Raw genomic sequence first — 108,983 nt, 5'->3', positions numbered from 1 at the left:
CAAAGCATCATATGAAGCTTCTGTGAATAAGTAAATGCCTCAAAACTAGAAAATCTGGAGATGGATACATTTCTAGAAACATACATACTCACCAGACTAAACCAAGAAGAAAGAGGAAACATAAATAGACAAATTACAGCCAAAGAAATGAACACAGTAATCAAAAACCTCACCAACAATAAGAGTGCAGGCCCAGATGGACTGTTCACAAATGAATTCTATAAAACCTTTAAAGAAGAACTACTCCCAATACTCCCCAAGCTCTTTAAACTACTGAAGACACAGGGATTCTCCCTAACACCTTTTATGAAACCAACATCACATTAATACCTAAAGCAGACAGAAATACAACAACAAAAATCAATACCCCTGGTGAACATAAATGCTAAGATATTTAACAAAAGTTTAGCCAACTGCATACAGCGATATATCAAGAAGATTGTTCACCATGACCAAATCAGCTTTATCCCAGGAATACAAGGCTGGTTCATTATCAAATGAAATCAGCTTTATCCCAGGAATATCAAGACTGGTTCATCGACAAATGTGATCCACCACATCAACAAATATAAAATAAAAAGTCACATGATCATCTCAATTGATGTAGAGAAAGCTTTTGTCAAAGTCCAACATCCTTTCATGGTCAAAACATTAAAAAATATAGGAATAGACAGGAAATTCCTCAAACTAGTTGAATCTATATACAGTAAACCAACAGCCAACATCATACTCAGTGGTAAAAAATTGAAAACATTTCCTCTCCAGTCAGGTACTAGGCAGGGCTGCCCACTCTCACAACTACTATTCATGCTCTAGCCATTGCAAATAGGCAAGAGAAAGGAATCAAAAGGATACAGGTTGGAAAAGAAATTAAACTGTCCCTATTTGCCGATGACATGATTGTATATATACAAAGTCTAAAGAGTCCATTCGAAAGCTCCTGGATATTATTGAACAATATAGTAAAGTGGCAGGCTACAAAATCAATACATAAAAATCGATGGTATTCCTCTTTGCAAACACCAAATCAGAATAAGAAAAGATACAGAATTCAATTCCCGTCACCACCCTGAGCACACCTGATCTCATCTGATCTCATGCTGGCAAAACTGGATTGAAACATGTAAGCAGATGAAATTGAATTATCACTTATTACATGCACAAAAGTCAATTCCAAGTGGGGATCAAAGACATGAACATTAGGCAAGAACATTAGGCAGGACACTTCACAACCTATGTTTCACAAAAGCCTTCAAGGATTCAAATCCAACAGCAAAGAAAACAAAAGTGAAAATAAATCGAGAGATGTTTCTATATTCACCTGGATTTAGATGAATGCCTTACTAGTTCATTATTAAATTTTTATTATTAAAATGTTACTGCCAATTTATTTATTACTATAAATAGCTGTAAAGTGTTAATTAGGTTATAAATCTAATCCATCTAAATATAAATAACCTAAATATTAAAAATCATTAGAAGTCAACTATGTTAGTAAATTGGAGATTCAGCTATTTGCAGGGTAAAACTTAAATGAACTGAGATCTATTGCAGTAGATCTGGGGACTCAGAGGTGGAGAGGCAATTGGTGAGGTCTTAAGGGGCAGTTGGGGACCTAGTGTCCCGAGATGGAAGTGGATTATGATTTGGTAGAGGGTGAGATGTGGTGACATCTATCTTGGATAGATGTGGAACTGTGCCCCTGTAACAACAGCAATCTTATAAACCAACATTTCCTCAACAAAATTATCTCAAAATAAAGGTCTGTGCCACCAGGCAGGGGCACACCTAGTTGAACACAAATGTTGCCATACACAAGGACCTGGTTTAAGCGACTGATCCCCACCTGTAGAGGAAAACTTCACTCACAGTGAAGCAATGCTAAAGGTGTCTCTCTTTCTCTCTCCTTCTCTATCTCCCCTTTCCCTCTTTTTTTTTTCTGTCTATATCCAATAAATACTTAAAACTAAAAGTAAATTTATAAAAAGCAAAAATAGGGGGCTATGAGCAGCAGCAGATCTGCTTCTCTCCTCTCCTCTCCCGGATCAACTAGGAATACCAAAGGAGACCACCTGGGACTGAAACAAGACAGGACTAGAATGACTACAGGAACCCACCAAATCACTGGTGAGTGCAAACACGCTTGGCTGGTGACAGAGAGGAGCCTAGGGAGAGACTAAGTGGCTGGTAACAGTCCGACTGTCTATCAGTTGAGATACCACCTCCAGTCTGTTCCACCAACAAGGGGACAGCTGAAGGGAGGAGAGGACTCCCCGGAGATTCACCAAGTGCAACCCTGAGTCTCCATTGCTACTGCCTTCAGAATCTGGAGAAGCGGCAGGGAGGGACACCGGGGGACAGAGATCTAACCAGGAAACTCAGAAGACCTATAATTCGGTGGCATAGATGTGGGGCTGTGAAAGTCTCTTTGCATAACCACCAGAATATCTCTGCCACACCCTGCCTTATCTCTTGGTTAGGAGTCAGTGATTAAGTTAAGAAGCCTACTTATAGTTAGAAGCCCTCAGGCTCCCATATCCTACAGAGAAGGAAAAAAAGGCTTTTAAATCACTGAGCTCCAACTCAGGGATTAAAATACTATTGAAACAACTGTTAACTTCCACCACTGTGAACCCTTTAATTACCTTACTTAGACACAAGTCAATCCAGGAAATAGTGATCAGTAATTTGAAAAGTACTGAGAGAGGGAACTCATAACATAATATATAAAGCAAGAAGAAATATTAGAGAAACTAACAAGGACAACAGTCTAGCTAAAAGCCCCCCAAAGGGTGAAGCACAAAATAACGAGTACAACATATCCAAACATTAGCTAAGGAAATAATCACAGGAGTGAGTAAAGAGTTTGAAAGAATTGTAATCTGAAATACAGGAACAACAAATGAGACTCTGGAAGAAAACACTATTTCAAGGTCATTAGAGAGCTGAAAGCTGAAATAGCTGAGCTATTAACACAAGCTGAACAAGCTAACATAGCTGAACAAGCTAAAACAGTATCAGAGCAGGGCAACAAAATAGATGAACTCCAAAAAACAGTAGAGGGCAGAGAGAATAGAATCAATGAGGCTGAAGACAGAATTAGCAAGATAGAGGATGAATTAGAGACAACTAAAAAAGAAGTCAGAGATCTCAAAAATAGATTAAGAGATGCTGAAAACAATAGAGACCTATGGGATGACTTCAAAAGAAACAATATACGCATTATTGGCTTACCAGAGGAAGAAAGAGAAGGAGAGGAAGAAAGCAATCTTCAGGCCATAATAGCTGAAAACTTCTCTAGTCTAGAAAACATCAAAGGCATAAAGATTCAAGAAGCCCAGAGGGTCCCAAACAGAATTAACTCAGACTTAAAGACACCAAGACACATCATATTTAGAATGGAAAGGAATAAGGATAAAGAAAGGATCCTAAAGGCTGCAAGAGAAAAATAAAGAGTCACCTACAGAGGAAAACCCATAAGATTAGCAGCAGACTTCTCCACACAAACACTACAGGCCAGAAGAGAATGGCAAGATATCTATCGAGTGCTCAATGAGAAAGACTTTCAACCAAGACTACTGTATCCTGCTAGACTGTCATTCAGACTAGATGGAGGCATCAAAACCTTCTCACACAAGCAACAGTTGAAGGAATCAACTATCACCAAGCCTGCCCTGAAAGAAGTTCTGAAAGGTCTTCTATGAACAGTCAGACCATCATAAATAGGACATATATCAGAACACTCTAAAACTCTACAAGAATGGCATAAAATATCTTCAATCTTTGATATCAATAAATGTCAATGGCCTGAATTCACCTATTGAAAGACACAGAGTAGGAAGATGGATCAGAAAATACAACCCAACAGTATGCTGTCTACAAAAAACCCAACTAACTCAACAAGACAAACACAGACTTAAAGTGAAAGGATGAAAAACTATCATACAAGCCAATAGCCCACAAAAAAGGGCAGGAACAGCTATTCTCATATCTGACATGATAGACTTTAAAATAGATAAGATAAAAAAAGATAGGAATGGACATTACTTAATGCTCAGAGGATCAGTCAATCAAGAGGACTTAACAATTATTAAAATCTATGCACCCATTGAGAAGCCATCTAAATACATCAAACGTCTACTGAAAGAGCTACAGCAATATATTAACAGCAACACAGTCATAGTAGGGGACTTAAACACCCCACTCTCTCAACTTGACAGATTATTCATGCAGAAAATCAATAGATATAACGGAGCTAAATGAAGAGATACATAAACTAGAACTGTTGGACATTTTCAAAGTCATTCATCCAAAGAAACTGGAATACACATTTTTATTCAAATCCACATGGGTCATTCTCAAGGATAGACCATATGTTAGCCACAAAGACAGCATCTGCCAATTCAAGAGCATTGAAATCATCCCAAGCATTTTCTCAGACCACAGTGGAATTAAACTAACACTTAACAATCAACAAAAGATTAGTAATAGTTCCAAAATGTGGAAGCTCAACAGTACACTTCTTAACAACCTCTGGGTTAAAGAAGAAATCAAGGAAGAAATCAAAATGTTTCGAGACTTCAATGAAAATGAAGACACAAGCTATCAAAATATTTGGGACACAGCTAAGGCAGTACTGAGAAGGAAGTTCATAGCTATACAAGCACACATTAGGAAACAAGAAAAAGCACAAATAAACAACCTGATAGCACATCTTAAAGACCTAGAAGAAGAAAAACAAAGCAACCCTAAAGGAACCAGAAGGACAGAAATCACTAAACTTAAGGCAGAAATAAATAACATTGAGAATAAGAAAATCATACAAAAGATCAACGAAAGTAAATGTTGGTTCTTTGAAAGAGTAAACAAAATCAACAAACCTTTAGCCAGACTCACAAAACAAAAAAGGGAGAAGACCCAAGGAAATCGGATACTAAATGAAAGAGGAGATAGCACAACAGATACCGCAGATATTCAACATATCATGCGAGGCTTCTATGAACAACAATATGCCACCAAGATAGAGAACCTGGAAGAAATGGACGATTTCCTAGATACCTACCAATTTCCAAAACTAAGTTAAGAGGAAGTGGATAACATGAACAGGCCCATCACAGCTAATGAAATTGAAACAGTTATCAAAAATCTCCCCAAATATAAAAGTCCTGGACCAGATGGTTTTACAAATGAATTCTACAAAACTTTCAAAGAAGAACTAATACCTCTACTTTAAAAGTCTTCCAGAAGATTGAAGACACTGGAATACTCCCTGCCTACTTCTATGAAGCTAACATCACTCTGATACCAAAAGCAGACAGGGACATAACCAAAAAAGGAAAGTACAGACCAATATCTCTGATGAACATAGATGCTAAAATACTGAACAAAATTCTAGCCAACCGGATACAGGATAGCAGTGTATTAAAAAGATTGTTCATCATGACCAAGCGGGGTTCATCCCAGGCATGCAAGGTAGGTTTAATATACGTAAATCAATCAATGTGATCCACCACATCAACAAAAGCAAGACCAAAAACCACATGGTCATATCAATAGATGCAGAGAAAGCCTTTGACAAAATGCAACTTCCCTTTATGATCAAAACACTACAAAAAATGGGAATAGATGGAAAATTCCTGAAGATAGTGGAGTCTCTATATAGCAAGCCTACAGCCAACATCATACTCAATGGTGAAAAACTGGAAGCATTTCCACTCAGATCAGGTACTAGACAGGGCTGCCCACTATCACCATTACTATTCAACATAGTGTTGGAAGTTCTTGCCATAGCAATCAGGCAGGAGCAAGGAATTAAAGGGATACAAATTGGAAGAAAAGAAGTCAAACTCTCCCTATTTACAGATGACATGATAGTATACACAGAAAAACCTAAGGAATCCAGTAATAAGCTTTTGGAAATCATCAGGCAATACAGTAAGGTGTCAGGCTACAAAATTAACATTCAAAAGTCAGTGGCATTCCTCTATGCAAACACTAAGCTAGAAGAAATTGAAATCCAGAAATCAATTCCTTCTACTATAGCAACAAAACAATAAAATATCTAGGAATAAACCTAACCAAAGAAGTGAAAGACTTGTATACTGAAAATTATGAGTCACTACTCAAGGAAATTGAAAAAGACACAAAGAAGTGGAAAGATATTCCATGTTCATGGGTTAGAAGAATTAACATCATCAAAATGAATATACTACCCAGAGCCATCTACAAATTTAATGCTATCCCCATCAAGATCCCAACCACATTTTTTACGAGAATAGAAGAAATGCTACAAATGTTTATCTGGAACCAGAAAAGACCTAGAATTGCCACAACAATCTTGAGAAAAAAGAACAGAACCGGAGGCATCACACTCCCAGATCTCAAACTGTATTATAGGGCCATTGTCATCAAAACTGCTTGGTACTGGAACATGAATATACATACTGACCAATGGAATATAATTGAGATCCCAGAAGTGAGCCCCCACACTTATGGCCATCTAATCTTTGACAAAGGGGCTCAGACTATTAAATGGGGAAAGCAGAGTCTCTTCAACAAATGGTGTTGGAAACAATGGGTTGAAACATGCAGAAGAATGAAACTGAACCACTGTATTTCACCAAATACAAAAGTAAATTCCAAGTGGATCAAGGACTTGGATGTTAGACCATAAGCTATCAGATACATAGAAAAAAATATTGGCAGAACTCTTTTTTGCATAAATTTTAAGGACATCTTCAATGAAACGAATCCAATTACAAAGAAGACTAAGACAAGTATAAACCTATGGGACTACATCAAATTTAAAAGCTTCTTCACAGCAAAAAAAACCACTACCCAAACCACAAGACCCCTCACAAAATGGGAGAATATCTTTACATGCCATATATCAGACAAGAGGTTAATAACCAACCTGTATAAAGAGCTTGCCAAACTCAACAACAAGAAAACAAATAACCCCATCCAAAAATGGGGGGAGGAAATGGACAGAATATTCACCACAGAAGATATCCAAAAGGCCGAGAAACACATGAAAAAATGCTCCAAGTCTCTGATTGTCAGAGAAATGCAAATAAAGACAACAACAAGATACCACTTCACTCCTGTGAGAATGGCATACATCAGAAAAGGTAACAGCAGCAAATGCTGGAGAGGTTGTGGGCTCAAAGGAACCCTCCTGCACTGCTGGTGGGAATGTCAATTGGTCCAACCTCTGTGGAGAACAGTCTGGAGAACTCTCAGAAGGCTAGAAATGGACCTACCCTATGATCCTGCAATTCCTCTCCTCGGGATATATCCTAAAGAATCCAACACATCCATCCAAAAAGATCTGTGTACACATATATTCTTAGCAGCACAATTTGTAATAGCCAAAACCTGGAAGCAACCCAGGTGTCCAACAAGAGATGAGTGGCTGAGCAAGTTGTGGTATATATACACAATGGAATACTACTCAGCTGTAAAAAATGGTGACTTCACCGTCTTCAGCTGATCTTGGATGGACCTTGAAAAATTAATGTTAAGTGAAGTAAGTCAGAAACAGAAGGATGAATATGGGATGATCTCACTCTCAGGCCGAAGTTGAGAAACAAGATCAGAAAAGAAAACACAAGTAGAACCTGAAATGGAATTGGTGTATCGCACCAAAGTAAAAGACTCTGGGGTGGGTGGGTGGGGTGAATACAGGTCCATGAAGGATGACAGAGGACCTAGTGGGGGTTGTATTGTTATATGGAAAACTGGCATGTGTTATGCATGTACAAACTATTGTACTTACTGTTGAATGTAAAACATTAATTCCCCAATTAAGAAAAAAAAGAGGAGGGGGAAAAAAAAAAAGGAGAAACACAAGTAGAACCTGAACTGGAGTTGGTGTATTGCACCAAAGTAGAAGACTCTGGGGTGGGTGGAGGGGAGAGTACAGGTCCAAGAAGGATGACAGAGGACCTAGTGGGGGTTGTATTTTTATGTGGAAAACTGAGAAATTTTATGCACTTATTGTATTTAACTATTGCATTTACTGTTGAATATAAAATATTAATCCTCCAATAAATAAATAAAACATTAAGAAAAAATATCAAAAATATATACAAGCTTAACCTAGTGAAAAGTAAACTAGAATTAAACAGGGTCAGAAGTAACATGAAATAAACTTTCAGTTATCAGTGTCCACAAAGTTCTCTGGCTTTACATTGAGGTGTTATGAAAATACCAAAGAATAAAGGCAACTCCTTTGGTCTCCAACAGTTAAAAAAAATCCTGAATAAGGGCCAGGCAGTGGTGCACCTGGTTGAGCGCACTTTTAATGTACAAGGACCCAGGTCTGAGTCCCCCTGTGCCCACCTGCAGGGGGAAAGCTTTGCTGAGTGGTGAAGCAGTGCTGCAGCTCTGTCTCTCTACCTTTCTATCATCCCCTTCCCTCTCGATTTCTGGCTGTCTCTATCCAATAAATAAATAAAGGTAATCAAAACATTTTTTTAAAAAAAGATCCTGAATAATAATGAAAAAAAGATCCAGAACAACAAATATTTAAATTATCCTCTATGACGCTTAAGTATTTAGTATTGCCATAGAAGCATAGAGCATGAATTGATGTTTCTGATTCCTAGAAGCATCAAAGTGTTGGAAATGTACAGTTGCATTCTATCGGTTAAAATGTAGGAGGTCTTGATCAGCTGGTCCTTTTTACACATGTCAGTATAATGATATTAGACAGTATAGACTTACCATTCAAATTATACATGAAAATCTATATTTACTAACCTGGAGAAATGAAAGTATTAGTATGTAAGGATTTATATTAAAGAGAGTCTTTTGTAGCTAGTTTAATTCAGAGTGAAATAAATGAAAGCTTTGAAAACGTGAATGCCCACCAGTAGAAGAGTGACTAAATATATTGTGCTGTGCATACACTGTAGAGGAACACTGAGTTACTTTTTTAAAAAGTAAACATTATTACTCTGCCAGATTACTGGAAAGAATTTCTACTGTGAACTGTTACATGAAACTAGTGAAATGCATAAAATTATGTCTACACAGTAATGTTCATAGAAGTATTATTCACAGTAGTTAAAAGGTGAAAACACCCCCAACCCCCAGCTGAATAGGGGGGAAGTTTCACAAGTGGTGAAGCAGGGCTGTGTGTGTTTCTCTGTCTCTCTCTCTCTCTCCCTTTCTATCTCCCCCTTCCTATAGATTTCTGGCTGTCTCTATCCGATAAATGAACAAAGATAATAAAAAATAAGTAATTTTTTTAAAAGGTGAAAAAATTCTAATTTAAATATTTATGAATTACAATTAATATTTAATTTTAAATTTCATTACATTATCTTCAATGTTTTTTATAACATTTAAAAAATATATTTATTCCCTTTTGTTGTCCTTGTTTTATTGTTGTAGTTATTATTGTTGATGTGGTCGTTGTTGGATAGGACAGAAAGAAATGGAGAGAAGAGTTGAAGACAGAGAGGGGGAGAGAAAGATAGACACCTGCAGACCTGCTTCACTGCCTGTGGGGAAGACGCCCCTGCAGGTGGGGAGCCGGGGGCTTGAACTGGAATCCTTAAGCCGGGCCCTTGTGCTTTATGCCATGTGCACTTAACCTGGTGTGCTACCGCCCAATTCCCATCTTGAATGTTTTTTGAAGTTTAAAATATGAAGTTCTTTAAAGGTAGTATAAGTAACTTACTTTTCAACCTTTTACATTTACTTTAAATAAAATTTCCTTTTACATTTACTATATGTAAATGTTTGGAGGATGGGCAATAGATAAAGCATTATATCCTCAAGCATGAGGTACTTACTGAGTTCAAACTCAGTATTGTCTGTGTCAGAGTGATGTTCTTTTTGTCTCTCTCCCTCCATAATTTTCATTAATAAGCAAATGCATAAATATTTTATTTTTTTCACAACAGACTCAATTTTGTATAAAATTGAGCTTTGAATAGTTACATTTTATAACCTTCATCATCACCATAAAAAAAAAAACAGGTTGTATGAAAATCCTAGTGAAAATGATTTTGTTGAAATGAAGGATAAAAAAAGTCTTATAAATATACAATGATTTATGAATTTATTATGTATGCTTTTAGTGGTTAAATAGAAAACAATTTCTCTATAAAGCAGAACCCCAGGCAATAACTAAGTCTTAACTATTTTGCCAATTTAGTGTCTAATGTAAGTATAGCTTTAAAAATAACTTTTGGGGGGGCCGGGTGGTGGCGCACCTGGTTGAGCACACAGGTTACAGTGCTCAGGGACCCGGGTTCGAGCCCCCAGTCCCCACCTGCAAGGGGAAAGATTCAAAAGTGGTGAAGCAGGTCTGCAGGTGTCTCTCTGTCTCTCTCCCTCTCTGTCTCCCCTACCTTCTCGATTTCTGGCTGTTTCTATCCAATAAATAAAGATGATTAAAAAATAATAACTTTCGGGAATTGGGCAGCAGCGCAGCAGGTTAAGCACACATGGTGCAAAGTGCGAGGGCTGGTGTAAGGATACCAGTTAGAGCCCCCGGCTCCCTACCTGAGAGGAAGGGGGTGTCACTTCACAAGCAGTAAAGCAGGTCTGCAGGTGTCTTTCTCTCCTCCTCTCTGTCTTCCCCTCCTCTATTGATTTCTCTCTGTCCTGTCCAACAACAGCAACAGCTATGATAACAATAACAGTAACAACCACAACAAGCGCAACAACAAGGGCAACAAAATGGGAAAAATAGCCTCCAGGAGCAATGGATTTGTAGTGCAGGCACCGAGTCCCAGCAATAACCCTGGAGGCATAAATAAGTAAATAAATAAATAAAACTTTCAAATTTGTTAAAAATGGTAAAAAAAAAAAAAGATTAAAAAACATTTTGCTTACTAGTCTGTTAATTTGCTTTGCAATTTTTTCAGTATTTTAGAGGTGAATGTGGTGCTTCATTTTGCACTCAGCTCTCCTGGAATGGTCTGGAAAACACTCAGAACACAAGAATCCTATGCTTAAGTTACTTTCAAAAGATTCCTAACATCAAGCTATCTTGATGCCCTATTTAGATTGAGAAGGTCAATATGATATACTAGTTAATAAACAGATATTGAACTTCATTAAGTTCATCAAGGAAAAAAATTTCCACATTCACTATCCTAATTAACAAAACCAAAAAAATGGAGTTAATGGTGAAATAATTAAGATAGAACCTTCAGAGTTCCTTATTAGTCTTTCAAATGCTAACTGCCCAAGGTGTATTCATTTCAAATATTAACTGACACAAGACTGTAAATTACAGTGAACTATCAAACTTTATACTACATTTAAAGAACAATATGCTTTTTAAATATTTATTTACTTATCCACTTTTATCTGATAGAACTGAGAGAAAGTGAGAGGAGCAGAGGAGATGTGGAGAAAGCAAGACACTTGCAGCACTACTTCACTGCTCATAATGGTTTTCCTAGGCAAGTGGGGAGTGAAAGCTTGAACCTTGGTCCTTATACTGGTAAGGTATACTCAATAAGAACAATGCTTTTAAAGTAAATTTTTGTAAACACAAGAGCATCATAAATTGCAAGTCTTGCCATTCATCAGAAGTTCTCTAACGTGTTCTAGCAAATCCCTGATTTAGTCTATGCCAAGCTTTTCTCCAAAAGATCAGAAGTAATTCAGTTTTATTCTAGGATGCTTCTATTTGATATCTGTAATACCAAGCCATTTTATGTGCACACAGACTGGAAAGAACATTTCCCTTCCTATATGGTCCCTAGATTTTTGCTCATAAGAGTTTTGAGGCTAAAAATGTACCACATTGTTAGTAGTTTTCTCCACACACTTCATACAGCGTTACACAGTTGTGACAGTAACTCTTCACTGAAGTCATTTTCCTCAGTTTAATCTTGTATTCAAGGTACATTTAATCATCTGTACTCATCACATAACCCAGAAAATTTAATCTTTTAGGTATAGATATCTACTGTCAGATAAGTTGACTAAGAGGAGCATTTAAACTACACTACCTAGAAAGATGAAGTCCAAGGACCTTCTTTCTTGATCACCATCTCTACTTGGAATAAGATCAGTCCCCAGGAAATGCAAATTAGCATGATGTTATTCCAGTGTAAAAGGCTGACCCACTACATTTTCCTTAATGTTTCCAATTTTAAGTTCTCTGTCTTGAGTTTTATTTCTCTTATTATTAGTTTATTATTTTTATTGGTGAATTAAGAATGATTAATAAGATTGTAGAATAAGAGGGGTACAATTTCATACAGTTCCCACCACCAGAGTTCCATAAGCCATATCCCATCCTCCCCCCCATTGGAAGGTTCCCAATTTTTTTAAATTTATTATTTATTTATTTATTCCCTTTTGTTGCCCTTATTGTATTATTATTATTGTTGTTGTTGTTGTTGGATAGGACAGAGAGAAATGGAGAGAGGAGGGGGAAGACAGAGAGAGGGAGAGAAAGATAGACACCTGCAGACCTGCTTCACCGCTTGTGAAGCAACTCTCCTGCAGGTGGGGAGCCCGGGCTTGAACCAGAATCCTTACTCCGGTCCTTGTGCTTTGCGCCACCTGCGCTTAACCCACTGCGCTACAGCCTGACTCCCCGGTTCCCAATTTTTATTCCTCTGGGAGTATGGACCAAAATTCTTTGTGGGATGCAAAAGGTGGGAGGTCTGGCTTCTACAATTGCTTCTCCACTGAGCATGGACATTGGCATGTCAATCCATACCCCCAGCCTGTTTCTACCATTCCCTAGTGGATAGGGCTCTGGAGAGGTGGGGTTACAGGACACATTGGTGAGGTCGTCTGCCCAAGGAAGTCAGGATGGTGTCATGGTAGTATCTGCCACTTGGGAACTGAAAGGTGGTAAGATACAAATTAGGACAAATCGTTTAATAATCAGGAGCCTAAAGCTAAGAGTAGAACAGATGGAACTAATGGTCTTCATCTGAGAAGAAGCTGGGAAGTCTATTTTTGATATATTCAAAGGGGTCCATGACTTCAGTAGTTTTTGTCTGAGCCCAACAGATAACATGGAGGTGGACTAAGTATTGTTCGTCACTCTAAGCCTATTCTTGTCAGATAAAGTAAGGACGACAGAAGCTGGATAAAGGCAAGAGGCTAGCACACTGTAATGATGGTGGTCCTTTTGGACACTACTAGGCCACCCCATCATCTGGGGCTCTAGTCAGGGAATCTTTGGATATGATGGACTTAGACCTCTAACAGATCCCTCTGTCCATCATCACTGGTCACTTCCATCAGGAACATCATCATAAGCACTCTTCTGGGCCTCTATAGGATATTGCCCTCAATGTAGAACAGCAATGGTAGGAACTGCCCCACTCTCTGAAAGGAGGCTGGGTCTACCTACTCTGCCACTTAAGGAAGACTGGTCCTGCAATGATGAGTGCAGCCTACAATGTTCCTAGCTGTGACCATGAACTTCAAGCTCAGGGAATGCATAGGTTATACAAGCTACATGGCCCATGAAGACATGGCCCTATGTCAGATCAATGGGGTTTACAGTTAATGGTATTTATATACTTTCCTCATATTTGGGAGTTTTATTTTTTTTATCAGCATCTTTCTGCATGAGTCTGGGTCTCCACCATAATTTTACTCTGTAATAAAGCCCTTCCATGTATATGTTAGTTGTTTGAGTCCCATGAAGAAGTACCTCCATCTTGACTGCTTGCCAAAAGACAGTGAGCTGCATTCATGTTTTAAATATCTCATCTGCATTTGTTGAGTCCCTACTTACCATGCAACATTGTAACCAGAAGAGAAGAGTTTGGGTGATAAAACATCTGGGTTTGCCTGTGACTGAGGGAATAACTGGGGCAAAAGATTTTTAGTACCAAAACTGAGAAAATCTAACACAAACCGGAACTAGTTTGTCATTTTTATTGGGTAACTTGTCAGACTGTAGCCAATTTGGCACACAATGAGAGTTCCATGGATAAACAAAAGCAGTTCCAGCAGTAATACATGTGGTAATACAAGTGGTCCTGGTTCATTTTCTATATAAGAAATTTCTCTGGCCTGGAAAAGTTTTATGTATTTAAGCTGTGGCTTTCGAAAAATGAAAATCTTTCTTTCTTATTATTTTTAATGATTTTTCTTTGACTTTTTTGAAAAATATCAAAGAAATTAACTTTCACAGTCTTCTAATCTTCTGCTTATTCAAAGGCGTACTAGAGGGTCTTTGAGTAATTTTCACTATCCTTAAGGGATTAATTGTTTTCAAAGGCATAAATGACTTCAAGACTAGGACTTCATGATACTTCATTAGTATCTGGCACTTGCAATATCCTAATAGTTTCTCCACTCGTAGCTTCTCAGTCACATGCCGCTTTGTTGAATCATCCTTAAGCTCTTCTCATTTTCTTCTTATAAATTGAACACTTCATATGAATTGAGACTTATGTTGTAAGAAATTTTTTTTTTTAAATATTTATTTTTTCCCTTTTGTTGCCCTTATTATTTTATTGTTATAGTTATTATTGATGTCATTTTTGGATAGGACAGAGAGAAATGCAGAGCAGAGGGGAAGACAGAGAGGGGGAAAGATCGACACCTGGCAGACCTGCTTCATTGCTTGTGAAGTGACCCCCCTGCAGGTGGGGAGCCTGGGGCTCAAACCGAGATCCTTATGCCAATCCTTGTGCTTTGCACCACCTACGTTTAACCCAGTGCGCTACCACCCAAGTCCCTGTAAGAAACCTTCTAACACTAGTTAGAGCACATTTTATCCAAATGTTGCAAAAATTAAAATGATGCACTCATCAAATACTTACCGAATAGTTCTCCCTGGCAGTTCTAATGTAGATTAAAATTTATGCTACAAATGCAGGAGAGATTGTGGGGATAAGGGAACTCTCCTGCACTACTGGTGGGAATGTCAATTGGTCCAACCTCTGTGGAGAACAGTCTGGAGAACTCTCAGAAGGCTAGAAATGGACCTACCCTATGATCCTGCAATTCCTTTCCTGGGGATATATCCTAAGGAACCCAACACATCCATCCAAAAAGATCTGTGTACACATATATTCTTAGCAGCACAATTTGTAATAACCAAACCTGGAAGCAACCCAGGTGTCCAACAACAGATGAGTGGCTGAGAAAGTTGTGGTCTATATACACAATGGAATACTACTCAGCTATTAAAAATGGTGACTTCACCTTGTTCACCTCATCTTGGATGGAGCTTGAAGAAATCATGTTAAGTGAAATAAGTCAGAAACAGAAGGATGAATATGGGATGATCTCACTCTCAGGCAGAAGTTGAAAAAAAAGATCAGAAGAGAAAACACAAGTAGAACCTGAAATGGAATTGGCATATTGCACCAAAGTAAAAGACTCTGGGGTGGGTGTGTATGTGGGGGAGAATACATGTCCATGAAGGATGACAGAGGACCTAGTGGGGGTTGTATTGTTATATGGAAAACTGGGAAATGCTATGCATGTACAAACTATTGTATTTACTGTTGAATGTAAAACATTAATTCCCCAATAAAGAAATATAAAAAATAAAGTTCATAATGAAATAGTGTCTACTTAGACTTAGATACCCTCCTCACCTACTTCCTATTACACTTCCCTCATTCACTCCAAAGCTAACCTTATCAAAGCAAGGACTAAAATGCTGAATAAGAGCAAGAGACTGGCATACTTTAATATGACTCTTTAGTCATTATCAGGCCATCCCATCAGCTGGGGCCCTAGTCTGAGAGTCCTGAGATTCCCAAACAGACATGATGGGCTCAGACCTCCAATAAATCCTTCTCTCCAATGTTACCAGTCATCTCTATCAAGAACAACACAACAGACTCCTTTGTGGGCCCCCATAGGATCTTGCCTTCAACGTGGATCAACAATGGTAAAGAATGTTCCATCCTCCGAAGGGAGGCTGGACAACATACTCTATGCTACACCTGAGGAAGATAGGTCCTGAAATCGGGGCAGCTTGGAATGCTCCTACTCATGACCACAGAATGTGAGCTCAGATATACAGGGATACAGAGGTCACATAGGCTCCTAAGCTGAATATGGACCTCAGATCAGATCAAATTGATGGGGTTTACAGTCAACATTTATACACCTTTCCCATATTTGGGAGCTACTCTCTTCCCTGATCCAGCTTTCTGGTCCTTTCTCCAACCATGACATAATCTCCCCAGACAATAACTTGGATACACCTGCATATCAGATTTCAGGCTCAGAGAAAAAAGAAACTAGTATAGTCATAGGCCCTTTGGAATATAACTAAAATATGCCAACTATCTACAATATGGAGACCCGCCCCCTGCCCCCAACTCTTCATCTGCACTATTCCAGCCTTTAGGTTCGATTAGTCAACAAGCTGTTTGGCTTTATATGTTAACTCTCTTTTCAGCCACCAGGTTCCAGATGTTACCATGATGCCAACCAGTCTTCCCTGGACAGACAACCCCAACAATGTGTCCTGGAGCTCTGCTTCCCCAGAGCCCCGCCCCACTAGGGAGAGAGAGAGAGACAGGCTGGGAGTATGGATCGACCTGTCAATGCCCATGTTCAGTGGAGAAGCAATTACAGAAGCCAGACCTTCCACCTTCTGCACCCCATAATGACCCTGGGTCCATACTCTCATAGGGTTAAAGAATAGGAAAGCTATCAGGGGAGGGAATGGGATCTGGAATTTTGGTGGTGGGAACTGTGTGGAGTTGAACCCCTCTTATCCTATGGTTTAGTCAATGTTTCCTTACATAAATTTAAAAAAAAAAGAAAAAAATATGCTACACTATTGTTCATATAATAGCTTTTAAAAAATATTTATTTCCTTTTTGTTGCCCTTGTTTTATTGTTGTAGTATTATTGTTGTTATTGATGTTGCCATTGTTGGATAAGACAGAAATGAAGAGAGGAGGGGAAGACAGAGAGGGAAGAGAAAGATAGACAGCTGCAGACCTGCTTCACCACCTGTGAAGCGACTGATGCCCCTGCAGGTGGGAAGCTGGAGGCCCGAACAGGGATCCTCATGCTGGTCCTTGCACTTTGAGTCACATGTGCTTAACCCGCTGCACTACCGCCGACTTCCAATAGCTTTATTTTCAAATAGCACTGGGTACCTGTACTTGTCTTTGTGTTACAAAAAAAATGCCTTTCTTTTTTAAAAACTTAATTTTATTAAGGTAATGTTTCTTTACGAAGACCATATATATATTTTTTAAACATTTGACTTATTGGACAGAGAGAAATCAGGAGTAAATGGAGTGAGGAAAAAGTGAGAGAAAGAGAGGGAGAGAAAGGGAGAGACACCTGCAACACTACTTCACTGCTTGTGAAATTTTCCCCTTGTAGGAGATCAGACACTTAAATACAGGTCCTTTCACAGGATGACATGTGTGCTCAACCATCAACCAGGTGTGTCACTGCTGGGACCCACAAATGTAGCTCTTGTAATATTATTTGCTCATCATTGTGTCTATCTTGTTCTTCACTTATAAACATCTCAGAGCATTTGAAAGGGTGTCATCATTAAGCAGTGGCAACAGCACTGACCTTTGAGCTCAATAAACCTCAAGTATAAACACCCTCTTTTACTTTTATTTTTTCATTTCTGTTCTTTCCCCTTTATTTGATTTTAAAACATCTATTTTTATAAGTAAATTGATTTAATTTTGAACCTCAGACTCTTCATCAGAAAATGTGATAAGAATCAGGGAAATAACTCAGCTGTAGAGCCAAAAACCAGAATGTGGGCTTGCTCTCCTGCACGGTCTATGCCAAAGAGAAGTAGCGCTCTGGCATGTTTGTCTCTCTCCCACAGGTTACAAATTAAAAATATATTAATAAAATGGGATAACAAAATCTACTTCATTGGTTATTATGTGCTGGGGGGGGGCAGCCCCAGCAGGTTATTAGGGTAACCGGAAAGAGGAGGGGCATCAGCACGGAATGAGGAAGAATGAGAGAAGAGTGAGTTGATGCTGAATCAAGCTCAAGCTTGACATCTCTGTCATACTTAAGCAGAACTTTATTTTTATAGTCTCATAAGGCTTAGTTCATTAAAACAAAAATCACTAAGGCTTTGATTATTAATACAAAAATCACCAAGGCTTTGGTCACTAATACATAAATCACTAAGGCTTTGATTACTAAAACACCAAGTAAGAACAGCACAGGTAGGGAACACCTCCTGCTTTGAGGAACATTCACATTCCAGGGGCACTTTTCTCCCTAGAGATCACATCACAATTTCTATGTCTTTTGTTATTCCTGTACCTGTGTGCTAGGCAGATGTCTTGTTGATTAAGATTCATAGTCTACCTGTATGTTTATGCCATTCTCTTGCCCCTGTGCATCAGAAGCTGTGGTTCATAGAAAGTTCAAGCTTGTTATGTTTCTAGGTGCCTTAAACAAATTGAGCATTCCATTTTTTCATAAAATCTGTTCCACTGTTTGATCAAGGAGTTCTGTTCCTTACTGAGAAGGCACCAAGGTGGTGCTGACCTGGCCAGCCTCTCCATAAAGTTAAGCTCTCTAACTGGAATCCATCTTTCTTATATGCTCATTATGTGACCTAAGTTCTTGTGTATTATTCCTGCATAAGTGGGAGCAGAGTGGTGGGTCGTAGATTAAAAAGCCCATTTTATCTAGGCAGGTACTATAACTTTCCATTAATTTAGTGGAAATACTAAAGGAAGTGGTATAGATAAAGGGGGAGACATTTATTTCTCTTGGAGTCTCCTGAAAAATTCTGGAGACTCCAATTACTGATATCAAATTAATATCAAATTACTGATATTGCTTGTTCCATTATGATCAGTCTTACAGAGGTCAGTGCAGGTTTTGTGATTACTTTTGTTATTGGTCAGGCTCTGAGCCTGGCCATAGGTAAATATTATTAAGACCACACAGAGCTTAATCCCAAGCCCTATACATGGCAAAAGGCAGGATGGTTTCAGTTTGGCCTGGAGAGTCCACCCATGCTGAACTTCCTGCGAAGCTGGTACCCTGTCAAGAAGCTCGCATGGTGGTGTTTGTGCCAATTATGAAGAAAAAGTGAGACAATACATAAAAAACTTTGGACATACTTTCCTGGGCAGATGATCCTACCAATGTGTCCTGGAGCCCCACCTCTCCAGAGCTCCCCCTCTCCCCCCCAGGGAAAGACAGAGACAGGCTGGAGGTATGGATCCACTGGTCAACACCCTTACCAAGTGGAGAAGCCATTACGGGAGCCAGACCCTCCATCTTTTGCACCCGGTAAATCATTTTGTTCCATACTCCCAGTGGGATAAAGAGTAGCGAGGCTTCTAATGTTGGAGATGGGACACAGAACTCTCTAGCGGTGGGAACTGTATGCAATTGTACCCCTCTTATCCTACAATCTTGTTAATCATTATTAAATCACTAATAAACAATTTTTTAAAAAGAGGTCATCATCTACTAGCTCTTTATCAGATGTGCCCTGCCACATTTCTGATTTTATGTCAGCAAAATGAATAATGTTGAACAAAAAGTCAGTATTCAATAAATATTTCTCACTGGAAAATTATTTTTTAGTTATTATACATTAAAATCTATTAAAATATGTACACAGAAAGTAAATCAGTTCTATGTAGACTTCCTAAGTCTTGGTTATCCTGACTTGCTTGTCAGTTCTCATACTCACATGCGGTCTTTTGCAGAAAGAGAACATCAAAAGTTCAAATATGTTGATCTCTTTGTTTGCAAAGCATTTTCACCTCTGTTATATTACTAAAGTCACTCTAACATGAATGAAAGATATCCTCAGGGAGGAGATGGGGGAAAAAACAGGCACCTGCAGATTAGTGATTTCTCTAAATTGCATGGCCACAGTGTATTTTAGCTTTCACTAAAATGTTCTTGAAACTAGGTCTAACCTCAGAAGTGCTGGCTCCTGACCCAATGTAATTTTCCACTACACCCAACTAATTCGGGTAAACCACCATATAACTGGGAAAGTACATTCTGGAACAAGTATTTTAGTTCATTCAAAAAAGGGTTGAGTCTCGTCAATATTTTCGTTTTATAAATAAAAACTATATAACTAAATAAAAGGGGGGTGAAGAGTCTCTTTCTTATGCCAACCAGACAGTGGACATTTCATGCCTACTGAATGAAAACAGCTGTAGCAGGACTAGTAAAATTCTTGATTAACACACCAGTGTGTGATTAGCAGTGGGTGAACTACTATTAAAGTCCTCTCTTTCTACACGTTTTTTAAAGGTCCGTTTACTCTTAATAATAATAACAAAAAATATCAAAAATTGGGTCATTATGTTGAAGACAGTCTCAATTTGCGGTCTTGCAGATTACGCTCAAAAGTTTTGTTTTTTTTTTTTTCCTCCTTGGGAATCATTATACTCTTTCCTCCTGACGGATGCAAGCAGAAGCAGACCATACTGTGCCTGCCAAACTTATGACTCAGTAGGTTCCCAGGACCTTTTTTTTTTTTTTTTTTGCGCTTCTTCGCCACTGCCTAGGAACCCAACGCCGTTTCCACGTGAAACAAGCAAACATAGTCCCCTAAGCCTTCAGGTCCGCTAAGCGCGGGGTTAGCCTGTAATAGGCTAATGAGAGGGCAGCACCCCCTTCCGCTCCCACCTCCTTCGCATCCGCGGCATCCAATCGCTTTACAATATCGTGCCTTCGGCGCCTGTGATTGGACGGCACCGGGGACTCAGCGTGAGTCCAGGGTGCTCGGGCGCAGCGCCCAGACTTGTCCATCACGTGCGGCCTCTGGGCCTCCCTGTCTCGCTGCGCGCCCGGTGGGGCTGCAGAGGGGGGGAGGAGGCGGGAGGCGGGGCCCCAGAGCTGCTGCGCCTGCGTTGTGGGCGTTTTCGGGAGCAGCTGCCGTCGCCTCCGCTACCGCCGCGTTCGGGCATAGAATTTGGAATCCCTGCGCCTCGTTAAACAATGAAGCAGAGTTCCAACGTGCCGGCTTTCCTCAGCAAGCTGTGGACGCTTGTGGAGGAAACCCATACGAACGAGTTCATCACCTGGAGCCAGGTACGGGTCGGGGCGCGGCGGCCTGCGGAGCCCTTGCCTAACCGCCTCCTCGCTCGCGCTCTCTCGCTCGCTCACTTGTTCCTCCGCGGGGTTGTCTCGCGGCCTGCGGGTTGGTCCGTTGCCCGCCGGGAGGCCCCGCGGCGTGGGCCTCGGCGGCCGATCTCGCGAGGACCCCCCCCGTATTGTTCGTGCGGGAGGCAGCGGCTCGCGGCGGGGGGAGGGCGCGCGCGTGGGGTGGGGGGGGCGCGGCCCGGCCCGGCCCGGGAGGCCCCATAACGGTTCGGCCTGGTCATCTTCGGAACCGGGCCGGCGGCGCGACGGAGGCCGCTCCTGCACACTCATCCTCCGCGCCGCCGCGGGGCTGGCGGGGGACCGTCTCGGGGGGGCTCGCGCAGCCCAGCGCGAGGGTGAGAGGCAGGAAATGCTGCTCGGCGAGGACACGCACACGCGCGCCAGGTCGGCTTCGCGGGCGGCACCGTCATCCCCGCACAGCCGTGGGGCGCAGGCAGATGAATGTGCACACGCGGGGCGCTGCCCAGCTGCAGTGGGTGGTGGTGGTTCTTATGTTATATAGATAATTCTAAACCTCTCGCTGGAGGTTCTGAGGATAGGTATAAACGAGCTTTTCTCTTTTCCTCCTTTCATTTTAATGACAAATGTGCTAGAGGTTCTGAGGCCATAGGCATAGACGAACCTTTACTTTTCCTCCCTCCCTTCCTTGCGTCCTTCTTCCTTCAGTCCTTCATCATAGTGACAGGTGTGCTGGAGTTTCTGAGGCCATAAGTATAAACGAGCTTTTCCTTTCCCTCCCTCCCTCTTAATGACAGGTGTGTTGGAGCTTCTAAGACCATAAGTATAAATGAGCTTTCCTTTTTTCCCTCCTTTCTTCCTTCCTTCCTTCCTTCCTCTTAATGACAGGTGTGCTGGAGCTTCTGAGACCATAAGTATAAGTGAGCTTTTCTTTTTTCCTTCCTTCCTTCCATCTTTCCTTCCTTCCTTCCTTCCTTCCTTTTAATGATAGGTGTGCTGGAGGTTCTGAGGCCATAGGTATAAACGAGCTCTCCCTCCCTCCATTTCTTCCTTCCTTCCTCTTTCTTCCTTCCTTTCTTTAGTTCTTTCTTCCTTTTCTTTCACCTTAATAAACAGGTGTTCAGTAACTTAAACCGAGTCACCACGTCTCATCAGACGGGTGGATGCATTTGTGGCAGTTTCTGGTCAGATGCCGCACAGCTCAGCAAGGATGCTCCCGTGGTGTCTGGGTTGCCAGGGTGATGCTGGACCCCTTCTGGTTCCCACCTAGAAGATTGTAAGCAGAATGCTCGCCGCATAAATAAATGCCTCTGTGTTAGTCGGTCGCCCTTCGGCAGTTGGAATCAGTTTATGAAAATGGACTGTTACTTTTCCTGCTGTAGCTGACCGTTGGCTTGGGTTGTTTTCCTTATCAAGAGGCCTGGAGCAAAATGAGAACTACCTGTGCTGTGCCTGGCACCTGCTAAGTGCTGAGAGTTATGCTATTTCTGCTTCCTTTTCTGTTCTAGCAAAATCATTCTTGATTTTTATTCAGTACTGAGCACGATACTGAGTGTATGATCTTTAAAAAAAAAAAAAACTTATTTAATGAGAGAGACCACAGCACTGCTCTGGTGCCTGAGGATAGAACCTGGGGCCTCAAAATGTAGAAGCCCTGTGCTCTACCCATCTAGCCACCTCTCTACAGCAAAGATTTGATTGCGCTATCATTGTATTTTAAGCCTTATATTTTTGTCATTTAAAGAGGGAGGGGGAGTCTCCCGTGAAGAAGTTGATTTCCTCAGAGTCATTTATTTAGAGCTAAGTGGTGCGGATAGCATTTGAGAGTACTGTACAGTTGTATAAAGAAAGAATGAAAAGAAGAAAGGCAGCCACCAGCCTACACTTAAAATAAACACATGTCTCATGCTTTTCACCCGTCAGAGGGATTAAAAGTTCACAAGGATGGATCAGCACACACTGTTGTTACTCAGTCTTGTTTTCTTGTTAAGATATTGGGGAGGAGATTTCCCCCACTTGTCTGACTTTACCATGGCTTTTTTACTTGGAGGAGCCTTCTTGTTCTGTTTCCTGAAGGTGGCAATTAAACATATTGGTAATTGGTTTTAATTAAAGCTTATTATGCCAGTGACAGGGTTAAAGCCTCATAGTTTTTAACTTAGTTAATAAAGTTTCATAACATTGTAGCCAGTATCGAATGTGAAGCTTAATACTAATTCATAAATGCATCATTTCATGAATTCTAAATCAAATAAAAAAGTCACCTGGACATTATTCTTTTTTTTTTTTTTTAATGATTTAATAATGATCGACAAGATTGTGGGACTAGAGGGATACAAGTCCATACAGTTCCCACCACTAGAGCTCCATATCCCCTCCCCTCCATTGGAAGCTTCCCTATTCTTTATCCCTCTGGGAGTATGGACCAAAGATTTTTATGGGATGCAGAAGGTGGAAGTTTTGGCTTCTGTAATTGCTTCTCTGCTGGATATGGATATTGACAAGCCTATCCATACCCCCAGCCTATTTCTGTCTTTCCCTAGTGAAGTAGGGCTCTAGGGGAAGGTGGGGTTCCAGGACACATTGGTGAGGTTGTCTACCCAGGGAAGTCAGGTTGGTGTCATAGTAGCATCTGCAACTAGGTGGCTGAAAAAGAATTATATATAAAGCGGAACAAACTGTTTAATTGAATATTATTCTTATCCCATTGTTAAGTGAGGCAATAAAAATAGAGATTCAGGAAGGGCAGTGAGTGTGCCATGAATACACTAGGTACTTAATGTTTGGATGAGTCGATTAAAAATCCTTGGAATATGTGGTGAAAGTAATAAGAATACAAGGCAAAAATATGCCATGTAAAAATTTTCGAGACCACCTAGTTTAGACTACAGAGATGAGGATTTGAGATTGAGGTTTATTTACTTGTCATAATGACAAAGCTAGTCATCACTGGAGGTGGAACTGTAACATAGAATTCTGACCTTCCAGATCGTTTTTCTACCTCTAGTTCAACATTTAGTACAGGTTGTCACAATATCTAGTTTTATAGCAAAATGTTACCTCTCTACTTACTAGTGATGAACAGTCTTGCCCAGGACTAAGATTAGTTGCTTTAGAGAAGTTGTTGCTCTTACACTCCTGCAAATTTCTCTAAAAGTGGTGTTAACAATGAAAGGTAAAATCTTAATTAGTCAATGTTAGAAAACAAAAATAAGCTGCATTTTATCTCTTAAAAGTTGTTATTTATGGTTTCTGCTTTCCTTTAAACTTTCTTTGTTTGAGTAACATTTATACTGTCTGTGCAAAAAAAAAATACTATTATGATCTTTTCAGAAACCACACGTATTTTGGAAACAAGGCAGGTAGGTGTGTGTGTGTTTGTTTTCAATTTGTGGAAAATAATTAAGTCCATTAGCTTGAATGTAAAGCAGGAGAGAAAAATCTTTCAACTGCAGTTTGAAAAGCACGACATAGCGCTGGGGAAGTGCCTCAGTGGATAAAAGTTGGGCTCTCAAGCATGAGATCCTGAGTTCAGTCACATGTGCTAGAGCTCTGGCTCTCCCTCTTTCTTACGTGTACTAATAAATCTTTTTTTAAAAAAATAGAGGAAAGAAAAGCATAATTTATAATTTCTAAAAGATTTATGTGATTTAGTTTTCCTTGAAGTTTGCAGTGTGACAAAAAAGGACAACACCCTAGTTCTCATCAATAATTACTGAAATCATACTTTTGATCAAAATTTTGCTAATTGAAGTAATAGGGAAGTCTTTAGATACAAGGTGTCTTAGAAGCATTATACTAGGAGTTGGGCTGTAGTGCAGCAGGTTAAGTGCACATGGCACGAAGTGCAAGGGCCAGCATAAGGATCCGAGTTCAAGCCCCAGATCCCCACCTACGGAGGGGTCACTTGACAAGGGGTGAAGCAGGTCGCAGGTGTCTATCTTTCTCTCCCCCTCTCTGTCTTCCCCTCCTCTCCATTTCTCTCTGTCCTATCCAACAACAACATCAATAATAACTACAACAACAATAAAAAAAAAAAAAAACAAGGGCAACAAAAGGAAAAAAAAATAGCCTCCAGGAGCAGTGGCATAGGCACCAAGCCCCAGCAATAACCCTGGGGGCTAAAAAAAAAAGCATTGTACATGCTTTATTATTTTTCTCAGCATTGCTTTTTTTTGTTTTTAACTACTAGAAATTCCTCTTTCCTTTGTTTTTACATTTCCTATAACTAGACAGTTTTATATAGTTCTTTGGCTCTGGTAGTCTAGTGCCAGAATCAAGGACAGAGATAGTACTGTTGGACAAATGTATTCAAACATAACAGAATGAGTCCTAAAGAAAAGACATGTGTTTAGCTTGAAAGCAACTGGAGGAAACTTGATATTCAGAGACAAGAGGTTATGGAAGTTGAATGGAAGTTCTTGCTATTAATGATGAGAAACAGCCTTTACTGTTACTGAAATTTGATCTTCAGTGTATTTTGAGGTGGCAGTATGAAAGAAGGATAGAACTATCAATAGAAAGCCATTGTGTTTTCTAATGTGGAGTCAGTTTCTTTAGGTTGCTGCAGAAGACCAAGAAGTGATTTCCACAAAGACTCCCTGCTTATTTCTGTTTTACCTTTTTGTGCCCTTTGAAATTCTTTACATCCCTCGTTAGATCAGCAGAAATGAACTAGGATCTAGGAAGAGAGGAGGGCCAGAATGGAATCTAACTCTTGTGGATTAATTTGAGCACTCAGTCCTTGCCAGTGTTGTGGAATCATTTTAAAGTTCCTGCAACAACCATTGTATTACTCTATTCCCAAGGAAAAATAAGATAGGCCAAAAATGTGGCAGAAGAGTGGTAAAAATGTATCGTAAAAGAGCCTACAGGAAGTGTTTTTATTTTATTTTATTTTAGTATTCCCTTTTGTTGCTATTGTTTTATTGTTGTTGTTATTGATGTCATTGTTGTTGGATAGGACAGAGAGAAATGGGAGAGAGGGAAAAGGGAAGACAGAGAGGGGGAGAGAAAGACAGACACCTACAGACCTGCTTCACTGCTTATGAAGCGACTCCCCTGCAGGTGGGGAGCCGGGGCTCGAACCGGGATCCTTATACTTGTCCTTGGGCTTTGTGCCACTTGGGCTTTACGCCACCTGCGCTTTGCACCACCTGCGCTTAACCTGTTGCGCTACTGCCCGACTCCCAGGAAGTGTTTTTTTGGTTATTTTTTAAAATCTCTACGTATAATTGAGAATGAATTAGAAATTGAAAAAAAAAATGATTAGTGAATATTGTGAAGTTAGAGATTGGTTGTTAAAGTGTACAGATTTCTATTCTAAAAAGTGTTTAGGGAGTCCGCGGGAGCACAGCGGGTTAAGTGCACATGGCGCAAAGTGCAAGACCAGCGGAAGGATCCCAGTTCGAGCTGTGGCTCCCCACCTGCGGAGTTACTTCACAAGCCATGAAGCAGGTCTGCAGGTGTTTATCTTTCTCTACTCCTTTCTGTCTTCCCCTTCTCTCTCCATTTCTCTCTGTGCTATCCAACAATGACATCATTAACAACAATAACTACAACTATAAAAAAAAAAAGGCAATAAAAGGGAAAATACATTTTTTTAAAAAAGTGTTTTAATGGTCTGGGCGGTGGTGCACCTGGTTGAGTGCACATGTTACAATGTATAAGATTCAGGTTCAAGCCTCTGGTCCCCACCTGCATGTGGGAGGATTCTTTAGTGCTGAAGCAGTGCTGCAAGTATCTCTCTCCCCCTCCCTCTCAATTTCTCACTGTCTCTATCCAATAAATAGTGGTTAAAATATTTTTTTAATTAAAATTTTATTTATTATTGGATATTGAGAGGGGTGGGGGAGATAGAGAGGGATAGAGACCCCTGTAGAAGGTGAAGCTTATACACTGGTGGAGCTTTCCCCATATAAGTGAGGGTCAGAGGCTTGAACCCAAGTCTTTGCACACAATAATATATGCCCTTAACCAGGTGTGTCACCCCCTGACTCCTAAAAAATACTTTTTACGTGAAATGTTGAAAAGTGCTTTAATGTAATGGGGCTAAGTATTGCATTATTAATAAGATTACTTTGGATTTTTTTCTTTTGCCTCCAGGGTTATTGCTGGGGCTCAGTGCTTGCACCATGAATCCACTGCTCCTGGAGGCCATTTTTTCCCTCTTTTGTTGCCCTTGTTGTTGTAGCCTTGTTGTGGTTATTATTGTTGTTGGATAGGACAGAGAGAACTGGAGAGAGGAGGGGAAGACGGGGAGAGAAAGACACCTGCAGACCTGCTTCACCGCCTGTGAAGTGACTCCCCTGCAGGTGGAGAACAGGGGACTTGAACCAGAATCCTTACACCGGTCCCTGCACTTTGCACCACGTGTGCTTAACCTGCGGGGCTACTGCAGGACCCCTACTTTGAATGTTTTTAACCAAGAGTATTAAAGATTGAGCACTAAGAGCTTCTCTTTGGAAGCTTGCTGATATTTATAGCAAGACCTAGAGAGAAACCCTAATATTTACCACCCCTACTGGCGACTTTCCACTCTTCTTAAAATGTCTAGGAGGTCTTCTATGTTGTATTGTTTGTGATTAAACAATAGCAAGTTGGAATTCCTCCACTCAGATTAAATTTACTAATTTTGAAGTAGAGATTATGGGGATACCATGATAACCAGAGACATCGAATATGAAATGACTGAGTGAGGATTGTATGTATGAGAGAGTAGAGATGAACATGAGGTTCTCAACTCTTCATTTGACATAATCCAGAATTGAAATCCTAGCTATAGAGTTTAGTTCACTTTGATCAAAGATCCATTTATTCAGTCACTCAGATTTTTGTAGTGAATCTTTGGTCAGTGCTCTAGTTGTTTGGTCAGGGCTCTAGCTGTTTCAGTAATGAACATAGGAGTTGCTTTCATAGAATTTACATTCTAATGGAGCATACTGATTAAAAAGTGATACAGGGGACTGGGTAGTGTTTTACCAGCATGAACCTGGGTTCAAGTCCTCTGTCCCCACCTGCTGGGGAGAAGTCTCAAGAGTAATATATCAGTGCTGCAAGTTTCTCTCCTCCTATGTCTCTTTCTCTTGCCTTCTAAGAAGAGGAGGAGAAGCCAACATAAACAATGTCATTTAAATTAGTATTGAGTATGCTAAAGAAAATAAAATGGAGTGAATAGAGCCAACCAGGGTCTGCAATTGAATTTACACAATGCTTTGAATAGGGAGTGTTTAATAGAATTTGAGTAAGGATAACTATAAAAATAGCAGTTGTAAAAGCAGGCACAATATAAGAGCTAAGAGAAAGCACCTTAAAAAAAAGAGAGATTCATTTATTTACTTGTTATTTTTTTTGCCACAAGGATTATTGCTAGACCTTAGTGCCTACACAACAGACCCACTGCTCCCAACAGCCATTTTATTTATTTATTTTTTCTTTTTCTTTTTATGTGATAAGACTAAGGGAAATTGAGAGGGATGGGGAGATAGCGAAAAAGAGAAACACTTTCAGTACTACTTAACTACTTGTGAAGCTTCCCGCCTGGTCCTTAACCCCAGGTCCTTGCTCATGATAATGTGTTCTCACTAGATGACAGAGACATCACTGTTACCACACTGGTGGATCTTAGTAGAGATTCACTCTTCAAAACCTGTTAGGGAAAACATCCTCTTGGGCTGGAACTGACAAACTGATATTTGTGTCAGCCATCTACTTTTTATTCCAGAACTAAAGCCTTGCTTTTTTGTAACTTCATTCCTTCCAGCCTGATTTATTTATATTTGCCACCAGGTATATTGCAGGAGCTTGGTGTCTGCACATTGAATCCACTGCTTCTAGCAGCCATTTCTATTTTATTTTATTTTACTTATAAAAATTGAGAGGGAATAGACAGTATAATATAGAGAGGTAACTGTAACACTGCTTTATCACCTGTGAAGCCCCAATGCAAGCAGAGACCCAGGAGTTTCAAACATTGGTCCTTGCACCCTTGTGCATGGTAACTTGTGCTCTTTACTGCATGTACCACAGTCCAGCCCTCTTGTTTATTTTTTTGTTCATCACTGGGGCTTTAGAACTGCTCCAGGATTTTTTTTTTCCTCCAGAGGTAGACGGAGGCAGAGAGAAAGACACACACACACACTGGGGAACTGTGCTTTAATCTGGGGCTCAGTGCTCGCACAGTAAGCCCACATACGGAAATCTACACATGGAAAGCTGCACACCATTTATGTGAGTTATTTTGCTGTTTCCCCATCCACCACCATATGTGTGTGTATATATATGTATTCAGAAAGACACCATAACACTAGATCTTCATGGTGTCATAACATTCTCATGTGGTTTGGGGACTTGAATCCTTGTAGACATGTTAGACGGGACATACACCTTACCCTTCGAGCTATTTCTTTGCCCCCCCACCCCCAACACACATGCACAATGTTGTATTGTTGCTCTTACTGCCAGGGCTTCATCCTCCAGGGCAAACATTCAGATAGAACTGAGGGAGAGTGGTAACACTGCGCACACTGTTTGTCCCTGCTTTGAAGGATACATTTCTTGGCAAATTTCAACAGATAAATCTCTGGTAAGATCTCCCAGTGTGGAGGTCCTTGCCATTTAGTGAAACATTGTCATACTCTCTCCCACAAAGTCAGGAAAGGCTTAAAGGAAAAGGCTCTTTCTGTGACACTTTATCTTATCTCTAGTAGTATGGCTGCTTTTACAGGTGCTATGTGGGTCAGACTTGAACCTGGGTCAGGTAGATAACAAAGCAGGTGCAGTATCCAGGTGAGCTAGGTGCCCCAGAGGAGCCTGCCAAGGACACGTTGAACTAGGAAGGATAATTCCTCTTTAGTATCCTCCCTTGACAAAGTATTCCTCTCTAGTGTCTTCTATTATTAGTATTATGCCGTCTAGAAAAGGAAAGATATTTAAGGGACTTGGCTCCATTTTTGCAAAGCGAGTAATGAATGAATTTATAGCTGACTTGGATATAGGGCTATTATAAGTAAAATGACGAAGAAAGTCACTCTGAGGAGGAGACATTTGAGCAGAGACATAAATAATTAGAAAGAATAGACCAAAGGGAAGTTGCAAATGTAAAAGATTAGAGAATATTAACATGTTTGTATGATTGGAGAAGGTCCATGGGGCTAAGGTATCTCCCTTCAAAACTCAAGTTCAGAGAACCAGACAGGGAGATCTAGTTAGAAAACTGTCACAGTTTTTCATTATGACATTGAAAGTAGTATAACTAAGACTAAGAAAGCAGTAAGGTTTGTGAGAAGTAGCTGAATTTGATAATCTACTTTAAAAACAAAACTACAGAGCTTACTAATGGATGAGTTGGCTGGAGTTGGAGGAGGAGCAGAGAGAATAAGTATGACTCAGTTTTGACCTAAACAGCAGGATAGATGATGGCACACCATTTGCTGAGATGAGGAGGATTCAGAAACATGCAGGTGCAGCTTCTATTTATTCATATTAATATGAGGTCATAGCTCAAGCATCACAGTATTTATTGAAAATGATTCAGTTTTGTTTAAATATCAGTAACCACACTTAAGTCAGACAGCCACATCTAATTTCAAAGGAGACAGGGGAATACACCACTAGAAAAAATAGTCTGAGTTAGCCAGAAGTTCTACAGTCCAAGATGTCCAGGTGTAAATTCAAATAGAATGTTTTGAAATGTAACTGGCATTCTGAAGTTTTAATTTTGTGGCATAGTAAAGCTGTGGAACTAGTTTGAGATCATCTGGGGAGATAAATGCAGATAGAACTGAAAGATAAGACAGGAAGAACTCAGTAAATAAAAGGAACAAGAATAAAACAAAAGTAATGAGCTTCCCAGAGATTACTAGAAGAAAATAATATTCAAGTACATTAAATATTGTTGTGAATATTCTAATATGCTTCTTTATGGAGTGACTAAGATTTCTCTTTTTCTTTTTCTTTTTCTTCCCCCCCCCCCTTTTTTGTGACTAAAATTTCTCTATCAGGGTGCCAGATGGAAGCAATAATCATAGATAGGATCATTTAAAAATTTAATGGATGTTTTAAATATTTGCCCCATTAAGGTTCTAACTGCTGATATTGAGATAATATATATATATTATTGCTCTCAAGCTTAATTGAGTAACTTATATGAGAGAGGGTTAACCAGGATAGAGGATAAAGAAAAAAACTCTTTGGGGGAAGTATAAAGATGGATTTGAAATAAGATACTATAATATATTAAGAACACAGTAAATTTAAAGAGCATTGTATACAAATTTTAACAGTGGAAAATTTTACTAAAATCCGAGATGCCAGAGACAAAAATGTAGATGCTATAGTCACACGTAATAAAGCTAATGTGGATGGGATTACCTATGCAAAGAGTATAAATGGTGCCATAGTCAAGGTGTAGAAGCCTTAAAAACACATGTCTTTTAAAAAAATATTATTATTGTCTTAATATTGATTTACAAAGTTATGAGATAATGGATATAATTCTATACCATTCCCACCACCACAGTTCTGTGTCTCCATTCCCTCCATTGCAAATTGTTGTAGTTCTTTCAAGGTCGTAGATAGGGGTTTACTATTATTTCTGTAATTGTGTGTGTGTAAAAACACACACACACACACACACACACACACACATATATATACATATCCACTGTTTTCTGTGCTCCTACCTTCCCTTCCTTTTTTTTTTAAATATTTATTTATTTTCCCTTTTGTTGCCCTTGTTGTAGTTATTATTGTTGTTATTGATGTTATCGTAATTGGATAGGACAGAGAGAAATGTACAGAGGAGGGGAAGAGAAAGATAGACACGTGCAGACCTGCTTCACCGCTTGTGAAGCAACTCCCCTGCAGGTGGGGAGCTGGGGGCTTGAATCAGGATCCTTACGCAGGTCCTTGCGCTTTGCGCCACGTGCGCTTAACCCGCTTCAGGTACTGATGGAGTTGGAGCTCAGAGCCCTCTGGTTATCTGCCCCTAACACTTCTCCCCTTCTGGGACTATGAACCAAAATTATTTTATTTATTTTTTGCCTCCAGGATTATCACTGGGGCTCAGTGCCAGCATTATGAATCCATTGCTCCAGGACGCCATCCCCCCATTTTATTGGACAGGACAGATAGAAATTGATAGGAGATGGGAAGATAGAAAGCGGGAGAGAAAAACAGACACCTGTAGACCAGCTTCACCACTTATGAAGCATCCCCTGCAGGTGGGGAGCCATGCTGTTAAACTGGGATCCTTGCATTTCATACTATGTGTGCTTAACGTGGTGTGCCACCACTCGAGTCCCTGAACCAGAATTCTTTATGGGGTGCAGAAGATGGGAATTCTGGTTTCAGTAATTCCTTCTCCACTGGACATGGATGTTAGCAGGTCAATCCACAACCCCAGTCTGTTTATATTTTTCCCTACTTGGAGCAGTGAGGTTCTGGGACACATTGGTGAGATCATCTGCCCAGGGAAGCGGGATAGAATCAGTAGCATCTGTAGCTTGATGACGGAAATACAATCAGATAGGACAAAATGATGAATAAGCAGGAACCAAAAAGTAGTAATAGAGCAGATGAGAATAGTGTTCGTGGGGTGGAAAGAATCTGGGAAGTCTATTTTAGGTATGTTCCTAGGGGCCCATGACTTTAGTAGTTTTTTGCTTGAGTTTGATAGATAACATGGAAGTGTTGTCTGGGAAGATGATGCCAGAATTGAGAATAGTGCTAGAAAGTTGGATTGGGGGGCCAGGTGGTGACACACCTGGTTGAGCGTACATGTTGTAATACACAAGGACCTGGGCTTGAGTCCCCACCTGCAAGGGGAAAGCTTTGCAAGTGGTGAAGCAGTGTTGCAAGTGTCTCTCTGTCTCTCTCCCTTCTCTGTCATCCATTTCCCTCTCAATTTCTGGTTGTCTCTATTAAAAAAATAATAATACAAGAAAAGTTGGATTAGGGCAGAGAGTAGCTCCCGCACTTGAAGAAAATCAATAAATAAAGTTAACTGTATACCTCATCAACTTGATACAGGGCACATATATATTCATGTTTAGCACAGAAGGCTGGGTAACTGAAGTCCCTGTCAGTCTGAGCTCGAATCACAGTCCATGGTTATAGCTGGGAACATTCTATGCTGCACTCATTTCAGGACCAGTCTTCTTCCAGTGGCAGAGTAGGATGACCCAGCCTCCCTTCAGAGAGTGGGGCAGTCCACACACCATTGCTAGTTTACAGTGAGGACAAGTTTCTGGAGTGGCTCCCAAGAGGGTTTATGATGATGCTCCCTATAGAAGTGACCATTGGAAAACATATTATGTCAAAAGGGCGGGGGAAGTCTCCAGGAGCAGTGGATTCATAGTGCAGCACCGAGCCCCAGCAATAACCCTGGAGGCAAAAAAGAAAGAAAGAAAAAAAGGAACGAAGAACGAAAATAGATGGCCCAGAATTGGAGAAGTTTTTATAATATTCTTTATATGGCACTGGAGGGAAAGACTAGTTGGTGAGTAGATTAAGAGATAGAAGGAAAATTCCTCAAAGATAGGAAAAACATATTAATTTTTAAGTTTAATAGCTATTTCCTAGTAGCCAGACACTGCTGTCCAGCTTTAAATTTCATTACTCTAATAAAGTGATTTTTATTATTTGTGTAACTTTTTATTATGGTCCTTGCTTTTTTGTGTGTGATAATGATTAACAAGATTGTAGAATAAGAGGGATGTAATTGCATATAATTCCCACCACCAGAGTTCCGTATCCCATCCCCTCTATTGGTAGGTTTCCTATTCTTTTTTTTTTTTTTTTTAATAAAAAGGAAACATTGACAAAAACAATAGGATAAAAGGAGTGCAACTCCACACAATTCCCACCACCAGAACTCCGTATCCCATCCCCTCCCCTGATAGCTTTCCTATTCTTTATCCCTCTGGGAGTATGGATCCAGGGGTCATTATGGGATACAGAAGGTGGAAGGTCTGGCTTCTGTAATTGCTTCTCCACTGAACATGGGCTTGGCAGGTCGATCCATACACCCAGCCTGTCCCTCTCTTTCCATAGTGGGCCGGGGCTCTGGGGAAGTAGGGCTCCAGGACACAGATGTTGGGGTTGTCTATCCAGGGAAGACTGGTTGGCATCATGGTAACATCTGGAACCTGGTGGCTGAAAAGAGAGTTAACATATAAAGCCAAACAGCTTGTTGACTGATCATGAACCTAAAGGCTGGAATAGTGCAGATGAAGAGTTGGGGGGAGGTCTCCATTTTGTAGATAGTCGGCCTATTTTAGTTATATTCCAAAGGGTCATGACTATACTAGTTTTTTGTTGTTTTTTTTTTTGTTTGTTTGTTTTTCCCTGATCCTGACATCTGATACACAGGTGGATCTAAGTACTGTCTGGGGAGATGATGTCATGGCTGGAAAAAGGGCCAGAAAGCTGGATCAGGGAAGAGAGTAGCTCCCAAATATGGGAAAGGTATATAAATACTGTTGAATGTAAACCCCATCAATTTGATGTGATCTGGGGTTCATATTCAGCTTAAGAGCCTATGTGACCTCTGCATCCTTGTAGATCTGAGCTCACATTCTATGGTCATGAGTAGGAATGTTCCAAGCTGCCCCAGTATTAGGACCCATCTTCCTCAGGTGGAACATAAGAGTATGTTGTCCATCCTCCTTTCAGAGGATGGAATATTCTCTACCGTTGTTGATCCAAGTTGAGGGCAAGGTCCTATGGGGGCCTACAAAGGGGTCTGTTGTGTTGTTCCTGATAGAGATGACCAGTAACAATAGAGAGAGGGATCTATTCAAGGTCTAGGCCCATCGTGTCTGTTTGGGAATTTCATGACTCCCAGCTAGGGCCCAGCTGATAGGGTGAGGTTCCCTATTCTTTACCCCTCTGGGAACATGGGCTAAAATTCCTTATGGGGTGCAGAAGGTGGAGGTCTGGCTGACATCACATTATTACAGACACATATTATAGAAATCCAAATAATGGCAAACAAACTAGGAGTATGTTTTTCTTTTATGTCTGATGATAAATCCAGTAATATTGTGGTCTTTTTAGCCACTTTCAGTTCTTAGTTGTTGCTAGATAAAATTCTAGGATAAATACTAGTGTTTTGATAATTTGTTTAAAGGAATGTAATCCACTTGATCTTATTTATCAGGTATGTTATTTGGTCATCTCCATTTGTGAGGGAAACTGAGAAATACAGCTATCTAACATAAAGCAGAATTTTAATTCTATGTTGGATGAAATAAGCCAGGAGATGGAGGAGGAGGAGGACAGGCACCTAGCGATCTCTCTTACAGATGTCATCTAAGAAATGAAGCAAGTGCAGGTGGCACAAAGCACAAGGACTGGCATAAGGATCCCGGGTTCGAGCCCCAGGCTCCCCAGCTGCAGGGGAGTCGCTTCACAAGTGGTGAAGCAGGTGTCTATCTTTTTGTCCCCCTCTGTCTTCTGTTCTCCATTTCTCTATGTCCTATCCAACAACAACGACAACAACAACTGCAACAATAAAACAAAAACCAGCAAGGGCAACAAAAGTGAATAAATAAATAAATATTTTAAAAATAAAAGAAATGAAGCAAAGGACAAAACAGGGTGAATCCTCAATGGATAGTAATCTATTGCTGCAGATTTGGGAACTCAAGATTGGGGGGAGGGAGGAGCATTAAGTCCCTGTGGTGGAATGATGGTTTTTAAAATGAAAGATACTGACTGATACCTACCTATTTGGGGGCAGTGTGGAAATGTGTCCTGTGGCAACAGTCCTGTAAAACATTTTCTCAATAAATTGATACTGAAGTTGGGTAGAAAATTATGATTCTTGGTAAAAAAGAAGAGTGCCATCCATGTAGTTGGAAGTGGCAGGCTCTCATACTTTTAAAGAATAAAAAATGTTTCATTATATATCAATAGTCTTTTTCTTTAATCCATTTTTTTCATGTTTAAAAGTCATCTTTATTTATTGGATAGAGACAGCCAGAAATTAAAAGGAAAGGGGGTGATAGGGCAGGATCGAAACAGAGAGACACCTGAAATTAACACTGCTTCACCACTCACAAAGCCTTCCCCCTGAAGGTGGGAAACCTTCAGGGGCTCAAACCTTGGTTCTTGCTCATGGCTACATGTGCGCTCAACCAGGAGTGCCACCACTGACCCCCAGTCCATGCTTCCATCAACAGAAATGCTATTTCCCACTCTCAACTATTGTGAATAACACCTTAGTGAACACAGAAGCAGATAGCTCTGTGAGATACTAGTTTCATTTCCTTTGTGTATATACCCAAAAGGGAATTGCTGGACTATGTTGTATTCTGTATTTATATTTTTGAGGCACATTTGACCCAGTTTTTCATAGTCACTATACCAATCAGTATTCCTACCTATAGTGTTCTCCTTTCTCTGTATCCTTACTAGTCCTTTCTAATAATATTTTTAATAATAACCATGCTAATAGGTAATAGCTCATAGTGGGCATTAAATCTATAATTAACTACATTAGCTAGAATGACCATTTTAGCAATATGTGTTCTTTCACTCCATGAATAGGGGATATCCTTTTATGCATTTGTGTCTGATTTTATTTTTTAACAGTGTGAATTGTAGGGTTTTTTTTTTTAATATATTGTTGGGTTCAATTTGTCAAGATTGTGTTGAAGATTTATGTGTTATATTTATCAGGGATATGGGCCTGATTTTTTAAAACTGCTTTTATCATTTACTGGCTAGAAACAGAGAAATTGAGAGGGATAGGAAGATAGAGAAGCAGAGAGACACTGAAAGCACTGCTTTACTATTTGTGAAACCTCCCCCCTGCAGGCTTGAACCCTGGATCTTTGTACCTAGTAACGTGCACTCAACCAAGTGCACCACCACCCAGCCTCTTTCCTACTTTGGGGATCAGAGTGATGTTTTCATAGGATATGCTTTGGTTGAGAGAGGTAGTTCTTGGGAGTCGGGCAGTAGTACAGCGGGATAAGCATACGTGGCACAAAACGGCAAGGACCGGCTTAAGGATCCCGGTTCGAGCCCCAGGCTCCCCACCTGCAGGGGAGTTGCTTCACAGGGAGTGAAGCAAGTCTGCAGGTGTCTATCTTTCTCTCCCCCTTTCTCTTCCCCTCCTCTCTCCATTTCTTTCTATCCTATCCAATAACGACAACATCAGTAATAACTACAACAATAAAACAATAAGGGCAACAAAAGGAAATAAATATTTTAAAAGAGAGAGGTGGTTCTTTAAAAGTCACATATAAAATCCATTAGTAAAGCCATCTGGGATTGGACTTTCATTCTTGAAATTACTTGGTTATCACTCAGTTTCTGTACTACTTTTTGGCTTGTTCAGGCTATTTCCTTTCTTGGATCAGTTTTGGGAGGTGGCATGCCTCTAAGAATGTGTACATTTCATCCTAGGTTGTCCGATTTGTTGGCATGTAGATGATCATAATTTGCTTTTCGGAGTTTTTGTACTTCTTTCCCATCAGTTGTAAATTAATCAGTTCTGACTTTTTTTTTTTTAATTGGAGTTAGTAGTTTCCAGCATAGTCTGTAACACATAGGTATGACCTCTCATTTCCTCCTTAATAAGTGTCTAGGAGACACAGCAGGACCTCAGTGTCCCCTCACCTGATTTGTTTTTATCACAGTTTTCTCCTTTTCTTGGTGACCTGGGCAGTGGTTTGTGGTTTATTTGGGTTTTTTTCTCCCTTTTTTTTTTTTTCAAAGAAACCAGTACTACTTTTTAAAAACTGAAACTTACTACACTTCAAACAACTGAATTCCCTCCCCACTTCCTGGTGGTAACTTCTACTTTCTGCCTTTGAATTTGACTATGTATACCTCATGCAGTTAAAATCATTTAGCAATTGTTCTTTTGTCACTGGTTTGTTTCAAATTTACATTATGACCTCAAGATATTTTTTATATTCTTTTTTTTTATTTTAAAAAGGAGACATTAACAAAACCGTAGGATAGAAGGGGTACAACTCCACACAATTCCCACCACCAGATCTATATCCCCTCCCCTCCCCTGATAGCTTTCCTATTCTTTATCCCTGTGGAGTATGGACCCAAATGACCTCAAGATTTATTCATGCCCTAGTACATTTTCAGTTTTCTTTTAACCTTATAAACTATTCATAGACCACATTTTGTTTATCCATCTTCTGCCAGTGGTCAGTGGACATTTAGGAATTTCTATCTTTTAGCTGTTATGAATAACCACCATTGTGAACTCATACATACAAAATAATCTTTTAAAGTTTCTTTATCCACAATAGGGATCAGGAGGGAGAACCATCACAGAATCAGAATTTTTCCTAAAGCCATGACATTCCCAGGTGGTGCTGGGACTCAGACTTGGCCTGTGTGTATGGCAAGGCAGGCAACTTACACATGTAGCTAATTGTTTCTCCTGCCCATGGGGAGATTTTTTTTTATATAATTTTAGAGTTTTTAAAAATATGTATTTATTCCCTTTTGTTGCCCTTGTTGTTTTATTGTTGTTGTTATTGATGTTGTTGTTGTTGTATAGGACAGAGAGAAATGGAGAGAGATGGGGAAGACAGAGAAGGGGAGAGAAAGACACACGCAGACCTGCTTCACCGCCTATGAAGGGACTTCCCTGCAGGTGGGGAGCTGGGGGCTCGAACTGGGATCCTTAAGCCGGTCCTTGCGCTTTGCACCACCTGCACTTAAGCCTCTGCGCTACAGCCTGATTCCCTATTTTAGATTTTATATTAAGGTCTTTGTTCCATTTTTAGTTTTTGTGATAGAGGGTGAAAATTTCAGCTTCATTCTTTTGTGTGTAAGTGTTCAGTTCTACCAACAGTACTTGTTAAAAAGCCTGTCATTTCTGATGGACGTGGGCATTGACAAGCTTATGAAGCAATTACAGAAGCCAGACAGACCTCCCACCATATGCACCCCATAATGACCCTGAGCCCATACTCCCAGAAGGATAAAGAATAGGGAAGCTTCCAGTGGAGGGGATGGGATATGGAGCTCTGGTGTTGGGAATTGTTTTTTTTTTTTTTTAATTGTATTTATAAAAAGGAAACACTGACAAAAACCATAGGATAAGAGGGCTACCACTCCACACAATTCTGGTGGTGGGAATTGTGTGGACTTCTGCCTCTCTTATCCTATGGTCTTGTAAATCATTATTAAATCAATGGAAACACTTTTAAAGGAGTCGGGCGGTAGCGCAGCGGGTTAAGCGCAGGTGGCACAAAGCACAAGGACCAGTGTAAGGATTCAGATTCGAGCCCCTGGCGCCCCACCTACAGGAGAGTTGCTTCGCAGGCGGTGAAGCAGGTCTGCAGGTGTCTCTCTTTCTCTCCCCCTCTCTGTCTTCCCCCCCTCTCTACATTTCTCTCTGTCCTAAGAACGACAACAACAGCAATAACTACAACAATAAAACAAGGGCAACAAAAAGGAAATAAATAAGAAATATTCACAATCTAAAAACTGAAAAAAAAAATCAAAAAAATTTTTAAAAGAAATAGAGTAAAGCAGCAATTTGGAAAGTAGAACACTCGTGAGTTCTTCTTTAAAAATAAGCTTATTGGGAGTCGGGCAGTAGCGCAGCAGGTTAAGCCCAGGTGGCCCAAAGCACAAGGACTGGCCTAAGGATCCCGGTTCAAGCTCCCGGCTCCCCACCTGCAGGGGAGTTGCTTCACAGGCGGTGAAGCAGATCTGCAGGTGTCTAAAAAAAAAAAAAAAGAGGGCTTATCTTTTCTTCATTGAGTAGTTTTAATACTATTATCAAATATCTTTGCATTATATATGTGAGAATTTGTTCCTGAGTCCTCTCTTCTGTTCCATTGGTCTTTCTGTCTTACAAAAATACCATTTTGTGTGTGTGTTTTTTTCAAAACTGGGTTCCTCAAAGATGGCTGATTTCACCACTCTGGATCACTTTTTCATTCAGATACAGAGGGGAAGAAGGCAGTCAGAGAGACAGAAACTCACCCTGCTGGTAGTCTTTTGATTATAGTAGTTTCAAGGTATTTGACTCTTAAGATTAGCCACTTGTGACTTTAACTATTCATTTGCAGTTATTTTGCTAAATTCTCTTGTAATTTTTCAGTTGATTATACAAATGTATAATTAGGTCATTCCAATCATAAAATACTGTCTCCCAGGAAGTGGGCGGTAGCACAGCAGGTTAAGCGCACTTGGTGCAAAGCGCAAGAACCAAACGGAGCCCCCCAGCTCCCCACCTGCAGGGGAGTGGCTTCACAGGCAGGTCTGCAGGTGTCTTTCTCTCCCCCTCTCAGTCTTCCCCTCCTCTTACCATTTCTCTCTGTCCTATCCAACAATGACATCGGTAACAACAACAATAACTACAACAACAGGAGTCGGGCTGTAGCGCAGCGGGTTAAGCGCAGGTGGCGCAAAGCACAAGGACCGGCATAAGGATCCCGGTTCGAACCCCGGCTCCCCACCTGCAGGGGAGTCGCTTCACAGGTGGTGAAGCAGGTCTGCAGGTGTCTATCTTTCTCTCCTCCTCTCTGTCTTCCCCATCTCTCTCCATTTCTCTCTGTCCTATCCAACAACGACAACAACAATAATAACTACAACAATAAAACAACAAGGGCAACAAAAGGGAATAAATTTAAAAAAAGAACCTTGTTGATTGCCAAGGTAAAAAACAAAAACAACTACAACAACAAAAACAACAAAGGCAACAAAAAGGAAATAAGAAAATAAATATTAAAAATATACTGCTTCCCCTCAGATTTTATCTGTTCTTTAACATCTTGGACTTTAAAATAATGTTGAATTATAAATGCTTACTGCAGATTTTTATTTTGACTTACTAGAAATTATTCTAATATCTCATTACAGAGTATATTATAAATTTTGCTTTGAGATAGTTCTAAACTTTTGAGGATGACAGCACAAACCTATTTATTTTACCAGAGTACTACTCATCTCTGGCTATGGTCATACCAGCCATTAAATTTTGGATCTTAGAGGCTCAGATATATACATCTTCCACATTATTTCTATGCTATTTCCTTGGCCTGACATAAAAAACTTTCATTGCAGTTTGAGAATAAAATGTTGGTGTAAAGTCCTTCTATAATAAGACTTCATGATCTAGAGTTTCATATGTATAACTAGTGTTAGAGAACCTTAATTAACTGATTTTTTTCTCTTTTTTTCAGAATGGTCAAAGTTTTCTGGTTTTGGATGAACAGAGATTTGCAAAAGAAATTCTTCCTAAATATTTCAAACACAATAACATGGCAAGTTTTGTGAGGCAACTGAACATGTGTGAGTATGGATAGTTGTTTATTTGGAGTATTGTCATCAGCCAGCCACGGACTGACTGGACTTTTTTTTTCACTTGAATGATAAATATAGTTCCAGCCCAGCTTCCACCAGAACTGAAGGATGCTTTGGTGCTTTCTTTCTGTTTTCTGTCTTTCTATCTGAAAAAGTTGACTTGGTGCAGTGAAACCCCAATGATGACCAAAAAAAAAAAAAAAAGGGATAAAAACATATTTCATAGAAACTCCACTAATTTTTAAATTTTGTCTACTTAGCCATCTGGATTTTGAATGTTTTTCAGATGGTTTCCGTAAAGTAGTACATATTGACTCTGGAATTGTAAAGCAGGAACGAGATGGTCCTGTTGAGTTTCAGCACCCTTACTTCAAACAAGGCCAGGATGACTTGTTGGAGAACATTAAGAGGAAGGCAAGTGCTTGATAATGTGACTTAACTAGGGCATTCCCATATACCCCAAACTCATATTTCATCTTGAACCATAGAATATAGAGAAGTACATAGGTTTTCCTTGTTGGGATGACTTCAGCTAAGAGATTTTTCATTATTTTCCTTGTACTTTACTCTTTCCTCTGTAACTGTAGTGAGTGCTCAATCTTTGAACACCTCTAGGGGAGAAGGAAAATATCCATACATATTGGAATATGCACATATTAGAATGTCCCACTCTTAGTGTAGCTTAACACATATATGTAAGTTTTTAGTTGTATTCCAGCTGACTGTAAGACTTTTCCTATAGTTCCCTATTGAATGTCTAATATCCAGAAACCCTTGTCTAGCAGTCATTTAATAATACATTTTTCAACGATTTATATCTTTGCTAAAATAAGATGTCTTTGCTAAATTTTTAAAAGAGGAAGGGTAATTAAAGTGTAGTGGACTATGAAAAGAGTGATCTAACATGAACCTATTACTATGTAAAATAAATGTGGTATGTGATAATAAAGAGACTTGGGGAAATTGCAGGGAGTTTGACATAGGAAGTGAAGTGAAGGGAATCCTTAAAATGTTTTTGCTTGTGGAAAATTTTAAATGTTTATTTTTTTTAAATGTTTGATTATCAGTAAGGAAAAGGAAGACAAGACTAGAACAACACTGGCATCTGTATAGTGCTGAGGAATGAAAATGGACTTAATGCTTGCAAGTTCAATACTTTATACGCTCGGCCACCTATCAAGCTACTGCTCATGGAAATTTGTCCACATTAACGTGTGTGTGTGTGTGTGTGTGTGTGTGTGTGTGTAATATACATAATATTCACTTATCTTCTGCCTTTGAGCTATGAAATTTATTCTTTCCCTAGTCCTTTCCTGGGTTTTGAAGCTAGATATCACTTTGGAACAAACTGTGAAAATGCTAAAACTGAGATGCTTTGAATTACAATCATGATGTTCAGTATTTTTTAATTTCTAAAGTTTATTTTTTGAAAGGTTTCTTCTTCAAAACCAGAAGAAAATAAAATTCGTCAGGAAGATTTAACAAAAATTATAAGTAGTGCTCAGAAGGTTCAAATAAAACAAGAAACCATTGAATCCAGGCTTTCTGAACTAAAAAGGTAAAGTGTTACTCCCAAAATAATGCTATTTTGGTGTGCATATAGTCATGTGCTGGAGGTTAGAGATTGATACTGCATGTACTTATACTTTGTTGAAGCCATGATCAAAGGTATTTTTTTCTATAAGAATTGGTACCTTTTTCTTTACCTGAATATCACACTGTTGACTTCATTTTATTTATGATGGTGCTGAGGTTGAAACTAGGGCACTGGAACCACAGTCCTGGAAATCTTTGCATAACCATTATGTTATCTCCCCAGCTCACACACACAAGTTGACTTTTTTTTTTTTAATTTTTATTTATAAAAAGGAAACACTGACAAAAACCACAGCATAAGAGGGCACAAATCCACAGTTACCACCACCAGAACTCTGTATCCCATCCCCTCCCCTGATAGCTTTCCTATTCTTTATCCCTCTGGGAGTATGGACCCAGGGTCATTGTGGGGTGCAGAAGGTGGAAGGTCTGGCTTCTATAATTGCTTCCCCACTGAACTTGGGCGTTGACAGGTCGATCCATATTCCCAGCCTGTCTCTCTTTTTCACTAGTGGGGTGGGGTTCTGGGAAGCAGGGCTCCAGGATGCATTGTTGGGGTTGTCTGTCCAGGAATGTTCGGTTGGCATCATGGTAGCATCTGGAACCTGGTGACTGAAAAGAGAGCTAACATATAAAGCCAAACAACTTGTTGACTAATCATGAACCTAAAGGCTGGAATAGTGCAGGTGAAGATTTGGGGGTCTCCGTTATGTAGATAGTTAGGCCTATTTTAGATATATTCCAAAGAGCTGTGATTATACTAGTTTTTTTTTTTCCTTTTAAATAATATAAGGGACTCTCAGATGTACCCCAGTTGAAAAATCCATTATTACTGCTTTTTATTTACCAAAGATTAAAATTTTTTAATTCATTATTTTTATTTATTGGATAGAGAAAGCCAGAAATCAAGAGGGAAGGGGGTTATAGAGAGGGAGAAAGACAAACAGACACCTGCAAGCCTGCTTTACCACTACCAAAGCTTTCCCCCTGCAGGTGGGGACTGGGGGCTCAAACCTGGGTCCTTGTGCACTGTAATGTGTGTGCTTAACCAGGTGATCCACCACCCATCCCCGAAAGAGGAATTTCTTACCACAATAACAACAGGAGCTAGCTAGGGAATTATTACAATGAGTGTTTATAAGTTCATTTTATGCAGTTATGATTTAATACTGCATCTTTATATATTATTTACATTTCTTTTGACTTCAGATGCCACCATGTACAGTCTGTAAGTGTGTATATAAGTCTGTGCAAGTCTTGATAAATTTTTGCTTTTAAATAGAATGTTTAATTTATGGTAGTCTTATGATGAATGTTTTCTACATATTTTGACAATGCATGAGATCTTAACTTTTCCAGTATATCTAGGTTAAGAGGTTTATCTGTTAGTTTTTCCAAATTGTTAGAAATTTATGCCAATTTTTAAAATAGGAGTTATTAAAACCAAATTTAAATGGATTACCATAGTCCAAACTTATACTGTTTCAGGAACACCTGAATTTTCATGGTGGTGATCAGAAGAACATATAAAGCTGACCACTTGGGGGGAAAGGCATGTGGCACAGGAGGTAGAACAGTGGAGAAAGCATTGGATTCTCTCAAAACTGAGTTTCCAAATTCAATACCAGCATCACATATATGGGAATGATGCTGTGGTTCTCTAGCTTTTCTTCTTTTTCTTTTTTCTAAATATTTTAATTATTTTTTATTTTAATGTAAGAGATACAGAGAGAAAGACTTAGAAACTCCAGAGCACTGCTCAGTTCTGGCTTACTGCAGTGCTGGGAATTGAACCTGGGACCTCAGAACTGTGTGTGTGTAATCACATGCTGTTTACTATTAGTTTAATAACTGCGATTTTCTATTACTAGGTGCTGAAGTCTTGAGATTAGGATTTTTTTAAATGTATTTTCTCTTCCATTTTAACTATAGAATGTTAAGCTGTTGTTGAGTATTATCTATTAGCATAGTATATGTATTTTTTAAGATAGATACAGAGGTGCAGAGAAAGAATAGTGAAAGAGAACACAACATTGAAGGTTCCTTCAGTGCATTGGGGCCTGGGTTTGAACCTGGGTCATGTCCGTGCCAAAACAGCACACTATCCGAGTGAGTTATTTTGCCGACCCAGAAGGGTATCCTTTATAAATAAGCTTTAATTTCTAAGTTTTCCCATTATGCTGATTTTATTTTATCAGCCTATGCTCATTTTCTTCTTCGGATGTTACGTCTAGTGAGGTACCCATTGACCATGTTTCTTGAATCTCAAGTTTAGGCCAGAAAAGAATCCCATTCATATTAAACTTTATATAACTTTTCTATTTATTCTTTGGAAATGTAAACATCTTTAAAATTTCTTTTCCTTTTCTTTATTCTTTGATAGAGGGTGAGAGACAGAGAGGGGAAGAGTAGAGATTCCTGAAGTACTACTCCACCACTTGTGAAGCTTTTCTCCTGCAGATGGGGACTGGGAGCTTAAGCCTGGGTCTTTACACATGATAGTGTGCACACACTACTTGGTGTGCATATGTCTGGCTCCAATCTTTAAATTTTTAAGTAAAATCTAGTACAGTAGTCATTCAGTAAGTGCAGGTTTTTTTTTTTTTTTTTTTTTCATTACTATATATAAACCCAACCTCTTATAGTAGTTTGGATTAAAGATGACTTCTGTGAAAATAGAGTTAAAGTATTTACTAATAGGCTCCATCATTCATGCCCATTATCAGAACCTGTCAGTGTCTGAAACTTAGTTTAACTTCAACTCTTAACAAACTGTCTTTGTATCATAGTATTCTCATCTATAAAATGATAATGATTCTTTGATAAATATTAGAGTCATTTCAGAAAATAATAGACATAAACATAGGAAGTGCTGAGAATGTCACTTTAGTTTGGGAGTTGTTGCCTAGCAAGGGAGATAGTTGAGTGGTAGCACATAGGAACACCTAAAGGTGTGAAACATATGCCAGTGCTGAACAGATCGCTGGTCTACAACCCTCCTATCCCTTTTTCTCTATCATAAAATTAAAAAAAAAAAAAAGACTAAGCATAGTGAATTAGTGAATTCATTTGGTATTCAGCTGAAACATTAGCTTGTTTTTTTATAATTTTCTGAATTTTTATTTACTTGTTTATTTATTTATTTTACCAGAGCACTGCTCAGCTCTGGCTTATTGTGGTACAGGGGATTCAACCTGGGACTTTGGAGCCTCAGGTATGAGAGTCTCCTTGCATGACCATTATGCTATCTACCCCTGCCCGAAACATTAGCTTATTCTTGAAACAGTGAACCCTGTTGTTGCCTACTACTGTATGGATGTAGCAGGAATATAAGTTGTTGTGTGTGAATTGCCATGAGCAGAAGATATTATAGTTATTAAAGAATAGTATTGGAATTGTATTAGTATAGTTGCCTTTCTTTTGTTTTTAAACCATACTTTTTGTTTCATAAAGCAATATAATAAAATCAAGTATATCTAAATGTTCTGGTTTTCTTAGTTAAAAATATTAAGGTCTCCCCTTTATGACTATATATGTATTTTTTTTTCTTCAATAAATAAAAACAGTGAGAATGAGTCCCTTTGGAAAGAGGTGTCAGAGTTACGAGCAAAGCATGCACAGCAGCAACAAGTTATTCGAAAGGTAAGCTTTTGCTTTTTCCTGCCATCAAAATAATCTGCAATTGGTTAACAACTGCAAAGAATAAGGGGTTGATCTCAATTCCTTATGGACATTGTGCATACCATGAAGCTATGAAATCAAATTAAGCCAAGTGTTTTGTATATTTTTTAAATAAAAAATATCTCTCATTAGCTAAATAGTCATTCCATACTACCAGTTAATATTTTATAGATAACTTTTTCTACTCATCTTTTAGGCTATGGCATTTTTAGCTTTTAAAATGCCCTTTTGCTTAATATATGAACTATGAAAATTAATCATGTGAGCATTTCAATTAATTTCTAGCATCTTAATTCTTTATTATAAAAGGCATAGCCTCTTTGGTATACTGCATCAGAGTAAAAGACTCTGGGTTGAGGGGAAGGGTTCAGGTCCTAGAACACTATGGCAGAAGAGGACCTAATGGGGGTTGTATTGTTATATGGAAATGTTATGCATGTACAAACTATTGTATTTTACTGTCATCTGTAAATTACACCATTTATCCCCCCATAGCATGAAGCGCAAGGACCTGCATAAGTATCCGGGTTCGAGCCCCCAGCTCCCCACCTGCAGGGGAGTTGCTTCACAAGCGGTGAAGCAGGTCTGTAGGTGTCTTTCTCTCCCCCTCTCTGTCTTTCCCTCCTCTCTCCACTTCTCTCTGTCTTATCCAACAACGATGACAACAACAACAACAATAATAACTACAACAACAATAAACAAGAAGGGCAACAAAAGGGAAAATAAATAATAAATATTTTTTTAAAATCCCCCCATAAAGAAATCTTATAAATAAATAAATAAATGGCATAGCCTCCCTCACTATATGGTGGTGTTTCCTACTATTTTTACTTTACAAAATGGCATAGATACCATTTTTATAAAGGACTAGTATTTTCAAATCAGCTGACCAAATTTTGCATACAGATAAGTATCAGTATCAGCCTTTGAATCTGCAAAAAAAAAAAAAAGCATGTTATAAAAGTAATCCTAGATTTTAGCATATGAGCTAACAAGTACTGAGGGATCTAAAAATCTGTTACATTGTGTCACTGTGATACAATATTTTCATATCAGCTTTTATCTGTTAATAAGTAAAACTTAAAAATAATCAATCTAGACTTAAATTTTACTGAGTTTTTCTGGGATATGGGGTAGGGTAGAGCTTCACCTTGTTCTTGTCACAGGGTATTAATTCAAAATAGGCTTGTGACTGATGAGATTTGAGTCTTTTTTATTATTATTATTCCCTTTCGTTGCCCTTGTTGCTTTATTGTTGTTATTGATGTTGTTGTTGGATAGGACAGAGAGAAATGGAGAGAGGAGGGGAAGACAGGGGAAGAGAAAGACAGACCTGCAGACCTGCTTTGCCACTTATGAAGCGACTCCCCTGCAGGTGGGGAGCCGGGGGCTCAAACCAGGATCCTTATGCCAGCCCTTGTGCTTTGTGCCACCTGCTATTATTTTAAATGATAGATGTACTTTAACCAGCACTTTATTTTTTAAAAGTATGTCTTGGGAGTCGGGTAGTAGCGCAGCAGATTAAGTGCACAAAGTAGCGCAAAACACAAGGACCAGCGTAAGGATCATTTAAAGTAACATTCTTAACAAAATTGCATAATGAAATTAAGTTTTGCAAGTATATGTACTTGGATTAAATAATTAGAATTTAATTCTATATTCAGCCTTCACTTGCACACTTGTTATCTACTTTTAAGTTTTAGGCAAACAAACTACCATTCATCTCTGTTTTAAACATGCTGCACAAGACTCAAATCCCTGGAGTCTGGTGGTAGTGTAGTGGGTTAAGCGCAGGTGGCACAAAGCACAAGGGCTGGCATAAGGATCGCGGTTTGAGCCCCCGGCTCCCCACCTGCAGGGGAGTCGCTTCACAGGATAAATAAAGGACTCTGAAGGCTGCAAGATAAAAACAAGTCACATACAGATGAAAACCCATAAGATTGCCAGCAGATTATTTCACACAAACTCTAAAAGTCAGAAGAGAATAGCAAGATACATATGAGGTGCTCACTGAAAAAGACTTTCAGCCAAGAATATTCTATCCCGCCAAACTCATTCAGACAAGATGGAGGAATAAAAACCTTTTCAGATGATCGACAATTAAAGAAAATCAACTATCACCAAAACTGCCCTGCAAGAAGTTCTAAAAGAACTTTTATAAACAATGACAGCATCAGCAAAAACACACCATGTATTAGAAAACTCAAGACTATTTAGAATAATGACATTAAAATATCTTAAATCCATAATATCAATAAATGTTAGTGGCCTAAATTTGTCCATTAGAAAGCAGAGTAGGAAGATGGATCAGAAAACACCATCCAACCATATGTTGTCTGCAGGAATCCCACCTAACTCAATAGGGCAAAAACAGACTCAAAGTGAAAGGATAGAAAACTACTATACAAGCTAATGGACCACAAAAATGGGTAGGAATAGCTATTCTCATGTCTGACACAACAGACTTTAAAATAAATAAATAAAGTAACAAAAAATAGGGATGGACATTACATAATCCTCAGATTCAGTTGATATTTATGTACTCAGTGAGGGTTCATCAAAATATGTCAAACATCAACTGAAAGACCTACGAAAATACATACATAGCAACACTAGTAGGAGGAGCCTAATACACATCATCTCAAATACATATATAATCTAGGCAGAAAGTTAATAAACGAGAATTAAATGAAGAGTTAGATTAGAACTATTGGACCTTTTCAGTACCTGCAGCCCAAGAAATGGGAGTACACATTATTTTAAAGTCCACATGAGGCATTGTTACGATTGAACATTGTATGTTAGTCATGGTAATATGTGGTGATCTGATTTCATTAGTTTGCACATTTCAACCCAGCTTTCTCGGCACCACTTACTGAGGAGATTCTCCTTTCTGCATTTAATAGTTTTGAGCCCCCTTATCAAAAATTAGTTGTCCAGAGGTGTGGGGGTTTATTTATGGGCTTTCAATCCCATTCCACTGATCTATGTGTCTGTTTTAATTCTAGTACCAGGCAGTTTTGATTGCCTTAGCTGTGTAGTGTAATTTGAGGTCAGGCATAATGCCTCCAGTCGTGTTCTTTGAATTTTAAGTAAAAAACTGTATCCAGTCATTCTTGACACTTATCAGAACAAATAACAGAACTGAATATTGCCTAGATCAGTGACTGTGTGTATAAATAACATGCTTGGGGGGCTAGGCGGTAGTGCAGCAGGTTAAGCACACATGACACAAAGCACATGGACTGTCATAAGGATCTTGGTTCAAGCCCCCGGCTCCCCACCTGCAGTGGGGTTGCTTCACAAGCGATAAAGCAGGTCCTTCCTCTCTGTCTTTCCCTCCTCTCGATTTCTCTCTGTCCTATCCAACAATAGCAAGGGCAATAGCAACAGAGGCAACAAAATGGGAAAAAATGGCCTCCAGGAGCAGTGCATTCATAGAGCAGGCACTGAACCCCAGAGACAACCCTGGAGGCAAAAAAGAAAAAGAAAAAAAATAGCATGCTTAGATAGATATTCTAGGCATGTCTGTGTCTTTGATAACAGCAGATTTAGCAGATTATCCTTTTGAAAGTTGGTATGTTGCTTTAGATATCAATTGGAAGGTGTATCTACATTTTGCGTATATTAATAACTGAGAAACTGTAAGCTAGAAGAAAGAATTTATAGTATCTGAATTAATTTTTATAAGAATTGGTAATATAGGGACTTGGCAGTGGCACATCTAGTTAAGAGTACATGTTAGCATGCTCAAGGATCCAGGTTCAAGTCCTCCTCACCTGCAGGAAAGAAGCTTCACAAAGAGTGAAGCAGGTCTGGGCTGTCTTTCCTTCTGTCTCCCAACTGTCTCCCCCACCCCACCCTATCAGTTTCTCTATAAAAATAATAATAGTGATAATAAAGGGGGGGGGAAAGTTGGTAGTGTCTACTAAAGTTTTAGGAATGGAAAACTTCAGTGATGGAAAACTTCAATGTGTGTTTTTCTTTCAGATTGTCCAGTTTATTGTTACATTGGTTCAGAATAATCAGCTTGTGAGTTTGAAACGTAAAAGGTATGTGTTAATGGTAACACACTGTGACCTATATATTGACAACCATTGTAGGTTTTAATCATAAATGCCCTCATTTGCTGAATATAAATGCCTATTGTCCTAGATGACCAGTCATTCCTTTTTCTTTAAAACATTTATTTATTTACTTATTTATTTATTGAATAGGGACAGAGAAATTGAGGGGGGGAGATAGTGAGGAAGAGAGACAGAGACACCTGCAACCTTGTTTCACCACTTACGAAGCTTTCCCCCTGCAGGTGGGGAACAGGGGCCCGAACCTGTGTCCTTGCACACTGTAATGTGTGCACTTAACCAGGTGTGCCACTGCCTGGCCCCACCATAGTCATATTTTGTTGACCACCAGTCATCCCTTGTTATACAACATATCAAGAGAGATGTTATTTTCTACTACCATCATTTTTAATTTACTTATTTTTTTGCCATCAGGGTGTTTTTTAAAAAAAATTTTATTTATTATTGGATAGATACAGAGAGAAATTAAGAGGGGAGGGAGATAGAGAGAGAGTGAGAGACAGAGAGACACCTGCAGCCCTACTTTACCACTTGTGAAGCTTTCCCCCTGCAGGTGGGGACCAGGGGCTTGAACCCTAGGCCTTGCACATTGTAGTGTGTGCGCTTAACCAGGTGCACCAACACATGCCCCCCACCCCCATCAGGGTGTTTTTATAAGGCTCTGTGCCAGCATTGTGAACCCACTGCTCCTGGTGGCCATTATTTATTTTTTTCTTCTTTCTTTCTATGATGCTTGATAAGATGGAGAAATTCAGCTACCTGCCTCCCAGACAGTGAGGAAAAAAAAAGTTTGCTTTTGTATTTAATCCAGTAAGTCTTAAACAGTTGTATATTGGCCATGCTTATCAATGTGAGTAATTAATATTTCACAACAAAAACATAAGAATAGTAGACAAAAGAATAGTTGGGAGGAGAAAATGTGTCTTGCAAGATTAAGACTTTAACAGTGATTAGTTATACTCAAAACTTTGTGGCCTTACCTCAGCTGTCACCAGGTAGTTCTTAGCATAATAATTAAATTTATTAAGTAAAGTATATAAGTAATATAATCAGTAATGAAAAATAACTGGAGAGAATAGTTTTTATTCCTTTTTTTGTCAAGCAAATAATACAGAAAAAAATGGGGAGATAAGAACTCTAGCCACATTCATTTCGCAGATTGTGATCTTAAGATAAAATCATTTAAAAAGTGTTGCACCAAAGTAAAGGACTTTGGGGCGGGGGGGCAGGAGGGGGTTTCTGGTCCTGGTGCATGATGGACCTAGGCTGGGGGTGAGTGTTTTGCAGAAATTTGAGAAATATTACACATGTATCAACAACTGTATTTACTGTAAGCCATTAATCCCCCAATAAAAGATTGTTGTGTGTATCCTTAATGGAATTTTTATTCACTCTTAAATTGTTTGCATGTGGATAAATTATTTGCCTTTTAGAATTTTTTATTATTAATAGTATGTTCCAAGATTGTAAGATTACAATGTATAGTTTCACACCATACCCACCACCAAAAGCTAAGTTATTGTAAGGCTTTTTTTTTAAGTTCTTATATGTTTGCTTCACTGAACTTCATGAATATGTTTTGATTTTTAGACCTTTACTTCTAAACAGTAATGGAGCCCAAAAGAAGAATTTGTTTCAGCACATAGTCAAAGAACCAGCTGATAATCATCATCATAAAGTAAAATTTTAAATTCTGTTATTTCACACTAAACATTAGACTATAACATTTCATATATTCAGAGTTTAATAAATTGAAATAACATCTACCTTTATTAAATCAAGATTTAAAAAATTATTTGACTTAGATAATTTAGTTACTATACTTGCATTTAGTCAGTGATAAATAATGATTTTAGAAAGTTGGATTGTAGCTAAAATGTATTTTAAAAATCATTGTTAAAATGAGATTACTATTCAACTATGGAATGATTGAAGTTTTTTCCTGTTAATGAAATTATTTAATGAGTACAATAAAAAATGTGTCAAGACAAGACCAGTTGGGGTGATCATCTTATTATGCTTGAAATTTCTGCTGAAATTCTGTTGTTTTTTTTAACATTTTCAGTAATAGAAGTACTTAAATATGAAGATCTTTTTTTTTTAAGATTTTATGTATTTATTAATGAGAAAGATAGGAGGAGAGAGAAAGAACCAGACTTCACTCTGGCACGTGTGCTGCCAGGGATCGAACCCAGGACCTCATGCTTGAAAGTCCAAAGCCTTGTCACTGCGCCACCTTTCTTCACAGTGAAAATCTTTTTACACAAGTGTTCAGTGATAGGCTTTTTCAAAGTTTCTTACACTAGATGTAAGATACAGTCGTATAAGGTTAGATATTAGAACCATTCCATCTTTAACATCTAATAGGTACTAGGAGCTAAATCGCCTTGTTTTTAAAATGTCATTTTCTTAGTATTCAGTTCAGTTTTACTGATGCTTCTCTCTCTGGTTGTTTAGGTTCCACACAGTAGAACTGAAGGTTTAAAGCCGAGAGACCGAATTTCAGATGACATCATTATTTATGATGTTACTGATGATAATGGAGATGAAGAAAATATTTCAGTTATTCCAGATACAAATGAGGATGTTATATCAGATCCTTCCAAGTAAGGAAATTTTGAATTAAAACTTATGAAAATCTTTGTTATTTTTCTCACCAAAGAGCTGAATTCAATATAAATTATTATCTAACATACATTTGGATTAGTAATTTGAAAATTAATAGATTATTCAAACAAATGATGCCATCCTTTTTGGTAAGAAACAAATAGCAACAACAGCAAAATGAGAGTTCTGATTTTTATTTTATTTTTATTTTGTAGTAAAATAGCCTTTAGATGATTCTTTGTGATCTTTTGTTATAATTAAGTATTAATTGTTATGCCAAGACATCTAAAATAGGTGACTTGCGGAAAGAGTTTGCATGCAGAATGAGTTGAGAAATTGTATTTATAGAATGTCTGACAACTTAATTGGTTCTTTCTCATATTACCAATATAGCTGTAGCCAGTACCCTGATATTGTCATTGTTGAAGATGACAATGAAGATGAGTATGCTCCTGTCATTCAAAGTGGAGAACAAAATGAAGTAGTCAGAGAATCTTTAAGCTCAAGCAGTGATGGCATCAATCCTCTCATGTCTAGTGCTGTTCAGCTAAATGGCTCATCTAGTTTGACCACAGAAGATCCTGTGACCATGATGGATTCTATTTTAAATGATAACATCAATCTTTTGGGAAAGTGAGTCCCACTTAATTGTTACTTTCTTTATTTGCTTTTTTAAAAAAATGTTTTTTTTTTTTTTTTAGTAGAGACAGAAATTGAGAGGTGAGGGGGAGATAGTCACCTGCAGCACTGCTCCAAAGATTCTGAACTCCCCTCCACACAGGTGGGGACCAGGAGCTTGAACCCTTGCCCTTGGGCAGGGTAACATAATGTTCTGTACTTCCTGAGCCACCTCTTAGCCCTATACTAGCTTTCTTTGCTCACTTGAAACTAGTTTCTTTTTCTTTGATCTTGCTTTCAGATTATGAAACTGTGTGACTTGCCTTTCTTGGGAGTCTAGTGGTAGCGCAACACGTTAAGCACACGTGGCGCTGAGCGCAAAGACCGGCTTAAGGATCCTGGTTCAAGGCCCCCAGCTCCCCACCTGCAGGGGAGTTGCTTCACAGGCAGTGAAGCAGGTCTGCAGGTGTCTATCTATCTCTCCTTCTCTCTGTCTTCCCCTCCTCTCTCCATTTCTCTCTGTCCTATCCTTCGACGACATTTGTAACAACAACAATAATAACTACAACAACAATAAAAAACAGCAAGGGCAACAAAAGGGGAAATAAATATATAAAAATTAAAAAAAACAAAAACTTGCCTTTCTTGAGTGTACATGTTCCCATGAGCAAGAACCTGGGTCAAACCCCTCCCTGTTCCCCACTTGCAAGAGTAGTGAAGCAGGTCTGCAGGCATCTTTCACCCTTTCTTTCCATCTTCTCTCAGTTTCTCTCTGACCCATCAGATAAAAGAGGGGGAAAAAAAAAAAAGCAAAACGGCTGCTTGGAGCAGTGGATACATTGTGCTGACACTAAGCCCCAACAATAAGCCTGGTGGCAATAAAAACTAAATAAATAAGCAATAGTTAATATCACAATATCAGTCTTGGTATTTTCTTGGCAAGTCTTCAGGTTCCTTTAAGAAATCTGGAGGCTAAGTGGTAGCTTACCAGGTAGAGAACATGAAAACCTGGATTCTAGATTCTAGACCTTGGTCCTCACCTGTAGGGAAACTTCACAAGTGGTAGAGCAGTGCTGCAGATATAACCATGATGAGTTACATATCCCTCCCTCATTTCTGTTTCACCAGCTATTTAAAAAACGAAAAAAGAAAATGCGTAAGATAAATGATCTTTTGGGGGGAAGGGGTTAATACTAAAGTTTTGTGTAAAGACTGAATTTTCTACTAGCCAGAACTTCAGGCCAGAATTAAGTAGTATCTCTTTATGTATTGGCTAACAATTGAGCAGATTTTAGTGTTCTTAAAAAACAGGAAAACCTAATATTTGATCTCATTTATTTTCCTCTTAGGGTTGAACTGTTGGATTATCTGGACAGTATTGATTGCAGTTTAGAGGACTTCCAAGCCATGCTGTCAGGAAGACAGTTTAGCATAGACCCAGATCTCCTGGTTGATGTACGTACTTTGAAAACTTTTTGCTGTGCTGGAAGTTCATGTATATAATGCATACTTATAATCTTATATATACTTATAAATCGTCATTTTTATTTACTTGTTTTATTTATTATTTATTTTTACCAAAGAACTCTTCGGCTCTGTTTTATGGTGGTGTTGGGTATTGAACTTGGGACTTTTGGTACCTTTGGCATGAAAGAATTTTTTGTATAGTTTTATTGTGCTGTTTCCCTAGCTCTAAGTTATTTCTCATATATTGTTTTTTCTTTTCAAAAAAATGAGTTTTGAGTAAGAATAACAGATGGATTCAGGACAGTAAAGAGAGTTGTCACTACTCCTCTTTGAATAGCAGTTCAGTTAATCCCTTGTAATACCTTAGTGACATTGTTTAATAGTACTGTTAAATTCAAGTCTTCTGGACTTGTGTGTTATGTTTTGTTACAGAATGAACTGATTGGTGACAATTACAAATAAAGATTCTTAGCCAGGAAATAGATACTTTTTTTGTACCTTAGGAATTAATGTCTTTCAAATAGAATGTTTATCATGTTATATTTGCTGTATTCTGTTTTCTGAATCCTAATGTATCTTTGCTCTAATACTCACCACTGGCTTTATGAACTAATGTTATCTTTAATGTTATCTGGATTGCAAATGCATATTAATTTCTTAGGCTAACCTTCTCCTCACTCTTTGTTTTTGTTTCTGCCTTCCCTCTTAAAATTTCCTGTATGGCCTGGTCCTCTCCAGGTGAATTTCTATCCAGAGTTCTGTGTTTTCCTTCTATGAAAATGTTTATCTCTTTATCCTGAAAAGCTCTGTTTCTCACTTTTTCCCTGCATTTCTTGTCTTCAAATTCAGCTTTTTTTTTTTTTTTTTTTTTTACACTGAAAGACTCTAGTTTTGGTCTTTCATGACATTTTCAGTGAGACTGAAGGTAGTCCTTTCCTACTCTTTAAATCATGCTGATTTACCACCTTATTCTTCTGCTTCTCATTAGTCTTTGTCAGTGTGATTTTACTTCAAAATGTAAGTTTCTTCCCAAGATAGATTGCACCTTCCTTAAAGTTTTCATTTCATTGCTGTCCTGTATTGCCATATTCACTGAATTCAACATGCATGATAATTATTTAACGGTCACTTGTCAATTTTTCTTGATTCTGCCAATTTTTTCCTCCATTGAATCTGGGGACTTTTCAAATTATCTACCCCTTAGAACAGTGAGGAAGAAATAAAACCTCCTAACTCAATCCTCTACAAATTCTCACAGTCTTCATCTAGGTCATTTTAATTCAGTTTTGGAGCATTCATCATACTTTTTGTCCAAAAGGGCATTCATCCAGCCAGTCATTTCATGTTCATAGTTGATAAAACACCATTCCTTAGTTTGTTCACAACCTGTGAAACCTTACATCCTTTCTTTTCCTTTCTTTCTCTCTCTTCCTGCTTTCTTTTCTTCCTTCCTTCCTTCCTTTTTGTTTTTAAGTTTATTTTATTGGATAGGATAGAGAGAAACTTAGAGGGGAGATGGAAATAGGGAGGGGGAGAAACAGAGGGACACCTGCAGACCTGCTTCAATGCTTGTGAAGCTTTCTCCCTGCAAGTGGGGATCCAGGGCTTGAACCCAGGTCCATGTGCATTGTAAAGTGTATGCTTAACTAGGTATGTCACCACCAAGCTCCTATCCGTTCTTTTTCAAGGAAATACTTCCTCTTTAAAGCAGTTTTGTATATTTTTTACCTGTTTTTTTTTTTCATAGCTTTAGCTTAATCTTTCCTTAACACATACAAATCTCCCCCTATCTTAAACATTTTATGGGGTTGGAAAGATAGTTGAGCAGCTAGGGCACCTGCCTTGTCATGCACATGGTTCAGGTCCAAGCCCTGACATCACATTTCTCTCTAAATGGAAAATTGACCCAGAGTTGTGAAATTTGTGCATGCATAAGACCCTGGTTCTGCAAACAAACATAACCATAAAATCCTTTTTTGAAGTGTTGATCTGCACAGTTGTCATTTTGTTTTTCTAATCCTTTCACTACAAAACTGTAGAAATGTGTGACTATATTGCTACTTTTTCAGTGTTCTGTTTCTTCTGGAAACTTGCTTATCCACTCTAATCCTGTCAAGTCTGTGATATTTGGTTTGTCTGTATTAAGCAGACTGGATTTTCTTCTAACTAGACCAGTGTACTAGTAGAAGATTTATTTTGAATAGAACAGATTTAGCTCTTATTATTGGCTTTTAATGTTTACAGTGGGAATGTTAACTTCTCTTCCCCAGTCTCCTCATCTCTTAAATATGCCTAGTACTTACGTATATGAAGACCTGTTGTGAGGAATAATCAACTTTTCATTATTAAGATACTGATTTTCTATAGTAGAACTTTTTGTTGATTTTAAAGTCATTAGCACTCTCCTTCATTGTCTAACTAATTTTTTCAACTTTAATGTTTTCTATGTGTTTTACCAAGTGCACCACCACCTAGCCCCCACAAATTTTAAAATTTTCTGTTTTGGTATTATACTTGTTTTTATTCACCTATTATTTATTCAATATTTGTGTCAGAGTTATTCTGGTTTTCTTATCTTTATCTTTTCATTAAGTCCTATGTAGTTTCCAAAATAACATTCACAGGTGATCCTTGCTTTCTGTTTCCATTGCTGTTTCTCTTATGTAAAACCTTTTTTTAAAAATTTTTATTTGTTTATTTTGCTCACACCAGGGCTTCTCACCAGGGGGTTGACTTTTTCTAATAGAGAGAGAAATAGAGAAAGTGAGGGAGATAGTGTGTGGGTGTGTGTGGGGGTGTGTGGGGGTGCGGGTGTGTTGGGGTGTGTGTGAAAGAGACCACAACATCAGAGCTTCCCCCAGTACTTTGGGGAATATTCCAACCTGGGTCACACACATGACAAATCACAACTGGCTTGCCAACTCTCATCTTTTCTTTTTTATGCTATATTGTGAGAAATAAACAAATCTACTTGCAGCTTGCCTTGTTCTCTGAGATGGATAAGCTAAAATAAGTATGCTGAGGAAAGGAGAGTTGAGTAGTGAGTGACATACTATGGTGTCAACAGTAGGGGCTTGGGAATTCAGCCAACTATGGTAGCTCCTATATAACCCACTTTTTTCTTCACACTTTTCATCTGCAAGTAATAAAAGTTACTATTATCTGGGAATAAAGTTGTTTCTGAGTCAGTGGTTATAAGTGGGGGCCATTAAGGAGTATGAAACTTACTTTTGGTCCTCCTCAGATGCTGTGATCAATAAGGACAAAATGGTAATCATCAGGCTTTTGAGATGAAGATGAGCTGACCTGGCAGAGTTTGACAGTAATGGTTAACCTCTCAATCTCTTTCTCTCACCCCCCCCCCCCCCCCGCAATCTTAGCACTGGGTCTTCTCACTTTTACAGTCTTTTGCTCCCAGCAGACATTTTTTTTCCTTTCAATCACAGATAGAAACAGAGAGGGAGAGAGACAGAAAGAGGAGGAGAGACACCACAGCACCATTCCACTACTTGTGAAGCTTTCCCTTGTGCATGGTGCTTCCACTTGGTGCCAGAGACTCGAACCCTTGTCCTCATGCATGGTAAAGTGTGCACTCGACTGGGTGAGCTACCCTTCTGCCCCTATCTTTTCTGAAGAAACTAAGTCTCTTCTGTTTTTAGGATGGTTTAAAGGTGGTTATGAAATGAAAAGAGGTTAATGACCTGAGTTAATGAGATGAAAGGTATTTTTAGGACTACTAGAAATGTGGAACCTTAAGGAGAGGAATCAGCGTCTAAATAAGGTGTCAGAGGAGCCTCTCTGCTTTTTAATTTATTCTGTCTTGTGAATCACTGGATCTACTTGTTCTCCTAAAATGCTTTAGTCATTATATACTATTGTTGGGGTTGTTTCCACCCACGGCCATTAAAGCTGGCAGAATATCACAACCCATCCTTCTTTCCTTATTGTCAATGCTGTAATAATGGACTTTTCCGGGAGTCGGGCTGTAGCGCAGCGGGTTAAGCACAGGTGGTGCAAAGCACAAGGACTGGCTTAAGGATCCTGGTCGAGCCCTGGCTCCCCACCTGCAGGGGAGTTGCTTCACAAGTGGTGAAGCAGGTCTGCAGGTGTCTTTCTCTCCCCCTCTCTGTCTTCCCCCTCCTCTCTCCATTTCTCTCTGTCCTATCCAATGACAACAATAACAATAAAACAAGGGCAACAAAGGGGAATGAATAAATAAATAAAACTAATGTCCTTTTCCCTTCATTCCTTCCTTTCCAGATCCTAACCTTCTTGACAGATAGATGCATATTGCCAAGTTTCATCAGGTTTTTCTGTGTGTGTGTGTGTGAGAGAGAGAGAGAGAGAGAGAGAGAGAGTGAGAGAGAGAGAAACTATTTGTCTGTTTTCCCTCTTTGTCCTTTTCTTCAAACTCCTTAGTATATTTGAGTCCCACCATACATCTTTAAGTAATGAAGTATATTTAATCATATGTTGCTATTTGATGCCTTATCTTTCAGATTGTAAGCTCCTACAGAGCAGGAATAGTATCGTCATCGTGTATTCTTTATGTCAAATATTTTCTAGCTGCTTAGTAAATCTCTGTAGTATAACTTTGAATCAAACAAATTAAAAACTGTAAATTAAGGAGTTTAGTGCACGGCAATCTTAGTATTATGGTGCCATTAGAGAGGAAAGGGACCCATGTGTAGATACACCAGTTAGTCACAGGTCTTCTCTTGAGAGGCAATCTAGAAGTCACTGTCGCAGAGCATATTCTTATCTATCATAGCAAGCAGAGAGTCAGGGCAAGGAGCTCAGTCTTGAGTTCCATATCAGGGCAAGTGTATTTTGGAAGAACAATACAGAACAAATGAGGGAGAATAGAAGATGGGAAAATTATTGTTTTTTCTCAAGTGAGCCATGTTTTATAGAGAAGTTCTCACACTTTACAGTGAGATTGATGGGCTAATTTGCTGTACTGTTGTAATTCTGTTTTTCTTGTTTTTGCTGTGAGGAAACTTTCTAGTATAGGAGGTACATCTCTTCACCCACATGGCTATATACATTTTTTGAACACATAGTTAATTCTTTAAAAAAAATTTAAACTTATTTTTCTCATTTGGTCTTTCAGCTTTTCACTAATTCTGTGCAGATGAACCCCACAGATTACATCAATAATACAAAAGTAAGTTTTAAAATTCATGTTGCTCAGGACACATAGGTATAAGAACGAAAAGAGTTCTAGTGAGTAAACAGTAGTGTTACTGTCAGTTACAAAAAGTATTTTATATACCTCATCTATGTTTGACCAAAACAGTAAAAGTCTAGATGGAAAATTAGACTTTGGTTATGAGATAAATGGGTGCCCAATTCTTTTGGCACTTTTATGGTTAACTACCAGTATGAAATTTATATTCATAATGTGTTGGAAAATAACTGAATAAACTTAGCATGTTCAGATGAATCACTGAAGTAAGTTGTTAAAATACAATTTTCTTGGGGCTAGGTGGTGGCACACCTTGTTGAGTGCACATGTTACATTGTGCAAGGGCCAGAGTTCAAATTCCCTGTCTCCACCTGCAGAGGGAAAGCTTTGTGGGTGGTGAAGCAGTGCTGCAGGTTTTCTCTCTCTTCCTCTTTATCACCCCCTTCCCTCTTGATTTCTGACTGTCTATCCAATAAATAAATATAATAAAAAAGATTAAAGTAAAAATATTTTTTCTTTGTACTTTACATTTGTTTATGCCACCAGGATTATCACTGGGCATTAGTGACTGGACAACTCCACTCCTTTATTTAATAGAGGGTGAGACTTAGGAGGCAAGGGCTGCAGGAGCAGACGAAAGAGAAACAGCACAGTGTGGCGACACTGCCTGTGTAGCTTCCCCGAGCAGATCCTCCTATGTGATGACCAAGGACTTAAACCCAGGTCCACATACATAGTAATAACCAGCACTATACTGGTTGAATCACCACATAACCCTCTCTGTTCTTACTCTATCTGTGAACAGCTCCTCAGCATTTCTATTGAAAATTTACTGATACTCACAGTCTTCTTTGTTTTATTAGCATGCAGTAAAAGTTCAGGAATGTAAAGTAATCATAAGGCCAGTTGAAAAAGTGAAGTATGGATTTTAGACTTGTTATATTAAGTAATGTTTTTGTTATTTTCCTAAACTTAAAGGAACCCCATTTGCGATTAGTAAGTATTGATAAGAATTTTTTCCCTCACTGGGGCTTTTTCCCTCCATTGTTTTACTTTTCCCATTGTATGTGTGGGGGAGAGAGAGACATACACACACACACACACACACACACACACCACCCCCACTCCCCCACCTCAGTCTCCAATCTCAGGGACAGAGAGGTGAGAAACTACACTTTGCTGCTCCACAACTCATGAAATTTCCAAGTGGCTGGTATTCCTATGACCCATGTTGTGCAGGTGCTTGAACCTTGGTTCTTGTGCATGGTAAAGTGTGTGCTCTACCAAGTGATACACTTCCTGACCCTGACAAATTCTTTGCATATGGTTTTTAGTGAGTAACAAATGCAGTGTGAGGTTTCATAAATTATACTATTACTTGGCCATACCTTACTGAGCTGAAAAAGTTATTTACTATACTGTTTATCTTATATCTATATCAAATTGTTTAATAGTCTCTATTCTTTATTGCATACGAGGGATAAGTCAAATCCTCTGGCATTTGTCCAAATTCATGTGACCAAATTTTCTACTTTTATAAAAGTATAGCCTGGGTAACTTAAGAGTTGAAAACAAATTTTATTTTCTAACTAGAAATTTGACTATAGATTCAGTTTGTGGATGATACTTACTAGTTTGCACGCATCTTGAAGGCTAGTTTTTGGTTTTGCAGGTTATAGCTTCTGGGTTGTAACCACTTAACTCTACAATTGTATGAAAACAGTTATCAGCAGTACATTAAAGAATGACCATAACTATGCTCCAATAAAATTTTTGCTAAACAACAGGCAACTGAATTTGCCATGTGGGCCATAGTTTACTTGAATTTATATAGTAATATTCTATATTTCACCTCAGCATTGGATTTCAGTAAATATGACCCTACTCTTGTGTGTTGGTCTGTAAGTTGAATGAACCCATGTCGTTAATTAATTGAATGTATTTTATTGCTTATTGCAGGATGTTGAGTTAGTCTTGGATTATACTCATTAGTACTCCAAAATAGATTAAATAGATTTTTCAGAAATTGCAGTTAAATAGTAAATTGTATATTGTTCTATAATACTTAAAGTATTATATGATTTTCATTGTAATTCTAGAATCAATATGTGTACATTAATATTTTCAAGTAAGGGGTAAGCTGTTATCATAGGTATCATATGATATGGACTTAAACTTTCCTAAAAGTCAGGATGCCTTATACTACTGAGTATTGAAAATCAGTGGTTACTACTAAACAATAAGCATTTTCATGGGAGATGAAGCCCATTTGTTAGCCTGTTTCTCATTTTTCTTTTTTTTATTTATATTTTATTTATTGGATAGAGACAGCCAGAAATTGAGAGGGAAGAGGAGATGAAGAATGAGAGAGACAGAGAGACACCTGCAGCCCTACTTCACCGCTCATGAAGCTTCCCACCTGCAAGTGGGGACCAGGGGCTTGAACCTGGGACCTTGCACACTGAAATGTGTGCACTTAACCAACTGAGCCACTGCCTGGCCCTCTCATTATTTTTCAAATAACAATAGCACCCTTGAAAACGCCTATTTGTGGTCCGGGAGGTGGTGCAGTAGATAATGCATCAGACTCTCAAGCATGAGGTCCTGAGTTTAATCCCTGGCAGCACATGTACCAGGGTGATAGCTGGTTCTTTCTCTCTCCTATGTTTCTCATTAATAAATAAATAAAATCTTAAAAAAAAAAAAAAAGGAAAAAGAAAACACTTACTTGAGGAAATACAAAGATACAGTATCACTGCATTAATGTCTGTTTATCGTTAAATGAGAAAATCTCTAAATGTTTGGAAAGGTTTAAATAGTTTTTGTTAAATCTTGGGTTATTTTCTTTGAATTGTGAAAACTTTCTGGGTCATTTTATGATGGACATCATTGGGTTTAACAGTTTTACTACACCATATATACCTAATCAGCGTGTCAGATACCTGAGACTTAACAGCAATTCAGGAAAAAACGTGAACTTCTGCACCTCAGATTGAAGTCCTTGGAAAGAGCACTGAAGAACTTAACACTAAAGATGTAATCTGTTTATAATTAGATATAAAGAAAGAATAGAGTGGTTGAAAGAATTAATTTAAATGTCAGTAAAGAAGGGAACAGCCACAGAAAAGGAAATGAAGAAAACAGCATCTCAACTTTGAGGACCCAATTATAGGGATAGTTCTAAGGATGTCATCATTTCGTCCTAAGATATTCTAAATATGTTCATTTATGCTAAATATTCTGTTTACAAATGAAATGTATAATATGGTTTTAGTCAAGGCCATTGAAAATGAGTTTGTTTAAAGAATTATTACTTAGTAGTTTGAAATCAGCCACCTGTGATTCATTCCCATCTTTCACCCTTAACAAATTCTGTTTATTCTACCCTTGAAAAGCCTTCTTCTCCATCCTAATTCAGGTTCTTTCTTGTTACATCTATTCGAATCCTGTCAAGTCTGTCTTTTCTGATGCTCTCTCCCCCCATGTATTCCCAATAATAAACCAGCATTCACATGCTTTGCTAGATTTTTTTTTAATGATTGTTTGCTATATTTAGGGGTCTATAAAATGATATTTGTTTTATGTTACTCTTTATTTCAGTCTGACAATAAAGTATTAGAAGCTCCCAAGAACAATGTGGTTCAGCCGGTTGTAGAAGAAGGAAGAAAATCTAAACCCAAAGCAGGTAAGTGTAAATATATTATGACTCTATTGATTCTAAGAAAAAGCAGTCTTAGACTAATCCTGAACGAAACACCACTCAGGGGTCTGCTTTGGTATACATTGTTTCATTTAAATTTATAGTTTCTAAGAACCTGTTCAGTGCACTAAGTGATTACTTGTTAAACATAATGAATTGAACACTGAATTACTAGTCTCAGTTCTGTGAATAGTCTAACAAGATTTAACATATAGAGAAAATTAATTTTGTAACATTTTTCTATTTAACATTAAGAAAACTGGGAAAAAAAACAGTCTTTTTCATTTTATTATGTCTCATGATTTGGCATGTAGAGAAAATTGAATTGATGAAATAATAGTTCTTGAAGTTTGCTACAGTTTTCTATTTAACATTAGGAAAACTGAAAGCGTTCCTTTTTTAAATTTTGTTTTTCTTACATTTGATAGTTCAGAAAGAAATTGAGAGGGGCAGAGAAATAGGACGAGATAGATACCTACAGCATTGCTTCCCTACTCATGAAGCTTGACTCTTGCATGTGAGGGTCTGGGGCTTGAACCTAGGTCCCTGTACATGGCTGTGTATACACTCAGCCAAGTGTGCCACTGCCCTGTCCCTGAAAGGACATTCATAATTGTTGAATAAAATTAACTTTTCTGACTAGCTTATTTTTAAATTTACTGACACAAAGTGTCATATATCCCACTTGACCCCGCAACGTGGGGATTGCCCAGATGCACTTTACTGTTTTCTATTTCTTTCCAACTTCAATTTGAACCATTATACAGAGTTCAGCTGGTGGTAAGAGAACATTTTTCTGGTCTCCCATGAAAATGCATATTGTTTAGTAGTGTAGTGGCCACTAATATTCAATGCTCAATAGTACAAGGCATTCTGCCTGACTTCTAGGAAAGTTTAAGTCCATGTCATATGATACCTAGGATTGTTAACAGCTTGTCACTTACCTTTTCTGTATTGTAGACAAGCAGCTTATCCAGTACACTGCGTTTCCACTTCTTGCATTTCTGGATGGGAACCCTACTCCTACTGTTGAACAAGGGAGTGTGACAGCATCAGAAGTTGTGTCCTCTGTAGATAAATCCATAGAGGCTGATGAACTTCTGGGTAGCAACTTGGACCCAGAACCAACCCAGAGTAAGCTCGTTCGCTTGGAACCATTGACTGAAGCTGAAGCTAGTGAAGCTACACTGTTTTATTTGTGTGAACTTGCTCCTGCACCTCTGGATAGCGATATGCCGCTTTTAGATAGTTAAATCCTCAAGAAGTGGACTCTGTATGTATATATTCATCAAAATGATGAACTATTTATTTTAAAGTATCATATGGTACTTTTTTTTTTGTAAATTGTTTCGTTTAATCAGATACTGTGGACTTGAAAGCACCTTTTGCTTTTCTCTCTGACCACACACTCTTACAAAGCTTTCAGTGTTGCTCAGCTATGTAGGTGCACAAGATGTAATGCACAGTGTTGGCATATCTTTAATTTGAAGTCAAATGGCCATTTTCCTTACAGTGAATTGGATTTCTGTTTTACAGATGAACCTATAAATCCCAGTTAAAACTTGGTTTATTTTACTTGTTTGATACTGTCTGTCTGCATCAGGTATTAAGTCACTAAAACTAACAGTAGGCCACCTCAAGCTTTCTCTGCTCCCGTTACTTTTCTCACTTATTTTCCACTCGGCTTACTTTTAAACCTGGGAACATAAAGTGCCTGTATCTTGTAAAACTTCATTTGTCTCTCTTGGTTTAGAGAAGTTCGTTCATGTCCAACAGAAAAGGCAAAGAATACATGAGTGCTTGCTCTTGCTGTATGACACGGTTCCAGCTCCGCCTCCTTGGACTAGTTTTAAGTACAAGTTTGCTGGTTTGTTTGTTTGTTCGTTTGTTTGAACCATACTATTTAGTAAAATAAATATAATGAATGTTGCGTACTAGTGTCTGTTACGTGCCTTCTTTGGAGGTGACACCATATGTGACAATTTTTCCTTATCATAGGGAGTAGGTATTTGAATTGTAAACTGTGTTTGTTGTCTCTTATTCTTAATGTGAGTCACATCAAGATCTTTGTGCCTCCTCTCAAGAGAGAAACTATGTATTGCAACAAAGGAAGATAATGCCTCTGAACTTAATGTGTTTTCAAGTTCTTTGTTCAGAAATTATACCAACTTGCTATGTTTTTAATAAAGAACTGTATGCCTTTCCTTGTTCCAAATGAGTTAAGAACAATGTAACTGGATTGGATGCCCAAAAAGCCATGTAAGTAAAACAGAGAACTTCCTTCCTTTGGAATAGTCACTCAGTAGGAGATTTAATTAATGCAAGGCAAGAACACTTCTTTATCACTTAGAGAATTCCATATTAAGACGGAGGCTCAGAAGCAGTATAGTTACTACCTAACTATTTTATAGGAAGGACTGTTTGATGAGGAATTACAAGGATGGCCTTCTACTATCTTCAGTATATTGAGATTTCTCATATATAATATAAAAAATTCAAAATAATGTCTGGCACAGAGGGATAAGAAACCCTTAACAGATCCTAAAGTACTTGACTAACAGTAGTACCTGGGGAAAGTAATTCAAGACTCCAGAATTTTTTTTTCCTAATAAGCTATAGATGCTGTCCTAGAAGTAATTTCAAAGTAAAGAATTTAGAGACTTTTTCCTCTTCTTATTACCTTTCTTCCCTCCCCACCCTTTTCTTCATTGTAGATTTCTTCTTGGGGCTCTGGACATATTCTAAAAATAATTTAGAAAAACTCTATGCACCCTAGTGCTTTTCAAGATCACATTTTAATTAATTTATTTATTTACTTGTTTTTATTAGTGATATAATACTGATTAACATGATTGTAAGATAACAGGAGTACAATTCCACACGGTTCCCAACACCAGAGTTCCATGTCCCATCCACTTAAGATTATTTTTTATCTTAAGTTTAAATAGTTGTAAGGCTTTTAGGATATTGTTACTACTGCTACTGTGTATGTGTTTGTGTTTAAATATCTAAAAGACTTTAAATGTTAGTGATTTGATATCCACGATTATCTACTATTACTACCCCAAAGAATTTTAATTATTTTACTGTACATGAAAAGTTATACATTGAAAATACCATCATATTTCTCTGGATTTAAGAACTATTTTAAAAGTTTGTTTCCAGTTATAAATAAAGTTGATCAGAACAACTGAAATATTTGTGGGCAGACACTGATAACTGATCGCCAAACAACTTCCATTTCTTCTCTTGCAGTTCAGTTAGATTATTTCCAACTTTATAAACAAAAATAGTGATGTTACTGAGGTGCTAATAATAGCAGTAAAGTGAAGTACATCTTGGGTGCTGACAAGACCAAAGGATTTTCATATCTGGCATGATGTAGGTAATTTAGATATTTTGGGGAAAAAATTATTAGAATTGCTTAAGCCATTTAAGTCTAGTGGCAGAATTCAGTCAGCTTACAAATTAGACTAAAAAGAAAAACTAGTGACCAGGCAGTGGTGCACTTGTTACAGTACACAAGGACCCAAGTTCAAGTCCCTGGCCCCCACCTGCAAGGGGAAAGCTTCAGGAGTGGTGAAACAGAGGTGCAGGTGTCTCTCTGTCTCTCCCTCTATTTCTCCCTCTCCTGTCTCAATTTCTCTCTATTTAATAATAAAAATAAATTTTAAAAAATTTGAAAAACCAAACTAATAAAATCTAAGCAGTTTAAGAACTTGAAGTATTAAGTCTGCAATGCCTTTTAGTGTTTAACACATTGCAGCCCAGTTTTTGACGTACTGTTATTCACCATAAGTAAGTTCTTTTTTTTTTTTTAAATCAGAAATACATCTCTTGGTGGGATGAAATCTATCTTTAGTCACCTCCAAACATTCTTTTTTTTTTTTTTTCTATCTGGGAGTTAATTTGTAATGTCAGTAAACTGGCATTGATTTTATTTTTATTTTGAGACATACAGGGTTCTATAAACTTTGTACCACAAAGAAAAATAAGTCAGTGAAAATGGAAAGAATTTTCTCATTGCTGGCTCACTCAAGTTCCTTTTGGAGCTCAAAGTAAGCATACCAGAATTACTGTTATTGTTGTTTTCTTCTTTTAATTTATTTTCCTTTTTGTTTCCCTTGTTTTTTTATTGTTGTTATAGTTATTGTTATTGATGTCATTGTTGGATAGAACAGAGAGAAATAGAGGAGGGGAAGACAGAGGGGGAGAGAAAGATAGACACCTGCAGACCTCCTTCACTGCTTGTGAATCGACTCCCCTGCAGATGGGGAGTTGGGGGCTCAAACTAGGATCTTTATGCAGGTCCTTGCACTTCACACCACATGCACTTAACCCGCTGCGCCACTGCCCGACCCTCTGTTATTGTTGTTTTAACCAAAGCTGTCCTCACCTCTAGCTTATAGGTGTGCTGAGGATTGAACCCATTAAAACCATTGACTTAAAACCATTGAGTATGAAAGTCTGTTGTGTAAACTGCTGGGCTGTCTCCTTGGTCCACACTGTTGCTTTTTTGTTGGTTTGTTTGTTTTATGATTATCAACTAGTGATTTAATTGGGTCATCATTCCTATCTTGGTTTTGTTGAAAAACCAAGAAAAACAGAAATCAACTGAATTCCAGTGTTTCTTTCTCTTCCCCCCCCCTCCTTCCCTCCCTCCCTTCTAGACTGTCTCATCCTCTTATATTTAAATGATTTCTCTACTGAGAATTTAGAGTTTGCTCAGAACAAATGAGAAATACGTAATCTTTGTTTTGTCAGATGTTGAGTAATTTTTAAAAAGGATGTTTTATCCTAAGCAACTTTCCGGGAGCAGGGGGGTATCAGATTAAAAAACAGTACACATAGTAGGATCTAGATACTGTATTTCCGAAAATACAATAGAAAAATTATTTTCTTCTTGTGACGAGAACTTAATTTAACTTTCCTGATATATTATATGGTAGTGTTAACTCTCAGCATCTGATATTTATAGATATTATATTTATAGCCAAACATTTGTACCAACTCTCCCTTTCCTGTCTGTGTTAATCACGTCTGTTCTGATTTTCTTTTAATATTTCATTTGACAGGTCAGAGATAAATTGAGAGAGGAGAGAGGGAAAGAAAGACATCTGCAGCCCTAGTCCTTGCACATGGTAATGTACCTTCTCCACTAGGTGTTTTACTGCCTGACCCAGTGGTTTCATTTTTATGAGATTGGTTTTTAAGATTTCATACATGAGATACTACCCTATCTTTTTCTGTATTACTAGTACCATATGTATTATATCTTTAAGGTCCATATGTCTACCTAGGTGTTAATACACACAAAAAAAAGTAGTTGTCTTTTTTTTTTTTTTAAGATGAGGCAGAGATAAGAGTGAAAGAGAATATAGTCCAAAGCTTTCTTCAGTGAGGTGGGTGGGGGCCAGGTTGTGTGCATGGGAAAGCAGCATACTAGCCAAGTTATCTGTTTTGCTGATCCTCCCTTACTTTTTTTTTTCTTTCTTTATTGGATAGAGACACTCAGAAATCAAGAGGGAAGAGGGAGATAGGGAGAGAGACACCTGCAGCCCTGCCTTACCACTCGCAAAGCTTTCCCCCTGCAGGTGGGGTCCAGCGGGCTCGAGCCTGGATCCTGGTTCACTGTGACGTGCATTAACCAGGTGCACCATCACCCGCCCACCCCTACTTTTTTATAGCTACTCAATATTCCATTGTATCCTCGTGCCCTTTGATGTCTCAGAAAATGGTCACTAATTACAGTGTCCCAAAAGTCACAGTTGTGACTTTTTTTTTTTAATAGTTGTCCCAAAGTCACAGACACAGTCTCGTATAGCCTACATAGGCAGTAAGCTTTGCCATCTAGGTTTTTTGTTTTTTTTAAGAATTTATTCATTCATGAGAAAGATAGGAGGAGAGAAAGAACCAGCCATCACTCTGGTACATGTGCTGTCAGGGATCGAACTCAGGACCTCATGCTTGACAGTCTAGTGCCTTAGCCACTGCGCCACCTCCTGGACCACACCATCTAGGTTTTAAAAGCACAGTTATCACCAATTAATGCATTTCTTGGAACATATTCTTACCGTGAGGCAACTCAGCACTGTTCAGACCACTGCTTCTTTAACCATTCTCCCATAAGTGGTATCTTAGTTTAATCCATGTTTTTGCTATTGTAAATGCTGTTGTGAACTTGGGAGTGCGGATATATTTTTGAGAATTGTTGGGCCACATCTATAATGTTGTTGAAACTTCTGGGATGCATTAAGGTTTGGTTTTTCACCAAAGCACCACTTAGCTCTACTGATGTTGCCAGGCTCAAACTCTGCCTGCACGATCCATGTTCTTCTCCTGTATTCCCTTGGAAGCCCATTGAAAAATGTTTGTACCTCCTCCATATTGCCTATAGTAACTTCCAAGTGCCAGTCTACAGTTTTATAAACACTGCACCAAGGTTTCGCGCTCTGTTCAATGCCAACATTTGTTGTCTTTGATTTCATAAGTTCTTCGTAACAGGTCTAAGATGTCATGGTTTTAATTTGCATTTTCCTAATGAGTAGCAATGTTAAACATCTTTTCGTGGTACCTGCTGCCATTTATTTCTTGATGGAAAAATGTCTGTACAGGTGGTTTGCTATGGGTTGTTTTTTGCTATTGAGTTCCAAGTTCCTTGTACCTTTCCTATTCCGTAAGTTGCCTTAATGGTACTAGGATCTCACACATGAGTGATTTTATCACTTCCAGACCATTCTTTCATTTTTATTTTAGATTCAGTGGGACAAACAGGGTGAGGCCTTATGGTACTTTTCCAACAGCCCTGAGGCATTTCCTGGTGTTGTGGTGCCTCCATGTAATGTCAGGGCCTTGGACGTGCCAAGTCACATTCTGTACTGGGTGCGCTGTCTCTGCTTTTTCTACATTTTCCTGCCACTAGGGCTTTTTCACTAGGGCATTGTGCCCGCACTATTCCACTACACCCACTGCCCTTTTTCTTAAGAACACGTTTCAGAGTATGAGAAAGGACACCACAGCACTGCTCTAGCAGTCATGAAGCGCCTACCCTGTGCAGGTGCTCCCATGCAGTGGCCAGGGACTTGAATATGGGTTCTTGGGCCTGTTAAACTGTGTTCTTTATTGGGTGAGCCACCACCCACTTACCACAGCTTTTATTTCCCTGCCCAAAATCTTTTTAGATTGGATGTAGCCCACTTCTCTGCTTTTTGTTTTGTGGCTTGTCCTCTGTCATGCCCCCAAACTTACCGAATACAACCCATTTCAGAAAGCTTTATTCCTGTTTCCTTCTAAGCGTTTCATATCTAACTTTTTAAAAATCCATTTTGAGTGGTTCAAAACTGGCTGAAGTTCAATTTTTATAATCTAGCCCATCTCCCTAAAGTTCTAATTCAGTTGTACTAGTTCACTCCCATATTAGTATTCTTTTTTAAAGATTTTACTTACTTATGAGAAAGATAGGAGAGAAAGAACCAGACATTACTCTGATACATATGCTGCTGGGGATTCATGCTTGAGAGTCTAATGCTTTAGCCACTGTGCCACCTCCCGGACCACACACAATTAGTATTCTATATTGTGATTGTACCACAGTATGTTTAAACATTTTTCCTGAGAACAGAAATAAGCAGAATTCTATATTGTGATTGTACCACAGTATGTTTAAACATTTTTCCTGAGAACAGAAATAAGCAGAAAATCAAAGTTTTCAGAACTGGAACTGTTAACAGTGGCCAGCCAGGCATGCCAGCCAGGAAGATGCCTATGACCCAGCTGTCCAGAACTCATGAGACTCAGTGGGAGCTGTTCAAAGGGCAAACAATGAAAGCTGCGTAGCTTTAGCCAGGACGTTCATAGAGATGCTCTCACACACACACATTCATCTCACCAGCCAGTCATGAGTTAGTATACCATGTATCCTTCCAACCTGTTAGTAAGTTATAACAAAAATAGATGTTTGTGTTGTCACCTTACGTGTAACTTGCATTTTACACAGATGCCTGAACTCTTCTGGAAGGTACTATTCTGGGCTGAAATGCTAAAAAAAAAAAAAAAAAAAAAAAAAAAAAATCTGAATAAAGTTCTATTACTAAACTCAGTTGTGTTCATATAGAGGCAAATATTTCAGTCAAGAGGGTCAACAAAAGATAGCTCCCCTGGTTAGTGCACCTGCTGTCATGCATGCAAACCAGGTAGAAGCCCCCCAGACTCAGTGCTGTGTTACATTCTTATTTTGTTTCCATCTCACTGTATCAACTCGGCATTTTTTTTTTTTTAAACCAGCAACTTGTTGAAAACTGGTTTCTTTCTAGTTTGAAGTTTTATGAATAAGGCAACACTAAACATCCATGTAGAGGTTTCTTTGTAAACAAGGTTTATTTCTCTGTAGTAAATATTTGAGTTTTATGGATTTTGTTTCACACTGAAACTCATCTACTTTAAATGAATTACTGAATGTAGAATTCTGAGTTCTCATGAGGTAACATTTTATCAGTCTTATTTTTATTTTTTATGCTACAGAATTTTATTTTTACCAGAAAACTGCTAAGCTCTAGTTTTTTGCTTTTTTTTTTTCTTTTGGGGGGGGCTGGGGAAGGGGGGTGGATTGAACCTGGAACTCTGGAGACTCAGGCATGAGAGTTTCTTTGCATAACCATTATGCTGTCTTAACAGCCTCCTCACACACACACCCGCCCCATTATATTACAGAATTTTATACCATCTTTTACGAATCACAGAATCAGTTGGAAACTTGGGAGAAATGCCTAGAGAACATAGCAAGTAATAATTACTGTCAAATGAATTATAAAAATACTCTTCAGGGAGTTGGGGTGGTAGTGCAGCAGGTGTGGCGCAAAATGCAAGGACCAGTGTAAGGATCCTGGTTTGAGTCCCAGGCTCCTCACCTGCAGGAGTCACTTCACAGGTCTGCAGGTGTCTATCTTCCTCTCCCCCTTTGTCTTCCCCTCCTCTCTCCATTTCTCTCTGTCCTATCTAACAATGACGACATCAGTAACAACAATAACTACAACAATAAAACAAGGGCAAAAAAAGGGAAAATATAAAAAAATACTCTTCAAACAACTGCTCTACTTAATTGAAGGTTCATTAGGAAGAGGATCCAACCAGAGGTTAGTTGCAGAGGACCAAAAATGATAGAAATTACCTAACAGAATTTTCCAGTCAGAAAAAAATTTGAGTTGATACCCTACAGTTTCCCTGAATTTATTTATTTAGAGATACAACACAGTCATTTGAAACCATAATAGCAATAATACACAATAGAATTAATTTGAATTACATTTCATTTATATTAATATGTTAAATGTAGATGTCTAAGACTCATTAATCACTAAGTTTCTAAGTTAACTATCAAATTCCTTGATTTTCAGATTGAAAGGTTAATAGATTTCAGTCAGATGGCAGCAAATACAAAAGCACTTAGATACCTTTAAACAGTATAATGTAAGTTTATCCTACAGCATCCTGTCATTCTCTTAGCCTCAGTTCATGGCTACAAGGCATGCTGGACACCAGCAAACCACGTCACATACATTACATCACAAACTCTCCACCATGGTGAGGTATATGATCGTGTGTGTTTTGAATAGGAATTATTTTTGTATGCAAGAATGAATATCAACTGCTCTGGGCAGACCTGGCATTTATACACTGCTATGTATCAGCCATCTGAGCTGTCTGTTTCAGTTCATTTTTTATCGATAAGAGGACTGGACTAGACTCTGTCAAAGTGTCTACTGTAGCCAAGTTATGTTGCAGCTCCTTCCTATTCTGTCACGTTTTTCTTTGATTTGCAAAAAGAATGTTTTAAGTGATTTTTAAATAATTACCTCCTAATCATTATCCTTTCAAAACCTTTGTCTTTAGAATCCTTAACCTCTCCATCAAACCGCACACTTCTGAAGGTGTTCACAATAATCAAGACAAAATTCACTATGCTGATAAGGAATACCACATCCATCAAGAAAGGATCACAACCTAATTGGATATTCAACTTAGTACCTACCAACCTGTCTTTTTAGAAGACTGTTTCAGTGTGCATGATGTATATTGGTGTCCACTAAATTTTCCCCACCTGTATAAAATTTCAGCTTTCTAACATGGGAAAACCCTTAAAAGATTTCCCCCCCCCCCCAGAAAATTTGCATTAATTGACTTGTTTATGCAAGTTTCAAAAAGCCACATTCTTTTCAGTCTCATACCAGGCAAGACATAAAATATTTCAGAAGGCAGGCATACACTTTCATTTTTACATTCTAAATAGCTTAAATTCTAAAACAATTTAAAATCCAAACTGACAGTCTTACTCTCCATTTTTACAGGTACAGAACAGAACATAAAACTAACATCCACCTTTTCTAACTCACCAACATACTCTTGAAACTCTCATCACAGGTTTCATTCTAACAAAACTTCAATGCCGTTAGCAAGAATAATGAATAAAATGGCAAGCAATAAAATCTAATTCATGCCTGAACACCGAAGTTATACACAGGAAGCGTACACATGACTTTACAGAAGTTGGGAATACTGTTGATTTAAAATAAACAATGATCTGAGTCGAATTTTCATGCCAGTAGCCTCTTCAGTCAAAGCCGCGGTTTGTAAGAACTAGAGGTGCCACTAGTGTCCACACATACAGCACAATGCCGATCCAGCTAGAAGATATTTTTACCCACACAGCTGTCCACTGACTTTTCATCTCATGCGATGGCTCATACCTAAAATTGAAGCAAAACAAAGTGTGGTTCGATTATCAGTCATCAAGCCACTAAGATTCATTTTTCTGAAGAGTTCATTGTGTGTGATTTGAGAGAGAGAGAGTGTGTGTGTGTGTGTGTGTGTCCTTTCTAATTCCCTCTCAATTTCTATAAAACAAGAACAAAATGGCCACCAGGAGTGGTGGAGTCCTCATGCTCACACTGAGGCCCAGTAATAACCCTGATAGTAATAAGAAATGACTTTTAACCGAGAGAAAAAAATGGATATTTTTACTGTATTAAGCTAGAAATCTTTTGAATTATTAGTGATACAAATTAATTGTGTTGGATCAATTAACATGCATCTGCAAGAAATGTATTTAGTTTCATGGAATTTTCTATTTTGATATTCAAAGTTTGGAAATATTTCCATGTTTGCTAGTACATGGGAATGGGAATTTTTCATATCAGTCTATTTAATTATAAATTTTGAAATACATTGAAGGGTTAGAAAGTTCGGCAGGTGTTTGATTTAATTTCCTTTCATTCAACATTACTCTTTAATGTTTCACAAGAAAAAAAGCGTTCCTAGACAAATCTGAACAAAACTGTTGGAAGACCTGCTTATACTGTACACATTATTTCAGGCTTGGTTGCAGTTTCCGAGAACCTACCTGAAATGCTAAGTGAGGACTCTCTAACTATGTTTTTATACCAGATATTCTGTAATGGAATTACGAAAAAAGTCATCAACATTTCTACATGCAAAGCCTTCATAAAATATATAAATACCTGTACCAGTTGGTAAGGGTCATCATGATATAAAGTGAAGCCAAGAAAAGCATGAAGTGAAAAAAGGAGTAACTATAAGTGACACCATCCTTTTCGTTATCGATAGCTCTGTGGACATCATCTCCATCCTCCAGTGATCCATCACTTCTGGCTGCACCATCTTCTATTAATGCAGATTCATCACTTGTTAGTGTTAGTTTATTAACCTGGCTATTGTTTGAAGTGCGGATGCTACATGAAAGGCAATTTAGGAAGAGAGGAGGGGGAAAAAACAGGTTTTAAGTCTGAAAAATTATTCATTAATGAGCAAGTGAATTTTTTGTTTAAAAAATTCATAATTTCCTTACCTTGAATAAAAGACGCACAATAAAAAGAGAATCAGTCCTATAATTCCTTGAGCATGCCACCACTGGACAGACTGTCCTTCCTTTGGGGCAGTATTTGTTGTATTGAATCCAATTATGCTTAGCAGACTTGGGTTGCAATTTGTTTCTATAATGTAAATTAAAATAGTAGAAAAATTATCTATTGCTCATGGTCTAATTTGCTTTAATTTTTCATACCCTTGCAAATTAAGGTTTTATGAAGACATGTTATCAGTAGCTATAGAACACAGAAAAAGTAATGCCAAGAGGAAAACTCACAGCAATACAAATTTATATCAGGAAATGAAAAGTCTCAATCTAATGTCACATCTAAAGGAACCACAAAATAAAGCCCAAAGCCAGCAAGCAGGAGGGGGGAAAAAATGGAAATAAAAACAAAAAATTCAACAGACCAAAGAAAGCAAGAGTTGGCTCTTTGAAAGACCCAAATTGTCCTTTGAAAGGAAATAAAACTGAAATTTAACAGACTTATTTAAGAGACAATCTGAAAAATAGGCTTAGAAATAAAAGGCAAGAAACTGCAACAAAAAATAGAAATACAAATGAGTTATGAGAGACTTCTTGGGCCACTAGGGTTAAGACTTAGGAGAAAATGGGAAAATTATTAGAATTACACAACCTCCCAAGAGTAAAGAGGAAAAACAAAACTAAAACAGAACAATTAAGAAGCCATGAAAGTGAAATAGTGCCAAGCCTCCATAAAAAGAAATGCCCCAAAACAGACTAGTGAGTTCTATCTAATCTTCAAGTATAATGTGTTATATCCTTAAACTTGCAAAAAAAAAAAAAAAAAAAAAAAAAAAAGAATTCAAATACCTTTTATAACAAGTGACTCAATGAAGTTTTGTCCAAGTACACTGCTATAGGCTATAATTAAAATTTTACCAAAGACTTCGTAGAAATGACCAAATAGTCCTAGAACTTTATTCAGTTTCCTAATTCTTTGAGAGAGTTGCTTATTTATTACATAGTTTCTCAAAGAGAAATCCTGAGCACTACTCTAATATAATGCCAGAGACCAATCAAGAATCGCAGGCATGCAAGTCTTGAGTTCTAGCAGATAGGCAATTATATCCCACACTGCAGTTTCTTAGGTCCTAAAAATTAAGATCAGAGAGATGGCTGGCTCAGTGTTACAGCACTGTTAAACATTTTTTAAAAAAATAAAGTAGACTTGATACGCACTAAAGGGTCCAAAATAGAATTTTTACTCTAAGCAAGATGCTATTCATTATTTTATTAATTTTTAATGAAAATATTTTTCACCTTAAAGCTATTTGAGTATGGGTAATCTCTGAAATTATTAGTAAATTTGCTGGAATAAAAGCTATAAAGAAGAGGTAGATAGCATAATGGTTATGCAAAGAGACTCTCATGCTTAAGGCTCCAAAGTCCCAGGTTCAATCCCCCTGTACTACCGTAAGCCAGAGCTGAGCAGTGCTCTGGTAAAAAAAAAAAAAAAAAAGTTCTTTCTAATATACTAAGTTTTTATTCACAAAAAGTAAGCAAAACCCCTTTATCCAACTACTCAATAAAATGAAATTTCAATAATATATTTTATGGCATTTTAAGAGGCTTATTTTCACACACAGTCATAAAAAGATTATTTACTGGGAGTTGGGCAGTAGCGCAGCAGGTTAAGCGCACGTGGCGCAAAGCGCAAGGACTGGCCTAAGGATCCAAGTTCGAGCCCCCGGCTCCCCACCCTGCAGGGGAGTTGCTTCACAGGCGGTGAAGCAGGTCTGCAGGTGTCTGTATTTCTCTCCCCCTCTGTCTTCCCCTCCTCTCTCCATTTCTCTCTGTCCTATCCAACAGTGACAACATCAATAAAACAAGGGCAACAAAAGGGAAAATAAATATTTCAAAAAAAGATTATTTACTAAGTGGAAAAAATACACTTTTTAATAAGTACATCAACAAGCATTCAAAACAGTTCAGGTTTTGTAGTCACCAGGGCTTTACTACTCCAGGCAGACTTTCAGATACAGAGACAAACAGTGGACTGGGATAGGGGAGATACCACAGTACTCCATGAGGTGAGAGCTACGTGAGCTTATTACTGGCCTTCAACTTTTTCTCATCATTTATACGCACTGTACAAATTAGGAACATGGCATATTATTATAGCCATACAATTTTATTATTTTTTTTATTGCTACCAGGGTGATTACTGGGGCTTGTCCCTGCACACCACCACCAGTCCTGCTGGTCTTCCCCCCCCCCTTTTTTTTGACAGAGAAATTAAGAGGGGGTGGGGAGATAGGGAGAGAGAAAGAAAGAGGGCAAGGGTAGATAGCATAATAGTTATGCAAACAGACTCAGACCTGAGACTCCAAAGTCCCAGGTTCCATACACCATACCCCATACCACCATAAGCCAGAACTGATTAGTGCTTTGGTTAAAAAAAAAAAAAAAAAAGAGAGAGACCCCCCCATATCTGCAGGTAGGGAGGGACCATGGGCTAGAACTTAGTAATGTGCATATATTACTGGATGTGCCACTGCCCAGCCCCAAAGAAGAAGCTAAATGTAACAATTACAGCACTATTATCAAATATAAAAATTATGTTCGGGAGTCAGGCAATAGCACAGCGGGTTAAGCACACGTGGCGCAAAGCACAAGGGCCGGCATAAGGATCCGGGTTCGAGTCCCCGGCTCCCCACCTTTAGAGGAGTTGCTTCACAAGCGGTGAAGCAGGTCTGCAGGTGTCTGTCTCTCCCCCTCTGTCTTCCCCTCCTCTCTGTCCTATCCAACAACGACAGTAATAACTACAACAATAAAAAATAACAATGGCAACAAAAAGGAAAATAAATATTGATAAAAAAAATGTTGTTCTCCCCACACTTTTTACCCTTTGGAGAGTTTACTGAATAAGTTTACAAAGGGATCACCTTTGACAGAAAGGAAAGTTCTAGGATTCGTTTAAAATAAATAAACCTACACAACCAAAACATACCTGGTTCATTGGTCATAGCTGACCACGTCAAATACATTGTATAGACTGTAATCACTGAAGACTGTAGCAAACCAGATCTTGGTTGTGATTCCTACAAAAAATAAAATAAAAAATTACACAGAAGATAAACACTCAGCTCCAGGACATCAGGAAACTTAAAAAAATAAAACCCTCATATAACCCGAAGGCATAAAGAGCATACTTGGATTTTGGGCAGTATTGACATCACAGATGCACCGAGGCAAAGGAGCATGTTGACACTGATGAATGCTTTGTTTTCTGAGCAACTGGATGGGTGAGTGTAAAAGACAAAGAACAGGATAACAGCAACCAGAGATAGCAGATAGTTCAGAGTTGTAGCGGATAACAAAGCTGTGAATGAAATATATTGTACAATTAATTATAATTGTAATAACTGTACAATTAGCTTTGTCAAATATTAGAAATTAAGTAAGAGCTTGTTTTTTTAAAACATCCTGTTTTTTTTCCAAAAGACATTTTAAGCAACTAGCATCAATATCATCCAGACTATAAAAGCAGGAAGAAATATGAATTCTGAAGACTTATAATTTTTACACAGGGCTCACTACTATAGTTTTAAGGACAAGAAGTTAACATACAAGTAGGGAATTTTAAAATATCAATACTACAATTTAGAAGACATTCATGTATGTTAGTTACTTTCACAATATAGAAAAATAATTGTAAGGGAGTACTGAAATTTTTTATATGTAACATGGAGATAACATAATTAAAGACAATCATTCTGTGGTAAACAAGGTAAGAAATCATTTCCATAGTTAACATTAAGCTCACTAAGCAGCATTAATCTCACTCATCAACTAAATTCTTTTAAGAATAATTTTATTATGCAGTGGTGAGTCATTATTATTTGTGAAGACAATCTTCTGTATAAATTTCAATATACTCGGCATGTTTTCATATAGGATGTAACTCATAAACAGGGGACCCATCTAACAAGTATTTAATGCCTTACAAAAGAGTAGGTCCCTGGCATTTAGCTGACAATGAAACAGAAACTCCTACATTAGAATTTGCATAAAAGAATGAGGTATCTTACATGTAAGTTAATTTTTTAAATGGCAAAATGTTTATTCCTTTGAGTAAGAGAGACTTCACCACTGACAAGTCTAATGGAAAAACTAGGTTTGAAAAGAAAAAGAAAAACTAGGTTTGTATGATAGATTTAGCTCTTATACTTTGATTTAAAATACCTTTGAACAGAAATTCTGGTGATTTCAGACAAAAATAGCCAACATCCACTTCATATTCCCACAGACTACTAAATCAAAGTAGGCAGTACTTCTGCATTTTAAACAAGGTCGTCAATACTATGTAATTCATCATGATCCAACAGTATGCACAATGACTGAATATACACTTAAACCTGGTTCTCTTCCTTCATGTTTGTTATCTTCTGTAATCATCAGAATTTTGAGCCCTGATTTAAGAGTCAAGCATAGCTAAAAAAAGTTGTGATACACACACACACACACGAATACTACACAGATATTAAAAATTATGAGGTGGGGAGTCAGGCAGTAGTGCAGCGGGTTAAGTGCACGTGGCGCAAAGCGCAAGGACCTATGTAAAGATCCTGGTTCGAGCCCCCGGCTCCCCACCTGCAGGGAGTGGCTTCACAGGCGGTGAAGCAGGTCTGCAGGTGTCTATCTTTCTCTCCCCCTCTCTGTCTTCCCCTCCTCTCTCCATTTCTCTCTGTCCTAAGGACGACGATACCAATAACAAATACAAAAAAAAAAGGCAAGCACTTCCAGCAAGTAATTTCGGAACACCTATTTTAGTTACTTAGGGAATTTTGCCTTCTTCCTTGCATATGTTCCTTGCATATGTACAATGTGATAAAATACCACAATTTTAATCTCAAAATTTCACAAGTCATACCAGAGCCAGAGAGAGATCACAGCTGTAGTGCAGACTTTCATTCGTAAGACACCAGAAGTTCCAGACTCAATCCCAGGCATCACCTTTAGCCAGAACTGAGCAACACTGGTACTCATTTACTCATTCAAATAGTTTTTAAAAATAAAAGTATACCATAAAAAGTGATTTTGCTAAAGTCTGTATGTCTGTCCTGACTTTTCAGTATCTTCTTAAAGCTGTTCTGTAGGACAAAAGCTTACCTGCATACCAGCATCTTGAGTTGCCTTCTTCCATTTTTTCAACCCATGATTCATTCCATGAATGAGCAAAATCAATAAGTAAGACTAGCTGTATAAGGATGAAGCAAAAGGCACCTGCCATGCCTACATAAAACCACACTAAAAGGGGAAAAAAGAAAATCAATAAAATTGTTTTCATCATTTCACTTTCAAGATCATCACACACAAAAATGAGGCAAAGTTACACTTTGGGGCAACATTTACTTTAGTCCTTAGGACATAGCACTAACAACAAGAACTAGAAAAGGGCAAGAAAGACTGGCTCACTCATTCTGGCCAATACTAAGCCACTGCATCATACTCTGCCACTCAAGGAAGACTGGTCCTGTTATGAATGCTGCCTAGAAATTTCTGAGCTGTGACCATGGACTGTGAGCTCAGATTGACACAGAAACTTAACAGTCTTACAGGCTCCTGTGCAATGGGTCAGGATGATATGGTCAATAGTTAACTGCATTTACATATATGTAAGTTTGGGAGCTACTCTCTGCCCTAATCCAGCTTTCTAGTTCTCAACTCTAACACCATCTTCTGAGGCAATACTTAAAGTCCACCTTAATGTTCGCTATCAAGTTCAAGCAGAAAGTCATGGGCCCCTGAGAACATACCTAAAATAGACATCCTAGCTTTTTTCTACCCACAGTCCCTATTCTCACCTGCTCTATTCCTACTCTTTGGTTCATGTTTATTAAATATTTTGTCCTGCTTAATATCTTACTGCCTTTAAGCCACCGAGTTACAGGTGCAATTATGATTCCATCCTGACCTCCTTGGCCAGATGAATTCGCCAACAAGCTCTAGAACATAACCTCTACCCTACTAGGGAAAATTAGAAATAAGCTGGAAATATAGATCAACCTTGTCCATCAGAGAAGCAATTACAGAAGCCAAAACTTCTTCATTCTGCACCCCAAAAAGCATACTGGTCCATACCCCCAGAGGAAAAATGTTAGGGAAAGATGACCAGAGAGCTCTGGACCCCAATTTCATTGAGACCTGAATTATTTGTCACCAGGAGTCTGTTTTTATTTTTTTTATTTTTTTCTATTTTTGTTTTATTTATTTAATAAAGGAGACATTAACAAAACCGTAGGATAAGAGGGGTATAGCTCCACACAATTCTCACCACCCGATCTCCATATCCCATCCCCTCCCGATAGCTTTCCCATTCTCTATCCCTCTGGGAGTATAGACCCAGGGTCACTGTGGGTTGCAGAAGGTGGAAGGTCTGGCTTCTGTAATTGCTTCCCCGCTGAACATGGCCGTTGACTGGTCGATCCATCAGGAGTCTGTTTTTATACCATCACTGAAAAGGAAGCAAATCTGGAGAACACTGAAAGTCAGACACTGTTAAGCTCATCTGAGAGAGAAGAAAAAGGACACTCAGGTAGGTGTGACATATAAAGTACATAGAGGCAGGATAGTAGAAAAAAGTGGGCAAAGAAAAATAGATGGAGATATAGATATACACAAATAGATATAATGTCAAGTCAACCCGTGATCTAGGGAGAAGAATTGCAGTTTCTTTTTTTTAAAAAATTATTATCTTTATTTATTTATTGGATAGAGATAGTCAGAAATGGAGAGGGGGGAGAGTGACAGAGACACCTGCAGTCCTTCTTCACCACTTGTGAAGCTTTTCCCCTGCAGGTGGGGACTGGGGGCTCGAACCAGGGTCCTTGGGCACTATAACATACGCGCTCAACCAGGTGAGCCACCACCTGGCCCCAGAATTGCAGTTTCTGCTGGAAGGGGATGGTGACGCAGAGGTCTGGTGGCAGGAACAGTGTGTAACTATACCTCTATTAATTTTGTAAATATTAAATCACTAGTAAAGTAATAAAATAGCAGTAACATACAATTGCAGGGAAAAAAAAAGAAAAAAAAAGAATTTACCAGTTGTGAAAGTTCCTTCTGGAATGAAAAAAGCCCCAATAATAATTGCAATGGCTGCAGCAAATTTAAAGAACCAGAATCTAAAGTAAAAAATTAATTTTATTAATAAACATTCACTCAACAAAGTTTCATATACAGTATAGTAATATCATCCTAAATAATCGCAACTTCATATGACTTCTTTTTTTGTTCTATTTTTCATGTGACTTTTTTCTCAGAATACGTGAAAGTGAGAAGACTAATACATAAATTATCTTAGGATACTACTAGCTCATTATGATAAAGTGCTAACACTAGTTCCATTTTGTGGGTTAATTTCTTAAAAATTCACTTTATTTATTACACAAGAGTATTTTCGTGTGAAGGGAGGAAGAAGGGAGGGATGGAAGGGATGAAGGAAGGAAGGAAAAAGGGAGGGAAAAGGTAAGGAAGAAAAGGATCCTAGAGCACCACTCTGGTGTATGTGATACCCTCAGGAACATGTTTAAATCTGACGTTCTGTCAGTTCAGTTTTTGCCCACTCTTCACAGGTTAATTTGTGATAACATGTGAAACTATAAGGTGCATGACATAGTTTTTTAAAAATATATGACAAAAGTCCCATTCAAAATTCTGATGATAATTTAAAACAAGCTTTTAAGACAACCATATCATAGTGACTTTAAAAGTCCCTACTTTTTGGGAGGATATGGTAAACAGTTAGTTGTATTTAATATAGTCTCTTCAAGTTTGGCAACTACTCTCTCTGCCCTAATCCAGCTTTCTAGTTCTATTCTCAACTCTGACTACTTCTTCCCAGACAATATACTTAGTCCACCTCCATGTTAACTATGAAGCTCAAGCAAAAATTAACTAAAGTCATGGATGCCTTGGTACATACCTAGAATAGACTTCCTAGCTGCTTTCAACTCTAAAACTCCTACTCTCACCTGCTCATTAAACGTTTTGTCCTGCTTTATATCGTACTGTCTTTCAGATACTAAGCTGCAGATGCTATTACGATTCCATCCTGAATTCTCTGCTTCCATCTTCACATCATCTCTGTATTGCTTCTCCACTATGTGTGTTTTCTCTTTCTTATAAGGATATATATGGGGGGGGGGGTTGTTTTTCTTTTTCTAGAGCACTGCTCCCCTCTGGCTGATGGTGATGCAGGGGATTGAACCTAGAATTTTGGAGCCTCAGGCATGAGAGTCTGTTTGCATAAGGACTTTGCTACCTTCCCCCTCCCCATAGACACACCCTCTTCCCCTTTTCTCAATTTGAAAAAGTCATCATGGGCGCGGAGAGGGAGAAAAGCAGACAGGCAAGCAGGTGACTGATTCAGTTCTGTAGGGAAATTCTGGAGAAACAGGAAGGGCTAAAGGGATCTAATAACAGGAGGAGAGAGAGAGAGAGAGAAAGAGAGAGAGGAAGAGAAAGAGAAAGAGAAAGAGAAAGAGAAAGAGAAAGAGAAAGAGAAAGAGAAAGAGAAGAGAGAGAGACAGAGAAAAAACACTCAGCAAGGGAAAACCACAAACTTGGTCTGTATTACCAATAAAAAAAAAAAGTGAAAAGCAGCTAGCTAACCAGGTGGATAATGTGACATCAGAGAAGATACAAAGTTTAAGGGAACTAAAGAACGGAGCAAAGCGTAGAGATGCATAAATACAGGGTCGGAGAGAACACCAGCTATAAAGTACCAATGAACAGCATCTAAAGAAAACTAAGTGAAGATCTGAGGTGTTGTTTTAAATTATGAAAGCAACAAATCAAAACGATAGAGACATGAGGCCATCAAGGAAGAAAACTTCACTACCAAAGCATAATAATAATCTTTAAACAACTGGATGGAAAGGAATGGAGTCTTGGAATCTAGTGTGTCTGCGCATCTGTCCTATATGCTTTAAGCCAAGTCTGTGGTTTTTCCCTTGCCAACAGACAGAGGTGGTTTTTTGGTTTTCCCTTCGGAATAACTTCTTGCAATAACAACGATCCCATAATTCAACATTTCCTCAATGAAGGGACACTGAAATTGGAAATGAGAAAAATGGATTGGTCACAGATGTGGTAGATCATTTTCTTTTTTTTAAGGATGAAGATATAAATACACTGCACCAGAGATTATAAGAAAAGAGGACTGTGGTCCAGGAGGTGGCACAGTAGATAAAGCATTGGACTCTCAAGCATGAGGTTCTTTTTTTTTTTTTTTTTTTTAAGATTTTATTTATTAAAGAGAAAGATAGGAGGAGAGAGAAAGGACTAGACATCACTCTGGCACATGTGCTGCCGGGGATCGAACTCAGGACCTCATGCTTAAGAGTCCAAAGCTTTATCACTGCGCCACCTCCTGGATCACAACCATGAGGTTCTGGGTTCAATCCCTGGTAGCACATATATCATCTCTTCCTTTCCCTCTCATTGATAAATAAATAAAATTTAGAAAAAAAAATTTAAAGAAAAAAGTACTTATTTTTACCTTGTCATGTATAAAAACAACTCTAAAAATTATGTTTATTTGCCTTTAATTTTTCCCCCCTCCAGGGTTGTCACTGAGGCTTAGTACCCTGCTCCTGGCAACCATTTTTTCCTTTTCTGTTTTTTTTTTTTTTTAATTAGACAGAACGGAGAGAAATTGTGAAGAGGACAAGGAGATGGAGAAAATACACACCTGCAGGTTTTGCTTCACCACTTGTGAAGAGGACCCCCTGCAGGTGGGGGGCTTGAACCCAGATCCTTGTGCTTGGTCATATGCCTTAACTGGGTAAACCACTGCCTGGCCCCCTAAAATTTCTATAGTCAGAATCAAAACTACTGGAGAGACTATCAAAGCTTCATATTTACGTTTATTCTAAAACTTACCCATTATGCACTGAAGCTCTAGGATCGCTGCTGCTCTTCACTTTTATCATGAGTAGAGAGAGGAGAAGATAGAACATAGCCAAGCCAAAGCACAAACGGTACACGGCTTTATAGCCGACCAGAATGTTACAAGGGACTACGCCTTTTTCATTCTCACAAAATCCAGGGATCTAAAAAAACAAGAAATTGTAGTTTAGAACTTTTTTCAAGTAAAAATGAAAATCCCATATAACCAAATAGTTCAAGTAAAGTTTCAGAGAAACATACCTTTTATAATTTAAACTAGTAATTTGGGGGGACTGTCACTATACTAGCTTTCTAATTTATTTAGTACTCTAAAAGGAAACCCAGATCTTAATTCACCTAGGGTACTGTCACCACTAGCCACTGCAAGAACTGGCAACTGTTAACCAGAGTTTATCATCCAAATATTTAACTCGCATTAATATGCAACACCGAATCCATTTGATTGTGTTTACAATTCCGCACAGTCCAACAGGTGTTTTAGGTCAATTTGATCCTGACCTGCAAGTTACTGAATGGTTTTTCTTTCTCCATACTCCAAAGAAGAAAGTTTTTACTTTAATTGACATGAATATATCTTATTTCTCAAGGACGAATCCACTCCCAACAGCTCAGGTAAAGATCCTAATGTTATTCATCTTGGTTTAACTAAATCTGATTTTCATAGACTTTTGCTTTTTCAGGAATCACTTCAAATTGCCTAGGCAGATCACCTAGGAGACATAAACTTCACTCTCTTAGCTTTGGTTATATACAAATGATCAAGTCTTCCTAAATAGTTATTTCCTTAACTTAATTTCCCACTAAGATTACCATCTTTATTACAAACTCCCCCAACTATCTGCATGTAGTTCTTACATTTCTTCAGTTATCTCACACCCTCTATCATTCTTACTAGTATAGTGCTGAAAAAAAAAATAACAAAATACTTTCAAGACACTAGTCAAGTATTAGTTGGCAAATTCAAGCACTCCTTTTTTTCTTTTAAACCAGAATACTGCTCAGCTCTAGCTGTGGTGGTGTCTGGCATTGGAACTTTGGTGCCTCAGGCATAAAAATCCTTTTGCATAAAAAGTATGCTACCTATCCAACCAGAAACACTATTTATTTTTATTTTTTATTGCTACCAGAGTTATCACTGGGGCTCACTGCCAGCAGCCGTTTTTTCTTTACTTTTCATTTATTTATTTATTTATTAAAATATCTTATTTGATTTTTGAGAGAGATGCAGAGAGAAAGAGAAATACCAGAGCACTGCTCAGCTCTGGCTTATGGTGGTGTGGGGATTGAACCTGGGACTTAGGAGCCTCAGGCAAGATAAGACTCTTTGTATAACCATTATGCTATCTCCCTTCCCACCCCCGTTTATTTATTTATTGAATAGGACAGAAATTAAGAAGGGAGGGAGAGATAGAAAGACACCTGCATCCATGCTTCAAAGCTCAAGAAGCATCCCCCCTACAGGTGGGGTGCAGGGGCTTAAACCCAGGTCTTTACAAATGGTAATGTGTACTTAAGTAGGTATGCTATTGGGGGGGGGGTAACACATGATTTCTCTCTCTCTCTCTCTCTCTTTTTCTTTGTATGTTAACAAGTTACAATTTATTTAAAAAGGTTAACTTAAGCATCTGCAATGGTGATTTCAACCTCAACTCCCGGCTCAATACTGATGGAAGTAATCTGTTTAACAATCTCAGAAGGACTGTGTAAGTCAATGAGTCCCTGGTGGATCCTCATCTGGAAGTGATCCCAAGTCTTAGAGCCTTCGCCACAGGGGGTTTTCCTTGTAGTGATTCTCAGTCTTTGTAGGCATCCGAACAGGCCCTTTCACTTTCAGATTCTTCTCTTTCTCGCAACCCTGATCAAGTCAGCACACACTTTCTCCAGAGACTTCATCTAAGGCTGATCAATGTGATCCTGGCTCCACGGGGGTCTTCCTGGTATCCTTAAAGGCCATGGCTGCAGGTACAGCTTCCTGACCAACTTGTTCCTTCACGAGACGGGAACAGCGGTGAGTCAGGAGCACAAACTACCTCACCTTCTGCAAAGAGCACATGATTTCTTAATCCTCAGATTCCTTTCACTTTTCCATACAGGAAATGCCCTGACATACGTAAAACTTTCTTCCTTACTTATTTTCTCTTATTGCCACAACACATTTTAAGTACTACCACTACAGAATTTAACATACAGCCTGACTGTGCCTTTCTTTCCTAAAAGATTATGAAGATTTAAGTGAGCTATTGCATGCAAATTGGGATTAAATATTATTTTTATTTACATCTTAGATATTACTTTTCTTTTTCACAAAAATCACTTTACAATAAATAAAATATAGATTTAGTAAATCTACTTAGAAAAAAAAAAGATAACCTTATTCAGTTGTTCTTCCATTCCTGGTATTAACATTACACAAGCTACACACACCCCAACAAGTAAGAAAAGTGCGTAGGTCAACCTAGTTACAGTGGAGTTGTTTCCACTGGGACAACATCGGCACAGCAAACACGGGGCACTGCCACATAAGCATGGTATCTGAGGAAAAAACAAACTAAGAGTCAGTATTAAGTTTAAAATAAAACTTTCATGTTCTATAAGCACAGAAAAATGATGGAAGTTAAAGTAATCACACAAAGGGTCAAAAGGCTAACATATGACATTGTAAACTACAAAAGATTTAGTAACTTCTTGGAAGACAGATTAAAATCAAACAACAAGAAAAACACTGGCTCTCAAGGAAAGTGAATAAAATCAGTTAGCTAACAAAGGGAAAACTCAGTAACATGTTTGGTTAATAAATTTGAAACTGGGCATTCATGACTACAAAGTCATCACCAGCTCTTGAAATCACCACAGATAAAGTGCAAATTCTGAAACTTCTTAAATACTAAAGAAAGGAAAAACAGGTAAACAGTGCCGAGGGGAAATACAGTGGCGGAAAATTCCGGCCACAAGTTCCTGGAATTTGAGTTCCGGCCCGATGGGTAAATTGAGGAATGCCAACAACAGCAATTATAAGAATGATGTTATGATCAGAAAAGAGGTTTAAATACATAAAAGTGTAATGGAGGAAATGAAGAGAATAATTGATGACAGTGAAATTAACCAAGAAGATGATGCTTTGTGGCCGCCTCCTGATTGAGTAGGCCAGCAGGAGCTTGAAATTATCATGGGAGATGAACACATCTATTTCACAGCATCAAAAACTGGTTCCCTTATTGATGTCAATCAATCCAAGGATCCAGAAGGCTTTCAAGTATTTTACTATCTTGTCCAGAACCTGAAGTGTTTGGTCTTTAGTCTTATTGGATTACACTTCAAGATTAAGCCAATCTAACTTGATATTGTTGTGGACATGAGGGGGGTGGAGGTCATTGTTCTGCATTACCATTCATTACTAGGACATTTTTGTGTATATCAGGGCAGTATTTTTTTATAAACTAAGTGACTGTCTAATAAACATGACAAAATGAACCTTTTGTTATTTTATAAAGACTTGAGTGTGAAAAAAAAAAGAAAGGAAAAACAAAATAAAAACAAGACAAACAAGCAAAAAAGGAAACATGGCATCTCCTTCACTAGTAAAGTTAAACACTAGAAAGGGCATGACAATAGTACCAGAAAGGTGGGTTGTAAATCTCAGAATGATCAACTGAAAAGGACTGAGGATGAGCACCACCATACCATCAGACTTCTGGATGTTGTTCAGGCCTATAGCTATAGTTCTGAGGGAATGAGAACCAGAGGTCATGGGAAAGTAGAAGAGAAGGTCTTAAAGTAAAGTCATTTTATTCATTTTATTCAAAGTTTTAGAATTATGATAGCAATCAGGAAAAAAAAAAAACTCCCTAATACTTGTCAATGTTGAACTAAAGATGGAAATTATTGGGAATCTGTTTTTACTATGATTCTATGAGCAGCAGTAGGTCATAATGTACTGTAATGTAGAGATCAGACATATCATATAAATCAACATAAACTAGAGGCAGAGATACTTATGCTAAATCTTCAGTGAGATAAAACTAAGTTGCATAACAACTACGAAAACAAACTCCAACAAAAATAAAAATAAACAGGCCTTCTGAGACCAAATAAGTTTAAATATGGGTGGTCTGGGAGGTGGCACAGTGGATAAAGCATTGGATTCTCAACCACGAGGTTCTGAGTTCGATCCCTGGCAGCACATGTACCAGAGTGATGGCTGGTTCTTTCTCTCTCCTCGTATCTTTCTCATGAATAAATAAATAAATTCTTTTTTTAAAAAAAATTTTAATATACATAACCCAGGACCCAAAATAAATTCTCTATAAGTGCTTGTATAAGCTACAAAAACTACCAATCACTCAATCAGTAAAACTGTGGGAGAGAGATCCCTCAGCAGGACATGAGACTTGCATGCATGTCCCAGGCTCCAGCTCCAACACCACTTGTAAAGACTAAAGCTCTGGGAGAAGTGCTGGTGCTATGGTCTCTGTCCATCTCTCTCTGGGTGGAAAAAAAAAGTCAGCCAATGAGTAATAATATCAGGCATGTGAAGGATCTCAGCTTCACAAATGGAACAAAAGCTGAAAAAAATTAAAATGAGAGCTTGAAAATGAAAGAGAGAAAAATACACAAAAGGAACTAGATTGCAAGACTAACAGAAAATGAGAAAACAGAATTAACAACTATGAAAAAAAAACCTGGGCTAATTACCGTATGTCCAGACTGATGTGAAGTTGACAGTGACTATAGACTTATCCTGCTGTCTTTATCAGTGAAGAAACTTTGATATTTTTCCCCCAGACAATTAATACTAGACAATGCAAAATAGTGACTTCTGACAGAGAGGAAAAAATGAATGGTCCATCTGTTGGGAAAAAGATCTCAAAAAAGGCCAGCCATTAACTTGAGTTGAGTTGGGAATGCAGACCACTAACGGTAGTCATAATTTTTTTTTGGCACTCAGTAGTCACAAAGACTTTACTCAGTATTAGAGAAAAGCTGTCCTAAAACTAAATGTTGTTCCCATCTCTCTCAACAGAAACCTAAAAGCAAGCATCAGAAAGATCATATTCTCAAGTATGTTCAGTATCATACTCCCAAGACTTTTTTTTTTTAGATAGGGGTATTTCTTTCTTTCTTTCTCATTTATTTATTTATTTATTTATTTATTTAATTTTCGCCTCTAGGGTTATTGCTGGGGCTAGGTGCCAGCACTACGAATCTGCTGCTCCTGGAGGCCCTTTGTTTCTCCTTTTGTTGCCCTTGTTGTTTTGTCATTGTTGTTGTGTAGGACAGGGAGAAATGGAGAGAGGAGGGGAAGACAGAGAGGGGGAGAGAAAGAAATCACTTTAAGAAACTCATATTTCTTCAATTTCTGTTTACTCAACATTCAATCCCCACATCTTCGTTTTGCTAAATTTGGGAAGTGAAATTGATGCTTCATTTAAAAATGTTTTAATATCTACTATTCATAAAACAGAGCTTTGCCTATTATTTGCATATATGCACATAAAGTGAATGTTACTGTATTTTTTTATTATCTTTATTTACTGGATAGACAGAAATCGAGAAGGAGGGGGGATAGAGAGGGAGAGAGACAGAGAGACACCTACAGCCCTGCTTCACCACTCGAAAAGCATTCCCCTTGCAGGTGGGGACCAGGGGCTCGAACCTGGGTCCTTTCTTCTTCTAGCGTTTGCCCTTCTTCCGTAGCCAGTCAACAGTGTCAGGTTGAGCCTGATGTAAAGTTTCGAGACCTCCTTTGAATCTGGAGAGGTGACAGTCATTGACTATGTGGGTCATAGTCTATCTGTAGCCGCAGGCGCAGTTCGGGTTCTTGTGCACTGTAACATGAATGCTCAACCAGGTGTGCCACCACCCGGTCCCACTTATTTTTGGATTTCTTTTTTTGCCTCCAGGGTTACTGCTGGGGCTCGATGCCTGCACTAAGAATCCACTGCTCCTGGAGGCCATTTTCTTCCCTTTTGTTGCCCTTGTTGTTTATCGTTGTAGTTATTACTATTGTTGTTGTTGTTGCTGTCGTTGTTGGACAGGGCAGAGAGAAATGGAGAAAGGAGGGAAAGACAGAAAGGGGAAGAGAAAGACACCTGCAAACATGCTTTGCCGTTTACGAAACACCCCCCCTGCAAGTGGGGAGCCTGGTGCTCGAGCCCGGATCCTTACTCCGGTCCTTGCGCTTTGCACCAGTTACTGGATTTTGTATGATTTTGTATTTCATCCACATTGCTTGACTCAACTATGAATCATTTCTATAAAAACTAGTGGCTGTACTAAAAATTAAAAATCTAGCAGAGGCTGGTACAAAAATAGGCAATGAATAATCACAATTCTTTCTTCAACTGCTTAACTATATTAAAAATCTTACATTAAAAAAATGACACTGTACAGAATGTCCTGCCATCAAAAAAAAAAAAAAAAAATTCCTCCATTGAATGAAGGCTCTGACTCAGCAGAAGCAAACATGCCATCAATGTGTGAGGCTCCTGGAGTTCAAATATCTAGTACGGCATAAAAACAAAAATTACTAAGTATATGGAACATCATAAACAGCAGCAGTGTCTTGGTATCACTACCAGAAAAAAAAAAAGTTCTATTCACTGAAGCCATTATTGAGACTAGAATGGAGAAAAGAACTTAAATAGGCATAAACTGCTGACAATGTTATAATAATGGGCTTCACTGTGGGTCCCATATATGGCTCCAATAAGAGTTTGGAGTAATCACCAAAAATAAGTCATGTATGAAGGAAGGATTGTGATATTATAAGTCACTAGATAACAGTAAATAAATAATAAATATAAATACTTCAATCTCTATACAGTAGTATGATGTAATTCTTCTTAGGCTTTTTTTCTATTTTAGAAATTTTCTTGTTATACAGTAACGTAAAAATGCCTCTGATAAAAGTGATTAAGCATGAAGAAATCTGAAAAGAAAAAGTTTGTTTTAACTCTTAGTTGACCTAACTGAATTATTTGAATACTTCTGAATATTTGAAAAGTGTAAATTTTTGCCCCAACTCTAATTAGCTTATTAACAAACTGTGAAAGAAATGAACTCATATATCACAAGGCAATTTTCACTTAACTACTATCAAACTGCACTAAAATTTAACAATTTTGGAATACAGATTTGCCAAAAAGGAAAGAGAGAAAGATGATTGGAACTTCGTACTAATATAGGAACAAACTCTGCCTAGATTGTTAAAAGTTAATTAGAATTCATACAAACTAAAATAATCTAGAATCACTAGTAACTTTGATAACCTGTCTGCCAGTGATCATATTATTTAAAAGGTAAGAAAATTGCCCTTTTTTTCACCCCCTTTTAACTGTCTTCTTCCCAAATTAACAATGACTAAAAGGCCATGTAGGCAGCACCACAGGCAGAGCACTGGAGGGTCCCAAATTCAATCCCTGGTTTTGCTTAACATCTCATATGCTAAAGTGATGTTCTGGTGCATTGGCAAGCTCTCTCTCTCTCTCTCTCTCTCTCTCTCTCTCAATAAACTAAATATAGTTTTAAGTCAGTGTCAATATTATCATTGGCATTTTTCCAGTTAATCAAATGAATGGCTGGGGCGGGGGGCAGTGGTGGAGCACCTGGCAGAATGAACATGTTACAACGCACATGGACCTTGGTTAAAGCCCCTTCTCCCCACCTGCACACCAATGCTGCAGGTCAGTTTCTCTCTTTCTCTTCCTCTGTCTCTCTTGCTCCCCCATCTCACCTGTCCCTCTCAATTTCTCTGTATTCAGTAAATAAAATAAAATAAAGGTGATGACAACACTGTAAAAGCATTAATACAAATATATTTTCTTTCCTATACAGATCACTAATTTCTTTTGGATTTAAAACACACACTAAAAAATTCCTTGAAACTTTTTAAAAAAAATAATCTATTTTATTTATTTAGTATTGTATAGAGATAGAGAGAAATTGAGAAAGGAGGGGGAAATAGAGTGGGAAAGAGAAAGACACCTGCAGCCCTACTACAGCACTCATGAAGCTTCCCCGTGCAGGTGGGGATGGGGATTGGGATCCGGGCCTTTACCCCCAGGGTCATTGCTTTCCCCTGATCTAGAGATTGAAAAAGAAGTATATATGCCTCGGGGGCCACCTGGTTAATTTAGTACGCACACTACAGTACACAAGGACCGGGGTTCAAGCCCCTGGTCCCCACCTGCAGAGGGGAAGCTTCAAGAGAGAAGCAGGGCTACAGGTGTTTTTCTGTCTCTCTCTCTCCCATTTCCTCTCCATTTCTCTGTCTCTATCCAGTAAAAAATAAAAATAGATTTTAAAAAACAAAATATATATATGCCTCCATATAAAATCTTCATACAAACAGCATGGTTAACTGGGAACTGGACAAACTCTTGACTTCACACCAAGTTGCATGCCAACCTCCTCCACCAAATAGAAACAAAAATCTTGCGGAGTCTGGTGGTAGCGCTGCGGGTTAAGTGCACATGGCGTGAATTGCAAGGACCAGCATAAGCATCCCAGTTCGAGCCCCCGGCTCCCCACCTGCAGGGAAGTTGCTTCACAGACGGTGAAGCAGATCTGCAGGTGTCTTTCTCTCCCCCTTTCTGTCTTCCCCTTCTTTCCCCATTTCTCTCTGTCCTATCTAACAACAACGACATCAATAACAGCAATAATAACTACAACAATAAAAAACAAAGGCAACAAAAGGGAAAATAGATAAATTAAATAAAAATCTTACCACAACCATTTATTATTTTGTACAACATATTATCTATTACACTAAAAATATCCCTTTTGTATAAAAACAATCAAACTGATTCTCAGACTTCCTATTCAGAGAAAAACATCAGGTAGGTGTCCGTGATCAAATGCTGAAAAGAAATACAGCAAAATCAAGAAAATGAACTGGTTTGGAATGATAATTTCCAGGTATTATTCCATTAAATTTTTAATTATAATCTATAAATTATCATTAATATTTACAGTTCAAATCATATAAAAAAACCTTTTGAAAAGAGACAAGGCATGTGAAATAATCAAAATGCTAGCTCTTAATGTGGAATCACAGATCTCAATATGAAGTTTATCTGTATCATCGGAATCAAGAAATCTTAGCATCATAATGAAGATGGTTTTGGGACTGGAGAGACTGTTCATAGGGGAGGGTGGCCTGGTGGCCATATAGGGACCTAGGTGAGTTCAGGCACCATGAAGAAGGTGCTAAGGTAAGGAGGAAGCTTTTGCAGAGACTCCTCTCCCTTTGGTTAGAAAAAGTGGCTCAGGGGCTCAGAGGTGTGAATGCTGCATACAAACCACCACCAACCTGCCCCAACCCGACGGAAAAAAAAAAAAAAAGTTTCACTATGACAATGCTACAATTAACCATGAGATTTCAGATTAAACAAGGACAGTGTATTTCAACGGGAACAAGACCTTCACAACTGAACCATTTTTCCAGACGTATACATGACTGCTTAAAAATCACATGTATTTTCCCATTCTCATAAGGTCAAGGACTGAGTCGCGGAGCGACTTCATTATGATGCTAAGATTTCTTGATTCCGATGATACAGATAAACTTCATATTGAGATCTGTGATTCCACATTAGAAATATGGATTTCTAATCAATATGCCAACCAGAATCTGACAGCCAAGTCGCCCCCACATAACCTGCACCCGAACAGCAATGCGCGAACAGAACAAAGAGGTCGGTGGACAAGCCCCCAGGGAGGACAGTGCTGCAGTCTGAGGTCGCTGGGAAAAGATGACGAGAGAAGGGACACGCTACCAACTAAAGAGCCTAAGACCTTCGTGGAGACAGTCCAGTCGTCAGACAGGAAAATGCAAAAACAAACAAACAAACAACAGAAAGAGGGAAGGAGGCAGCTTTCATGAAAAGACGGGCGAGAGGAGAGGGGAGGAAGGGGGGGGGTTCCCTCTTTTCTTCATGGATTCCCATTCTTACGACTACTCAAAGCCACCGGAGTCAATTCTTAAATGAGACAACGGATTCTAAAGATATGTCGAAGTGACCAGACGAAAAATAGGGAGAAAAGCGGGCACTTCCCTTTGGGTGGGGTGTCACGTTTCCGACCGAGCTTCCTGCGCTCCCATTCGGGGTCTCTTTCCCCATCACCTCTAATACCCCTGAAGGACCACAAAATATCACTTACCCAGCTCGCCATGGAGCAGAGCCCCAAGACGCTCCCCATTTCCAAAACGTCGCTGGAACGGCTGATGCAGACAAGATGGAGACAACGCCTTCCCTGTTCTTTTTTTTTTTTTTTTTCCCTGCTTATTTACTATCTGCGAGCTACTTCCGGCACAGAGACCACCCGCCCCTCAGCTTGCGTCACTTCCTTCCTTCAGGGTCTGGGTGGAACTGTTGCCTGGAGCCTTTTCGGTGACATTGCGCATGTGCAGACTTCCATCCCTCGCCTCTCCCCTCCCCAATACTTCCCTGGAATGTTAATGTAAGGCGACCAGCGGAAAATGTTTGCTAGATTAAGAAAACGATATGAACTCACCTTTCCCGTTTTTACTTGAATGTAGATATTAGTAAAGGAGAAATAATAGGTATTGGTTTATGCTTTATCTTTCTCCATCTAAGGACTCTTGGGGCTTTGAGGGAATTGCTTGCTCTTTCTTATCGTCTTACTTTTCTTATCCTCTTATTCCTGTTGTTTTTTGTTTGGGTTTGGTTTTTCTCCACCTTTGTTGATTTTTGTTCAGTTAGAGTCGGCTTATTTCTGCGTCCCACTGTCTGCACTGGAACAGGCTTTATTAAAATGTCATTGTTCATTTGAGTACTTTCACTTTTGTTTGCAGTTGACTCATTTTTTTATATCCCGTCGTATTAAGATAGTTCAAGAATCATGCACTTTTCAAGCACTTTTAATTAGTTAAATGAAAAGAAATACAAATTATAAAAGTTCAAATTACTGATTTCACTGAATGTCAAAAGCTGCTTATGAAATGTGTAGTTCTTATTTTTATACTGGTTGCTTCCTGAAACAATTGTGAGAGAAGAGTTTGTCACAAAATTAGCAAACTTGAAATAGTGTTTTCAAAACTAAGTATAAGGTATTTTTATAAAAACTATAAAAAGTGGGTGAAGGTGAATTAACTTCTAGGAATCAGACATTCAGCACTGACTGATAAATAACTAAGTGGAGGAAATGTGACTGGATTTTAAAAAGAGTTTGATTTGGATATATTGCACTTGAAGTCTCTAAAATGCTACTCAGAACTTGCAAAACCCAAGCTTGAAAAAACAGAATTAATGAGAGAACAAAACTAATTTTTAAAGTACTTTACATTGCAGTTGCAGTTGAAGATCCAGTATTGAGGAAGATAACCAACGAAAAATGTAGAATTACCGAAGACTATAATATGAAATCAACCGCATGTGGCACAAAGCACAAGGACCTGCATAAGGATCCCCACCTGCAGGGGAGTCGCTTCACAGGAGGTGAAGCAGGTCTGCAGGTGTCTATCTTTCTCTCCCCCTCTGTCTTCCCCTCCTCTCTCCATTTCTCTTTTTCCTGTCCAACAACGACAGCAGTAATAACTACAACAATAAAACAACAAGGGCAACAAAAGGGAATAAATAATTAAAAATATGAAATCAACATTTTAACACTCGATTTATCAAGTGGTAAGAAACCACTGACTTAATTTTCACCTTTTTACTTTGGTTGTTAATATGATTCTTATATACACCTCTCTTTCCAAGTTCTGCTTTCAGTAACTGTGAAAATACTTTAGTAAGACACATGGCTGGGTTAGGAAGATAGTTAACCCAGTAAAGTACTTGGCCATGTGTGAGGACCCAGTCCTCTAGCACCATGTTGGGAACATTATGTACAGGCAGCATAACTTAACAAATGGTGAAACAGTGTTGTGGTTTATCTCCTTTGTCTCCCTTCCTGGTTTTGTTGTTGTTGTTTGTTTTTGTCTCCAGGGTTATCACTAGGGTTCAGTGCCTGCACTACGAATCCACTGCTCCTGGAGGCTATTTTTTCCCTTTTGTTGTCCTCGTTTATAGTCGTTATTATTGTTGTTGTTGGATGAGACAGAGAGAAATTGAGAGAGAAGGGGAAGACCGAGAAAGGGAGAGAAAGACACCTGCAGACCTGCTTCATTGCTTATGAAGCGACCCCCCCAACCCCCCGTGCGCCGCAGGTGGAGAGCCAGGGCTTGAACCCCGATCCTTAAGCCAGTCCATGAGCTTTGCACCATGTGCGCTTAACCCACTGTGTTACTGCTCATTGCCCCCTTTCTGTTTTCATCTGAAACTAAAAGGATAAAATAAGCGTTGACACAAAGTGGTGGGGCGTGCAGACGTGAAACCTTGGTGCAAAAGAAATACTTAATGCGTCAATGTCCTAAGTACTATATCCACTCTGAAGAATTGTGTGAATTGAATATCTTCTACTCCTTATTGTCAGCACTTTATGTAGGACAGTATAAATAAATAAGTAGTTCATCCTTCTATGCCTTTGGACGCATTCCCTTATCTCCTACCACCCCACCTTTTTTTTTTCCTAGTAGATGACAGGGAATTGAGGTACCTCAAGTACTTACATATGTGTGAATTTTTAATTCTTTATATTTTGAAGAAGAGGAAGTAACCCCAAAGCTCTATGCTATCACCCATAGAGCCCTTAATCTGTTATTGTTGCTACTCACATGTGGTGTCTAGAATTAAATCTAGGGTCTCAGACAGAGTAAGGCATGTCCAGTATCTACTGAGCCAACACCCCCCACCTCCCAAGCCACAATCTTTCTTCTCTGCCTGGAAGACTGCTAGCCTAATTACTCCTAACTTCTACTGTTCATTTGGAGCTCCTGTTCATCTTTCATATCCCATCCCAAATAGTACCTCCTCTAGAAAAACTCTAGGAACTCTCCTCACCTACTTTCTATTACACTTCCCTCACTCACGCAAAAGCTAACCTTATCAAAGCAAGGACTGCAAAAGCTGAATAAGGGTAAGAGACTCCCATACTTTAATGATGACTCTTATTTAGTCACTATCAGGCCACCCCATCAACTAGGGCCCTATTTGGGGAGTTCTGAGTTTCCCAAACAGACATGATGAGCCTACACCTCGAATAAATCCCTCTCTCCATTGTTACGGGCTATTTCTATCAGGAACAACAAAACAGACCCCTTTGTGGGCCCCCATAGGACCTTGCCCTCAACTTGGATCAACAATGGTAGAGAATGTTCCATCCTCTGAAGGGAGGATGGACAACATACTCTATGCTATACCTGAGGAAGATGGGTCCTGATATTGGGGCAGCTTGGAACATTCCTACTCATGACCATAAAGTGTGAGGTCGGATCCACAGGGATGCAGAGGTCACATAGGCTCCTAAGCTGAATATGGGCCCCAGATCATATCAAATTGATGGGGTTTACAGTCAACATTTATACCCCTTCCCCATATTAGGGAGCTACTCTCTTCCCTGATCCAGCTTTCTGGCCCTTTTTCCAGCCATGACATCATCTCCCCAGACAATAACTTGGATCCACCTGCATATCAGATTTCAGACTCAGGGAAAAAAAAAAAAAAGCTAGTATAACCACAGGCCCTTTGGAATACAATTAAAATATGCCTACTGTCTACAAAATGGAGGACACACACACACACACACCCCCACGTGCCCCAACTCTTCTTCATCTGCACTCTTCCAGCCTTTAGGTTCATGATTAGTCAACAACTTGTTTGGTTTTATATGTTAACTCTTTTCAGCCACCAGATTCCAGATGCTAGGAGAAAGGAGCATGGCGGCAGAGATCAATCCAAGCTACCAGTGAAAATTGCCCTCCAAGTCATCACTGATAACCTGCAAGGAGAACACTATTCATGCTTCCTTGTCAAGCCCATGTATCAACAATTGTACTGTAAACTCTCATCCCCCAATAAAAATATTCAGAAAAAATGAATTAAAAAAATATGAAACCAAGGGCCAGGCGGTGGCACATCTGGTTAAGTGCACACATTACAGTGCACAAGGATCCAGGTTCAAGCCCCTGGTCCCCACCTGCATGGGGAAAGCTTCATGAATGGTGAAGCAGTGTTGCAGATGTCTCTCTTTCTCTCTCCCTCTCTGTCTCCCCCTCTCTTCTCAATTTCTCTCTGTCTCTGTTCAATAATAAATAAATAAAATATGAAACCAAAATTTTTAGTTTTTTAAAAATTTATTTATTAGGGGATTAATGTTTCATTTTTTATTTTTATTTTTTATGTTTATTTATTTATTCCCTTTTGTTGCCCTTGTTGTTTTATTGTTGTAGTTATTACTGTTGTCATTGTTGAATAGGACAGAGAGAAATGAAGAGAGGAGGGGAAGACGGGGAGAGAAAGATAGACAGCTGCAGACTGGCATCACTGCCTGTGAAGCTACTCCCCTGCAGGTGGGGAGCTGGAGCTCAAACAGGGGGAAAAAAAAAACTAGTATAGCCACAGGCCCTTTGGAATATAACTAAAATATGCCTACTAGCTATTTACAGAACGGAGGACCCCCCCGCCCCCCCAAATCTTCATCTGCACTACTCCAGCCTTTAGGTTCATGATTACTCAACAACTTGTTTGGCTTCATATGTTAACTCTCTTTTCAACCACCAGGTTCCAGATGCTAACATGATGCCAAACACACTTTCCTGGACAGACAACCACACCAATATATCCTGGAGCTCTGCTTCCCCAGAGCCCTTCCCCACTAGGGAAAGAGAGAGGCAGGCTGTGAGTATGCATCCACTTGTCAATGCCCATGTTCAGCAGGGAACCAATTAACAGAAGCCAGACCTTCCACCTTCTGCATCCCACAATGACCTTGGGTCCATACTCCCAGAGGGATAAAGAATAGGAAAGCTATCAAAGGAGGGGGTGGGATGCAGAGTTCTGGAGGTGAGAATTCTGTGGAGTTGTATCCCTCTTATCCTGTGGTTTTTATCATTGTTTCCTTTTTATAAATAAGAAAGGGGGGGGAGGAAGAAAAAAAGAAAATCCCTTTTAGATTCCTCAGCATGATCTTACTTCTATAACCATTTTTAAATTTCTCTCAGAGCCAGCAAGACAGCTCAACTGAACAGTGGGCCTGTGTTGTCATGCATATGACTCAGGTTCCAGTCAGGACTCCACCAAACTAGAAGCTTCAGTGCTCTGATATCTTTCCTTCTGTCTCTTTCCATCTAAAAAAAAGTTGACTTGTGTTGTTGAGGTGGTCTGGTGTCGGGCTGCACCGCGGAGAAGAGAGCGGACGTCCAGAGCAAAGGGGTACACAGATCTTTATTATAGGATGGGGGGGGGAGGTTTGGTTCAGACCACGTGGAGCCAGCCAGCAATGGCCGACCACGGGGGGAGAGCAGGGAGCGAGACCTCAGAGAGGGAGAGCCGAGAGCCCAGAGAGAGAGAAGGGAGGGGTGAGGGGGCTTTTTATTGGGCGACAACCAGGGGTGACGTGTAGGGCCAGGATTGGTTGAAAGGGGGCACTCTAGGATTTAGCGGGGCATAGAAAAACCTGGGGGCGGAGCCAGGATTGGTTGAAAGGGGGCACTCTAAGATTTAGCGGAGCATAGAAAAACCTGGGGGCGGAGACTGCATCAGAATAAGTCCTCAGCAACAGACTTGGATCAGTGAAACCCTGGAAAAGATAAAAGCAAACAAACAAACAAAAAAAATAAAAGTCTCCTCTTCTTAGACTTTGACCCTAACACCAGAGTTGTGTTAGTTACTCTCTTTTATACTTGGAGGCTTTTGTTGTTTCATCTAAAACATCATTTGGTCCAATAATATGTAAATGAATTACTAGGAGGGCCAGGGTAAAGAGCATAATGGTTATGCAAAGAAACTTTCATACCTGAGGCTCCCAAGTCCCAGATTCAGTCCCCTGCACTGCCGCCGACCACCACAGTGGATGAGCAGCAGGAGGGTCAGGGGTCTTGAAGGCAACCTCCCAGGTGGGTCAGGAGTCGGCGTGAGGGAGAACAGATAGACACCACACTCTATTGGAGGGTGAATCTGGACTCATTTTAATAGCGAAACTGCATTAGCTTTTATACTTTTTTCAGGTTACATTCAGGTTGCCTAAACAATCAGCTTAGTCTTGTGGCTTTGGCAGGCTACATGTTACTCCCCTATAACTGTAAAGAATGGGTAAAGAATGGTACAATGCTTAGTATCGTCCTGTTCTCAGGGGAGGTCATACCCAGAATTGTTTTTGACTTTTGCTGAGGGCTATTTCTATCATTAATCTTCTATGGGGGGCACACGGATCTTTGCCTAGTAGTGGACTACTGCTCATCTAGGTATGGTACAGTTTAACTATTAACCTTTCTTTGTTTCAATACGTCAACTTGTACCAGGGAGGCCTCAATCTCTGCATTGTTTCTATGAGGGGCAAGTCATAACATGACTTCTTTTGTCCGTCTATGCTGAACCTACCTTCCCCACTTTCATAATGTAACTTTCAAATATGCTTCTGTGTAAGGGAGAGTGGGTGCTTCTGACTCTCCATTTTCACCAGGCACTGCCAAAGCACTATTAATCAATTGTGATAGTATAATTATTTGTAACAATAATGGGGGGAGAATGCGTCGTCCCACTCTCGTCCTTTCTGCCCAGCTTCCTTGAAATCTGAATGCAGGTCCAGAGGAGATGACCCTGTCAGGCTCCCTGGCGTTCGGGTTGGGGGCGCCGCACTGCACCACCATAAACCAGACTTGAGCAGTCTTCTGGTTAAAAATAATAATAATAAGGGTGGGGGTAGATAGCATAATGGTAATGCAAACAGACTCTCATGCCTGAGGCTCTAAAGTCCCTGGTTCAGTCCCCCCACACCACCATAAACCAGAGCTGAGCAGTGCTCTGGTGTTAAAAATTGAAATAATAATAAAAATAAATAAATAAATAATAAAATGAAAAAGATAAATTAAAAAACAAGAGCTGATCAGTACTCTAGTAAAAAAAATAAATATAAAGAATTTTCTAATAATTATTAGAAAAGTCTTAGGTACCAGTTTTATTTTTCTTCTTGCCAGATAGTAGAATTGAAATTATGTTATTATTTTCAGATTTGAAACTAGACCCAGCTGCCCCCCTTTTTTTAATGCATGTCATCTATTCAGCAGGACCACTGTTATTACAGGCTACTTCTAATAGCATAGATCATAGCACAAATTAGTTAAATTAAGAGCAAAAAAAAAAAAGTAGTCTAATTATTCAGTTATTTTACCATGTCACTTGAGTGGTAATGGACTTGAGTGGACAATTTCCCAAAACATATTATTTAAGATATTAATCACAAACTACCCCAAGTAGGATTTTTGTAAACTATTGCAATCCCCAGACTGATTTTGGCACCAAATTAATCCTTACATAACAAAATATTCTACTCAGAAACAGACTATTTGACTAGTAGTTATTGAAGTTTTATGATGGAATGTCTATCTAAAACTATAGGGTGGGGGGAGAGTACAGGTCCAAAAAGGATGACAAAGGACCTAGTGAGGGTTGTATTGTTATAATGTTTACTGTTAAATTTAGAACATTAATCCTGGAGGTGGCACAGTGGATAGGGCATTGGATTCTCAACCATGAGGTCCTGAGTTCGATCCCCGGCAGCACATGTACCAGAGTGGTGTCTGGTTCTTTCTCTCCTCCTGTCTTTCTCATGAATAAATGAATTATTTAAAAAAAATTTTTAATGGGGGATTCCAGTGGTAGTGCAGCGGGTTAAGTCCAAAACGGAAGGACGGGCATAAAGATCCCGGTTCGAGCCCCGGCTCCCCACCTGCAGGGGAGTCGCTTCACAGGCAGTGAAACAGGTCTGTAGGTGTCTGTCTTTCTCTCCCCCTCTCTGTTTTCCCTTCCACTCTCCATTTCTCTCTGTCCTATCCAACAACAACAACAGTAATAACTACAACAATAAAACAACAAGGGCAACAAAAGGGAATAAATAAATATTTAAAAAAATAAAAAATGAAACATTAATCCCCCAATAAAGAAATTTTTTTAAAACTACAAATTTTGGCTTCATATTTTTAAATTCATTTTTTCTGAATATTTTTATTGGGGGATGAGAGTTTACAATACAATTGTTGACACATGGGCTTGACAATCTTAGGGAGCATGTATAGTGTTCTCCTTGCAGGTTATCAGTGATGACTTGGAGGGCAATTCTCACTGGTAGCTTGGATTGATCTCTGCCACCATACTCCTTGAGACTTGTCTCAAGTGGCCTCCCCCAGGGCTCTGTTCTGGCTCCTAAGCTATTTAATATTTACATCAATGACCTCCCAGAAACTTCTTCAAGGAAGTTCATGTACACCGATGACATCTGCTGTGCAACTCAGGCATCAAAGTTCGACATCCTCGAGGAAACACTCACGAAAGACATGTCTCTGATATCTGATTACTGTAAAAAATGGCGACTAATCCCTAGCACTGCAAAAACGGTATCATCTGTTTTCCATCTACACCATGCCTCGGCCTCGCGTGAGCTTAATGTGCAGCTTGGCGATATGAGAATCCGGCATGAAGCCCAGCCAGTCTATCTTGGCGTTACTCTCGATCGCACTCTGTCATTTCACAAACATCTCATAAAAACTGCAGCAAAGGTGGGCGCGAGGAATAACATCATTGCAAGACTGGCCAGCTCCTCATGGGGCGCGAGCGCTTCCACACTACGATCATCATCTCTGGCATTATGCTATTCCACTGCAGAATACTGTGCCCCAGTATGATTCCGTAGCTCCCATGTCCACTTGGTCGATTCCAAATTATATTCCTCCATGAGGATAATTTCTGGAACCATCCGTTCCACCCCGGTTCCATGGCTGCCAGTTCTTAGCAACATCGCCCCGCCAGATATTCATCGGGATGCAGCATCATCTAAGTTCATTTCCCACGTCTATGCTCGACCGGACCTGCCAATATACGCGGATATCTTCACCCACGCTGTCCAATGCTTGACGTCTCGTCACCCAATCTGGTCCCCTACGCCTACACTGAACTTCTCTGTTCCAGACTCTTGGAAACAGAGTTGGCAGACAGCTGAGGTAAAGAACAAACACCTCATCACAGACCCCTGCAAGCGTCAACCCGGCTTTGACCTAGCACGTTATGATTGGGCCCTCCTCCATCGCTATCGAACAGGCCATGGCCGGTGCGCCTCTATGTTCTATCACTGGGGAGCCAGAGATGACCTGAACTGCCCCTGCAGCTCCAGACAGACTATGACCCACATAGTCAACGACTGCCACCTCTCCAGATTCAAAGGAGGTCTCGAAACTTATAATCAGGCTCAACCTGACGCTGTTGACTGGCTATGGAAGAAGGGCAAACACTAGAAGAAGAAACTCCTTTCTGCAATTTCTAGTGACACACAGACAATTCATTCCACTATTTGTTGCTGGGAATATCTGTGCCAGCCAGCAGCCCAGTAGTCTATAACCTTCTACCTTCTCCTGTAATTCTTACTCCATGTCCATAAGAAATGCTTGGGAATCTCACATATTACATTAAAAACACCCAGTTTAACGTAGGATCAATGCTCTTTCTCCATTGTTAGCTAAAACTATAATTACCTTTATCTTAACTCCTTTATGCTTTTATAAAATCTGTAAATAAGGGTGGGCAAGATAGCATAATGGTTATACAAACAGACTTTCATGCCTGAGGCTCCAAAGTCCCAGGTAAAATCCCCCACACCACCATAAACCAAAGCAGAGCAGTGCTCTCGTGTTTCTCTGTCTTTCTCTCTCTGCATCTCTTTCAAAAGTAAAATAAATAAAATATTTTTTTAAAATCTGTGTATAAGTTTTAAAGTTAACTCCTTAGTGGACTACAGCAATGAAATTTTGTGAGAATACAAATGACTTTGAGTAGGGAGTCCGGCAGTAGCGCAGCAGGTTAAGTGCACGTGGCACAAAGCGCAAGGACCACGTAAGGATCCTGGTTCAAGCCCTTAGCTCCCCACCTGCAGGGGCGTCGCTTCACAGGCAGTGAAGCAGGTCTGCTGCTGTCTTTCTCTCCCCCTCTTTGTCTTCCCCTCCTCTCTCTGTTTCTCTGTGTCCTATCTAACAAGGATGACATCATTAACAACAACAATAAATACAACAATAATGAAAAACAACAAAGGCAACAAAAGCGAAAATAAGTAAATAAAAAAAAAATCCAAAAAAAAAAACGACTTAGAGAAAATAAACTATGCTGGGGAGACAGCATAATGGTTATGCAAAAGACTTTCATGCCTGAATCACTGAGATCTCACTCAGGTTGAATCCCCAGTACTGTTGTGGAAAATGGATGAACAGAGTGCACACTCTGATGATTCACCCTATGTAGGTATTTTAGTCTATGTGCCTGGTAGATATTTATATTTCCTCGGTGATGTAAGGACATAGAGCCTGAATCTGTATTTCCTTTGTGCCGGATGGGCTTCACAGCAATCAGTGACTGTTGCTATTATACCTCCTCCTATTATATCTACATTCCTAAACTAGTAGGCCCAAGGCAAAGGTGCCTGAAGATAAAAGATGACTAGAGAGCAATCCAGCTGGCTTGGGACTGTTACATACTGGGCCTCCCCATTTCTTCTAGCACGAAGGCCAAAGGTAAGAGACATGTATAGGAAAGTCGGGCAGTAGTGCAGCGGGTTAAGTGCAGGTGGCGCAAAGTGCAAGGACTGGCATAAGGACCTTAGTTCGAGCCCCTGGCTCCCCACCTGTGGGTTTAATTCACCCACAGAATAGCAAGTTAAACAAGCTAAGACTGAACACTAATGAAGGCTAAAACATCATGGACACCCTAAAGAAATTGTGTTGAATGATGAATAAATTGTATGTATAGTCCATGTCATACACTACAAAGAGAAATACCTTGTGAAAAGTATTTTATGAGTTAAGTCACAAAATATTTAAATCTAAATGTAGACATGTTTAGGTATTTCAACATTTGTTCAGTAAAAAAATGTCAGAAATAGTACATAATAACCCATAGGGGTCAGTATAAACTTAGAATTAGAAGAAACTAGCTTCTGAATAAAGATGTTCTTTTGTCAGTGAAGATAGATTTAAAAAAAATAATAAGCAAGATATACAGTTAAAGTACAAATACTTCTAAATTATTACTATAATATCAAAACAAGTGAAAATATTTCTTTCCTTTTTTAATGTAAGCCTGTTATTCTCATGGCAAGATATGCTTATACCATGGAGGTGGGATGTCTACAAAAATATATTAATTTCAGGCAGAAAATATATAAATTTAGTTGAAAAAGCAAATATTCAGATGCAAATGATGAAGTAGGAAGAGGATCCAAATATTTCACTGTTTAGTGCATTGGTTTACAATCACTGAGTGTGAATACCTGAATTCTGCTAGCATTTCTAGGACATTTTGTATCTCAAAAGCAGATAGTTAAAACATGTTTAGGATTTATTGATCTCACACAGAAGCTCATTTAGTATTCCATCATATATTGAAGAACTTCTATAAAACCAAGCAGGAATTCACTAGACATGTAACTTATACTATGCAAGGAACTATTTCTATTATGGCATTCATCATAATTGTGAATTTAGAAAACATATTTTATCTGACTCACAAAGGTTATCTGACTTAGAAAGCTGGAGATTAAAGTGCTGGGAAGGAAGTCTGCAGAAAGTCTAGTTATTTTTAATAATAAACCCATGAGATACTTTCAGTCATTGAAGAGAGAAACAGAAAAACATAAACTGAATCAAAAGATAGAGCTTGATTGTGAATATTATGCCACTGAACAAAGAGTAAAATGCCTCATTGATATGTGATTACTAATGATTATATAATTTCATTTGTTCTTCCTTAGACTCTAAGAGTATTTAAATTTGGTATTTGCTTACTAGTAAAAATATTATCTTTTGAGTACATTTACTTCCTCTTCCAAAAATTCTTACAGCAAATGGTAGTTGCAGACAAATATTTATTTTATTCTTTAGAGTTGATCTGTGCTTCTTTGATAATACCCTCTTCTGCAGAACTAGAAGTACAATTCCACAAAGACTTATTATTTTCACAGCTTGACCCTCCTCTTGCATTTAAGTCAGAATATAGGTTTCATAAGAAGCTGGCATTATAATGCTTGAGAGATTTGTGTAGGCATTATTTATGCTGACCAATAAATGTGGTAGCTTTGTACAAATAAAACCAATATTTTGTCTGAGAAAGTAGAACAGCTGACTATTTCTTCTAAAAATAGGGTGGTGTTGATTGTGTATATGTTTCTCTTGGGATCAATAGTTCAGTTTCAAATATGATTTCTATTTTATATAGATGTTCAAATTTTATCTTAAAATTGCACACACACTTGGAACTTTGGTAAGAATGTTTAAGTCTAAATATAACATTTCTGATTTTATGTAAGTCTGATTATATTCTGTGGTAGGAGAAATATATATGTAGTTCAAAATAACCTGCACTTTCAAAGAGATTATGAATATCTTCTTTTGCTGTAAAATTTTGAACTCCTGTCTAAGGTAAGGTAAGGGAGTACCCTGGAATAGATGCATTTTCAAAATATTACAATTCTTTTTCAAAATATATTTTTACTGGGGCAGGGAGATGATGCACCTGTTAGAGCATACGTTACAGCGCTCAGGGACCCATGTTCAAGCCCCTCGTCCTCAGGGTTTCAAAAGCAGTGAATTAATACTGTGTTTCTCTATCACCTTCTCTCTTCCTCTATCAAAAAAATAATTAAATAAATAAAATTAAAGATATATTAAAACATATTGTTATTGAGGAAATGTTTTATAAGATGGTTGTTGGCACAGGGGTGCAATTTCACAGTTCCTCCAAAATATGTCACCTCACACCTCACCCATCACCAAAGTATTTATTTGTCTATCCTATAGTACTGGGT

The 108,983-nt window shown here is 38.7% G+C and overlaps 2 protein-coding genes, 1 long non-coding RNA gene and 1 pseudogene across 4 annotated transcripts; 3 read left to right on the top strand and 1 right to left on the bottom strand.

Annotated features, from left to right (window-relative positions):
* The first annotated feature begins 20,765 nt into the window (after window positions 1-20,765).
* HSF2 (heat shock transcription factor 2) lies at window positions 20,766-66,464 on the top strand. Of its 2 annotated transcripts, XM_016187342.2 has the most exons (13): window positions 20,766-20,991; window positions 41,199-41,307; window positions 41,606-41,733; window positions 42,753-42,877; window positions 46,482-46,557; window positions 50,587-50,648; window positions 52,272-52,359; window positions 53,139-53,287; window positions 53,688-53,921; window positions 55,256-55,361; window positions 60,487-60,540; window positions 64,162-64,246; window positions 65,222-66,464. In XM_016187342.2, exons 1-13 carry the CDS (start codon window positions 20,899-20,901, stop codon window positions 65,512-65,514), a joined length of 1,602 nt encoding a protein of 533 aa, XP_016042828.1. In that variant the 5' UTR covers window positions 20,766-20,898; the 3' UTR covers window positions 65,515-66,464. The 2 variants fall into 2 exon arrangements, with proteins under 2 accessions (XP_016042828.1, XP_007521359.1); XM_007521297.3 differs by lacking the exon at window positions 60,487-60,540.
* A 7,006-nt stretch (window positions 66,465-73,470) lies between these two features.
* Window positions 73,471-96,428, bottom strand: SERINC1 (serine incorporator 1). The gene is made up of 10 exons (XM_007521298.3): window positions 96,243-96,428; window positions 88,452-88,613; window positions 86,055-86,224; window positions 83,214-83,293; window positions 81,279-81,416; window positions 79,319-79,488; window positions 79,117-79,207; window positions 76,122-76,266; window positions 75,775-76,005; window positions 73,471-75,003 (listed from the first exon to the last, which is right to left on the bottom strand). The coding sequence occupies exons 1-10, from the start codon at window positions 96,279-96,281 to the stop codon at window positions 74,868-74,870; spliced, it is 1,362 nt and encodes a 453-aa protein (XP_007521360.1). The 5' UTR covers window positions 96,282-96,428; the 3' UTR covers window positions 73,471-74,867.
* LOC107522407 (protein mago nashi homolog) lies at window positions 89,024-89,530 on the top strand (annotated as a pseudogene).
* A 29-nt stretch (window positions 96,429-96,457) lies between the features above and the next one.
* On the top strand, window positions 96,458-100,032 carry LOC132538152 (uncharacterized). The gene is made up of 2 exons (XR_009549600.1): window positions 96,458-96,603; window positions 99,830-100,032. It is a non-coding gene; the product is annotated as an uncharacterized LOC132538152 (long non-coding RNA).
* The last annotated feature ends 8,951 nt before the right edge of the window (window positions 100,033-108,983 follow it).

Source organism: Erinaceus europaeus, chromosome 4, assembly GCF_950295315.1.
Source record: "Erinaceus europaeus chromosome 4, mEriEur2.1, whole genome shotgun sequence".
Lineage (NCBI taxonomy): Eukaryota > Metazoa > Chordata > Mammalia > Eulipotyphla > Erinaceidae > Erinaceus > Erinaceus europaeus.
This window is presented reverse-complemented; position numbering and strand designations above follow the sequence as displayed.

Bases quoted from the DNA above. Each gene is read 5' to 3' on its own strand.
- SERINC1 (XM_007521298.3), bottom strand. From the start codon at position 96,281: ATGGGGAGCGTCTTGGGGCTCTGCTCCATGGCGAGCTGG. The intron at 86,225-88,451 runs GTTATCTTTTTT...TTGTTTTTTTAG, and splicing joins TGGAAGAACAACTGAATAAG to ATCCCTGGATTTTGTGAGAA. The intron at 81,417-83,213 runs GTAAATTCTTTT...TTCCCCTTTTAG, and splicing joins AGAAGGAACTTTCACAACTG to TGTGGTTTTATGTAGGCATG.
- HSF2 (XM_016187342.2), top strand. From the start codon at position 20,899: ATGAAGCAGAGTTCCAACGTGCCGGCTTTCCTCAGCAAGCTGTGGACG. The intron at 20,992-41,198 runs GTACGGGTCGGG...TCTTTTTTTCAG, and splicing joins AGTTCATCACCTGGAGCCAG to AATGGTCAAAGTTTTCTGGT. The intron at 60,541-64,161 runs GTAAGTTTTAAA...TCTTTATTTCAG, and splicing joins ATTACATCAATAATACAAAA to TCTGACAATAAAGTATTAGA.